The 144,179-nt window shown below is 43.1% G+C and overlaps 3 protein-coding genes across 3 annotated transcripts; all 3 read right to left on the bottom strand.

Moving 5' to 3' along the window:
- Window positions 1–13,144: 13,144 nt before the first annotated feature.
- On the bottom strand, window positions 13,145–32,962 carry LOC141109916 (uromodulin-like). Its single transcript, XM_073601170.1, has 9 exons — window positions 32,890–32,962; window positions 31,703–31,810; window positions 26,733–26,965; window positions 24,016–24,152; window positions 20,909–21,148; window positions 16,601–16,760; window positions 14,622–14,691; window positions 14,076–14,114; window positions 13,145–13,236 (listed from the first exon to the last, which is right to left on the bottom strand). Exons 1-9 carry the CDS (start codon window positions 32,960–32,962, stop codon window positions 13,145–13,147), a joined length of 1,152 nt encoding a protein of 383 aa, XP_073457271.1.
- Window positions 32,963–51,704: 18,742 nt separating this feature from the next.
- On the bottom strand, window positions 51,705–82,651 carry LOC141111389 (uromodulin-like). The gene is made up of 9 exons (XM_073603649.1): window positions 82,606–82,651; window positions 82,114–82,221; window positions 61,186–61,400; window positions 59,787–59,941; window positions 57,966–58,205; window positions 55,374–55,530; window positions 54,543–54,615; window positions 53,550–53,588; window positions 51,705–52,213 (listed from the first exon to the last, which is right to left on the bottom strand). Exons 1-9 carry the CDS (start codon window positions 82,649–82,651, stop codon window positions 52,149–52,151), a joined length of 1,098 nt encoding a protein of 365 aa, XP_073459750.1. The 3' UTR covers window positions 51,705–52,148.
- Window positions 82,652–112,879: 30,228 nt separating this feature from the next.
- Window positions 112,880–122,306, bottom strand: LOC141109915 (pancreatic secretory granule membrane major glycoprotein GP2-like). Its single transcript, XM_073601169.1, has 7 exons — window positions 122,204–122,306; window positions 119,621–119,835; window positions 118,196–118,350; window positions 116,386–116,625; window positions 113,957–114,113; window positions 113,022–113,094; window positions 112,880–112,902 (listed from the first exon to the last, which is right to left on the bottom strand). Exons 1-7 carry the CDS (start codon window positions 122,286–122,288, stop codon window positions 112,880–112,882), a joined length of 948 nt encoding a protein of 315 aa, XP_073457270.1. The 5' UTR covers window positions 122,289–122,306.
- Window positions 122,307–144,179: the final 21,873 nt, after the last annotated feature.

Here is a 144,179-nt window from a genome sequence, read left to right as displayed (position 1 = left end):
TTTTTTTTATTGGAAAAAAAAGGAAAAGACATTTTATTTTTATTTTTTATTGCATTTTGACCCCCAGATCACACATTAAAACGGTCCTGTCAATTTTTTTTCTAGGGATGATTACATTCCTTGTAATAGGAATAAAGTGATCCAAAAAATTATTTTTCAAGGGGACAGTGTAAAAATAAAAAGTAGAATAAATAAGAAAAAAATTATAATTTAAAGCGCCCCTTTGTCCTGCCATGCTTGCATGCAGAAGTGATCACATAAAGTCGCGCCCGAATATGTAAACGGCGTTCAAACCACACATGTGAGGTATCGCCGCGATCATTGGAGCGAGAGCAAAATACCTTCTCTGTAACTTAAAACTGGTAACATGTAGAAATTTTTAACCTTCGCCTATGAAGATTTTTATGGGACAAAGTTTGTCACCATTCCACGAGCGGGCGTAATTTTGAAGCGTGACATGTTGGGTATAAATGTACTCATTATCTTTCAAAATATAAAAAAAAAAATGGGCCAACTTTACTGTTTTCTTATTTTTTCATTCAAAAAAGTGTATTTTTTTCCCAAAAACTTGTGCTTGTAAGACCGTTGCGCAAATACGGTGTGACATAAAGTATTGCAATGACCGCCATTTTATTCTCTAGGTTCTCTGAAAAAAATATATGTATGTATAATGTTTGGAGATTCTAAGTAATTTTCTAGCAAAAAAAAAAAAACAAGTGTGAAAAATAGGCTTGGTCCTTAAGTGGTTAAATTAAAAAAAGACTGCATTTTTGCTTGCACGTGATTGGATGATGGAAATTGGCAGAGCTCCCCCTCATTTACTAAGCTCTGGAGCAACTGCACTTGCAAAGAGCACAGTCTATTTGTCTTTTGTAAATCAACTCCATTGCACCACTGAATTGAGAGCTGCTGTATGGAAATATACTTCATAGTGAGAGATTAGGGTCAGGAAACTGTATTTTACTTCTGATTGCTAGCTCTTTGAGCAATCAATCCATTTGCTGGCTTTACTTTCTCATTATGAGGGACTTTTTTTGTATTTCACTTTATTTTGACGTTGATATGAGTCCAGTGGTCACTTTTAGCTGCTGTCCCTTCCTTAGAAAACTTTTTCTTCTAATGCAGTGACTTTTGCTTTGGGTGGAGTGGTTACGTTTTCATTTATTTTGAGGGTATTTCCTTTTTTTTAGGTCATGTAGATAGAGCTTTTTTTCAAGTTTAGTGTGCTCAAAGCCGGGAATTCATTTGTTACTGACTATCTGTTCTTGAAGCTTCCTTCAAGAAAATAAGTAAAGAAATAAGTGCACTTAAACCACCTCACATTATACCACTTAGATTTGCCCCCCTTTCCCATATATGAAATAAAAGTTAGACACACCAGTTAGGCCTATTATTCCTGATGAAAACGTCCCCCTCTTGCTGGCCAATTTTGCTAATGGAAGCGTGGATTAGGACAAGAAAAGTCATGCTATTTTGAACACTTGAGAGGATTTGGTTTGACAAGTTGACTACTTCTGAGGACTGCTTCTCGGTGACATCTCTTGACCAATTGGATTGTCTTACAACTTGATCTGGAGCCCAGATGTGGAGGTCCCATATTTTGGTGGTTGAACCATAAGCCTTGTTGACTCACTGAGCATATGCCCATTTGAGTCTTCTCACTCTGGTAAGCCTCCTCACTAATCTGTGGTGGTTCTATTGTCTGTCTATTCCCCTCAACATTGATGTCACGTGGAATCCCACTTCTAGTTACACAATTTGTTTTCACCGTCTATTCAAAGACTGTTGTTTATGTTTCAAAACAACCTTTATATGATGGCACATGGACTTTAGTTTGGGTGTGAATTTCACATCTTTTTTTCATTATCAGTCTTTGCAGTCATTGCACAGTGTACATTAGTTTGTATATACATGATTTTTATTTTTTTTTTGAGCGCTGCACAAAATTTTTTTTACTAGGCACACCAGTTAGGCCTATTATCCCTGATGAAAACTGCCCTCTTGCTGGCCAAACTTGCTGTATCCTCGGAAGCATTTAATTTCTTGCTATTTACAATTGTAGCTGATTTTACACTGCCGTGTCATCTGCAGCCCTTTATTTCCTGTAGTAAAACACTGACCTGTCCTTTGTGGCTCTAATACATTTCAGTCAATTGTCCCTCATTAGAAATGCCCTGCTGCTAGCAAATTCTACACTGCTGCAGTACCTGTGGTCTCTTAATTCTTTTTTCCTGGTGCATCATGGCAACATACATATGGGTTGTTACTCCGCCCCCACAACCTGATAGGACTGGTTAACTATAAATCAAAGACCGACCCGGCTCACAGCGTTCTCCTTTTTTTCCTCACCTGATCAAGACTGGAGTCGCGAGGTATCCCTTACCGCTTGTCGCCCCAGCCAGATTCAGCTTCTCCTGGGTGGAAGTCCTTCCTGTACAGCCTCTAAAGGAAGCTATATGGTTGGAGCCCCATTCTGGTGGTGCAGGCTTCTCAAAGAAAGCTTTAAACAAACTTTGACATAAGTGATAGCGTTTCCTTTTGCTTTCCATATGCTTTTTACTTCTTTTCTCTGTGTTATGGGCGTTTGCCATTTCCAAGATGGCTGCAGCAGTGCAAGTACACTCTGAGCATGAGGCAGGAAGTGATGCGGCCTCTGTGTTTCCTGGCTAGAGCTTTTCCAGGATGGTGATCTGATCATGCTCAGGCATTGATATCATGGCTAATGGCAAATGTGAGTTCTAAATGGTTTTATGGCGTTTTTGGACAACAAATGGTGGAGCTCTCTACTCATGCATGCTGGATGCTTATGTGGTCATTGTTTGCAGGAATGTTTTCCCTTTTTATGGCTTTCACCTGTGTTTTTCCTATCTCCTTCTCAGTGTTGCTCTAGGACAGTGATGGCAAACCTTGGCACTCCAGATGTTTTGGAACTACATTTTCCATGATGCTCATGCACTCTGCAGTGTAGTTGAGCATCATGGGAAATGTAGTTCCAAAACATCTGGGGTGCCGACGTTCTCCATCACTGCTCTAGGATCATTGTGCTCTTTATGCCCTTCACCTGGGCTCTTCCTATCCCCTTTTCAATGCTTGCTCTGGGATCACTGTGTTGGGCTCAGTTTCCACTAGAGCGACTTGTCACTGCAAAGTCGCATGGCAAGCCCTACCCCATGATTTCCAATGAGTACCATTTATATCTGTGTTCATAGACCTTAAGAATACACAGGCATTGCTTCAAGTCGCATCAAATTGCAGCAAAATCTTGCGACTTTCAGGTCGCAATAGTGGAGACTTAGCTTATGCTGATTTTCATTTCAGTCTGCTGCTTTGCTCTGTTTCTATGGGAAACGCTGTCCAGCCAGACCCCCCCATTGCTTTTAAGGTATAGGGATTAGGTAAGTAGTGAAGATTGAGAAAAAGAGAGCCAATATCTATAGTCCTAAAAGGACTACAAGATGGAGGGAGCCTTCAGACGGTCAAGACAGTCACCATGTAAGAACAGACATTGAGGCAATGTTGATTAAACTCATCATCTCATCCCTCATTATCATTGCTCTCCGTTTACAAACATCACAATAGCCCTAATAGTTGCTGCATTTGTGGTGGCTCATTAAGCTTTTTGAGACTTGTAAGACGTATGTCTTTTCAAGTCCCCTGCTTCCGGTAAGCCTCCTCAGATACTCTGGTGATGGTCCTGTCTTATATTTAGACGTCTCATTTCATTTTGGTGCTCTACCTTTTCATCTACCAGAAGCTTTCCATCGTTGTTTTCACCAGTTGACCCTCAGAGACCTTTCGGTGGTGGTTTTTGATTTTTATCAGGAACACATTTTCTAATATTTATGGACTCTTTTGGCTGAACTTTTATCTATATATAATTTGTTCTTGTTCACCATTAATCACTGGTTTGTTGTAATTATTATAATTTACATGTGATTTTATAACATATAGTGCACTTTTGATTGTATTGAGTCACTTTTATTTAATTTTGAAGTATTTTCTGTCTATTTGCTGGCCATTAAGAGATGGCTCGAGCCTAACCCACTGTTTTTATACCCTTTACCATTTACACACACAGCGCTACACTATATATATTTTTTGTTAATTTACTTCTACCTGTGTCTTAGAGGTGTGTTAGCTGCTTATTGTGTAACCATCTTTATAACACCATCGGAGCAGCGCTGTACTTATTCCCTATCGATTCCAATAGTATGTCAAATCTGCCTGGAGCAAGCACTATACAGCCCTGCAAGGACCTCAAGAGAGCCTGCTAAAAGCCAGAACAGTCACCGTTCAAAGCACAGACATACAGGCAACATTGATAAGTGTCATCTTCTCACCTCTCATTTTGTTTGTTCCCTGTTTACGAACACCACAGATTACCAGCCCTAATGGTTGCTGCATTCATGGTGGAAAGTCATTGCTTGACAAGCTACAGTGCATAAATTGCCTAGCACTTCCAACCAGAACCAGTAGGTGGTGTCCAAATAGGAAAGCTTGCACAAGCTTTGAAGATTGCCCAATAGAGACTCTTTTTTTCAAGGACAGCTAAGAACGCAATTGCCTGGGTTGAACTTAGAAAGTACTAATTTCCTTCACTGAACAACTGGAAGACTTAATCCTGGAAGAATTGAAGGGGTCAGAGAAAAATGCCCTTATAAACAGGCTGTCAAAACTGTATACCCTGAAAAAGCTAGAGGTCAACCTGCTGTAGTCTTCTCCGATGATGGATGCATCATGAATGTAGCTGGCAAGACATGGCACATTCAAGAAGGCTCTAGTCTGAAAATTAGATCTAGATCTGAAGTGCTCCTTCATACTGTAGCATCTGCAGGTGCTGGCCATAGGTGTGCGCAGCCTATTGCTTTAGGGTGTGCACCCCAAATCTCAAACACACATGAACGCCACCTGCTGTCACAGAAAGGGGGCTCTGGTGGTGGGAGACAGTTGATAGGGAGCATATTATGTTACGCCCTAAATATGGGTGTAACATGTTCCTAGTGTTGAACCTAGCCTTTAATATAATGAGGGCATTTACACTGGTCACTGGCACCCTCAACCACCCACCTGGTGCTGGATAATGCTAATGGATGTTCCTGGATAATGCTAATGCACATGGGGTGATTAGGGTGTGCCCAGGCACACCTGGCACACCCTGTGCGCTCGCCTATGGTGCTGGCACACCAGCAATAACCAGCCCATGTGCTGAATGAGTCTTAATGGGAGTGGTTTCATAATTGTCAACCAGCTGCTGTACCTGCAGGACTCTGGCAGGGTCTGCATCCCTTTAGACGTGATTCCCTTTTGGGAGTATCTTATCAAAAATGAAATTTTTATTGTGGTGGATGCCAAAGAATCTGACTTTTATCTTGGTGCAGACTTCTGGGAAATTATGTTTAGGGGGTGTTATGTATACATTCTGTGTACAGAGCACCTCCAGATGGTCATGTTTAATTGCATTTTACAGAAAACTGCAGCCCTGAAAAAAAAAAAGTGGTGTAACCCTTTAAATAAGCCCATCTGGAAGAAGTGAAGAGACAAGGTGGTAACAGCTTTGTAAGAGCTGAAATTGGTGGCATACTCTGTGGTGGATGTGTCAGACATTAATTGATGTTTTTCAAGAGCGGTGTTCCCCGCGGTCACGGCAAGGAGTGCATTATGGCTGAAGCCATGGTTGGTGGATCCCGCCAAAAAAAAATGGTGCAAGACACCAGAACACAGATCCAATCTATTTGGGAGTAGACAGGATACAGCCACCTCAAGGGTGACCATTAGCAGGTGAGGGCAAATATCATCTGACAAAAAAAAGAGAAAATTCAAAGGTCCAGCATACAGGTGGCGACTCCCAAGTAGACACCAGGAGGCAAAATCCTACAGACCGGGAAAAAGATTAGGAAATGAACCGGAGAAGTACCCAATCTTCATTATTGAAGCCTTAAAGCTATAAGGCTCCTGTCTTAGGAGAACAGTGGAAGTCCCTTTAAGGGTGCACTAATCCAGGGGGTGCCTGTGCAAAGCTTTATGCACACACCTGGAGGGAAAACCTTCAGGATCAGTGGGCCATATCAGCTATATTGGCGTGACATTGGCAGAAGTTTAAAGGAGGTCCACCTTTCTGGTACAATAATTTTTATTGAAAAAGTATAACATGACAAACTCACCCATGCAGGGGCATAATTCAATGAGCATACCGATCATATAACATTGACAGGTGGGAAGTCCACCTTTCAATCTCTTCCAGTCAGCCAGGCTACCAGAGTTGATGGGAAAGTAAAAAATTCTGTTCCCGTTTGTAGCTGGATAGAAAAAAAAAAAAAAACGAGCAATCGTGAAGGTTCCAGTTACCCATGGGAGATGAGGATTCGGTTCACCTCTGTTCCTAGCAAAAATAAAAAAGGAAAACCAGGTAATCTGTGCCCAGTGATAAAGTCTAAAAAAAAAAAATTGACAAGCAACACAGGAAGTTAGAGTCGAGCAAGATGGAAAACCTCCAATCAATTATAATATTCATAAATCTGGGAGACTGGATTCTCCTGTAGGTTTATCAGACACCTACTTGTGCCAATTCATCCTCAAGGGAATTTCTATCCTCTGATAGAGAAAGCCAAAGGTACTTTGGGAGTGAAGTCTTTTCCAGTAGAACAGTGCCGAAGTATCCTTGACTGTTCGTAACTAACCAATTAATCTCAGATGGAACATTGTCACATCAGACCCCAGCTAGAAAGGTTGGGGGACTCATTTCAAAGACCAGGCTGCTTAAGGTCATGGGATGTTAAGCTTATGAGGACTAGTATTGAATTTCTTGAACCGAGTAGTGTTCAAAGCACTTCTGCCATTCACTCCTTTTAGCAAGAGGAGCAAGATTTGTACTTTGCCTAGGCAGCAGTGGAAGGTTAGAATTCTTAGGCTGTCAGTGGAGCTTCCTGTATCAATAATTGCAAATGTACCATTTTGGCTTAGGAGGCTCTAGTGTCTCTCTCTCCTACTCTTAAAGCGGAGTTCCACCCAAATTTTGAACAATATCTGTATGTATTCTCTTCTTTGCCTAGATGCTGACATGCCGTTTAAAAAAATTTAAATCGCCGTAATTACCTTTTATTTTTCTATTCTTCTTTGCACTTCCTGGTTCTCCTCCCGTGGGAGTAGGCGTGTTTCTAGCCTCTCCCAGACTCCTGGGAGCTAGTCTCAGGCTTCCCAGGATGCCACTGTGCATGTGCGGGAACGAGCGGTGAATGCTGGGAGCACAGCATTCACCACATCCAGGAAATAAATGCTTGTGGGCTTCAAATGCCCACAATGAAGATGGAAACCGACTGCAGTGAATAATATAAGTTAATATATATTAATATAATTCTTTCCGACGAAATCTGACACAGGCGGACATATTACGCACAATATGTGAGTATGTAATGCTGAGAAGAAAAGTTTGTGAATGAACTAAAAAAAAAAAAAAACGATAGGTGGACCCCCGCTTTAAGCATTGAATCACCACTGCCCCTTCCAGTGATGACGGATTCGCTCTCTCATGGACAGTTTTGCCTTCCAGCTCCAAGAGACTACTTTTGACAGCATGGAAGTTGAGAGGCAGTGGCTACCAAGTCAAGTATGCTCAGTGCAGGTAGTGCCTACCTTGTGTCAAACCAGAGAGGTCTTCATGAATTAGATTTACCTAAGAATATGGGAAAATGATGCAGATCTCACACAGCAAAGGCCTGGAGTCCTTTATCACCTAAACCAGCCAAGGTTCCACAGTTCTTACAACTGGGGCTGAACTGGGGCCTAGGTTCAAATATGTTTAAAGCTCAAAGTTCACCTTTGTCTGCACTTGCAGGGGTTTAAGGAGTCCTTAACCCTAAGTGATGCAATTCTTAAAAGGCTTGCATGAAGTTATAGGCCTCCCAGGAAACCATTGTTCCCTATGTGGAACTTGCTTATGGTCCCCATTTCTATCAAAGACTCATTTCTATCCTATAGAATTGACTACACTCTGCAAACCCTAAAGACCGTATTTCTGGTTGCTACAACCTCTGTGAAGAAGGATGTCAGAACTACAGGCTTTGCACTCAAGGAGCCTCACTTAACATTATACCCGGACAGAACAGAATAGTCCTAACACTCCAGACTGCTTTTATCCATGGGGTGTCTTTCTCCTTCCAATTTAACCAGGAAGTCAATTTCCCGTCTTCTTGGTTGAGTGGGAACCACATCCCCTGTAGGTTGAGCTAACGCTGGTGACCTGCTTGGCAGCTACCCTTTCATTCAGGAAAGCTAAAATATGTACTTGGTTCCAGCATAGCTTAAGGCAGGGTCAGTCAGCATCAACACTTTCAGTCACCTCCTAGATTGTTAAGACAATTAAAAGAGCCTACTCTTCAAGGCCTTCCTGTTTTGGAGGTCTTAAGAGCACATTTAACTAGGGCAGTGCCAGCTCTGTGGACAGCTCAGCGCTGAGTGTCTCCTGAGGTTATTTGCAAGTCAGCAATATGGTCCTCCCAGGACACCTTCATTACATTTTTATAGGCGAACCCGGCTCGCGACAGTAAAATTTGGAAAAATTCACGGTGCATTCTTGCGCTACTGATGATTACAAAGTTTTTCTTGCACCCTCCCTTATGGCGAGTTAGTCCCCATATGTATGCTGCCATGATGCACCAAGAAAACTGAAAATTGTATACTCACCTTTCCGTAATTTTCCTTTCCTGGTGCATCTTCATGGCAGCATACAGATACTCACCCAAATGGTGAGAGTTACAGAGAATGCTGTGAGCCGGGTCTGTCTTTGATTTATAGTTAACCAGTCCTATCAGGTTGTGGGGGCGGAGTCACAACCCATATGTATGCTGCCATGAAGATGCACCAGGAAAGGAAAATTACGGAAAGGTGAGTATACAATTTTCCGTTTTTCCAACCTGAAATGAATCAGATTTGGGTGCTGCTGTGAGAAAGTCAAGCTAATTGTTAATTTGAAAAAGTAAAATAAAAATACAAAATTCCACATGAAAATCATGCTCGGTGAAGGCTGTTGCTGCACTGGTTCAAAACACCGTGTACAGTTTTAGGGCATGTTATTTAACCACTTGCTTACCGGACACTTTCACCCAATCCCTGGGAGGGACAATTTTCAGCTTTCAGTGCTGTCACAATTTGAATGACAATTGCGCAGTCATGCAACACTGCACCCAAATAATATTTTTATAATTTTTTTCCCAACAAATAGAGCTTTCTTTTGGTGGTATTTGATCACCTCTGCTGTTTTTTATTTTTTGTGCTATAAACAAAAAAAGAGCGTCAGGTTTGAAAAAAAAAACACGATATTTTTTACTTTTTGCTATAATAAATATCCAAATTTTTTTAAAGAAAAAACACATTTTTCCCTCAGTTTAGGCCGATACGTATTCTTCTACAATATTTTTGGTAAAAAAAAATCCCAATAAGCGTATATTGATTCATTTGCACAAAAGTTATAGTGTCTACAAAATAGGTCATTGATTTATGGCATTTTTATTATTATTTTTTTTATACTAGTAATGGCGGTGATCTGTGATTTTTATCGTGACTGTGACATTGCAGCGGACAGATCGGACACTTTTGGCAATATTTTGAGACCATTGACATTTATACAGCGATTGGTGCTATAAATATGCACTGATTACTGTATAAATATCACTGGCAGGGAAGGAGTCAACACCAGGGGGTGATCAAGGGGTTAAGTTTGTTACCTGGGGGGGATTCTAACTGTGGGGGGGGGATGGGACTGACTAGGGGAGGAGACCGATCGGTGTTCCTATATACGATCTCCTTTCCCCTTACAGGACGTGGATCTGACACAGATCCACGTTCCTGCTCTGTCACGAGCAATTGCAGGTGCCCGGTGGACATCGTGGACATCGCGGCCACCGGGCACGTGCAGCGGCTCCTCGCGCCCCCCTATGCTGCCAGGAAGCCGAAGACGTCATATGACACCTGCCCAGGATGGAAGATCCCATCTGCGGACATCAAATAACAATGGGTGGGATGGGAAGTGGTTAATCACCACAACGTTTTTTATTTTTTGCTAAACAAACAAAAAAAGACCGAATATTTTGAAAAAAAAAAACACAAAACATTTTTTATAGTTTGTTATAAAATTTTGCAAACAGGTAATTTTTCTTCTTCACTGATGGGCACTGATAGGCTGCACTGATGGGCACTGATCAGGAGGCACTGATGAGGCTGCAGTGATGGGTGGCACTGATGGGCACTAAAAGGTGGCACTTAAGGACACTGGTAGATGGCACTGATAGGTGGTACTGACGGGCACTGATAGGTGGCACTGATGGGCGCTGATAGGCAGCAATGAAGGGCACTGAGAGTCAGCACTTCTAGGTGGCACTGATAGGCAGCACTGATGGGCACTGATAGGTGGCACTGATGGGCACTGATAGGCACTGGAAGGCAGCACTGATAAGTGACACAGTGACACTTTTTTGACAGCAGTTTGGCTTTTAACCCTAAAAATGGGCAAAATTTAATAAGATTCAAGGGTGAAGATGGAAGCAATCTCTAGCTCTGACATCTCGGAGGGGTTCATTTTAAGGTATGTTTAACATGATATGCTAGTATGAGATGCATACTAGCACATTATGGCTTTACCGTGCACGGTAAAGAAAAGTCTAGCGGTTTACAACCGCTTTAAAGGGTTAGAGGTGAATTTAAAATTTACACCTTTTAGACCTAGGTTGAATGATTAAAGTGATTGTACTTATGGACTTTAGTAGCAGAGTCCACATTGGGGTAGCCAGTATGAAGCACACATCACTATTTCTGTCCAAATAGAAATAGCACACAACCAAATATTTCTGTCTGAGAGTGCATTGTGTGTTCATTGGGTTGCGTACATGGATAAAGAACGGGTCAAAAGATGGAATAGAGATGGCGGCAAGTGTCAATGGAACACAATAGAACAAAATTAGCAGTGACAAACCACAAGGAATATTCTTAAGGCCTTCCCCAGTATGTTATTTAAATGATTTGTGTATTTTCAATATTGCCCTCGAAGCTGCATGAAAAGCCCCAATCCCAGCTGTATGATTTTTTTAAGTTAATTTCTGCATTGGTACATGTGCTCTATGGCAATGACCAGAATCCCCTTACTTTTCTTGACAGCAGTTTCCCTTTTAACCCTAAAAAATGGGCAGAATTTAACGAGATTCACTCCATGGACTCCAATCAGGGGCGGATCCAGGGGGGGGGGGCAACGTGGCAATAGCCCCCCCCGAGAATGCAGGTGAGAGAGTGGGCGGCTTTGCGGATGTCTCCACAGGTGACAGAGCGGGCGGCTTCCCGGGTGGCTCTGCAGGTTAGAGAGCGGGCGGCTCCACAGGCTGTCAGGCGGCTCCGTAGGAGGGAGAGCAGGCGAACAGCTGGGCGGCTCGTGGGTGAACAGACGGCTGGCCAATGAGGGAGCCGTGGGTGGGGGAGCAGAGAGATGACATCTCTCACTGCCCGGCGCCCGCCCTGAATCCCTGCAGTACTGCCCTCTCTGTGCAGGCAGCTGCGGGAAGCAGAGAGATGACATCATCTCTCTGCTGCCTGACTTATAATCTGCTGCCTGACTCTGGGACACAGGAAAGTGACACAGCAAGTGACAATCCCCAACATGTGTTAGGCGACGTGGCAAGTGACAATCCGTGACGTAGCAAGTGACAATCTGTAACCGCTGGCAGGTGACGTGGCAAGTGATGATCTGCATCTGGTGACAGGTGACATGGCAAGTGACAATCCTCAATGTGTGGCAGGTGATGTGGCAAGTGACAATCCATGACGTGGCAAGTGACAATCCACAACGTGTGGCAGGTGACGTGGCAAGTGACAATCCATGACATGGCAAGTGACAATCCACAACGTGTGGCAGGTGACTTGGCAAGTCACAATCTGCATCTGGTGACAGGCGACGTGGCAAGTGACAATCTGCAACGTGTGGCAGGTGACTTGGCAAGTCACAGTCTGCATCTGGTGACAGGCGACGTGGCAAGTGACAATCCGCATCTGGTGACAGGCAACATGGCAAGTGACAATCTGCATCTGGTGACAGGCGACGTGGCAAGTGGCAATCCACATCAGGTGACGTGGCAAGTGACAATCCTCAACGTGTGGCAGGTGATGTGGCAAGTGAAAATCTGCATCTGGTGGCAGGCGATGGTGGCAAGTGACACGCTCAGGGCTCCCACTGATTCTGCATTATGGTTTTATTTTTTAAAACAATGTAATAATAGAAATAATGCGCTTCAATCATCCTGACACCATATCAACCATGGTGCCGGGATGATTGAAGCGCCAACACCAGCCATTTCCCCGACAAATTGCCCCCAAAAAAACATATTTTTGTTTTTTGCCCCTCCCGAGACTAGGCTCTGGATCCGCCCCTGACTACAATAGGGTTTGATGTTTGGATTTACTGAATTTCCAAACCCTTGGTGAATCAAAACTTGGGTAAATACACCCATCACTATTAGTGATAGTAGTTAGAGTTCAAGGAGTGGGACAGGGGGACATTTCGAATTCAAGGTTATGAGCAGCCCCGAACCTTCTATTCTGTTATGAATGAACAAAGTGAGTGATCGGTACCGATCACTCGCTCTGTTCTTTCAGAAATGGACATATTTACTGGCCCCTTTCTCGCTCTCCATCCTGAAATGATCCACCCCCTGCAGCAGCTGGCGGGAGAGGCGAACAGCCGGCAGCACTGAGATATTAGGAATGGAGCGGGAAGGGCTTCATCTCTCTATGGAAGACCTTCTGTTCAATTCAATGTTTTTATTGCAGTTGCAATCTGATGAAAGCCAATTTTTATACCAGATTGTGACATTGTGAGAATTTAAAGTGTATGTCCAACCAAAATTTTTTTTTTTTTAATTTTTGCATAGCATGGGAGCATTAGAGAAATTTGCCTTCATTCACTGTCAAGGTGACAATGGTTTTACCAGATAGGAAGTGAGGGAAAATCTGCTACAAGAACACAGCCAGCAATAAAAAAAAAAGCTTATAGTTACTATTGCCTTTCAGTTCTCTACTTTAAAAAAAAAAAAATTATTCTGTCTGTGTTGCTGTGGGGAGATTTTCTCTCACTTCCTGTTTGGTGAAACCATTGTCACTGGGATAGTAATCAAAGGGAAGTTTCTCTAACATATCCAAAAATAATTAAAAGCACAAAGGGGTTCTTATCCTTAAAGTTGTGTTGACCACACAGGAATCTGTCTAGTAGGGGATAAAAACCAAAAATTATTTATTACTGGATATACATCTACGATGTTGGTGTCAATGAGCATTATGCATTTTCTAAAGACAGCACAACAGAAGCTGTTTGCCTTCAGACTGTCTCTCTCTAATTGAAAGTCTCAGTCAGTGCTGACAACCCTTCAACTTAATGCTTTTTATTATAAAACTAATATTGATACATATTTAGATAAATACTAGATGTATGCATAGAAATATATAGATGGATAATTAACCCTTAGTCGTTGGCATTGTTAAACTTAGGCAGATGAAATGGGGAAAAATGGGAAATCTGACATATTTCTGTGGGGGAGTTTAATATTTTTGTGGCCAATAACAGGAATCTGCAAAGGCTCAAAAGGAGACAATATTTTTTCTTAGCATCTTTTATTGCAAGCAGTGTACTGAATGTGACCTGGCATCAGCCTCCTGCTGTCCCTGTACAGCCGGACTACAATGTGAAAGGAAGACACAGCACAAAGACAGGGGCTCAGATGCCCAAAGGCCGGTAGGAGGGTCTCATGCCATGCTGCACTGTAATTGGCTGCACAGCGCTGACATCATCCCGAGCCAATCCTTCCAACTGTTGATTGTCAGCAGATGACTGTGAGCTGTTGGTGATGGCTCAGTCACAGTTCTGGGGGTACCAGTGGAGAGCTCCCCAAACAAGACAGTGAAGCATATACAGTATGCAGGGTTTGGATGTTGAGGTCCACCAGCCCTGCCCCCACATATAAGGGTATTGTTGCTGTAACGGAGTTGAACATGTTTAGCTACATCACTTTACACCATTAAAATTCTCAATGTAAGAGTTTACTTACCGCTGGCAGAACTGGTATCTACATTGTAATAGGTATCAGCTGCAAATAAAGAAAAACATATCTGTTAATTGGAGACCTCAACCAGACTGATTCTCATTCTTCTGGATATATAGCATGATATTCACATTCACTGTAGGCTGAAATAATTGTGTAGTGATCACTGTAGAAGTTAAAGCTTTTGTAATCTTTCCCTGACAATAATCCCTAACAATGGGCAATCTGCTCCCTTTTTTTTTATTAGAACAGTGAAGTATTAGAACCTCTACAGGTTTTGTTTTTGCTTTGTCTCCTCTGGGGTGTTTCTCCTTACTTCCTGGTCAGGTGACAGGTGTCAGACAGAACAGGAAAGGAGGGAAAATCCCCCCCCCCCCCCCCCATGGGTAACAAAGACAGCAGTTAAAAATTTAAAGAAGCTTTAAGCCTTTCCCTACATTATCTAAAACAAAAAAGAAAAGTAATATTTTGTCTGGAGTTGGGATTTAATAAATGTGACTGAAGGAACACAGAAAATTACTGTAACAAAATCGTGAACTTGAGATGACTTACCTGCATTCAAATAGATACTGACTCTTCCTGCAAAGTCCTGGGAAACATCTGATTTGGATTGGCTGCAGGTCTGTAAGGAAATAAAAGTAATTCAAAAGAAATTCCGGACAAGTGAAATCAATGCATAAACTTCGAATTGTATCCAAGAAACACCCCAGCTATGCTAAAGTTACAAGGTCCCCTTATCTGTATTAGCCCCACAAAGGAAACAGTGGAGAATGCGGGCACACCAGGTTCTTCCATCACTGCAATGGTGAGACTTCCCTGGAATGGTCTGCATTTCCCCTTCCACATTGGCTTCAGTCTCTCTAAACCAGGTGCCTCAAACTGGCGGTCCTCCAGCTGTTGCGAAACTACAAGTCCCATCATGCCTGTCAGCCTTACAATGCCTCATGGGACTTGAAGTTTCGCAACAGCTGGAGGGCTGCCAGGTTAAGACCCCTGCTCTAACCATATTCCCCATATTTATTCTACATTGTATCAGGGCAGCATGACACCATCACTTTCACTTGTATATGTTAGGGATGAGCATGACACCATCAATTGTCTTTGTTAGCAGTTGGCATGACACCATCAATTGTCTTTGTTAGCGGTGGGTATGACACCATCAATTGTCTTTGTTAGCGGTGGGCTTGGGTTTGGGCCAAACTCTAGCTCATCTCATGTTATGGTTGCAGCAGATGGGCAGAACTGTAAATTGTGGTGGTGGTATCTCAATATCAGAAGTCAGCATATCATTTTATTCATCAATTTTGTGTGGAGTTGGCCATTAATTCAGCTGTTGTGCTCATTACACAAAGCAGTGTTCTATCTTCTTGGTTTGTAAAGCAGCAGTAGATCAGGTAATCATTTGGCATCTTTCAGTTTGGTGGTGTGCATCTATTTTTTTTTTCTTAATTTTGGTCCATAAACACCTCCAAGAATGTTAATAAGGCCGTGTAATGATTAGAAAGCCAACCAATCACATTTGGGCGGCACAGTCGCTTGATGGTTAGCACTCTTGCCTTATAGCACTTCAATTCAAATACCAGCCAGCTAGTACACTATCTGCATGGAGTTTGCATGTTTTGCTTGTGTTTGTTTGCTCCAATGACATGACGGTAGAATAATTGTCTCCTGTCTAAATTGGCCCTAGTATGTGCGCATGCATGTAACATAGGGACTTATATTGTAAGTTCCTTGAGGGCAGGGACTGCTGTGGATGTACAGCATGTAAAGCACTGCATACATTGTTGGCACTGTTTAAATACCTGTTATTATAAACAATTCATTGTGACCTGACTGCAATTTCCAGGAAAACACTTTACATAGGGTTCAATGGTAATGCATTAATTTATCACTTAAAACACACAATTGGGTTGATTTACTAAGACTGGAAAGTGCAAAATCTGGTGCAGCTGTCCATGGTAGCCAACCAGCTTCTAACTTCAGATTGTTCAATGAAGCCTTGACAATAAAACCTGGAAGCTGATTGGTTTTTCTACAGAGCTGCACCAGATGTTGCAATTTCCAGTTTTAGTAAACCAACGCCAATGCATCTACAATGATTTACACAAAAGCACCTAGGAGTGGATGAAGCCTAAAAATTTCACACTTTAGCAGACCTCAGGTCTCAGTGAATAGACATGTAGACTTTCATGTAATACCCACTATTCTTATGTGAAAGAACTCTGGTGGCCCCTCATTACTCAAAAGACTCTAAGATGATTGTGTGTACGGCCAGGTCTCTGAGGTCTGGTCACCAGTAGGAAGAGGGGATTGTTATACATACTTTATTACTGGACCACTAAAGTTTTAACCAAAATTCTTTTCCTGACATCCAAATCTGGCACCCTCGGGCTAGTGGCAGCTCATCCAGGGCAAGAGACTAGTGGGGAAATTGGGCAGCTAACTGTTTGCCCATATGGATAACAAATCCTTGACTACTTCCTCAGGCACAGAAATCACAAAGCACCCTCTATGTGTATCTTGAGTCTTACCGTGGTACAATCAGTAGAAGTGCAGAGTCTAAGTTCAGCATAGAAATAGACGTTGTCAGAACTGGCAATCTTGAAGACTTTCATAGCAAACCGAGCTTCAGTGCCATTTGCATTATTCACCACTGTTAGCTGGTCAGCAGATACGTCACTAGCTGGGCACCTGGATACAAAACCTTTCAGTTACTGTAATCTAAAGATGAGAACACAATACTGGCACATACTATTAGATCTGAACAATACATGGCATGTGTTCATCATATTATATAAATTCTGTAGATGAACAATACATGGCCTGTGTTTATTTTCAGTTTCTGTTACTCATAATCAAAGTCTTCAATATACATTTGGTGGAATCATTGTGCCATACACAAGATGTGACCCATATTTCTTCGAGCCTTGGACCTACTCACTCCTACACTATTCTCTCCTTGAGCCTTGTATTGAGACAAATGAAATGCCTCAAAACACATGTTACTAAATATATTGCACTCTGGTTAAATGCAATATGCTCCAAAACATTGCTGTGAACTGGGCCTATTGGAAACCATGGACTGTCAATGCGTTGGGCCATACTTGATCAAAACAGTCTGTCATGGGTGGCATTAATAGCCCTTTCAATGAAAAACACACATCAAGCAAAAAAATGCATTGAAATTTTGTATCATTTTGAGATCTTTGTAGTTCCATACCCTTTTTTATAATTCTGTGCAGCACGGGAAAGGGTAAAGCTGGCCATAGATTATACAATTTTCTTTAGAGGGGTTGTAAACCAATTTCCTTTAGAGGGGTTGTAAACCTTTAAAGGGGCTGTAAACCCTTGCTGTTATTCACCTCAATGCATTCTAGGTGGAAAACCTCTTCTAGTGCACCAGCCCCCCCCCCTTTTTACTTACCTGAGCCCGATTGTTCCTGCGCCGGGACGAGCATACCCGCTCCAGCCGGTGTCTTGGGTCCTGATTGGATAGATTGATAGCAGCGCAGCCATTGGCTCCTGCTGCTGTCAATTAAATCCAATGACGCGGGAGCCAGGGGGGGCGGAGCTGAGTCAATGGATGCAGGAGCAGGACATGGGATCAAGCCCTCACGGATGCCCCAGGGGAGAACGCTTCTCCAACGGGGGGCACTCGAGAAAAGGAGGAGCCAGGAGCGTGGCTGAGGGACCCCAGAAGAGGAGGATAACCAACTGCACAGAGGAGGTTAGTATAACATGTTTGTTTAAAAAAAAAAAGAAACGTTTACATATCCTTTAACTGTGTAATGTAAGGGCCTGTCTGATTGTATACAAATGGAAAGTGATAAGGTTTGACCTCATATTATATGGTTTTGTAAATCTAAAGGAAGATGATTCAAGGAAAGTGTACAATGTATGGTCAGCTTTAGATCCTCTGTTGGGTATTTATTGCTTATTGTCGGTGTGAAAGCCTTACACAAAGATTGTTCACCAATCATCACCCTGTTGAGTCCAGCACCTCTGCATATACCCAAGTTCCTGAAGCCCTGATGAAGGTGGACTCTTTAACATCTCCTAAGTGTGTTGGCTTTTCTTTTGTCGCTTTCCATTTTCCACACCTAATCCCTTCTCAAGGCTTGTATTGCTGTCTGAAGCAACATTTCCCCTCACATCCTGGTGACACAAGAACATGAAATGATGGAAGTTTTCCCCAGTGAGTGTTAAAATCCTTCCTTCATCTAATATCTAATATTTACCAATTAACATTACTAACATAGGTATGAATGGGTTAGATCTTTTTTATTATTATTATTATTATTGATTTTTATATATATTTATCATTTCTAGATTTGGAAAAGTAACAAATAGATTTTATAGTCTGTGTTAAAAGATAGATAAAAAGTTTCTTTAGCAAAAGCATTCCTTTGGAGAGCTAACATGTTAGCATATCCTTCCCCCATCGCAAATGGATAAGGTTTCACATTTCTTAAATGAGTTTTCTGTATGTATGATTTAAGAATATAAATTCTTCATACTATAATATTTCTTCATTAGGATATTAAGAAGAACAAGGGCTTTTCAATGAATATAATGTATACATACAGTTGTGCTCATAAATTTACATACCCTGGCAGAATTTATGATTTCTTGGTCATTTTTCAGAGAATATGAATGATAACACAAAAACATTTCTTTCACTCATGGTTAATGTTTGGCTGAAGCCATTTATTATCAATCAACTGTGTTTACTCTTTTTAAATCATAATGGCAACAAGGGGTTTGAATGTCTATTAAAGGTAACCATCCTCACCTGTGATCTGTTTGCTTGTAATTAGTGTGTGTGTGTATAAAAGGTCAATGAGTTTCTGGACTCCTGACAGACCCTTGCATCTTTCATCCAGTGCTGCACTGACGTTTCTAGATTCTGAGTCATGGGGAAAGCAAAAGAATTGTCAAAGGATCTGGGGAAAAGGTAATTGAACTGTATATAACAGGAAAGGGATACAAAAAGATACCCAAGAAATTGAGAATGCCAATCAGCAGTGTTCAAACTCTAATCAAGAACTGGAAAATGAGGGGTTCTGTTGAAACCAAACCATGGTCAGGTAGACCAACTAAAATTTCAGCCAGGAAAATTATTCAGGATGCAAAGAAAAACCCACAAATAACTTCAGGTGAAATACTGGACTCTCTGAAAACATGTGGTGTGGCTGTTTCAAGATGCACAATAAGGAGGCACTTGAAGAAAGATGGGCTACATGGTCGAGTTGCCAGAAGAAAGCCATTACTACGCAAATGCCACAAAGTGTCCAGCTTACAATACGCCAAACAGCACAGAGACAAGCCTCAAACTTACTGGCACAAAGTCATTTGGAGCGATGAGACCAAAATTGAGCTTTGTGGCCACAACCATTAACACTACATCTGGAGAGGAGTCAACAAGGCCTATGATGAAAGGTACGGAGGTGGATCGCTGATGTTTTGGGGATGTTTGAGCTACAAAGGCACAGGAAATTTGGTCAAAATTGTTGTCAAGATGAAAGTAGTATGTTATCAAAAAATACTGGAGGAACATTTGCATTCATCAGCCAGGAAGCTGCACATGGGACGTACTTGGACATTCCAACATGACAATGATCCAAAACACAAGGCCAAGTGGACCTCTCATTGGCTACAGCAGAATAAAGTGAAGGTTCTGGAGTGGCCATCTCAGTCTCCTGACCTCAATATCATTGAGCCACTCTGGGGAGATATCAAATTTGCAGTTCATGCAAGACAGCCCAAGAATTTACAGGAACTGGAGGACTTTTGCCAAGAGGAATGAGCAGCTTTACCATCTGAGAAGATAAAGAGCCTCATCCACAAATACCACAAAAGACTTCAAGCTGTCATTGATGTTAAAGGAGGCAATACATTGTATTAAGAACTGGGGTAGGTAAACTTTTGATCAGGGTCATTTGGATAGTTTCTGTTGTGATTATGATGTAAAAAGAGTAAACACAGTTGATTGATAATAAATGGCTTCAGCCAAACACTAACCATGAGTGAAAGAAAAGTTTTTGTGTTATTCATATTCACTGAAATATGGCCAAGAAATCATAAATTCTGCAAGGGTATGTAAACTTATGAGCACAACTGTATATTGGTATATGTATTATTTGATTTAGATGATAAATAGTTAGAATTGATTTTGTATAGAATTAGTTTAGTTGAAAGTTACCCCCTCTCCTTCAATCACAGAGACATTCCTCAGGATAGAATTTCAGGAGTTAGCTTGCTAGTCAACTCCCACTATTACATGAACGGAAGAGGTTGAATTGAAGCCCGCGTTTATTGAAATTTATACAATACATTTGTGACTCGAGTTTGTAGGAATACAAGACAAACAAGAACTTTTAAACCAACCCTGTTTAGGAAGGTGGGGGTTGAATTGTGGAGTATAAGCTTTGGACAAAGGAACTTTTGGGGCAGACTGCGAGTCACACGAGGAGGCTGCTTTTAGCTTCAGACGTACATAGACATACAGAGACACACATCTGATTATATACACAATCTTCATCTCGAGAATATAACTACATTATTGATATTTTTACATTTTGTATTTCAATATCGTTCTTACAATCTTATGCTATTTTATTATTATTAAATAAACCCCCCATCTAAAGCTGAAAAATAAAGTTTGAGTTGGGCTCCAGGAATGATGTCACATTAAAAATTTGTCTTGAACCTCATGCCAACACTATAGCAACCTACCTTTAAGGTGATTTATTGTTCTGCACATTTGGTGAACTATTTCTGTAGTCAAAAGTGTACAAAGAAAACACGCAGAATTACTACTCAGTGTACTGTGTACTTACCCTTTCTGAAGAAGATAGTATCTGATGGTGCTTGATTCAGTAGGAGAGGCATAAATATTCAGCACTTTGAGATTTAAGGTGTTGGCAGCCAGATCTGGTATGAGTACTGAGATGTAGATAGTATCCTCCACTTTCAGGGTGTCAGAGTCTGAGAGAGGGGTCGTAAAGTCTGGATTTTTGAAGGCCATCATTAAAGCTGTATAAGTTGCATTTGCTGTAGGGCCGTTTATTACTGAAATCCTGGAAAATTAACACACAAGTATATAAATAAAAAGTGCTGCGCAAATAAGAATCCATAAACAACTAATAAAAAATTGTAGTGTGGTAACAGTATGAAAGAGCAGGAACCACCGGTGACAATAAGTATCTGGATGGTGACTTTATCCCTCCACCACTCTTAGATGGCCCCTCACCTCAGATATTCGACCTGAAACAGGTCACACCGCTTTAAGGATTGAATGGATCAGTCTTTATAATACTCCTTCACTTCCTTCAGCTCACAATGCTCAGTAGGCAGATGATGAATATAGAATAAGATAAAAAGCAACAAACCATAGTGTTCTCCGTATAAAGTTTATTAAAATTGATAAAGAAAAAGCACGTCAATAACACTCACATATAACCGGCACTCCGATCCGAGTGCCGGCCAGCGGGCTTGTGATCGTATCTGTCGGATGACCGCGGGTGACGTCACCCGCGGTCATCCCCCGGGGTAAGGAGCGTGTGACGTCACCCGCGGTCATCCGACAGATACGATCACAAGCCCGCTGGCCGGCACTCGGATCGGAGTGCCGGTTATATGTGAGTGTTATTGACGTGCTTTTTCTTTATCAATTTTAATAAACTTTATACGGAGAACACTATGGTTTGTTGCTTTTTATCTTATTCTATATTCATCATCTGCCTACTGAGCATTGTGAGCTGAATAAAGTGAAGGAGTATTATAAAGACTGATCCATTCAATCCTTAAAGCGGTGTGACCTGTTTCAGGTCGAATATCTGAGGTGAGGGGCCATCTAAGAGTGGTGGAGGGATAAAGTCACCATCCAGATACTTATTGTCACCGGTGGTTCCTGCTCTTTCATACTGTTACCACACTACAATTTTTTATTAGTTGTTTATGGATTCTTATTTGCGCAGCACTTTTTATTTATATACATGTTTTTGAGGTATTTTTTGAGTTGACCTTAGTGCCTGCCTGCATTTATATTGTCATATCAGTCAGCGCTGAATTTATTACATTATTTCCAAATTAACACACAACAAAAGGTTACCTACCTAGAAACCCTTGTAGGTATGTAGTAATGACTTTTCTGCCCTGTACACACGATAGGATTTTCCGACAACAAATGTTGGATGTGAGCTTGTTGTCGGAAAGCCCGACGGTGTGTAGGCTCCATAGAACATTTGTTGGTGGAATTTCCGCCAACAAATGTTTGAGAGAGCAGGTTCCCAAATTTTCCGACAACAAAACTTGCTTTCGGAAATTCTGAGCGTGCGTACATAAGTCCGACGCACAAAAGTCCACGCATGCTCGGAATCAAGCAGAAGAGACACACTTGGCTATTGAACTTCATTTTTCTCGGCTCATCGTACGTGTTGTACATCACTGTGTTCTTGACGTTCGCAATTTCCGACAACATTTGTGTGACTGTGTGTATGCCAAGACAAGTTTGAGCCAACATCCGTTGAAAAAAAATCCACGGTTTTGTTGTCGGAAAATCTTATCATGTGTACAGGGCATTAATGTTATTATACAGAGTGTACAGAGAACTGAAACATTTGCACTGGAGATGAAGAAAGAGCAAACCTATTAGATATCTTCTTCAGCTCTGTGAATACTGATGGAAGCGATGGAGCTGATATACAATTTCAAATGCACCACAAAGGTTTATAATTAATTTGCTTAGAAATTAGACAAAAAAAGATCATTTAAAAAAGATGTATGGACAAAGCTTTTTTTGGTCATACTTCGTTTGTGGGTCACAGTCACACAGGACTCAGCAGTGCCATAGGGTGAGACGGGAGGAACCATGCAGCGTGGCAGGGGGTGCACAATCGTTGAAAGCCAAAGAGTCTCATGGAGGCTGCAGCACTGAAGCAGAATGAAGGTAGGAGACACGGGCCAATAAAAGTCTTCTATTACGGTAACATTTCTTCTCAATTTGACAGAGTTGCTGGAAAACACTTGGCCCAGATGGCTTACACCCATGTATCCTCAGAGAGTTGAGCTCAGTTATATCTAGCTTTTGTTTTCAAATTTTTTAAGGCTTGGCACAAGGGGTTTAACCCAACTCTTAACCTGTTATCTCCAATAAAGAGTTAATGTACATTTTTCTATATGATTTTCTTTTGGTTGTGTTAAGCTGACATGTTAGATAACCTTATGAGATTTGCTTTCATAATATTTATATATATATACACCCATGTATCCTCAGAGAGTTGAGCGCATATAAAGCTAAGCCTTTGTTCAAAAAGGAATTGAGGTCTTCAACCTGTAACTACAGACCTGTAATTTTAACTTCTACTGTAGGGAAGATACTTGAAGGTTTGCTTAAGGACCACATGCAAGAGTATGTCTTATGCCGCATACACACGGTCGGACTTTTCGTCTACATAAGTCCGACTGACGCCGACGGACTAAAGCTGGCTGACAATCCGATCGTGTGTGGGCTTCCCCGGACTTTCAGCGGACTTTTCCAGCCTCAAATCTGACGGACTTTAGATTTGAAACATGTTTCAAATCTTTACGTCGTAACTACGCCGGACCCAGAAATCCGCTCGTCTGTGTGCTAGTCCGACGGGCAAAAACCCACGCTAGGGCAGCTATTGGCTACTGGCTATCAACTTCCTTATTTTAGTCCGGTGTACGTCATCACGTACGAATCCGTCTGACTTTTGTGTGATCATAGGCAAGTCCACTCGTAAGAAAGTCTGCCGCAAGTCCGCCAAAAATCCGCCAAAAGTCTGTCGAAAGTCTGTCGGACAGGCTGTCGGACTTTTGTAGACGAAAAGTCCGACTGTGTGTACGCGGCATTAGAATACAAAACCATAAGAGATAGCCGACATGGATTTCTGAAAGACCAACATTATGTAATAATAATTACCCAGTTACTGGATGCAGAGTCACATTAAGACTGATATTCATATACAGCGGGAAAGAGCAGGAAACATTCACAACAGCGTCATTTGTTAATCGGATTGGATTTGTCTTGCCCAATATATACAGCTGATTTAAATTTATCTGTAGAGAGAAGAAGCACAGAAGTCATTAGACAGGATCAGAAAACATCTCGCCATAAAGTAATCTGCACATTAACAAATATTTACTATTAATGTCAATATATTCTCTCACTAGTCAAAAAAGGAAGTCTCCAGTTTTGTTAAAGCAGAACTCCGGCCCAAAACAACCAGATAAAAAATCAATAGTTCACAGATAAAATAACAAAAGCAGCTTTTACTGCAATATTCAACTTCAATGCAGAGATTTTTCCCTGCGGTACTTTTTTTGCAAATTGATGTGCTCAGTCTGATGGCCGGTATCACTCAACCCAGGTCAGTCATTCTGAAACCAGATCACAATGAGGTACTTATACTGCTTGTATTAAAAAAAATACATTTAATGATGAAAATGAATACAGAGCTGTGTTATTTGTGTCTTTTATATCTGCCTGGAGCTCAGCTCCTCCCTCTGGGTGCCTCCTTTAAAAATCCAACTGCTAAAGAGACATTTGGGGGTGTGGCCTGGCGGGAGCCCAGGCTAAGGTCATCTTTCCCAAAACCATCACAGGACACCATGGATGTGTAGCACCAAGGATCCTTCCTCTCTTCCTCCCTTCCTCCCTGTGGGTGTGTGCTTTAACTAGCCAACTGCTAAAGAGACATCCATGCAGGCAGGGCTGCTGATAAGGCAGTACAGCCAGCCCTCCTGTACTGGGCCTGGGCACCGTTAGTTCAAAGGGGGGCCTGGGCACCTGCTGAGCAGGAGGGCCGGCTGTACTCTCTTATTGCAGACACCGATCCTCTTCTGCTTCCACCTGCAGCACTGCCAGCTTCTCCTCCTCTTTCTCACTCTGGATGTACAGCAGGGGGATTGGTTTTAGCACATGCACTCCTTTCACCTGCTGTCCGGGCCCCCCCGTGTACCCCTTTCCCACCGCAGCACTTTCGGCTTCCCTCCTCTCCTCTCCCACCGGCAGCTGCTGTGGGCACACGAAGATGTTTCAGGATGGAAACATGTATTAAACAAGCATGTAACTATAAAGCTAATAAAGGGTCTGGAGGATCTTAGTTATGAGAAAAGCACTGAACTTATTCTCTCTGGAGAAGAGACGCGTGAGAGGGGATATGATTTCAATATACAAATACCGTACTGGTGACCCCACAATAGGGATAAAACTTTTTCGCGGAAGGGAGTTTAACAAGACCCACGGCCACTCATTAAAATTAGAAGAAAAGAGGTTTTAACCTTGAACTACGTAGAGAATTCTTTACGGTAAGAGCGGCAAGGATGTGGAATTCCCTTCCACAGGCGGTGGTCTCAGCGGGGGGCATCAATAGTTTCAAGAAACTATTAGGAAAGCACCTGAACGACCGCAACATACAGGGATATACAATGTAATACTGACATATAATCACACACATAGGTTGGACTTGATGGACTTGTGTCTTTTTCCAACCTCACCTACTATGTAGCTATGGAGAGCAGGGGAAGGGGCCAGTATATATGTCATTTACTGGCCCCTTCCTTTCCTGAATAAACACAGTGAGCTATCGGTACCTGTGTCTATTTATCACTGAAGCACAGTAAACTGTGTTTACTATACTTCAGTTCGTGAATGAGCAGGAATCCTATTCATTCACTTGTGCAGCTGAGGCTACAGACAATGTTAGTGATAAATCTATGTCCTCAGTCAATTTCAGCTGCGGGGGGCTGTATGTTGCCCCGTGATTTCTAACATCAGCCCTGCATGCATGAGCATCTTCAGCTGCAGCTGTGTGTATCCATTCAAACATACAGAGCCCAGAAAGCCACGCCCCTGCTCCTCCCAGATAACCTCAGAAGCCTATTGCACCTCTTCCCTCTCTATCTCATCTACAACCAGGAGGTTCGGGGAATGGCGCAGACTTGGAGGACCCGGTGGAGGTGACAAGGGACACCAGGTATGTGTATGAGGATGGGGGAGGTGTACATGTACCAGGGCATGTTTTCCATTAACATTGTGAATGCATTAGGATAAAACAAACGCTTAGGCTTTATTACTACTTTAATGTGTTCTGCTGAGCCTGAGATATGCAACTACATTTTTTTAGTAATTTCTTTCCATGCAGAATTTATTGTAGAAATACATAGAGGGCACAACACTCTTAGAAGTCCTATGGTGACGAAACGCACAGGGAAGAGCTATCACGTCATTGCGTTACCCAGGTGTAGAGGTGAATGCCATCTTGCTTGATTGGGAATTGTTTACAGAGACATGGGCATGGTTTTATACCAAATGTGAGCAGCACTCACTTTTAAATAAATATTTATTTAAAGGTTTTACACTATTTAGTGCTGTTTGTTCATATGTACCATGTATGTGGAGTTGGAGTTACTTTTCTGGATTCACACGCTGAGTTACCATCTAGGAGATTGCGCTGGTTTAAGCACAGCTAGAGGGAGCGTGTCCCCAACAGCCTGTTGGACCCACCTGTACATAGGGGATCCACAAACTCTGATAAGAAGATATCATATACATGACAAGGGTTCTAAACCTTCTGTATTCTATTCATAACTTTAATGTGTCTATTTTTACTTGTCTTGTATAACAAACAGTCAGACCTTGTCAAGAGAACTTACCACACTATCAGTATTACAGTCATATTTTATCGATGAACGATGAATGGTCATCTCCGATGTTCCATCCACAACCTCCCTTGCTGAGAAACACTCGGAGTTGGTGCTGTTCAGTCTTACATTGGATGTATCATAACCGTTTTTTTCCAACCAACATTTTGACACTTGTATATTGAACTTTGCTCCAGTACAAGTAAGATTTACGGATGGAGTGGCTCCTGAAAAAAGAGTAAATTCATTCAGCATTTCTGAGATGAGAAGGTGACGGTGACCTGATTGATGTGCATTATACACTATAGGGATTTTCTATATATATATCCACTTTAGGGCGGCAAGAGTGACCAGGAATTGGGGAGAAAGCTGTCTTAGAGTCAAAGAGTTAAATGCCAATTAAACTTCCAATTTATATACAAAACATTGACTGTTGGTGGTCAGTGTAGTCCTCGTTGCACTGGTCCATGTAGTACCCCCTTTATTGATGGTCAGTGTAATGCACCCTTGTGTTGTGGTCAGTGTAATGCACCCTATATTGGTGGTCAAAGTAGTGCCCCCTTACATTGGTGATCAGTGTGGTGCCCCCTTACATTGATGGTCAGTGTAGTGCCCCCTTACATTGGCGATCAGTGTAGTGCCCCCTTACATTGGTGATCAGTGTAGTTCCCCCTTACATTGGTGATCACTGTAGTGCCCCCTTACATTGGTGATCAGTGTAGTTCCCCCTTACATTGATGATCAGTGTAGTGCCCCCTTACATTATTATTATTATTATTATTATACAGGATTTATATAGCGCCGACAGTTTACGCAGCGCTTTACAACAACATTAGGGCAGACAGTACAAGTACAATACAATTCAATACAGGAGGAATCAGAGGGCCCTGCTCGTTAGAGCTTACAATCTAGGAGGGAGGGTCAAGTTATACAAAAGGGTAATAGCTGTGGGGGATGAGCTAATGGAGAAAATAATGCAGTTGTTAGATGGAGGCAGGATAGGCTTCTCTGAAGAGGAAAGGATAAATTTGGAGACAGTCTGACAGATTGGGGTAGGGAATTCCAGAGGATGGGCGAGGCTCGGGAGAAGTCCTGGAGGCGGATATGGGAGGAGGTGATGAGGGAGCTAGAGAGCAGGAGATCTTGGGAGGAACGGAGATGGCGTTTAGGTTGGTATTTTGAGACTAGGTTAGTGATGTAGCTGGGGGCACAGTTGTGGATGGCTTTGTAACTTATTGTTAGTATTTTGAATTTAATTCGTTGGGCGAGTGGCAGCCAATGGAGGGATTGGCAGAGAGGGGTAGCAGACACTGATCGGTTTGTAAGGTGGATGAGTCTGGCAGCAGCATTCATGATGGATTGAAGGGGGGATAGTCTATTTAAAGGTAAGCCAATGAGGAGGGAGTTGCAGTAGTCGAGGCGAGAGATAACCAGGGAGTGAATCAGGAGCTTTGTAGTTTCACTGGTTAGAAAGGGACGTAGTTTAGAGATGTTGCGGAGGTTGAGGCGGCAAGCTTTGGAAAGTGATTGGATGTGGGGCTGAAAGGAGAGTTCAGAATCTAGGATAACACCTAGCACCCTGACATGTGGGGACGGGTGGATGGTTTTGCCATTGCTCTTGACAGAGAAGTCAGGGGAAGAGGCACGTGGGGGAGGAAATATTATAAGCTCAGTTTTGGACAAGTTGAGTTTGAGGAAGTGGTGTGACATCCATACAGATATGTCGGTTAGTAAGTTAGTGATGCGTGAGGAGATTTGTGTGTCATCAGCATAGAAATGATATTGAAAGCTATGAGAGGCTATCAGCTGACCCAGGGAAGAGGTGTAGATTGAAAATAAAAGAGGTCCAAGAACAGAACCTTGGGGGACCCCGACAGAGAAGGGAAGAGGAGTGGAGGAAGTAGAATTGTAAGTGACACTGAAGGTGCGTTGGAATAGGTAGGATGAGAGCCACTGAAGAGCACAGTCACGGAGACCGATGGAGTGAAGTTTTTTGAGGAGGAGGGGGTGGTCAACCGTGTCAAAGGCAGCTGAAAGATCCAGAAGTAGGAGTACAGAATAGTGTCCGTTGGTTTTTGCAGTTAGTAGGTCATTTGTGAGTTTTAAAAGAGCAGTTTCTGTGGAGTGTTGAGGGCGAAATCCAGATTGAAGGGGATCAAGAAGGTTGTTTTTAATGAGGTGGTCACTCAGTTGGTTGTAAACCAGGCGTTCAAGGAGTTTAGAGGGAAAGGGGAGCAAGGAGATAGGGCGTAGGTTGTTAAGATTGGTAGGGTCCAAGGATGTTTTTTTGAGTATGGGAGTGACCAGTGCATGTTTTAGAGCATCGGGGAAGACGCCAGAGGTGAGGGAGAGATTGAAGATGTGGGTTAGAGAGTGTAGGATGGGGTCAGAGGGTGACCGTAGCATTTGAGAGGGAACAGGGTCCAGGGGACAGGTAGTTAGGTGGGCGATAGAAAGGAGTTTAGCAACTTCGTCTGGAGTAGTAGATTTGAATAGAGGTAGTGTCAGTTGTATCTGTTGACATGGGGTCTTAGCTGGGGGAGATACCTGTAGAGTGGAGATTTCATCACGGATTGTATCAATCTTGTTTTTGAAGTGATTAGCGATTTCCTGGGCAGTGAGTAAATCAGTGGGGGGAGGCGGTGGAGGACAAAGTCGAGAGTTGAAGGTAGAGAAGAGTTTACGGGGATTGGATGAGAAGGTATTAATAAGAGTTGTAAAATAGGTTTGCTTGGCAGTGTGGAGGAAAGAATAGTATTTTTGGAGGGCAGATTTGTATTGGTTGAAGTCTTTGAGAGACTTAGTCTTGTGCCATAGACGCTCAAGAGCGCGACTACGTTTTTTGAGAATTTTAGTGTCATCTGTTTGCCAGGGTTGTAGGGGTCGAGGCCTGATTCTGCGTGTAGTAAGGGGAGCGAGCTTGTCCAGGGTGGAGGACAGAGATTTATTGTAGATGGATATGGCTTGGTTGGGGCAGGACAGGGGAGAGATTTTGTCATAGAGGTGGTCGGTAGCAGAGTAGAGGAGAGAGGAGTTGAAGTTGCGAAAGTTTCTACGGGTGACGGTTAGGCGATTGGAGGGAAAGGTGGTGGAAGACAGGGGGAGAGAGAAACTAATAAGGTGGTGGTCCGATAGAGGAAAAGGATTGTTTGAGAAGTTGCATGGAGTGCATAGGTAAGAGAATACAAGGTCAAGGGTGTTGCCATCAGAGTGAGTAGAAGCCTGTACCCATTGCTTCAGGTCAAATGAAGAGGTTAGACTAAGAAGTTTAGAAGTAGCAGGAATGTTTGTATTAGCAGGGATGTTGAAATCACCGAGAAGGATTGTGGGAATTTCCGAAGAGAGAAAGTAGGGTAGCCAGGCAGAAAACTCAGAAAACTTACATTGGTGATCAGTGTAGTTCCCCCTTACATTGATGGTCAGTGTAGTGCCCTCTTACATTGATGATCAGTGTAGTGCCCCCTTACATTGGGGATCACTGTAGTGCAGTGCCCCCTTACATTGATGGTCAGTGTAGTGCCCCTTACATTGATGGTCAGTGTAGTGCCCCCTTACATTGGTGATCACTGTAGTGCCCCCTTACATTGATGGTCAGTGTAGTGCCCCTTACATTGATGATCAGTGTAGTGCCCCCTTACATTGATGGTCAGTGTAGTGCCCCCCTTACACTGGTGATCACTGTAGTGCCCCCTTACATTGATGGTCAGTGTAGTGCCCCCTTACATTGGTGGTCAGTGTAGTGCCCCCTTTTTGGTGGTCAGAAGGGATGAGCTTAAGGTTCCATCTGAACACAATTACCTTGGACTTTCGGCATTTGGATTCCAGTGACAACATTGACTATATTTGGTCACGTCCATAGATGGTCATTGATGTCTCCTGAGAGCCCAAACCTTTTGTATACATCAGCTGTCCTCCGCCAAACCTATTATTCAGCGGGAGTGAAGCAACCTCTGGAACATCCTTACAGTTCCACAGAACTCTAGTTCAGAATGTCTGATATAGGGGGCACACAGGAGTCCTTTAAATACAGATGACTCTTTTTCTGGATTTCACCTATATAGACCTTCCTAAGCCACAAATCTCAGTGCCAATAGTGATTGTGGGAACAAGATAAGCTGAGTTCAGTGGGGTCTTGCTATGGTTTCCACTCCAATCTCCATATTGCACACAGCAATCCAAGCTTGTATGTTTATATGACAGACTGACGGTCTGATTATACCTGACACAGAATTTTATAGATAGACAACTCTTATCCTCATATTGATTAGTGGTTCCAAATGAATAATAACAACTGCAGTAGGGAACAGACAAAAAAAGATACACTCCACATCTTTCCACATAACTCTTCTGATTTATTATGACGCAATTGAAGGTTTTTATACACATGATTATTATGAGGTGTCAAATTAAGGCTGGATTCACACCTATGCAGTTTTGGTGCTTTTTGCATTTTGCAGATTTGCACTACAGTCCATTTAACATGCTTTCCTATGGAACGTTCTGTAGTGCAAATCTGAAAAATGCAAAAAGCACTAAAAATGCATAGGTATGAATCCAGCCTAATATTACAATTGTACTTTTATGGTAACAAGGGGCGTAACATAGGCAGGCTAATTCTAATCAGGATTTGAAAGAATTCAAACATGTACTGAAAACATTATTAGTGCCGTGTGCACAGTGAGGGGAGTGAGCAATACATATAAAATAGAATACAATTATATTCAGAACTTACAAATTTCCTTTACATACCTGTACTATCCACCACTCAAATGTGGGACAAGCCTGGGGGCTCATTTACACCGGGGCGCTCCATTGGGGTTTATTTAACATCCTGGTGTAAATGGATCGTTACACTTTCCCACTCATAATATGTGTTACCTCATATGGTTTATTCATATAAATGCAATATTTGCTTTTAAAAGGCATGAGAGACATTGTGACCATTTTATTATAGCATGCCATACCTTGTGTATATTTATAGAGAGTTGTATTGCACTGGCAGGCAGTAGTAGCAGTGTTACAAAACTCATCATCAGCACAGGTTTCAGTTCCACAGGTCAGAGACGCAGCCACTGGAGAGACAGAAAAAAAAATATTAACGTACATCCTGTGTTCCTGTGTGGAAGTCTAAACAGATCTCAAATCCATCTACTACCCTGTTTCCCCGAAAATAAGACCTAGCGCAATTGTCAGTGATGGCTGCAATATAAGCCCTACCCCCCAAATAAGCCCTACCCTGTTTCCCCGAAAATAAGCCCTACCCTGAAAAAAAGACCTACAAGGACTTTAACTAGGGCTTATTTGGGGAGTACGGCTTATATTTCAGCCTTCACCGACAATCACACTAGGCCTTATTTTAGGGGAAACAGGGTATGTAATGCAAGGATCAAAATAAATAAACCAGAGATAATGTCCGGTTCCTTTTAAATTGCTCCAAGCAATCCAATTAGTGCCAAACTGTGGCAACTTGTATCCAAATGTTCCAATATACAAACTTGTTTCAAAAGTGTTACAATTCATAAACAAAGTGCTCAAAGTGTTGTATTCCCCCCGTGTTCATGAATAAGGCTAGGCTCACATATTTGTGGGTGGGAGAATGCGTGTTTAATCGCAGGCAAACCATGCCGCTATTTAGCAGACATGCAAAGCTGTCATTAATTCTTAATTAATTTTGTTGTATCTGTTGATCCTGCCAAAAATGCAGAGCTCCCCTGTGTACTCTGCAGTCTTATCTCAAACAGTGTTATCAGTCCTGCCCAGTTTTCATGTGTGAGACCCCCTACAGCTATGGAGACCCCTTACTCCTATGTTATGCGGATAAGGAAAGGTGGAGGTGTTTTGTGGTCCTAAGGCAATAACACCATACAATAAGGTGAGCGGGCGATGTAACAGGCAGGCAGGATCACCAAGTAAAAATATTTGGAAAAAAAGGCTGAAAAAAGAAAACTGAAGCAGCCACCACTAAGGACCAGTAAGCTGTAATATATTCTATTTTCATTCTCGGGTTCAGATACACTTCAATTAGAGAATGGATCTCCCTCGCTCTTTTTTTTTAAATTCATTTTCCATTCCTGATCATACCCTCCAATTTCTGGTAACTATCATGTCCAGATGTGTTATTATAAGATAATAGAAAATGAATGTCACTCACCCGTCATGACAGCGCACAGTACAGAGAGCAGTAGTGTTGTCTTTATGGTTATCGGGGACCCTAGAAAATACATCCTATATGAGTAACCAATTTCTGTTTGTAATTTAGCAAAAAAAAATAAAATAATAATAATAAAATTCAAAAAGGACAAAGTCCTACAGAATTTTGCATTATTTTATATATTGTTCTATACAGTAAAAGTCAAAATAAATACAAAGAAAAAAATAACAAACATCTATATATGTTACAATATTCATGAATTTTATTGACTATGTAACATACAAATCTTAACAATATTTGATCAGAAAAAACAAAACAAAACAAAAAAAAATAAAATAAATGTATATATATATATATATATATATATATAAATATCATTGTTATTATTTGTATTATTATTATTATTAGCTGTAAATAAACAATAAGATTCCAACGTGTACAGCAATACAGTAAAACCCAAAATGAAAATAAATAAAAGCCTCACATATAAAATATATATATATATATATATATATATATATATATATATATATATATATATATATATATATATATATATATATCTATCAGACTTACCAATAGTTATTTATATATAGATATAGATATATCTATATATAAATAAATATTATTGTTATTATTATGATTATTTGTATTATTATTATTATTATTAGCTGTAAATAAACAATAAGATTCCAACGTGTACAGCAATACAGTAAAACCCAAAATAAAACCAAAGAAATTAAATCCATATATGTTACAATATTCATTATTTTTATTGACTATAACATACCAGACTGAACAATATTTGAAGAAAAAAATATAGCTTATATAATTATTATAATATAATTATTATACATACTACAAACAAACAATAAGATTCAAACTTGTAATTCAAAATTATTGAGGTGACCATACACACTAGAAGCTGATTGTACATTCTCCTATAGATATGAAGTAGAAGACCTTATTAGGGATGAGCCGAACTCCTCGCGGCAAAACATGCGAACAGGCAAAAAATTTGTACAAACACGCGAACACCATTAAAGTCTATGGGACTCGAACATGAAAAATCAAAAGTGCTAATTTTAAAGGCTAATATACAAGTTATTGTCCTAAAAAGTGTTTGGGGTCAGTATACAGGCGGTCCCCGGGTTACAAACAAGATAGGGACTGTAGGTTTGTTCTCATGTTGAATCTGTTTGTAATTTGGAACAGGTACATTTTTTAAGTGTAGCTCCAGCCAAAAAATCTATTTTTAAGCTTTTTGGATAACATAGGGAAGGGTTATCACCCCTGTAACATTTGTTTTGCTGTCTGTGCCTCTGTTCAGAAGATTTCACCTCACTTTCTGTCCCAACGACAATTTGATTTTGAAAATTTTGGGTTATTAGGGAAACTAGGATTGGTGATAAAGCATCAGTGGAGACACCTTTTTTCCCATATAAACTCTTACAGGAGAGAATTTCCCTTCTTATGGGTAGATTTCCGCTCACTTCCTGTTGTCTCCCTCCGTTTGTAAGTAGAAGTCTTTTGTAAGTCGGATGTTTGAAAATAGGGGACCGTCTGTATATACTATACGGCCTGCCCTATATACTCTACGGAAAATTGGGCCTTAGGTGATGGTGGTACCAGAACACTGTAAGCCCTCATAGTTATTCTTGGTGGGTGCTGGAACGGGCCCTGCTGTGAAATATTATATCAAGAATTGTAATTACATGCTCCTGTTAATCAGGGGCAGACAAATTGGGCCTTAGGCGGTGGTGGTGGTGGTGGTGGTGGCACAACACTGTAAAGCCTCACAGATACTCTTGTTGAGCGCAGGAACGGGCCCTGCTGTGAAATATTAGAACCCAAATTGTAATTACATGCCCCTGTTAAACAGGGGCAGAAAAATTGGGCCTTAGGAGGTGGTGGTGATGGCACAACACTGTAAAGCCTCACAGATACTCTTGTTGGGCGCAGGAAGGGGCCCTGCTGTGAAATATTAGATCAAAAATTGTAATTATGCACCCCCTGTTTAACAGGGGCAGAAAAATTGGGCCTTATGCCCTCTACACACGATCAGAAATTCCATCAGAAAAAACTTGGATGGTTTTTCCGACGGAATTCCGCTCAAGCTTGCCTTGCATATACACGGTCACACAAAAGTTCTCTGAACTTTCTATCGTCAGGAACGCGGTGATGTACAACACTACGACGAGCCTAGAAAATGAAGTTCAATGCTTCCGAGCATGCGTTGAATTGTTTCTGAGCATGAGTGATTTTTAGCGCGTCCGAAATGCATACAGACGAACAAATTTTTGGATAGGAACTTTTTCCGACCGAAAAATAGAGAACCTGCTCTCAATCTTTTGCTGGCTGGAATTCTGCCAGCAAAAGTCAGATGGAGCATACACACAGTCGGAATTTCTGACCAAAAGCTCACATCCGACTTTTGCTGGTGGAATTTCTGATCGTGTGTACGGGCCATTAGGCGGTGGTGGTGGTGGCACAACACTGGAAAGCCTCACAGATACACTTGTTGAGCGCAGGAACGAGCCCTACTGTTAAATATTTGAGCTAAAATTGTAATTACACGTCCCTGATAAACAGGGGCAGAAAAATTGGGCCTTAGGCGATGGTGATGGCACAATACTGTAAAGCCTCACAGATACTCTTGTTGAGTGCAGGAACGAGCCCTGCTGTTAAATATTTGATCAACAATTGCAATTGCATGCCCCTGTTAAACAGGGGCAGAAAAATTGGACTTTAGGCAGTGGTGGTGGTGCCCTGAACCAGAAATATTCTTAGAAGCTATCATCATGAAGATTGAGAAGGAATAGGATATTCACTCAGCATAATAGGATAGTCACTCAGCATATGCAGTCTTCAAGGGATCCCACATCCATATAAAAATCAGTCGGTTGCATCAGCATCAGGTGCTTGGTAGCTGGTGATCCAAGACTGATTCATTTTTATGAATGTGAGCCGATCAACAGAGTCTGTGGACAGGCGCACACTGTGATCTGTTACAAAGCCTTTAGCAGCACTGAAAGTGTGTTCAGAAAGAATGCTGGATGCAGGAGAGGCAAGTAGCTCAACTGCATATTGAGCAAGCTCTGGCCAGTGGTACATCCTCGAGACCCAGTAACCCAGTGGATGTTCTGTTGGAAAGGTCTCCAAGTCTGATCTTGCCCCTAGATATTCCTGCACCATGTAATTAAGACACTGGCGATGGTTGCTGGAACCGACCAGAACTTGACGCTAAGGACTGAAGAATGCAGGCATCGGTCAGCCGGCCACCTTGTCCACCGCTCTTTCTGTGACTGAACGAAGCCTCAGCAACACGTTGTCCAGCACCAGGAAATTGTAACCTCCCAGGCCCAGGATGTTTCATCCTCTGCTCCCTCTGCGAAGGCTGGATAAGTTCTGTAACCTTACCCTTGTAACGTGGATTAAGAAGGGTTGCCAGCCAGTAATGATCCCTCTCCTTGATACCACAAATCCTACGGTCCTTTTGCAGGCTTTGCAGGATCAGAGAGGCCATGCAGCATAAGTTTGCAGAGGCATCCTGGGTCCTCTGGGTTACTATGGATCACATGATCCTCAACCACCTCTTCCCAGCCACGTACAACTCCATGGGTTTTTGGGGACTGAAAACGATCCTTCGAAGACTGCTACTGATGCTGAGTGTTATCCTCCACCTCCATGCTGACACAATCCTCCTCCTCCTCCTCTTCTTCTTCCTGTGTGATCAGCGGGCCTGCAGGATACTATCTGGATAAGGGGGGCCTTGAGAGATAAGAAAGTCCTCCTCTTCCTCCCGCTGTTCTGCCTGAAGTGCCCTGTCCATTATTCCACGAAGCGTGTGCTCCAACAGGAAGACAAGAGGGACAGTATCACTGATGCATGCACTGTCACTGCTCACCATCCTCATGGCCTCCTCAAATGGTGACAGGACAGTGCATGCATCCTTGATCAGTAGCCACTGGTGTGGTGAAAAAAAGCAAAGCTCCCCTGACCCTGTCCTGGTGCCATACTCACACAGGTACTCATTGATGGCCCTCTGCTGCATGTGCAGCCACTGCAGCATTGCCAATGTTGAGTTCCACCTGGTGGGCATGTCACAAATAAGGCAGTTCTTGGGCAGGTTGCATTCTCTTTGAATGTCAGCTAGCCGAGCACTGGCATTATATGACCAGCGGAAATGACCACAGACTTTTGTGGCCTGCCTCAGGAGATCCTGTAAACCACGGTACCTGCTCAAGAACCGCTGCACCACCAAATTCAGGACGTGAGCCAAACAGGAAACATGGGTCAAGTGTCCCTGTCGGAGGGCGGAGAGGAGGTTGGTGCCATTGTCGCATACAACCATTCCTGGCTGAAGCTGGCGTGGCATCAACCACCTCTGAGCCTGCCCCTGCAGACCTGACAGGATCTCTGCCCCAGTGTGGCTATTGTTCCCTATGCAGACCAACTCAAGCACTGCATGGCATCTTTTTGCCTTGGCATCTTTTTGCACCTTACTGCTGACCGCCCTGTCCAACGAGACCAAGACATTGCCTTCCACATGCTGGTAGAGAGCCAGGATGGCCGCACACTCCACAAATTCACGAAAGCAGGCAGAGTCTACCAGCTGAAAAGGCAGCAGTTGCAGTGCTAGAAATTTGGCCAAGCTAGCATTCAGATGCCGAGCATGCGGATGACTGGGACCGAATTTCTTTTTACGGTTTAGCAACTGGGGTAGGGAAATTTGCCTGCTAAAATCGGATGTTGGTGTACCACTAGCAGATTGGCTGCAAGTACTTGGGACACCTATTTTTATACCTTCATTCCTCTCAGTGCAGGTTTGTGAGAGGACTGGAGGTATAGTGGGGTTGGAGATCCCAGCTGATGAGGAGCAAGGAGAGGTCCGCCTTATTCTTTGATGTGGGTCTTTGAAGTGCTGTTGCTAACGGACTGCATGGGAGGTCGTCAGATGTCTGGTCAAGCATGTGGTGCCCAAGTGGCTGCTGATACGCTTCAGACATATGTTGCAAACAGCAATGGTGCGATCTGCTGCACACGTGTCAAAAAAGGCCCACACCAAAGAACTTTTCAAAATATGCAGGGAGTCAGCAGCGCCCTGCACCTGCTTAGCTCTGCCGTGTGATGCAATAGGATGGCTGCCCTTAGGCTGCCCCCTGGAGGGCATCCTGCCTTGTTGGAGATTTGCCTCCTCCTCCTACTCCTCTCTTCTATCAGGCACCCAAGTAGAGTCAGTGACCTCATCATCATCTCCCTCCTGGTCACTGGAGCAAACTTGGCAGTATGCTGCAGCTGGGGGAACATGACTGCCAGTTTCTGGACCTTCTTGGGCACCCCCTCTCTCTAGGCTCACGTTACTCCCTTCCTCAACCTGGGTACCATCATTGGAGCCTTTAAATTGCTGTGCATCCTCCTGCAGCATGTACCCGACATTGTGGTCGAATAGTTCAGGGGACTCCTGCCATGATGGTGGGGCTAGGGAGGGAGTGACTGTTGACATGGAGCCGATGGAATAGGCTGCCTTGGCAGCTGCATTGGTGGGCAAACTACTCTGAGCCTGGGTGACAGAGCATGAGGAGGATGAGGACGACTTTGTTATCCATTCCACCAACTCTTCTGCATGTTGTGGCTCAATAACATGGCCAACTGCAGAAAAAAAGGACAAGCATGCCCGACGGCCACATGCTGAGGATGCACCGTGTCCATGACCAGCACTGTCGACTGTAGACACAGAGCCTGCTTGCACTCTTTGAGTGGCCTGTGAGCGTCTGCCTCTCCTTGGTGGCCTTCCGGACATGCTGTAAATTTTGTTTAGCAAAACCACACTACACTGTATTGTGTACTGTGTACACCACCAGAAAAGTAGTAGCAACTGCACTAGGGGTGCACCGTACTGTGTACACCAACAGAAGTGTAATAACAACTATGGGTGTACTGTATGTATTGTGTACACCACCAGGAAAGTAGTAGCAACTGCACTAGGGGTGAACGGTATTGTGTACACCAACAGGAGTGTAATAACAACTATGGGTGTACTGTATGTATTGTGTACTGTGTACACCACCAGAAAAGTAGTAGCAACTGCACTATGGGTGCACTGTACTGTGTACATCAACAGAAGTGTAATAACAACTATGGGTGCACTGTATGTATTGTGTACACCACCAGAAAAGTAGTAGCAACTGCACTAGGGGTAAACGGTATTGTGTACACCACCAGAAGTGTAATAACAACTATGGGTGCACTGTATCTATTGTGTACTGTGTACACCACCAGAAGTCTAATAGCAACTATGGGTGCACTGTATGTATTGTGTACTGTGTACACCACCAGAAAAGTAGTAGCAACTGCACTAGGGGTGCACGGTACTGTGTACACCAACAGAAGTGTAATAACAACTATGGGTGTACTGTATGTATTGTGTACTGTGTACACCACCAGAAAAGTAGTAGCAACTGCACTAGGGGTGAACGGTATTGTGTACACCACCAGAAGTCTAATAGCAACTATGGGTGCACTTTATGTATTGTGTACTGTGTACGCCACCAGAAAAGTAGTAGCAATTGCACTATGGATGCACGGTACTGTGTACACCAACAGAAGCGTAATAACAACTATGGGTGGAGTGTATGTATTGTGTACTGTGTACACCACCAGAGAAGTAGTAGCAACTGCACTAGGGATGCACGGTACTGTGTACACCAACAGAAGTGTAATAACAACTATGGGTGTACTGTATTGTGTACACCACCAGAAAAGTAGTAGCAACTGCACTATGGGTGTACGGTACTGTGTACACCACCTGAAGTATATTAGAAAAAGTACACCAGGAATGGCCTGCAGTCAGATATAGGCTTGGCTACATATATATATATATATATATATACACAAGACTGGCTGTATATATATACATATATATATATATATATATATATATATATATATAAAATACACTGCAGCTAACTGAATAACCTGCCTGCCTAAAGTATATTAGAAAAAGTACACCAGGAATGCCCTACAGTCAGATATAGCTAAACTGGATGCAGTGGATATATATATAGATGTATATCTATATAGATATATATCTATATATAGATATAGATATATATATCATAGATATATATCTATATCTATATATATATATATATATATATATATATATACAAGACTGTCTGTATATATATATATTAAATACACTGCAGCTAACTGAATAACCTGCCTGTCTGCTCAATCTAAATGACACTCTCTCTCCATCTACGCCAGTGGTTCTCAACTCCAGTCCTCAGGACCCACCAACAGGCCAGATTTTAAGTATTACCTTGGGGAGTTGCAGACTAGAATACTGCAATCCCTGAGCAGCAAATTATATCACCTGTGATGTATTTCAGCTATCTTGCAAACCTGACCTGTTGGTGGGTCCTGAGGACTGGAGTTGAGAACCACTGATCTACGCCAATGACGCACTACACAGGGCCAGCGTGCAGCAGCCTGTGTGGGGCGTGGACTTAGTCCCCCTGAGCCATGATTAGCCAAAGGCACCCTGCCTTTGGCCAATTTTGGCTCTCTTAGCTGAGGGTGCTGGGACTGGCCAAAGCATGCAGGTCATGGTGCATGCTTTGGCCAATCATCATACAGCAATGTACTGCGCTCCCACAGTGCATTATAGGGCATTACGCGGTGCTCGAATTTGGTGTGAACGCCCCATAATGTTCGGTTTTCGACGAACAGGCGAACAGCCAATGTTCGAGTCAAACTCATGTTCGACCCGAACATAAAGCTCATCCCTAGTCCTTATGTTACCTGGTTTTGGTAAATCTGAAGCTTACCAAATACGTTGACTGTTCAATTTCCATTAGATCTTCCAACAATTGCTGATTAGGTACACAATAATAATATAGTTAAGTCCTTATATTGCAATTAAATATGTTACAAAGGCAGCAACTCAGAGAGCATTGAAGCCAAAGAATTATCATGATAACCAGCCAAACAGCAATCATCACAAAATGAAGAGCCACCAATGGCAGCCTCCATCATTCTCTTATGATATATCCTCCCTTTAGGGAGACAATCAGAATGTAAGGTGTATGAGCAGCTTTAGAAAATTATAATTCTATGTTGATTGTCTGCTATGAGTTGTAAATTACTTAGAAATCAAAGTTTTATACCAACCGACAAATGTGGTGTGGAAATGTTTCTGGTCTGCAAGAGGCTTCCAACAACTCGATGTTCTTCCAACAAGTGGTCAAAGTTAGTTGTCAGTTGAGTTTTTCCACCTTTAAGAAAGACAGTTGGAGTGAGGTGGTGGAGGGTCTGTGTACAATTACCGATCACTCAGCTACTTATATACTCATCTATCCAGATGGAATGCCATGCATCTATTTTGCGAAGAAACTAGAAGGTGGAGATAACGTTAGAGTAAATGGACCTCACCCAGGCAGGACTTAGCCCCGAGCAGTCACGGTTTAACTTTAAGTCAATCATCACAGACTGATGTATTTTTCAGGAGGCATTTAATATTTATAGCTAATGAAAATGTCACCTTGTTCTGTTACAAAATTAATCTTTCAACTATTTTACATACTTGTTTAAAACCCAACTCTAGCCATTTTTCTTTTTACAATGCCCAAACTATATTAACAACAAAAGTTTTATAGTATCACAAATAGATTTAAAATTGTAATGGTGATGGTGCCAGATACCACTGACCAGCTACATCTACAGTAGGGATGGAAAGTATTCAGACCCTCTTAAATTTTTCACTCTTTGTTATATTGCAGCCATTTGCTAAAATCATTTAAGTTCATTTTTTCCTCATTAATGTACACACAGCACCCCATATTGTACACACAGCACCCCATATTGTACACACAGCACCCCATATTGACAGAAAAACACAGAATTGTTGACATTTTTGCAGATTTATTAAAAAAGAAAAACTGAAATATCACATGGTCCTAAGTATTCAGACCCTTTGCTCAGTATTTAGTAGAAGCTCCTTTTGATCTAATAAAGCCATGAGTCTTTTTGGGAAAGATGCAACAAGTTTTTCCCACCTGGATTTGGGGATCCTCTGCCATTTCTCATTGCAGATCCTCTCCATTTCTGTCAGGTTGGATGGTAAACGTTGATGGACAGCCACTCCTTCGTTATTTTAGCTGTGTGCTTAGGGTTATTGTCTTGTTGGAAGGTAAACCTTCGGCCCAGTCTGAGGTCCTGAGCACTCTGGAGAAGGTTTTCGTCCAGGATATCCCTGTACTTGGCCGCATTCATCTTTCCCTCAATTGCAACCAGTCGTCCTGTCCCTGCAACTTAATAAAACACCCCCACAGCATGATGCTGCCACCACCATGCTTCACTGTTGGGACTGTATTGGACAGGTGATGAGCAGTGCCTGGTTTTCTCCACACATAACGCTTAGAATTAAGGCCAAAAAGTTCTATCTTGGTCTCATCAGACCAGAGAATCTTATTTCTCACCATCTTGGAGTCCTTCAGGTGTTTTTTTTAGTAAACTCCATGCGGGCTTTCATGTGTCTTGCACTGAGGAGAGGCTTCCGTCGGGCCACTCTGCCATAAAGCCCCGACTGGTGGAGGGCTGCAGTGATGGTTGACTTTCTACAACTTTCTCCCATCTCCCGACTGCATCTCTGGAGCTCAGCACAGTGATCTTTGGGTTCTTTTTTATCTCTCTCACCAAGGCTCTTCTCCCCCGATAGCTCAGTTTGGCCGGACGGCCAGCTCTAGGAAGGGTTCTGGTCATCCCAAATGTCTTCCATTTAAAGATTATGGAGGCCACTGTGTTCTTAGGAACCTTAAGTGCAGAAGAATTTTTTTGTAACCTTGGCCAGATCTGTGCCTTGCCACAATTCTGTCTCTGAGCTCTTCAGTTGCTAGGAGGAGAAATTTGGGGGTGGGGGGTTGTGCTAGGAGGGAGAATTGGTTGGGGATTTGTGCTAGGAGGGGGATCTGAGGGGGTTTGTGCTAGGAGGAGGAATTTGTGGGGGGGTCGTGCTAGAAGGGGTGATTGGTGGGGGATTTGTGCTAGAAGGGGGATTAGAGGGGGTTTGTGCTGGGAGGAGAAATTTGGGGGTGGGGGGTTGTGCTAGGAGGGGGAATTGGTGGGGGATTTGTGCTAGGAGGGGGATTTGAGGGGGTTTGTGCTAGGAGGAGGAATTTGGAGGGGGGTCGTGCTAGAAGGGGTGATTGGTGGGGGATTTGTGCTAGAAGGGGGATTAGAGGGGGTTTGTGCTAGGAGGAGGAATTTGGGGGTGGGGGGGTTGTGCTAGGAGGGGGGATTTGTGCTAGGAGGGGGATTTGAGGCGGTTTGTGCTAGGAGGAGGATTTTGGAGGGGGGGGTCGTGCTAGGAGGGGTGATTTGTGCTAGGAGGGAGAATTTGGAGGTGGGGTTGTGCTAGGAGGGGAGATTGGTGGGGGGATTTGTGCTAGAAGGGGGATTAAAGGGGGTTTGTGCTAGGAGGAGGAATTTGGGGGTGGAGGGTTGTGCTAGGAGGGGGGGGGGGGGATTTGTGCTAGGAGGGGCGATTTGAGCTAAGAGGGGGGAATTTGGAGGGGGGTTGCTAGGAGGGGGATTTGTGCTAGGGGGGGATTTGAGGAAGTTTGTGCTAGGAGGAGGAATTTGGAGGGGGGGTCGTGCTAGGAGGGGTGATTTTTGCTAGGATGGGGATTTTGGAGGTGGGGTTGTGCTAGGAGATTTGTGCTAGGTGGAGGAATTTATGCTAGAAGGGGGATTTAAAGGAGTTGTGCTTGGAGGAGGAATTTCGGGGTGGGGTTGTGCTAGGAGGAGGGGATTTTTGCTAGGAGGAGGAATTTGGAGAGGGTGTGCTAGGAGGGGGATTTGTGTTAGAAGGGGGATTTGAGGGGGATTTGTGCTAGGAGGAGGAATTTGGAGGGGGAGTGTGCTAGGAGGGGGGATTTGTTCTCATTACAAATGTCCTGCTGCTGGCCGGTTCTACAATGCTACGTTATCTTAATTCTTTTTTTCCTAACTGAAATCAATTGGGGTGCTGCTGTGAGTAATCCAAGCTAATTGGAAAAAAATAAAAAAAAATTCCATATGAAAATCACACTGTCAGTGAATGCTGTGGCTGCACTGTTTCAAATCACCATGTACAGCTTTAAGGCATCCCCCAGTATGTAATTTAAATGATTTGTGTATTTTCAATATTGCCCTCGAAGCCGCATGAAAAGATGCGCTCCTCGCTCTATCATTTTTTAAATACATTTTTGCATTGGTACATAGCACAGTCCCTAATCACATACAGTATCTCACAAAAGTCAGTACACCCCTCACATTTTTGTAAATCTTTTCTTCTATCTTTTCATGTGACAACACTGAAGAAATGACACTTTGCTACAATGTAAAGTAGTGAGTGTACAGCTTGTATAACAGTGTAAATTTGCTGTCCCCTCAAAATAACTCAACACACAGCCATTAATGTCTAAACCGCTGGCAACAAAAGTGAGTACACCCCTAAGTGAAAATGTCCAAATTGGGCCCAATTAGTCATTTTCCCTCCCCGGTGTCATGTGACTCGTTAGTGTTACAAGGTCTCAGGTGTGAATGGGGAGCAGGTGTGTTAAATTTGGTGTTATCGCTCTCACTCTCTCATACTGGTCACTGGAAGTTCAACATGGCATCTCATGGCAAAGATCTCTCTGAGGATCTGAAAAAATAATTGTTGCTCTACATAAAGATGGCCTAGGCTATAAGAAGATTGCCAAGACCCTGAAACTGAGCTTCAGCACCGTGGCCAAGACCATTCAGCAGCTTAACAGGACAGGTTCCACTCAGAACAGGCCTCACCATGGTGGACCAAAAAAGTTGAGCGCACGTGCTCTGCGTCATATCCAGAGGTTGTCTTTGGGAAATAGACGTATGAGTGCTGCCAGCATTGCTGCAGAGGTTGTAGGGGTGGGGGGCCAGTCTGTCAGTGCTCAGATCATACGTCGCACACTGCACCAAAATAGTCTGCATGACCATTGTCCCAGAAGATAGCCTTTTCTAAAGATGATACACAAGAAAGCCCACAAACAGTTTGCTGAAGACAAGCAGACTAAGGACATGGAATTACTGGAACCATGTCCTGTGGTCTGATGAGACAAAGATAAACTTATTTGGTGTCATGCATGTGTGGCGGCAACCAGGTGAGGAGTACAAAGACAAGTGTGTCTTGCCTACAGTCGATCATGATGGTGGGAGTGTCATAATTTGGGGCTGCACGAGTGCTCCCGGCACTGGGGAGCTACAGTTCATTGAGGGAACCATGAATGCCAACATGTACTGTGAAATACTGAAGCAGAGCATGATCCCCTCCCTTCAGAGACTGGGCCGCAGGGCAGAATTTCAACATGATAATGACCCCAAACACACCTCCAAGACCACCACTGCCTTGCTAAAGAAGCTGAGGGTAAAGGTGATGGACTGGCTAAGCATGTCTCCAGACCTAAACACTATTGAGCACCCGGGGGTGCATCCTCAAACGGAATGTGGAGGAGCGCAAGGTCTCTAACATCCACCAGCTCCGTGATGTCATCATGGAGGAGTGGAAGACTCCAGTGACAATCTGTGAAGCTCTGGTGACCTCCATGCCTAAGAGGGTTAAGGCAGTGCTGGAAAATAATGGTGGTCACACAAAATGTTGACAATTTGGGCCCAATTAGGACATTTTCACTTATTAGTGTACTCACTTGTTGCCAGCGGTTCAGACATTAATGGCTGTGTGTTGAGTTATTTTGAGGGGACAGCAAATTTACACTGTTATACAAGCTGTATACTCAATACTTTACATTGTAGCAAAGTGTCATTTCTTCAGTGTTGTCACATGAAAAGATAGAAGAAAATATTTACAAAAATGTGAGGGGTGTAATCACTTTTGTGAGATACTGTAAATACTACCCTTTAATTAAGCTTATTTCTTCTCAGACTGGGTTAGTATTCTAAGCAACAAATTACACATCCATGAAGAATCCCTTATCAAAGTAAAATCGCACAAGTTGAAAAGACATATAGAAGGCTATCAATTCCACCGTCTGTTCACTTGGAATAAAACAAGTAGATCTAAAACCAATTTAACTCCCAACAACAGTTACTGCCAACCCCCCCCCCCATGAGCCCCAACCCCTATGAGCCCCAACCCCATACCAAACTTTGAACTTGGACTTATGAGAAAATATAAACCCCATCATACACTAAGCGAGTGCATATAAGCCAATAACATACCCTCTGCCATACTCATCTCCACTAAAAAAAATCACTTCAGACATGGTGGCTGTGACACCTACTACCAATATAGATTCACCCAAAAGCCACCTCGAGGCCCTCAATGTTCTTTCTGAATCTTATCTCCCTATCCTCACTGTACATCATCCTACGGGCAGTACAGATATTCTATACATCAGTGAGGACGACCCCAATAATTTAGCCCCACCTGCGATGGCAGGTCACTCTCCATCGAATATTAATGTCCCCCCTTGATTAATCCAGATGATCCAAACCTTATTTATATTATTTAAAAAGTGTAAACCTTGATATTTTAGTATGCCCCACTGTAGTGAATTATGAGACTCTAGATACTTGTAATATTTTTCAGTCACCTATATCCCTTACCCCAACAGTACTTCCTAGTAGCTACCCCCCTAAATACATTTTCTGTCCCAGATCAGACTTCCTGATGAGTCCAAAAAAACAGATAATTTTTTTTAGGGGCACCCCTCTCCCAACTCTCAGAAAGAAGAAGTCTGTTCGAAGAGGAAGGAGAGGTGGAAGGAAAATGAATAAAAAAATGATCTGAAGCCAGCACCACCATAAAAATATATAATGTGTCCACTTACTCCCTTTATCCAAAAGACACTCTGTTACTGAATAAAGGTTTACAGTTTGCCCCTACCTCAACCCCCAACCTATTTACTTTTTTTTTAAAGACCTTAACAGATTTATCCGCAATCTCTCTGTAAAAAGTTACTTTGACACAAATTCAGTTAGCAATCCCAATAATAATCACCATATACAACACCCCTCCAATTCTCTTCCAGAGTTGGATAACACAGCAGCATTACAAATTCTGGAAGAACTTTGGTGTGGAAATGAAGACCTAGACTTTGAAATATTTGCTGACCGCAGACTTCCTATCAAATCCTATACATAATAAAGCAGCCTGTATTGATACTTTTAAACTATGGTATACACAGATTTCACCAAAATGTGTTCCAGGAAGCCAGGGGTCCACTCCAATTTGACACCTTCGGAAATGAGTGCTCTCCATTTCCTAAAAGAAAACTGGAAGATCGTATTTAAATGAAATTATTGTCTGACATTCACACATACCATAGGTTGATTAATGACCTCACAGATATTTTTGCTTGCCAACTAAAAACACTTATCTTAGAGGCTAAAAAGAAGGGGGTCATTGATTAAAAAAGAAACATCCTTCTTAACTAAAGACTTCTACCATGTGCCATACTTTTATTATTTGCCAAAGGAAAGTAAGAATCCCACCCATTCTCCTGGTAGATCTATTGTACCTTCCATGGGCAGCGTTACCTATGGTCTGTCACAATATATAGACTATTTTCTGCAACCATTCATAAAAGAGCTACCATCATATATTAGGAATTCTGCCCATCTTATCAACACCTTGAGTACGTGGCAACCAAATTTTTGTTGGCTATGCTGGGATATAACATCATTATATAACATCCCTCACCAGATAGGTCTTTAGGCGTAGAGAATTTTCTGGTTAACCACTCAGATCTCCATTACAAACAAATTTATTTAGTTTTGGAGCCACCAGATTTTGCTTAGAGCACAACTATTTTGTGTTCGATCTTCAAAATTATCTACAGGTCAATGGGACAGTCATGGGGACAAGCTTCGCCCCCAGTTATGCTAATTTAACTATGGGGCTACGGGAACAACAGAGCATCTATAATCACAATCCTTTCGCACGGCACTTTGTTTATTATAGAAGGTACATCGATCATATGGTTATCAACTGGGATGGCCCACCTTCCATCATTGAAGAATTCGTCCAACATTCCAAAAATAACACCTTCAATTTATTCCCCACTCACATGGTCGATATGCAATCCCTTGTTTTTTATAGGCCTGGTACTCAGTTCATCAGAAACCCAAATTATTACTAAAAACCATTTTAAAGAGACTGTGGGTAACTCTTGCATCCATTCTAGTAGCTGCCATCCTCCTAGATGGAAACAAAACAATCCTAAAATTCAATTCCATCGACTTTGCAGAAATTGTACTTTGGATTAAAATTTTGTGAAAAGGGTTACTCTGCTCAACATGCCATTAACATTTTTGCCACTTACAACCCCGCCCAGACAGAACTGGACTCCTCTAATAATGACAATCTCACAAAATTCATCACACAGTTCCATCATCAATATAAACAAATGGAAAGAATATTTAGGAAACATTGGGGTATCCTATTACAGGACCCCATACTAAAACATATTTTGCCCCTTTGACCCAGTTAACCTACCGTAAGGCTCGCAATATCAAGAGCCAGATCGCCCACAGCAAGCTCCCGGACTTTAGAAACATAAGTCCAATGCGTCTTGCTTCTAACCTGACGGGAATGTACAGATGTCACAAGAAAAAATGCTTAACCTGCTCTTTTGTTCCTAATGTCCTCAAATCCTTTGAGGTCAGTGGCAAAAAGTACCCCATCTCCCAATTCTATACATGCTCCACAAACTCATCTATGCCCTCAGGTGCCCTTGTGGTCTACTTTACATCAGTAGGACCTTTTATAGCACTGAGGACTAGATTTTGGGAAAACAGGAGAGCCATTGAGCAGGGGGATACAAATAATAAATATAAATACAGCATACCCTTAAAAGAAATACATAATAAATCTACAGTGGGACTACAAGTCTGGATTATCAAACAGATCCTTGACTCTCTGTCCATAGCTGAAAGATACAAAAAAACTGTGCGAAAAGGATCTTCTCCCTGAACACCCTGTCTCCAGCAGGACTCAATGAAGAGATTGAAAATAATACTGTCCTGTAAATTAGGGTCTTTTAATAAGCTTATTTCATTTTATACTTAGTTTGCTACAATAGAATTACATTTTTGCTATATAATGCCTTTGATCTAGAGTACCTCTTTAATTCCATATATAGAATAGATAATATCCCCTCTCTTTTTCTTTGCTCCCTTCTTGCCCTTTCTTACTGATAAGTTTTTATCATTTAGCCCAAAGTTCATTTTAAATACTTGCACGTTGTAATCATATATTGATCTGTTGCCTTGATGATAGCTGAACAGTATCTAGTTATTTGAGTCCACTCTGCCCTCTCCCCTCAGTTCCCCTCCCCTCCAATTATTAGCATAAATACCACACTTCCACTCCCCCCCCCCCCAAGGTATGACAAAGGAGCGTACTACAGCCCCAAAACATATCACCGCTTACTCTCCATTGACGTCACGACAACCAGCATCACTTCCGGGTTCCAATGCAAATCTGCATTCCAGTGTGGTTACAACACTGGCTCCGTGGTATCCATCTCAGCTCCACCAGGCTCCACATGTCTCACATCTGAACTGGACATCTCCACACAGCTGCCAATGGGTGCCTATTTCCCAGCCTCCAAGCGTTCTCTGTGCACCCAACTCTGCAAACGATCAATGGATTTTTAGATGTGCCTGTCATTCACCTCCCTCTGTGAGTGCATTTAAACCCTTTGCTTTTTATCTGATGGTTTATTAAACTGATACACTTAGATGGCGGCACCTTCTGTTTTTTACTTATCTTCCTAGTGCCTAGAGACTATCCAATAATCTACTGGAAGTGCTGCAGCCTCTGAACAAGTGATTTCCATAAATCTTGGACTCATTTTGGGACATTTTGTTATCTTTCTCTGTTGTGCCATTGAGCCTTTTTATTTTTCAGATTGGCAATGTTCTGCCCCTTTCCCATAATCTGCTGCCTGTAAATGACCCTGTCACATTCTTTCCCAAAGGAAACTAAGCTGTAGGCTTCTGTTCTGAGGCACATTGCCCAGGAATATTCCACTGCTGTGATCATATAAAAAAGGCCTGTGAAAAAAACAATTGCAGCCAGCAACAATTGAGACATACAGTATGCCCTGTGAAAAAACACATGCAGTCTTTTATCACTGTAGTGCATGTTGACAGGGACAGGCTGAAATGACACTGCTGAAAATCAGCAACATTAAAATGTAAGAAAGGCTAATAAAGGGTAAAAGCTCTTCCCTTCCCCCACCCCCAAATTCTCTAAGATACACAACATTTTGTTACCCATGGGATATTCAGAAAAGGTTTATATCTACTTAAAGAGACCAGTGCCTACAAGGCCCACACTAATCTGTCCTAATGCACTTTATCACCAGCACTTCCTATGCTTTCCCTATTACAGCTAAAGCACATTATCAATATAGCTGCTTGGGACCCAACTTTTTATACTGAAGGGGTTGACTCATTCAAAAGTTTAAAGGTCAGGAAATGCATTATGTTTAGTTATTTACTATCACAGCAAAATTACGCATTAGTTGGGCAGGTCTGTGAACCATGAGTGGGCACCTCGCCCCCATTGTAGACCCAAACCTGAACCTCATTCCTAGTCGGGAGTATATACCACACAGACTGCAGGGGTCAGGACTCAGGAGTATGTAATGCACAGAATGAAGAGCTCAGGGGTCAATAACACACAGAGTGCAAAGTCCTTGAGTATAAAATTCACAAAGTGCCGGGGTCAGGAGTAAATAGCACAAAGAATATAGGGGCCAGGGTTATATAACTGTAGCACACAATCAAAAAAAGCCAACAAGAAATTACCGTTCCCACCTACCCACCAAGTACAAATCTTTCCTTACCCAAAGATCCCATCACCCTCTCTACCCCACAACCAATAGAGATATCTACCCCACTCACCCCCCCCACCAAGTACAGGTCTTTTCTAACCCAAAGCTCCCCTCACCCTCTCTACCCCACAACCAATAGAGATCTCTACTCCACATCACTTCCTCCCTGAAACTCACTCACCAGGCCTTAGATGTAGTAGCAGTTCAGAGTGAAGGGAAGTTCTCCCATTGGCTTTGTCAGGTGACCAGAACAAAGGAGGAGCTTAGGGGAGCCTCCCTAGGCTCTGAACTGTTAGTGACAGTGCAAGGGCAATACTTGAAAAGTAAAAGATAAAGGCAGGCATTAAGAGAAGGGCACCCCACTCTAGTTTCAGGGCCCAGGTACCCAGCACTAGGATCACCCTTGGCAGAGGTTCCATAAGAACTGTCAAAGATGGGATTTTCTACTTATTGGAGAGATTATTTTCCTTAATGACATTGTTTCTCCTGGATAGGAATTGAAGGGAATCCTCCCCAATTAAGGCACATAGCAACAAAAACATAACAGAGGTATTTATACTTCCCAACGCTTTCCAAAACAAGAACAAAAGGTTTTGGACTTGAGTTCCCCTTAAAACATAGATACAGTTTAGCCATAGAGGGACAGGAATTGTCTTATTCTAAGGATTAGGTAAAAAAAAAAGCCTGAAAAAAAAGAAAAATGTGACCACTACATCTAAGGGCCGGTGAGCTGCAATATATTAAATGTTAGTTTTTGGGTTTAGCTATGCCTTAAGCGGTACCTTTCCCTGACCATAGCACCTGCAATGACTGAATAATAATACAAAGAAACACTTTGAATTACTTTACTTTGCAGTTTATTATATGTAAAAGAACAGTAAAAAGTACAGGGTGCGCTCTCCAGGGATACAAAATATCTATATATTGTCTACTCCAGGGGTCTTAAACTGGTGGCCCTCCAGCTGTTGCTGAACTATCAGTCCCATCATTTCTCTGCCTGAGGGAGTCATGTTTGTAACTGTCAGCCTTGCAATGCTTCAGGGGATTTGTAGTTTCGCAACAGCTGGAGGGTCACCAGTTTGAGACCCCCTGGTCTACTCCATTAACCATTCTTGCCTTATAATAAATACAACACAATAAATAGGTCCAGTATAAAGCAAGCCCCTCTAAGCCAAAAAAAGCAGTATATCTTCACTGTACAAAATGAGAGATAATCAGGATGCACAGTGGTAAAGTTATCTTAGGTAGCGTTATATATGATGCAGCCAACACCATCCACAGAAAAAGAACTAGATACAAGATTCCTTCATAACTTCTCTCTGCTGAGAGCATTGGGATGGACGATATGACAAAGTCTCATGGTGCCGGGATGGTCCGTTCTCGGAGGGTTTACATCAGTTTCATCAAGATCCAGGAAAAGGTCAGAGCAGACAAAGTCCAAGGCATGGAGAAACCTGGAACAACACACAGGAGATATTAGGAATGGATCGGGAAGGGCTTCATCTTCCTATGGATTGTGACATTATGAGAATTTAAAGTGTATGTCCAACCAAAATGTTTGCTTTTTAATTTTTGCATACTGTGGCGGCATTAGAGAAATCTACCCTCATTTATTCTCAAGGTGACAATAGTTTTACCAGATAGGAAGTGAGGGGAAATCTGCTACAAGGACACAGATAGCAATAAAAGAGCTGATAGGTACCTTTCCGTACTCTTCTTAAAAAAAAATGACTTCTGTCTGTGTAGCTGTTGGGGATTTGCTCTAATTTCCTGTTTAGTGAAACAGTTGTCACTGGGACAGTAAGCATAGGGAAATTTCTCTAACATATCCCAAGAAGGCAATAAAACCTCAAAAGTGGTTCTTCTGCTTGCTGACTCTTTCCAAAGCTAAAAGAAAATAATAATAGCGAGATCCCCCCACTTTAGTTGTGTTGACCACACAGGAAGTGATGTCCAGTGTGGGGGGCAGCAATAAATCCCACCAAAATATATTCAATACTGGATATACATCTACGATGTTGGTGTCAAGGAGCATTATGCATTTTCTAAAGACAGCACAACAGAAGCTGTTTGCCTTCAGACTGTCTCACTCTAATTGAAAGTCTCAGTCAGTAATGATAACCCTCCAACGTAATGCATTTATAATAAAACTAATATCAGTAAATATTTAGATAAATACTAAATATATGCATAGAAATATATGGATGGATAATAACCCCTAGTCATTGCCATTGTTAGAATCAGGCAGGTGAAATGGGTCGAAATGGAAAATTTTACATATCTCTTTGAGGGAGTTTAATATTTTTTTGTGGCCAATAACAGGAATCTGCAAAGGCTCAAAGGAGAAAATCTTTTTCTTAGTGTTTTTTAGCAGTGTACTGAATGTGACCTGGTTTCGGCCTCTTGCTGTCCTTATACAGCCGGGCTACAATATGAGAATAAGAAACAGCACAGACATGGGGCCTGGATACCCAAATGCTAGCAGGAGGGTCTCCTGGTCATGCTGCACTGTAATTGGCTGCACGGCGCCGACATCATCCAGAGCCAGTCCTACCAACTGCTGATCACCAGCAGCTCATTGTGAGCTGTTGGTGATGGCTCGGTCACAGTTCTGGGGGTACCGGTGGGGCGCTCTCCAAATGAGACAGCAATGCATAAATGCAAGGTCAGGAAGTTGAGGTCCACCAGCCCTGCCCCCACATATTAGGGTATTGTTGCTATAAAAGGGTTCAACATGTTTAGCTACATCACTCTAAACCATTAAATTTCTCAATGTAAGAGTTTACTTACCGCTGGCAGAACTGGTATCTACATTGTAAATGGTATCAGCTGGAAATAAAGAGAAAAATATCTGTTAATTGGAGACCTCAACCGGACTGATACTCATTTTTCTAAATATATCGTATGATATTCACATTCACTGTAGGCTGATAAAATCCTGACAAAAATCCCTAACAATGGACAATTTGCTGCTTTATTGATCTGATAAATATATGGGACTCATGGAGCAATAAAGATTTTTTTTTCTTTTAGGATGGTGAAGGGTTAGAACCTCTGCAGGTTTTAATTGCTTTGTCCCCTCTGGGACATTTCTCCTTACTTTCTGGTCAGGTGTCAGACAGAACAGGAAGTGAGGGAAAATCCCCCCAAAGGGAACAAAGACAGCATTTATAAATTGACGGAAGCTTTAAAGTGGTTGTAAACCCTCTACCATACTACCCAGTGAAGTGAACAGCCTCAGATGATGAACAGAGATGAAACAAATCCTCCTCATAGGTTTTACTTGTATATCTGCTGTCTTTCCCTTTCTATATCCTTTAGAAAGTGCACATTGTGTTAGAAATATTGTTTCCTCATTCAGCAGTGGGAGGGGAGTCTGGGTTTACACTGTGTGAGAGCTGATTGGAGGAAGAGCATCCCTCCCCCCCTCCATATAGGCAGAGGAACAAAGAAACTTGCAGTGCTGTACTGTGAATAGACAAGCCCTCTGCTAATCTATCTCTAAGCTCCCTACCCAACATAAATATTCAGCTGCTTTTCTCGTGTGTCAACAGAGGAACGGAGCAGCAGAAAGACACCGCATTTAGAGCTAAGTAAACACTACAGATATATGCGCCCAGGTCAGATTTCATGAATGGGGTTTACAACCACTTTAAGCCTTTTCCTACATTATCCAAAACAAAAAAGAAAAGAAATGTTTTGTCTGGAGTTGGGTTTTAATAAATGTGACTGAAGAAACACAGAAAATGACTGTAACAAAACTGTGACCATGAGATGACTTACCTGCATTCAAATAGATACTGACTCTTCCTGCAATGACGTCTGAAGAAGCATCTTTGGCTTGAGGGCCACAGGTCTGTAAGGAAATAAAATACATTCAACAGAAATTCCAGACAAGTGAAATTGATGAAGGAACTGCAAATTGTATCCAAGAAACACCCCAGCTATGCTAAAGTCACATCGTCCCCTTCATGTTCCTCTATCTGTGTTATCCCCACAATGAAAACAGTGGAGAATGCGGGCACACCAGGTTCTTCCATCATTCCAATGGTTTATTCCACATTGTATGACAGCATGACACCATCAATTGTCTTTATTGGGGATGAGCATGACACCATCAATTGTCTTTATTAGGGATGAGCATGACACCATCAGTTGTCTTTGTTAGGGATGAGCATGGCATCATCAACTGTCTTTGTTAGGGATGGGCTTGGGTTTGGGATACAGCAGGTGGGCAGAACTGTGAATTCTGGTGGTGGTATCTCAATTTCAGAAGCCGGCATATGATTTTACTCACCACCTTTGTGTGGAGTTGGCCATTAATTCAGCTTTTGTGCTCATTATACACAACAATGTTCTACCTGCTTGGTTAGCAGCAGCAGATCAGCAGAAGATCAGGTAATGAGCAGAGAAGCTGGTATCTTGGTTAGTGTGCAATTTATTTATTTATTTTTCGAGTTTGCATGTTTTACTTTTGTTGGTTTCCTCCAAGGACATGCAGGTAGGATATTTGTCTCCTGTCTAATCTGGTGCTAGTATGTGTGTAAAAAACCCTGCCCGCTCCTTCAGGCACAGAAATCACAGATCACCCTCTATGTGTATGGTGAGTCTTACCGTCACACAATCAGTGGTGCAGAGTTTAAGATCGGCAAAGAGATAGACGGCATTAGAATTGGCAATCTGGAAGACTTTCATAGCAAACCGAGATTCAATGCCGACTCCATTGCTGTCCACTGTTAGCTGGTCAGCAGGTACATCGCTAGCTGGACACCTGGATGCAGAAACCTTTCATCAGTTTTCAGTTACTGTAATCTAAAGATTAGAACACAATACTGGTACATACTATTAGAGCTGAACAATATATGGGGTGCGTTCATTATATATATATATATATATATATATATATATATACTGTATATTATAGATGGACAATACATGGCATGTCTTCATTGTTTATATGTATATTATAGCTGAACAATGCCAGGCATGTGCTCATTATATTATTTCTGTTACTCAGAAGTCCTCAATTTACATTTTAATTGGTGGAAATTTGGTGGAATCTTTGTGCCATACACAAGAAATGTACCGTGACCCAAAATTCTTCACACCTCACACCTACACGATTTTCTCCTTAATGCGTTGAGACAAAAGAAATACATCAATCTGCATGTTACTAAAGGTATTTCATCCAATTCTGACCAACACATTGCTATGAACTGGGCCTATCAAAAACAATGGATTGTCAATGTGTGGGGCCCGCCTTGAGCAAATCAGCCCATCACAGGTGGTGCCAATGGGTCCTTCAATGGAAAACACATCAAGCAAAAATGCAAATGTTAATTCAAACCTGCATTGAAATTTTGCATGATTTCAAAAGATCTCTGAAGTTCTACCATTTATATTATAATGAACATACAGTGTAGGACAGGGTTGGATCCCCTGTTAGGTAGTTCTTGCTTGCTGTCTAAAGCAGCTGGGAAAGTCATGAACAAAAATTGTTGGATTGTTCACCAATCATCACCCTATATAAAGTCCAACACCTCTACATATACACACGTTCCTGAAGCCCTGATATAGGCGGACTCCTTACCACCTCTGAATTGGCACTTTCCTATTTCCACACCTAGTCCCTTCTCAAGGCTTGTATTGCTGTCCGAGGCAAAATTTCCCTTCACATCCTGTCCTGGTGACACCAAAAAAAGAATCAGAAAAGGGCTGGCGACTCGGATGCTCTTGAATAAAAGTTCTTTTTGGGTTACATGGGTACATGGGTACAGGCTAAGCTGACGCGTTTCGGCTAAGAAGCCGAAACGCATCTTAGCCACGTTTCTTCTTAGCTGAAACGCGTCAGCATAGCCTGTACCCGTGTACCCATGTAACCCAATAAAAGACTTTTATTCAAGAGCATCCGAGTCGCCAGCCCTTTTCTGATTCAAGTACTGCATTTTGGGGCCTGAACGTCCTGCCCAGAGCATCGGTTCACAGTTCATAGATCATCATATTGGCAGTGGAGCTGAGGTATCATTTTGCTTCTCTTGTGACACCAAAAAATACAGGGATATAAAATGATGGCAGTTCTCTCCAGTGAGGACATAGACAGCAATCTGTGTGGTGAAGAAGAGTAAGAACCTCTTGGCAGGTTTTTATTGCTGTCTGTGTCATATTGTCTTCATGACCCCATCTCCTCATTTCCCATCCTGGTGTCACAAGCATGGATCAGTAACAAGAAAGTGCCTCAAGGGTCACCTCACAAGGGTCCTAACTCTTCCCCCACTCTAAAACTGAACAAAAAGTTGGCTTGAGAGAGGTGGAGTCTGCTTAGCTCCATCCACCCTCAACTAATCCACTTCTCCCTCCCCCACTCCTCTTTTCTCTACCCCCCCCTTTTTTTTCTTCCCTTCCTCTATTCTAGTCATCTTTTTGGGCTTTTGACCCTTTAACAATAGATATTAGATTATATCTGAAACCGCCAACTCCTTTTATAATCCTCCAAAGTGGGAACATGGTTCTTAAGTACTCTGTTCAACATGGAATAACTAACCCAATATATCCCCTATATACGGGCTACACAGAATTTTCTGATCTTTTGTCTTGCTTGCTCAGTTGTTCCCCTTTTACTTGTTATGTGCACTAATGATACTGACTGATACTTTGGGGGTTGGCTACCCCCATCACATTTGTAACACTCTTGATTTACCCTGGTCTCCTCCTATGAGGATTGTTTATATTTTTGGTTTTGTTACTTACTTTAAAAAACCTTTAATAAAACTTTGTGAAACTAAATATGGTATTAATTAATTATAAATAAAAAAAAGTTGGCTTGAGTTGAACTTTAAAGATGAACTCCAGGAATTATATCACTTTAGAAAGTTGGCTTGTCCAGATTAGTTCAGAACTTCATGGCAAAACTTCAGCAACATACTCTTAAGCCGGCCATAGACGGTTCAAATCTCAAACCATGTTTGGTCAGGCTGAATGTACCCGAGTTGATCGATCAACTTAAGTGCAACCAGCCTGTCGGATTTTACATGGATTTTACATGCGATTATTGCTAGCGGCTGTTATAGCCACATAGTGGCTCCCGTGGTTGCACGGACGGCTTTAAGGTGATAATGAGTATTGTTCTGTGTATTTAGTGAATTATTTCTGTAGTCAAAGTGTACAAATAACACACAGAACTCCTAACCCAGTGCACTGTGTACTTACCCGTTCTGAAGAAGATAGTACTTTTGGTCGCTTGAACTGGTAGGAGAGGCATAAATATTCACCACTTTGAGTTTAAAGGTGTTCACATCCAGATCTGGTACTCTCACTGAAAGGTAAATAGTATCTTCCACTTTCAGGGGGTCATCTTCTGAGAGAGGGGTCGTATATTCGCTATCCCAAAAGGCCATCATTATGGCTGCATAACTTGCATTTGCTGTAGGGCCGTTTAATAATATGCTCCTGGAAAATAGACACATGATAAAGGTTACCTACCTAGAAACGTATGCAGGTATGTGGCCATGCATCAATGTTAATATACAGACTGCAAGCAGAATTGAATTATTTGAGGATTAAGAAAGAGCAAACCTATCAGTGCATGCCATGGTTCCTTCTCTGACCCCAAAGTCACTACAATACTCAGCAGTGTCATAGGGAGAGGTGGAAGGAACCATGCAGCGTGGCAGGGGACACACAAACATTAAATGCCAAAGAGTCTCATGGAGGCTGCAGCACTGAAGCAGAAGGAAGGTAGGGGCAGAGCCCATAAAACTCTTCTATTACGGGAACATTTCCTCTTGATTTGACAGGGTTGATGGAAAACACTTGGCCCAGATGACTTACACCCATGTGTCCTCAGAGAGCTGAGCTCAGTTATATCTAAGCTTTTGTTTCTAATTTATTGAGGTTTGGGGCAAGGCCAGCTAAGTGCCTTTGTTTAAAAAACGGATTGAGGTCTTCAACTACAGACCTATAAGTTTAATATCTAAGATATTTGAAGGTTTGCTTAAAGATGAACTTTACCCATAACAACTTGATAAAAAAAGAATGTTCTTTAGCAAAATACATTCCACATAATAATCCCATAATAGAATTCCAATAATTCCAAACAATAATTACGCTACCAAAATTATTGCGTACTATAAATTGCCTCCAGCATTGTTCCTGTTTCTTCTTGCCAGAGGCTGTCATTTTGCTGAAGCCCAGAGCCCCTGAGTAAATCTTTAAGCAGATCGGCCTCTGGTGGCTCTGATTTTAGGCACAGTGCCAAAAATTAGAGAGCAACCGAGCATGTGCAGTGCAAGGGGGAAACAGGGTATTACTGTATTTTAAATAGACAGACACTTATTTTTAATGTTTTCCATAGCTATACAGTGGAACCTTGGATTACGAGCATAATCTGTTCCAGGAGAATGTTTGTAATCCAAAGCACTGGCATATCAAAGAGAGTTTCCCCATAGAAGTCAATGGAAACTAAGATAATTTGTTCCGTATTGACTTCTATTGCATGCAATACCGCATGTGGCCATAGGTGGGGGGGTGCCGGAGAGCCTCTGAAATACTCAGGGACAGCTGGGCTGAACTCGGAAAGCCTCAAAAAGGCTCGGAAACACTCAGGAGCGGAGTATTTCCGAGTGTTTTTGAGTATTTCTGAGTGATTCCGAGTATTTCCGAACGGCTCAGAACTGCTCCAAACCGTTCCGAGTGTCACCGGTGCCAACTTACCTCTGGCCAAATGTGGTACTGCACACCCCATTAGCTTGAATTCTGCTCGTTTGGTGAGACAAAGCTCGCAAACCGAGTCAGAATTTAAAAAAAAAAGTTGCTCGTCTTTCAAAGCGCTCGTTAACCGCGTTACTCGTTAACCAAGATTCCACTGTACCTGCAAAAGGGGCCAGCCGGAAATTATCTACCAGGACTTAGTTTTCTGACTAAAGTTCCACATTGAGGACCAATTACACAAGAGTATGTGCTACAATGCAATATCATAAGAGATAATTAGCATGGATTTCTGAAAGACCGACATTATGTGATAATAATTACCCAGTTACTGAGTGCAGAGTCACATTAAGAATGACATTTATATTCAGCGGGTAGGCGCAGGAAATATTCAGGACAGCGTCATTTGTTATTCGGATTGGATTCGTCTTGGCAAAAATATACAGCTGATTTGTGTATGTGACGTGGGTTGTATTTACCTGTAGAGAGAGGAAGCACAGAAGTCATTAGACAGGATCAGAAAACTTACCTCCATACAGTATTAATATCTGTGTATTCCCTGTGAGGTCAAGAAGGAACTCTCCAGTTGTGTTAAAGTAGAACCCAAAAACTACCAGATAAAAAAAACAAAGTAGCTTTTACTATGCAGAGATTTTTGCAGAGATTTTTCCTGCGGTACTTTTTTTTGGCCATTTGATGTGCTCACTCTGATGGCCACTACCATTTAACCCACTTTCTATGAGCCCATGTCCCCTTGGACCCCCAGCCTGTGACTGGACAGTGAAAGGAGAAGCGGAGGACTGATGAGTTAATCTCTCTATCACTCTGCTCTCTCCTCCAATCAACATAATCTTTGTCATCACAAGAAATAACTGGCTATTTGTGTTTCTTCTCTTTCCCCCGGCCTGAGTTGTACAGGGACTGCACAAGGCTGAAACCAAATCACAATGAGCTACTTAAACTGCTTGAATTAAAAAATAAAATACATTTAATGATGTAAATCAGGGATCTCCAAACTACGACCCTCCAGCTGTTGCGGAACTACATGTCCCATGAGGCATTGTAAAACTCTGACATTCACAGACATGACTGGGAATGATGGGAATTGTAGTTTGGGGACCCCTGATGTAAATGAATACAGAGCTGTGTTATTTGTGTCTTTTATATCTACCCGGAGTTCAACTCCTCCCTGTGGGTGTCTCCCTTAACTAACCAGCTGCTAAAGAGACATCCACACATGTGCGCTCTCAACTGGGGCTGTGTGCGTCTTTTTAAACGCAAAACGCCTAGCAAGTCACGCCCCTGCTCCCTCCTTCTAGGCAGCTGCAGGAGCCAATCACAACCCTTCCCTCACTATCTCATCTACAACCAGGAAGTTCAGGGAATGGTGAAGAAATGGAGGACCTGGGGAAGGACCCGGTGGAAGTGACAAGGGGCGCCAGGTAAGTGTTTGAGGACAGTGGGGTTGTAAATGTATCGGGGAATTTTTTTCATTAATGTTGTGAATGCATTGGGGTAAAAATAGAAAAAAAATGCTTAGGCTTTAGTGCTACTTTAATGAAAATGTGATTAAAAAGAGAGTAATGTAGAGGATAAAACACTCTTCTGGGGACAAAGACAACAAAAACAACAAAAACTCCTAAATCATACAATTTTTGTCTATAGAGACTTTATTGTATCTGTTTCTACTTCTCTTGTATAACAAACAGTCAGGAGAACTTACCACAGCTTCAGTGTTACAGTCAGAGGTTATCAATGGACGCTGAATGGTCATCTCCGATATTCCATCTACAATCTGCCTTACTGCGACACACTCGGAGTTGGTGCTGTTCAGCCTCACATCGGATGTATTATAACCATTTTTTTCCAACCAACATTTTGACACTTGTATATTGAACTTTGCTCCAGTACAAGTGAAATTTACGGGTGGACTGGCTCCTGAAAAAAGAGTAAATTCATTCAGTATTTCTGAGATGAGAAGGTGACGATAACGTGTTTGATGTACATTATATACTATAGAGGTTTTCTATATATACCCAATTTAGGGTGGCAAGAAAATCCAGGAACTGGGGAGAAAGCTGCCATAGAGGCACAGAGTTAAATCACAATTTAATTTCCAGTTTACATACAGTACATTGACTGTTGGTGATCAATGTAGTCTCCTCTTACATTGGTGATCAGTGTAGTGTCTCCCTTATATTGAAGATCAGTGTAGTGCCCCCCTTACATTGGTAATTAATGTAATGCCCCCTACATTGGTGATTAGTGTAATGCCCCCTTAATTAATGATCAGTGTAGTGCCCCTTACATTGATGATCAGTGTAGTGCCCCTTACATTGGTGATCAGTGTAGTGCCCCCTTACATGGGTGGTCAGTGTAGTGCCCCCTTACATTGATGATCAGTGTAATGCCCCTTACATTGATGATCAGTGTAGTGCCCCCTACATTGATAATAAGTGTAGTGCCCCCTTACATTGTTGGTCAGTGTAGTGCCCCCTTACATTGATGATCAGTGTAGTGCCCCCTACATTGATAATAAGTGTAGTGCCCCCTTACATTGATGGTCAGTGTAGTGCCCCCTTACATTGATGATCAGTGTAGTGCCCCCTTACATTGATGGCCAGTGTAGTGCCCCCCTTTACATTGGTGATCAGTGTAGTGCCCCTTACATTGGTGATCAGTGTAGTGCCCCCTTACATTGATGATCAGTGTAGTGCCCCTTACATTGATGGTCAGTGTAGTGTCCCCTTACATTGATGGTCAGTGTAGTGCCCCCTTACATTGATGATCAGTGTAGTGCCCCTTACATTGGTGATCAGTGTAGTGCCCCCTTACATTGGTGATCAGTGTAGTGCCCCCTTACATTGATGATCTGTGTAGTGCCCCTTACATTGATGGTCAATGTAGTGCCCCCTTACATTGATGATAAGTGTAGTGCCCCCTTACATTGATGGTCAGTGTAGTCCCCCTTACATTGATGGTCAGTGTAGTGCCCCCTTACATTGATGATCAGTGTAGTGCCCCCTTACATTGATGGTTAGTGTAGTGCCCCCTTACATTGATGGCCAGTGTAATGCCCCCCTTACATTGATGGTCAGTGTAGTGCCCCTTACATTGATGGTCAGTATAGTGCCCCCTTACATTGATGATCAGTGTAGTGCCCCCTTACATTGATGGTCAGTGTAGTGCCCCCTTACATTGATGGTCAGTATAGTGCCCCCTTACATTGATGATCAGTGTAGTGCCCCCTTACATTGATGGTCAGTGTAGTGCCCCCTTACATTGATGATCAGTATAGTGCCCCCTTACATTGATGATCAGTGTAGTGCCCCCTTACATTGATGGTCAGTGTAGTGCCCCCTTACATTGATGATCAGTATAGTGCCCCCTTAAATTGATGGTCAGTGTAGTGCCCCCTTACATTGATGGTCAGTGTAGTGCCCCCTTACATTGATGATCAGTGTAGTGCCCCTTACATTGGTGATCAGTGTAGTGCCCCCTTACATTGATGGTCAGTGTAGTGCCCCCTTACATTGATGATCAGTGTAGTGCCCCTTACATTGGTGATCAGTGTAGTGCCCCCTTACATTGATGATCAGTGTAGTGTCCCCTTACATTGATGATCAGTGTAGTGCCCCTTACATTGATGATCAGTGTAGTGCCCCTTACATTGGTGATCAGTGTAGTGCCCCTTACATTGGTGATCAGTGTAGTGCCCCCTTACATTGATGATCAGTGTAGTGCCCCCTTACATTGATGATCAGTGTAGTGTCCCCTTACATTGATGATCAGTGTAGTGCCCCTTACATTGATGATCAGTGTAGTGCCCCTTACATTGGTGATCAGTGTAGTGCCCCCTTACATTGGTGATCAGTGTAGTGCCCCTTACATTGATGATCAGTGTAGTGTCCCCTTACATTGATGATCAGTGTAGTGCCCCTTACATTGATGATCAGTGTAGTGCCCCTTACATTGGTGATCAGTGTAGTGCCCCCTTACATTGGTGATCAGTGTAGTGCCCCTTACATTGATGATCAGTGTAGTGCCCCTTACATTGGTGATCAGTGTAGTGCCCCCTTACATTGATGATCAGTGTAGTGCCCCCTTACATTGATGGTCAGTGTAGTGCCCCCTTACATTGGTGATCAGTGTGGTGCCCCCTTACATTGATGATCAATGTAGTGCCCCCTTACATTGATGATCAGTGTAGTGCCCCCTTACATTGATGATCAGTGTAGTGTCCCCTTATATTGATGGTCAGTGTAGTGCCCCCTTACATTGACGATCAGTGTAGTGTCCCCTTACATTGACGATCAGTGTAGTGCCCCCTTATATTGATGGTCAGTGTAGTGCCCCCTTACATTGATGGTCAGTGTAGTGCCCCCTTACATTGATGATCAGTGTAGTGCCCCTTACATTGGTGATCAGTGTAGTGCCCCCTTACATTGATGGCAGGCCTGTGCTGGCCATTGGGACTACCGGGAGTTTCCCGGTGGGCCGATTGGCAGTGGGCCACTACACTTCTCTGACTGTCAGTGTCTCTCTCCATTGTCATTAACGCCGGGCGGCTCCTCTCCTGCACTCGGCGGGCGGCGCCAGCGTCACACAAACACCGGCATCATCACGCTAGCTGCCACTATTCACTCCCCCAGGCACTCCCCCTAACATTATAGCCTTGGGCGGCCTCTTTGTCCCGGCGTGGTGACGTCACTCACGGCCGGAGGGCGGAGGCGGCCCGGGGACATAGGAGGAGGCGGAGCCAGGGCGTAGCGTTGCAAGCAAGCCTGCAAGACTGCAACCAAGAGGAGCTGAGGCCGAGCCAGCACCGCTGAGGAGGAGGATTCGGAATTTCGGAACCATACCAGAACCAAGTTGCAGGCAGCAAGTACAGAGTACAGTGACAGTCAGACCAAATCTATAGTGCGATTCATCATTCAAGTAAGCACTAATAACTTTACTAATAATAATAGTAAGTAACTGAATATGCAGCATGGCGGGGAGAGGGGTAAATCTGTACTGTAAATGTACTGTCACTGGTCATGGTTAAATTATTCATCAGTTACCATGGCCAGTGGCATTAAATTAATAATTGACCAGTGGCATTAAATTAATAATTGACCAGTGGCATTAAATTAATAATAATGCCACAGTGGCATTAATATTAATTTAATGCCACTGGTCAATTATTAATTTAATGCCACTGACCACGGTAACTGATGAATAATTTTTTGCCACTGGTCAATTATTAATTTAATGCCACTGGTCAATTATTAATTTAATGCCACTGGCCACGGTAACTGATGAATAATTTAATGCCACTGATCACGATAACTGATTAGTAATTTAATGTCACTGGTCATGGTAATTGATGAATAATTTAATGTCACTGGTCACGGTAACTGCGGTAACTGATTAATAATTTAATATCACTAGTCATGGTAACTGATTAATAATTTAATGTCACTGGTCACGGTAACTGATTAATAATTTAATGTCACTGGTCACGGTAAATGATTAATTTAATGCCACTGGTCTCTGTAACTGATGAATAATTTAATGCCACTGGTGAATTATTTTACTGCCACTGGTCACGGTAACTGATGAATGAATTTACTAGTGCCACTGCTGATCATGGTCACTGATGAATGAATTTACTGGTGCCACTGCTGGTCATGGTCACTGATGAATGAATTTACTGGTGCCACTGCTGGTCATGGTCACTGATGAATGAATTTGCGGCCACTGGTCATGGTCACTGAAGAATTAATGTACTGCCACTGGTAGTCATGGTCACTGATGAAATAATGTACTGTCACTGCTGGTCATGATCACTGATGATGAATGAACGTACTGCCACTGGCTACTGATGAATTAATGACTGGTCAGCCATTAATTCATCAGTGACCAGTGGCAGTACATTCATTCATCAGTGACCAGTGGCAGTACATGAGTTCATCAGTGACCAGTGGCAGTACTGGCATTCTTGGCAGCAGCACTGCTTGGGGAATCATTGCTGGGTTGGCTGAGAGCTCTGCTGAAGTGCTCATCCACCAATGAGCTGATATCTCCCTAGAAATATGTGAACAGGACACTTCTGGAGGCCTCTCCTTCTCTGGGCTGCAGAGCAGAGATTTTTTGCGCAATTGCGTATAGTTTATATACTGTTTTTGTGTGTGTTTGCAAAAATTAAAGTGGGCCGGTCTGGATGAAGTCCAGGGCCAAATTTTTGTCCCAGTCCAGCCCTGATTGATGGTCAGTGTAGTGCCCCCTTACATTGATGGTCAGTGTAGTGCCCCCTTACATTGATGGTCAGTGTAGTGCCCCCTTACATTGATGATCAGTGTAGTGCCCCCTTACATTGATGATCAGTGTAGTGTCCCCTTACATTGATGATCAGTGTAGTGCCCCCTTATATTGATGGTCAGTGTAGTCCCCCCTTACATTGATGATCAGTGTAGTGCCCCCTTACATTGATGATCAGTGTAGTGCCCCCTTACATTGGTGATCAGTGTAGTGCCCCCTTACATTGATGGTCAGTGTAGTGCCCCCTTACATTGATGATCAGTGTAGTGCCCCTTACATTGGTGATCAGTGTAGTGCCCCCTTACATTGGTGGTCAGTGTAGTGCCCCCTTATATTGATGGTCAGTGTAGTGCCCCCTTACATTGATGGTCAGTGTAGTGCCCCCTTACATTGATGATCAGTGTAGTGCCCCTTACATTGGTGATCAGTGTAGTGCCCCCTTACATTGATGATCAGTGTAGTGCCCCCTTACATTGATGGTCAGTGTAGTGCCCCCTTACATCGATGGTCAGTGTAGTGTCCCCTTACATTGATGATCAGTGTAGTGCCCCCATACATTGATGATCAGTGTAGTGCCCCCCTTACATTGATGATCAGTGTAGTGCCCCCTTACATTGATGGTCAGTGTAGTGCCCCCTTACATCGATGGTCAGTGTAGTGTCCCCTTACATTGATGATCAGTGTAGTGCCCCCTTACATTGATGATCAGTGTAATGCCCCCTTACATTGATGATCAGTGTAGTGCCCCCTTACATTGATGATCAGTGTAGTGCCCCCTTACATTGATGATCAGTGTAGTGCCCCCTTACATGGATGGTCAGTGTAATGCCCCCTTACATTGATGATCAGTGTAGTGCCCCCTTACATTGATGATCAGTGTAGTGACCCCTTACATTGATGATCAGTGTAGTGCCCCCTTACATTGATGATCAGTGTAGTGCCCCCTTACATTGATGGTCAGTGTAGTGCCCCCTTACATTGTTGGTCATTGTACTAATTGCTTACATTAACTGACATTGTAGTGTCCCCTTACATTGGTGGTCAAAAGGGATGAGCTTAAGGTTCCATCTGAACACAAGTACCTTGGAATTTCATGCATTTGGATCGCAACATTGACTAAAATTTGGTCATGTCCATAGATAGAGACCCCGCCAGGGCCGATCCTAGGGTCACAGACGCCTGGGTGAAGCTATATTTCTGGCGCCCCCATGTGGGCGTGGTCATATTACCAACTCCTCACCTTTACAAATATTTCTATGGCAACGACTCAAATGCAGAGATGTTCCCCTAAAAACTCTTTGTTACCCTAGGATCCTCCCATGATCTTTTAACAATAAAGAAAATACATGAAGAGCATACACTAATGAGACCTGGAGCGGAGACTCTCTGATGCATACAGAGAGGGCTTCTGTTAGAGAATCTGTTAGAAAGAGCCCCCAGACATAGTACATGAGATGGTCAGAGACTGCAGACATAGTACAGGAGATTCAGAGACTGCAAACATAATACAGGAGATGGTCAGAGACTGCAGACATACTACAGGAGACTGTCAGAGACTGCAAACATAATACAGGAGGTGGTCAGAGACTGCAGACATACTACAGGAGACTGTCAGAGACTGCAAACATAATACAGGAGATGGTCATAGACTGCAGACATACTACAGGAGACGGTCAGAGACTGCAGACATACTACAGGAGACGGTCAGAGACTGCAGACATACTACAGGAGACGGTCAGAGACTGCAGACATACTACAGGAGATGGTCAGAGACTGCAGACATAGTACAGAAGATGGTCAGAGACTGCGGACATACTATAGGAGATAGTCATAGACTGCAGATATGATACAAGAGATGGTCAGAGATTGCAAACATAATACAAGAGATGTCAGAGACTGCAGACATGATACAGGAGACGGACAGAGACTGTAGATATAATACAGGAGATGGTCAGAGACTGCAGACATACTACAGGAGATGGTCAGAGACTGCAGACATACTACAGGAGACGGACAGAGACTGTAGATATAATACAGGAGATGGTCAGAGACTGCAGACATACTACAGGAGATGGTCAGAGACTGCAGACATAATACAGGAGATGGTCAGAGACTGCAGACATACTACAGGAGATGGTCAGAGACTGCAGACATACTACAGGAGACGGACAGAGACTGCAGACATAATACAGGAGACGGTCAGAGACTGCAGACATACTACAGGAGATGGTCAGAGACTGCAGACATACTACAGGAGATGGTCAGAGACTGCAGACATAATACAAGAGATGGTCAGAGACTGCAGACATGATACAGGAGATGGTCAGAGACTGCAGACATGCTACAAGAGATGGTCAGAGACTGCAGACATAGAATAGAAGATGGTCAGAGACTGCATACATAGTACAGGAGATGGTCAGAGACTGCAGACATGATACAAGAGATGGTCAGACTGCAGACATGTTACAAGAGATGGTCAGAGACTGCAGACATGTTACAAGAGATGGTCAGAGACTGCAGACATACTACAGGAGATGGTCAGAGACTGCAGACATAGTACAGGAGATGGTCAGAGACTGCAGACATGATACAAGAGATGGTCAGACTGCAGACATACTACGGGAGATGGTCAGAGACTGCAGACATTTTACAAGAGATGGTCAGAGAACGTGGACATATTACAGGAGATGGTCAGAGAATGCGGACATATTACAGGAGATGGTCAGAGACTGGAGATATAATATAGGAGATGGTCAGAGACTGCAGACATGCTACAGGAGACGGTCAGAGACTGCAGACATACTACAGGAGACGGTCAGAGACTGCAGACATACTACAGGAGACGGTCAGAGACTGCAGACATAGTACAGAAGATGGTCAGAGACTGCAGACATACTACAGGAGATAGTCAGAGACTGCAGACATGATACAAGAGATGGTCAGAGACTACAGACATGAAACAAGAGATGGTCAGAGACTGCAGACATGATACAAGAGATGGTCAGAGACTGCAGACATGATACAAGAGATGGTCAGAGACTGCAGATATAATACAGGAGATGGTCAGAGACTGAAGACATGATACAAGAGATGGTCAGAGACTGCAGACCTGATACAAGAAATGGTCAGAGACTGCAGGCATAATACAAGAGACGGTCAGAGACTGCAGACATGATACAAGAGATGGTCAGAGATGCAGACATAGTACAGGAGATGGTCAGAGACTGCAGACATAGTACAGGAGATGGCCAGAGACTGCAGACATGATACAAGAGATGATCAGAGACTGCAGACATACTACAGGAGATGGTCAGAGACTGCAGACATACTACAGGAGATGGTCAGAGACTGCAGACATAATACAAGAGATGGTCAGAGACTGCAGACATGATACAAGAGATGGTCAGAGACTACAGACATGTTACAAGAGATGGTCAGAGACTGCAGACATAGTACAGGAGATGGTCAGAGGCTGCAGACATAGTACAGGAGATGGTCAGAGACTGCAGACATGATACAGGAGATGGTCAGAGACTGCAGACATGATACAAGAGATGATCAGAGACTGCAGACATACTACAGGAGATGGTCAGAGACTGCAGACATAATACAAGAGATGTTCAGAGACTGCAGACATAGTACAGCAGATGGTCAGAGACTGCAGACATAGTACAGGAGATGGTCAGAGACTGCAGACATAATACAAGAGATGGTCAGAGACTGCAGACATGATACAGGAGATGGTCAGAGACTGCAGACATGTTACAAGAGATGGTCAGAGACTGCAGACATAGAATAGGAGATGGTCAGAGACTGCATACATAGTACAGGAGATGGTCAGAGACTGCAGACATGCTACAAGAGATGGTCAGACTGCAGACATGTTACAAGAGATGGTCAGAGACTGCAGACATGTTACAAGAGATGGTCAGAGACTGCAGACATACTACAGGAGATGGTCAGAGACTGCAGACATAGTACAGGAGATGGTCAGGGATGCAGACATGATACAAGAGATGGTCAGACTGCAGACATACTACAGGAGATGGTCAGAGACTGTAGACATGTTACAAGAGATGGTCAGAGAACGTGGACATATTACAGGAGATGGTCAGAGAATGCGGACATATTACAGGAGATGGTCAGAGACTGGAGATATAATATAGGAGATGGTCAGAGACTGCAGACATGCTACAGGAGACGATAAGAGACTGCAGACATACTACAGGAGACGGTCAGAGACTGCAGACATACTACAGGAGACGGTCAGAGACTGCAGACATAGTACAGAAGATGGTCAGAGACTGCAGACATACTACAGGAGATAGTCAGAGACTGCAGACATGATACAAGAGATGGTCAGAGACTACAGACATGATACAAGAGATGGTCAGAGACTGCAGACATGATACAAGAGATGGTCAGAGACTGCAGATATAATACAGGAGATGGTCAGAGACTGAAGACATGATACAAGAGATGGTCAGAGACTGCAGACATGATACAAGAAATGGTCAGAGACTGCAGGCATAATACAAGAGATGGTCAGAGACTGCAGACATGATACAAGAGATGGTCAGAGACTGCAGACATAGTACAGGAGATGGTCAGAGACTGCAGACATAGTACAGGAGATGGCCAGAGACTGCAGACATGATACAAGAGATGATCAGAGACTGCAGACATACTACAGGAGATGGTCAGAGACTGCAGACATACTACAGGAGATGGTCAGAGACTGCAGACATAATACAAGAGATGGTCAGAGACTGCAGACATGATACAAGAGATGGTCAGAGACTACAGACATGTTACAAGAGATGGTCAGAGACTGCAGACATAGTACAGGAGATGGTCAGAGGCTGCAGACATAGTACAGGAGATGGTCAGAGACTGCAGACATGATACAGGAGATGGTCAGAGACTGCAGACATGATACAAGAGATGATCAGAGACTGCAGACATACTACAGGAGATGGTCAGAGACTGCAGACATAATACAAGAGATGTTCAGAGACTGCAGACATAGTACAGGAGATGGTCAGAGACTGCAGACATACTACAGGAGATGGTCAGAGACTGCAGACATAATACAAGAGATGATCAGAGACTGCAGACATGATACAAGAGATGGTCAGAGACTGCAGACATGTTACAAGAGATGGTCAGAGACTGCAGACATAGAATAGGAGATGGTCAGAGACTGCATACATAGTACAGGAAATGGTCAGAGACTGCAGACATGATACAAGAGATGGTCAGACTGCAGACATGTTACAAGAGATGGTCAGAGACTGCAGACATGTTACAAGAGATGGTCAGAGACTGCAGACATACTACAGGAGATGGTCAGAGACTGCAGACATAGTACAGGAGATGGTCAGGGATGCAGACATGATACAAGAGATGGTCAGACTGCAGACATACTACAGGAGATGGTCAGAGACTGCAGACATGTTACAAGAGATGGTCAGAGAACGTGGACATAGTACAGGAGATGGTCAGAGAATGCGGACATATTACAGGAGACGGTCAGAGACTGGAGATATAATATAGGAGATGGTCAGAGACTGCAGACATGCTACAGGAGATGGCCAGAGACTGCAGACATACTACAGGAGACGGTCAGAGACTGCAGACATACTACAGGAGACAGTCAGAGACTGCAGACACAGTACAGAAGATGGTCAGAGACTGCAGACATACTACAGGAGATAGTCAGAGACTGCAGACATGATACAAGAGATGGTCAGAGACTACAGACATGAAACAAGAGATGGTCAGAGACTGCAGACATGATACAAGAGATGGTCAGAGACTGCAGACATGATACAAGAGATGGTCAGAGACTGCAGATATAATACAGGAGGTGGTCAGAGACTGAAGACATGATACAAGAGATGGTCAGAGACTGCAGACATGATACAAGAAATGGTCAGAGACTGCAGGCATAATACAAGAGATGGTCAGAGACTGCAGACATGATACAAGAGATGGTCAGAGACTGCAGATATAATACAGGAGATGGTCAGAGACTGCAGTTCCTATAGACGTTAGTAAATAATGGCTGATCGGCCCTCTCACCTGACCCAGCGATACAGCGATGGTTCCTCTGTTTAGGAGTCAGTTCACTCTGAATTGCCCGTTGTGACTCCGCTGGGTAGAGCCCAGATCTGTATTCTGGCAATGACTCCATTCCTTTCTCCACCAGGGATGGTGCCAGGCTGTGTGGCTTTCCCTCATGTGGTGCAGGTCAGCGGGTTTCTCTCTCTGATGATGTTCCCTCAGCACTGTCCTCTCCCTCTGGAGTCCTGGGTGAACTTCCCTGAAAGCTTTCCCGGGCTCCTGTCTCTCTCTCTCATTCAGCTGAGCATGCTGTGTGGGCTGCAGTTTCTGTGTTACAGTGGGGGTGCCAGTCCGTGGGGCTACATGTCCCACAATCCTCTTCTCTGCTCCTTTTTTTTTTCTTCCCTGGCCGATATGAAGGTGGGGAAGAAACATAGTGCGCCGCTCACTAGTACAGCAGCGCGCACAAGGAGGAGAGGGAGAGGGGAAACAAGAGCCCGCGGCTGCAGTGGCGTCACTAGGTTTGGTGTCACCCAGAGCGGTAAAACATGGTATCACCCCCTCCACTAGGGATGAGCCGAACACCCCCCGGTTCGGTTCGCACCAGAACCTGCAAACGGACCGAAAGTTCGCACGAACGTTAGAACCCCATTGACGTCTATGGGACTCGAACGTTCGAAATCAAAAGTGCTCATTTTAAAGGCTAATTTGCATGGTATTGTCCTAAAAAGGGTTTGGGGACCCGGGTCCTACCCCAGGGGACATGTATCAATGCAAAAAAAACTTTTAAAAACGGCCGTTTTTTCGGGAGAAGTGATTTTAATGATGCTTAAAGTAAAAAAAAAATAGTGAAATATTCCTTTAAATATCGTACCTGGGGGGTGTCTATAGTATGCTTGTAAAGTGGCACGTGTTTCCCGTGTTTAGAACAGTCCCTGCACAAAATGTCATTTTTAAAGGAAAAAATCTCATTTAAAACTGCTTGCGGGTTTAATGTAATGTCGGGTCCTGACAATATGGATGAAAATCAGTGAGACAAATGCCATGGGTACCCCCCAGTCCATTACCAGGCCCTTTGGGTCTTGTATGGATATTAAGGGGAACCCCGCACCCAAATTAAAATAAGGAAAGGTGTGGGGCCACCAGGCCCTATATACTCTGAACAGCAGTATACAGGCGGTGCAAACAAGACAGGGACTGTAGGTTTGTTGTTAAGTAGAATCTGTTTGTCATTTTGAACGGGTACATTTTTAACGTGTTTAGCTCCAGCCAAAATATCTTTTTTAAGCTTTTTGGAAAACATAGGGAAGGGTTATCACCCCTGTGACATTTGTTTTGCTGTCTTTCCTCCTCTTTAGAAGATTTCACCTCACTTTTTGTCCCAATGACAAATGTTTTTTGAGAATTTGTTTTTTTTTGTGGAACAAGGATTGGAAAGCATCAGTGGAAAGGAGAAATGTTTTTCCCATATTAACTCTTACAGGAGAGAATTTCCCTTCCTAGGGGTAGATTTCATCTCACTTCCTGTTGTCTCCTTCCATTTGCAAGTAGGAGTCGTTTGTAAGTTAGATGTTTGAAAGTAGGGGCCCGCCCTATATACTCAGCAGAAATTTGGGCCTTAGGTGTTGTTGTGGCCACAACAACGTAAGCCCTCACAGGGCCCTGCTGTGAAATATTAGATCAAGAATTGTAATTACATGCCCCTGTTGAACAGGGGCAGAAAAATTGGGCCTTTGGTGGTGGTGGTGGTGGTGCTGGTGCCACAACACTGCAACCTCTCACAGACACTCTAGTTGGAACGCAGGAACGAGCCCTGCTGCAAAGTATTGCATCAAAAATTGTAATTACACGCCCCTGTTAAACAGGGGCAGAAAAATTGGGCCTTAGGCACTGGTGCTGGTGCCACAACACTGCAACCCCTCACAGACACTCTAGTTGGAACGCAGGAACGAGCCCTGCGGCAAAGTATTGCATCAAAAATTGTAATTACACGCCCCTGTTAAACAGGGGCAGAAAAATTGGGCCTTAGGCACTGGTGCTGGTGCCACAACACTGCAACCCCTCACAGACACTATAGTTGGAACGCAGGAACGAGCCCTGCTGCAAAGTATTGCATCAAAAATTGTAATTACACGCCCCTGTTAAACAGGGGCTGAAAAATTGTGCCTTAGGCACTGGTGGTGGCGCCCAGAACCAAAAATGTTCTTACAAGCTATCAGCGTGATGATTGAGGAGGAAGAGGATAATTACTCAGGGATAGTCACTCAGCATCAGCATAGGCAGTCTTTGAAGGGATCTGAGATTTCAAAAAAAATTATTCGGTTACATCAGCATCAGGTGCTTGGTAGCTGGTGGTGATCCAAGACTGATTCATTTTTATGAAGGTCAGTCGATCGACCGAGTCGGTGGACAGACGCACCCTGTGATCGGTTACCACGCCTCCAGCACCACTGAATGTGCGTTCCGAAAGAACGCTGGATGCAGGACAGGCCAGTAGCTCAATTGCATACTGTGCAAGCTCTGGCCAGTGATCCATCCTCAAGACCCAGTAACCCAGAGGATTTTCGGTGGGAAAGGTGTCCAAGTCTGATCTTGCCCCTAGGTATTCCTGCACCATGTAAAACAGATGCTGGCGATGGTTGCTGGAACCGATCATACCTTGGGGTTGCGGACCAAAAAATTGTCTGAACGCATCGGTCAGACGGCCACCTTCTCCACTGCTCCTTCTTTGACTGACCGAAGCCTCAGCAACACGTTGTCCAGAAACAGGAGTTTGTAACCTCACAGTCTCTGGGAACGCGTTGCACAGACCTTTCTGCAAGGCCTCCCGAAGATGTTTCATCCTCTGCTCCCTCTGCGATGGCAAGATAAGGTCCGCAACCTTACCCTTGTAACGTGGATCAAGGAGGGTTGCCAGCCAGTATTGGTCCTTCTCCTTGATACCACGAATACGAGGATCCTTCCGCAGGCTTTGCAGGATCAGGGGGGCCATGCAGCGTAGGTTTGCTGAGGCATTCGGTCCGGAGTCCTCTGGGTCACAAAGGACGACATGGTCCGCATCCACCTCCTCCCAGCCACGTACAAGTCCATGTGTTTCTTGGGACTGATCCCTTAAAGACTGCTGCTGATGCTGAGTGCCAGGCTCCACCTTCATACTGACACAATCTTCCTCCTCCTCCTCCTCCTCCTCGTCCTCTTCCTGTGTGATCGGCGGGCACGCAGGATAAAGGGGGCCTTGAGAGCTAAGGAAGTCCTCCTCTTCCTGCCTCTGTTCTGCCTCAAGTGCCCTGTCCATTATTCCACGCAGCGTGTGCTCCAACAGGTGGACAAGGGGGACAGTGTCACTGATGCATGCACTGTCACTGCTCACCATCCTCGTGGCCTCCTCAAATGGTGACAGGACAGTGCATGCATCCCTGATCATGGCCCACTGGCGTGGGGAAAAAAAACCAAGCTCCCCTGACCCTGTCCTGGTGCCATAGTCGCACAGGTACTCATTGATGGCCCTCTGCTGCGTGTGCAGCTGCTGCAGCATGGCCAACGTTGAGTTCCACCTGGTGGGCATGTCACAGATTAGGCGGTTCTTGGGCAGGTTAAACTCCTTTTGGAGGTCCGTCAGTCGAGCACTGGCATTATATGACCGGCGGAAATGCACACAGACTTTCCTGGCCTGCCTCAGGACATCCTGTAAGCCCGGGTACCTGCCCAAGAACCGCTGCACCACCAAGTTAAGGACGTGAGCCAAACAGGGCACATGGGTCATTTGTCCCTGTCGGAGGGCAGAGAGGAGGTTGGTGCCATTGTCGCAAACCACCATTCCTGCCTTAAGTTGGCGTGGCGTCAACCACCTCTGAACCTGCCCCTGCAGAGCTGACAGAACCTCTGCCCCAGTGTGGCTCCTGTCCCCCAAGCACACCAGCTCAAACACCGCATGGCATCTTTTGGCCTGCGTACTTGCGTAGCCCCTTGAACGGCTACGGAGCACCGCTGGTTCCAAGGACAAAGCACAGGAAGAGGCCATGGAGGAAGAAGAAGAGGAGGGGGTGGAGGAGAGAGGTGTGTCACAATCATTAGCATTTTGGAGGCGTGGTGGCGGAAAAACCTCCAACACTACTGCACCTTGTCCTGCATCCTTCCCAGCTGCCAGCAGAGTCACCCAATGCGCCGTGAAACTTAGGTAACGTCCCTGTCCATGCCTGCTGGACCATGAGTCAGCGGTAATATGCACCTTACCGCTGACCGCCCTGTCCAGCGAGGCATGGACATTGCCTTCCACATGCCGGTAGAGAGCCGGAATCGCCTTCCGTGAGAAAAAGTGGCGTTTGGGTACCTGCCACTGAGGAACCGCACATTCCACAAACTCACGGAAGGGGGCAGAGTCTACCAACTGAAAAGGCAGCAGTTGAAGTGCTAGCAATTTTGCCAAGCTGGCATTCAACCGCTGGGCATGTGGATGGCTGGGAGCAAACTTCTTTCGGTGGTGCAGCAGCTGGGGCAGGGAAATTTGCCTGGTACAATCTGATGTCGGTGTACCAAAAGCAGATTGCCCACAAGTACTTGGCTGTGACACACCTAATTCTACACCTTAATTCCTCTCAGTGCAGGTCTCAGAGAGGACTGAAGGTATAGTGGGGTTGGAAATCTCAGCTGATGAGGAGCAAGGAGAGGTCCTCTTTGTTCTTTGGTGTGGGTCTTTTAGATACGCTTGCCAACGAACTGCATGGCAGGTCAACATATGTCTGGTCAAGCATGTGGTACCCAAGCGGGAGATGTTTTGGCCACGCGAGATATGCTTGAGACATATGTTGCAAATAGCAGCGGTGCGATCTGATGCACTCGTCTCAAAAAAGGCCCACACCAAAGAACATTTTGAATAACGCACAGAGACTGCAGCACCCTGCACATGTGGAGCTTTGGGGTGTGATGCAGTCAATGTGCTGCCCTTATGATGTGCCAACTCCTCCTCCTCCTCCTCTCTCCTATCAGGCACCCACGTTGAGTCAGTGACTTCATCATCCCCTCCCTCCTCATCACTGGAGCAAACCTGGCAGTATGCTGCAGCAGAGGGAGCATGACTGCCAGATTGCTGTCCTTCTTGGGCACCCCCTCTGTCCGTGCTCATGTTACTGCCTTCATCGAGCTCAGTATCATCATCAGAGCCTTCCAAATGCTGGGCATCCTCCTGGAGCATGTACCCAACACTGTGGTCAAACAGTTCGAGGGACTCCTCAGGAGGACATGGTGGGGCTAGGGAAGGAGTCACTGATGACATTGAGCCGAGGGAAGAGGCCGCTGCTTTGCCAGACAAAGTACCCTGGGCATGGGTGAGAGAGGATGAGGAGGATGAGGACGGCTTGGTCATCCACTCGACCAAGTCTTCTGCATGTTGCGGCTCAACACGGCCAGCTGCCGAAAAAAAGGCCAAGCGTGTCCCACGGCCACGTGCTGATGAGGATGCACCATCTCCACGACCAGCACTAGACACAGAGCCTGCTTGCCCTCTCTTATTGGCTTGTGACTGTCTGCCTCTCCTTCTTGGCCTTCCAGACATACTAATGGCCTGTAGCTGCACTAAGCTGGGATAATTATATATATATATATATATATATATATATATATATATATATATATATGTACTGATACTGCAGCTAGCAAAATCAACTGCCTGCCTGTAGTATGAGAACACCACCAACCTTCTACAGGTAGCTTTAGCTGAACACTGTGAGGTGGACGCACCCCACTAACTTGTAGGTTTAGCTGAACACTGTGAACAGGACGCACCCCACTAACTTGTAGGTTTAGCTGAACACTGTGAACAGGACGCACCCCACTAACTTGTAGGTTTAGCTGAACACTGTGAGCAGGACGCACCCCACTAACTTGTAGGTTTAGCTGAACACTGTGAGGTGGACGCACCACACTAACTTGTAGGTTTAGCTGAACACTGTGAGCAGGATGCACCCCACTAACTTGTAGGTTTAGCTGAACACTGTGAGCAGGACGCACTGCACTAACTGTAAATAGTCTAGCTGCCTGACTGTGGTACTAATAGGATCAAAAGAACACCAGTAATTTTCTTCAGGTAGCTATATATACTGTAACAAGACAAGCCTGCCTGTCAGTAAGAAGATAACAGGAACGGATCTAGCTGAACACTGTGAGCAGGACGCACTGCACTAACTTGTAGGTTTAGCTGAACACTGTGAGCAGGACGCACCCCACTAACTTGTAGGTTTAGCTGAACACTGTGAGCAGGACGCACTGCACTAACTGTAAATAGTCTAGCTGTCTGACTGTGGTACTAATAGGATTAAAAGAACACCAGCAATTTTCTTCAGGTAGCTGTATATACTGTAACAAGACAAGCCTGTCTGTCAGTAAGAAGATAACAGGAACGGATCTAGCTGAACACTGTGAGCAGGACGCACTGCACTAACTTGTAGGTTTAGCTGAACACTCTGAGCAGGACGCACCCCACTAACTTGTAGGTTTAGCTGAACACTGTGAGGTGGACGCCCCACACTAACTTGTAGGTTTAGCTGAACACTGTGAGCAGGACGCACCGCACTAACTTGTAGGTTTAGCTGAACACTGTGAGGTGGACGCACCACACTAACTTGTAGGTTTAGCTGAACACTGTGAGCAGGACGCACCCCACTAACTTGTAGTTTTAGCTGAACACTGTGAGCAGGACGCACTGCACTAACTGTAAATAGTCTAGCTGCCTGACTGTGGTACTAATAGGATCAAAAGAACACCAGTAATTTTCTTCAGGTAGCTGTAAATACTGTAACAAGACAAGCCTGCCTGTCAGTAGGAAGATAACAAGAACGGATCTAGCTAAACTGAATACAGTGTATATATATATATATATGCAACACCTGGGATGAATATATATATACACACAATACACTGTAAGTGCAGCTAACTGACTGACTGTTCTGCCTAATCTAACTCAAATCAAATGTCACTGTCTGTCTCTCTCTCTCTCTCAATGAATGCCGGAACACACACTACACAGGGCCGCCGTGCAGGCGGCCTTATATAGTGTGGGGCGTGTACTAAATCCCCTGAGCCATAATTGGCCAAAGCCTCCTTGGCTTTGGCCAATTACGGCTCTCTGTTCAGGCGGCGCTGTGATTGGCCAAGCATGCGGGTCATAATGCGTGCTTGGCCAATCATCAGCCAGCAATGCACTGCGATGCCGCAGTGAATTATGGGCCGTGACGCGCCACACGAATTTGGCGCGAACGGCCCATATCGTTCGCAATTCGGCGAACGGGCGAACAGACGATGTTCGCGTCGAACATGGGTTCGACTCGAACACGAAGCTCATCCCTACCCTCCACCAACTATAGTCGCCCCTCAGTACAGACCCCCCTCCACTAGGTATAGACCCCCCTCCGTTAGTGCAGACCCCCCACTAAGTACAAACATCTCCCTCAGTATAGATCCCCCTTTATCAGAATAGACCCCCCTCAGGACAAACCACCCCCCCTCCATTAGTACAGATCCCCCTCAGGACAAACCAACCCCTCCATTAGTACAGAGCCACCCCCCTCCATTAGTACAGAACCCCCCAGAACAAACCACCCCCTCCATTAGTACAGACCCCCCTCAGGACAAACCACCCCCTCCATTAGTACAGACCCCCCAGGACAAACCACCCCCCTACATTAGTACAGACCCCCCTCAGGACAAACCACCCTCCTCCATTAGTACAGACCCCCCCAGAACAAACCACCCCCCCACATTAGTACAGACCCCCCAGAACAAACCACCCCCCTCCATTAGTACAGACCCCCGCAACAAACCACCTGCCCCCTTCCATTAGTACAGACCACCCAGGACAAACCACCTCCCTCCATTAGTACAGACCCCCGTGAAAAACCACCTTCCCCCTTCCATTAATACAGACCCCCCAGACAAACCACCCCCCCCACATTAATACAGACCCCAGGACAAACCACCCCCCTCCCTTAGTACAGACCCCCCCAGGACAAACCACCCCCCTCCATTAGTACAGACCCCCCAGGACAAACCACCCCCCTCCTTAGTACAGACCCCCAGGACAAACCACCCCCCCTCCATTAGTACAGACCTCCCCAGGACAGACCTCCCCCCAGGGCAAACCACCCCCCTCCATTAGTTTAGACCCCCCAGGACAAATCACCCCCTCCATTAGTTCAGACCCCCAGGACAAATCACCCCCTCTACATTAGTATAGACCCCCCAGGACAAACCACCCCCCCTACATTAGTATAAACCCCCAGGACAAACCACCCCCCCTACATTAGTACAGAACCCCCAGGACAAATCACCCCCCTACATTAGTATAAACCCCCCCAGGACAAACCACCCCCCTACATTAGTACAGACCCCCCAGGACAAACCCCCCCTACATTAGTATAGACCCCCAGGACAAACCACCCCCTACATTAGTACAGAACCCCCAGAACAAACCACCCCCCCTACATTAGTACAGACCCCCAGGACAAATCCCTCCCTACAAACCACCCCCACATTAGTACAGACCCCCAGGACAAATCACCTCCCCGCTACATTAGTTTAGACCCCCCAGGACAAATCACCCCCCTTCATTAGTATAGACCCCCCAGGACAAACCACCCCCCTACATTAGTTTAGACCCCCCCAGGACAAACCACCCCCTACATTAGTACAGACCCCCAGGACAAATCACCCCCTATAGTAGTATAGACCCCCCAGAACAAACTACCCCCCTACATTAGTAGAGACCCCCCAAGACAAATCACCCCCCTACATTAGTATAGACCCCCAGGACAAATCACCCCCCCTACATTAGTATAGACCCCCCAGGACAAACCACCCGCTCTACATTAGTACAGACCCCCCAGGACAAATCACTCCCCTACATTAGTTTAGACTCCCAGGACAAACCACCCCCCCTACATTAGTACAGACCCCACCAGGACAAACCACCTCCCTACATTAGTACAGACCCCCCAGGACAAACCACCCCCCCTACATTAGTACAGACCCCCCAGGACAAATCCCCCTCACATTAGTTTATACCCCCCAGGACAAATCACCCCCCCTACATTAGTATAGACCTCCCAGGACAAACCACCCCCCCTACATTAGTACAGACCCCCCAGGACAAATCATCCCCCCTACATTAGTACAGACACCCCCAGGACAAACCACCCCCCCACATTAGTTTAGACCCCCCCAGGACAAATCATCCCCCCTACATTAGTTTAGACCCCCCAGGACAAACCACCCCCCCTACATTAGTAAAGATCCCCTTCCATTAGGCTAATTAAAAACACCCGGGGGTGGAGAACAGAGCATGTCAGGCTTGGGCAGCAGGCAGGAGTTACACACAGGAGGAGAAGTGGAACACGTCGGGCTCAGACTCCCCCCCCGTGACGTCACTGCGCAGCCGCGGCTGGTCTCTCTCTGCACACAGAGACAGCCGCTCCGGTCTCCAGCTGTTTCGCTCTCCTCCTCTGACAGGAGGAGGGAGGGGGATGGGCACAGCGGCGGTGGTGGCAGTGACTGGCGGAGAGGGCCACCTACGGACAAGGAGAGGAGGAGGGAAGGGAGCACTCTGGCGCTTCAGCGCCCCCCACCTCTGTGGCGCCTGGGTGCACTGCACCCCGGCCAGGATCTGCCCTGGACCCCGCCCCTTTGTATACCCAAACTGTCCCCCGCCAGACCTTTTATTCAGCGGGACTGAAGCAAAATGTGATCAGACTTATCTGAGAGACAGAATTAGCTCATGGAACCCCAAGCAACCTGTAGAGGAAGCCTTGCATTCTACAGAACTCTGTTTCAGAAAGTCCGATATAGGGAGAACACAGAAGTCCTTTAGCAATGAATGACTATTTTTCAGGATTGCTCCTATCCCCTCCCCCCAAAGCCACAAATCTCGGTGAAAACAGTGATTGTTTAATCGGGAACAAGATAAGTCAACTTCTGTGGTTATGGTTTGCAATCCCACCTCCGTATTACCCACAGCAATCCAATTGTGTATGTTTATGTGACAGTCAGCCTACAGACAGTCAGATTATACCTCTACTATCCACCAATCAAATGTTGAGGAAGCCCGGTGGGGCTCATTCACACCGGGGCCCTCCATTGTGGTTCATTTACCAGCCGGGTGTAAGCGGGCCAATGCAGATTAACATTATGTACTATGCATGTTATATGGACCTCATATGGTTTATATAAAAATGCAATATTTGGTTTTCAAAAGGCACAAGATCCATTGTAACCATTGTATTATAGCATACCATACCTCGTACGAGTTGATAGACAGCTGCATTGCACTGGCAGGCAGTACCAGCACTGTTACAAATCTCATCAGTAGCACAGGTTTCCATTCCACAGGTCAGAGACGCAACCACTGGAGAGACAGAAAAAAACATGAAAGTACATCCTGTGTTCCTGTGTGGAAGTCTAAACAGATCTCAAATCCATCTACTATGTAATACAAGGATCAAAATAAATAAATCAGAGATAATGTTGTTTTAAATTGCTCCAAACAATCCAATTAGTGCCAAACTGCAGCAAATTGTATCCAAATGTTCCAATATACAAACTTGTTTCAAAATTATTACAATTCACAAACAAAGTGCTCAAAGATACACAGTTAGAGAATGGATCTCCCTCGCTGGTTCTTCGTCTATTTGCCCCTCACTGATCATTCCCTCCAATCTCTGGGGAATGATCGTTGTCTCTGTATTCCAGATGTGTTATTATAAGATAAAAGGAGACAAACTTCACTCACCCGCCATGACAGCGCACAGTACAGATAGCAGTAGTGTTGTCTTCATGGTGATCAGGGAACCTAGAAAATACATCCTATATGAGCAACCAATTTCTGTTTGTGATTTAGCAAAAAATAAATAAATAAAGGAAAAAGTCCTACGGAATTTTGCATTACTTTATATATAATTTTATACAGTAAAAGTCAAAATAAATCAAAATAAATACATAGGAAAAACAACAAACATCTATATATGTTACAATATTCCTTTTTTTTTTTTATTGACTATGTAATATACAAGACTTAACAATATTTGATTAGCAATATATATATATATATATATATATATATATATATATATATATATATATATATATATATATAATTACATATATTAATTTATAACTACAAATAAACAATAAGATTCAAGCCTGTAAAACCCAAAATAAACATACCAGACTTAACAATACTTGAGAAGAGAAAAAAACATAAAAACGTTGACTGTTCAATTTCCATTAGGTCTTCCTACAATTGCCAATTAAATACATATTGATTGGATAGTTAAGTAAGTCCATATATTGCAATTAAACATTTTACAAAAGCAGCAACTCAGAGAGCAATGGAGCCAAAGAATTATCATGATAACCAGCCAACCAGCAATCACAAAATGAAGAGCCACCAATGGCAGCCTTTATCATTCTCTCATGATATTCCCTCCGTTTAAGGAGACAATCAGAATGTAAGGTGTATGACCTACTTTGGAAAATTATAATTTATCCTGATTGTCTGATATGAGTTGTAAATGACTTTGAAATCAAAGTTTTATACTAACCAACAAATGTGGTGTGGAAATGTCCCAAGTCTGCAAGTGGCTTCCAACAACTCGATGTTCTTCCAATAAGTGGTCAAAGTTAGTTGTCAGTTGAGTTTTGCCACCTTCAGGAAAGACAGTTGGAGTGAGGTGGTGGAGGTTCTGTGTACAATTACCGATCACTCAGCTACTTATATACTCATTGGTCCAGATGGAATGCCATGCATCGAAAAAACTAGAAGGTGGAGATGAGGTGACATTAGAGTAAATGGGACTCACTCAGGCAGAACTTAGCCCCGAGCTGTCACGGTTTTATATTACGCAGTTGTCACAGACTGATATATTTTTCTGGCGGCGTTTAATAATAGCTGATGAAAATGCCACCTTACTATTATGAAATTAATCTTTCAACTATTTTACATACTTGTTTAAAACCCAATTTTTTTTTTCATTCCTATGATACACAAATGTGTTACAATGTAGCTATTTTGTGGATTGTCCCGGGAGAATTCTGCTAAATCGAAATGCACTGCCTGGCCATTGAACTAAGGCCAGCAGGGTTAGAATGGCCAATACCGGGTCTTTAGGATAACTCAATATCGTATTTATTGGCGTATAACACGCAAGTTCATTTTAGGAGGGAAGTTTCAGGAAAAAAACTTAAATAAAAAATTAAATAAAGAACTTTGAAGCAAAATAAGGGTCAGTGCCCATCTACAGCCTCCCCATTGCCCATCTGAAGCCTCTCCATTGCCCATATGAAGCCTCCCCATTGCCCATCTGCAGCCTGATCAATGCCCATCTGCAGCCTCACAATGGCCCATCAATGCAGCCTGATCAATGCCCATCTACAGCCTCACAATTGCCCATCAATGCAGCTTGATCAATGCGTGATTGGTTTTTCCAATTCTGTCAATTGTTCCACTTGGATTTTTGTCAATTTGGCCTTCGTTAAATAATCTTGTGTATTTCTTTTTCTTATTTCTTTTTCTTCTTGTGTCTCTTGGTTATTTATTGCATAAAGTGCGCTGTTATGCAGTTGGAAGGCCGATGTGATATCTGTTGTCTTATTTACCATTCCTCCTCTCACATTTTTTTATCTTTTCAATATAATTTAAGGTCTTCTTATTTCTTAACATTTTTGCAAGGTACTTCCCTGGCTTATTACCCCATTTGTATCTCTCCTGTGATACTCTAATAAACTCCCTCCTGGTTTCTTGTTCCAACAGGTCTTTTAATTGATCTCTTTTTATGATTAAGGTCCGATGGATGTCCACCTCCGCTTGCTTTTTATGTCTTTGTTCCAGATCATATATTTCTTTTACAATTTTCTCCATGGGGTTTTCTCTCTCCTTTTTATCTTGCCCCAATGGAAATCAATTTTCCCCTTATGACAGTCTTGTGTGCTTCCCATATAGTTGCTTTTGTTAATTCTGGCGTCTCGTTCTTCGGGAAATATTGGTCGATCTCTTCTATTATGGTCTTTTCTGTTTCCTTATCATCTATTAGATCTTTGTTTAATCTCCATTGGCCTTTCTCAGGGGTTTCCCCATATAGTTTCATCTTCATTATAACAGGGGCATGGTCCGACACGGTTGTTATTCCTATTGTTATTTCCATTACTGCCCCTAAAACTCTATGCTCAACTAGGATATAGTCCAGCCTGGAGTACACACCATGGACAGCCGAGTGGAATGTATAATCTTTTGTGCTTGGATGCTGAATTCTCCAGATATCCACTAATTGGTGTTCATGTTTTTTTGATCATTCTTAGTTGTTTATTTTCTCTATCCAGTGCGACTGACGTACTATCTAATTTTTGGTCCATGGAGAAATTAAAGTCTCGGGCCAGTATTAGTTTGCCTTGTTTAAATTCCATTAAATCTTTTAATATTCGTACCAAATATTTTTGGGGGTTCTTATTGGGGAAATATACATTTGCAAGCGTTTACTTCATACCCTGCAATGTCCCTCTCAAAAAGAGGAAACGGCCGTCTGGGTCAACTTTTCTCATTTCTACTACAAAACGAATAGTTTTCCCAAAGCCTATTGCTACTCCTTTTGCCCTTCTAATTGGGGAATCTCCATAGTACCATAATGGGATATTACTTAGCCACTTGCCGACTGCTGCACGCCAAAATACGTCTGCACAATGGCAGCAAGGGGCAAATGGGCATACCTGTACGTCCCCTTTAAGAGGTGGGGATAGCAGGCTGGCGTACGTGTGTGACCGTGCCCGCGGGACCGGTGATCTCGATGTCCGCCAGTCTCCCGGCGATCAGGTCACGGAGCCTCAGAATGGGGAAGTGCCTATGTAAACAAGGCATTTCCCCGTTCTGCCTTGTGATATGACAGAGATCACCGCTCCCTGTCACCTGGAGCAGTGATCGCTATCATGTGACTAGTAGCCCATCCCCCCACAGTTAGAATCACTCCCTAGGACACACTTAACCCCTTCATCGCCCCCTAGTGGTTAACCCCTTTACTGCCAGTGTCATTTAAACAGTAATCAGTGCATTTTTATAGCACTGATCGCTGTATAAATGACAATGGTCCCAAAATAGTGTCAAAAGTGTCCGAGGTGTCCGCCCCAATGTCGCAGTCCCGATAAAAATCGCAGATTGCCGTCATTACTAATAAAAAAAATCATAAAAATGCTGTAAATCTATCCCCTATTTTGTAGACGCTATAACTTTTGCGCAAACCAATCAATATACGCTTATTGTGGTTTTTCTTACCAAAAATATGTAGAAGAATACGTATCGGCCTAAACTGAGGAAAAAAATAGTTTTTTTATATATTTTTGGGGGATATTTATTGTAGCAAAAAGTAAAAAATATCACGTTTTGTTCAAAATTGTCTCTCTTTTTTTGTTTATAGCGCAAAAAATAAAAACTGCAGAGGTGATCAAATACCACCAAAAGAAAGCTATATTTGTGGAGAAAAAAAGGACATCAATTTTGTTTGGGTGCAACGTCGCACGACCGCGTAATTGTCAGTTACAATGACACAGTGCCGAATCGCAAAAAGTGCTCTGGTCAGGAAGGGAGTAAAATCTTCCGGGGCTGAAGCAGTTAAATATAACTTGACATTTGTATCCTGTGTAATATGTGTCTCTTGTAAAAATATTATTTCTGCAGCATTTCTTTCTAGTTCTCATAATATCATATGTCTTTTCTCTGGGGAATTTAGCCCTCGGACATTCTATGTCAGAAATGTTGTGTTATTCATGTTTCTCTATTTCTCTCCATCTTCCCCGTGTCTCTCTCACGGTATCCCCCACCCCCATTTCCAAAAGAGGGATGGGGGACCCCCAAAAGTAGGGAGACACGGGGAGCCTTTCATATCTATTAGGGCGCAGAGGGGTGCAGACCCTCCCGAAATTCACAGACTATTTCCCTCCTCTCCCTCCCCCACCCTTTCCCATCCTCCCTCCTCCCCCTCCCCAACCCCTACCCCCTTGTTGTGGGTATTTTGTCCTCATCGTCTTAGAACAGATAACTAATCTTTTAAGGGCACCCTTACCCCTCTGCTCTTTCTGGCCTGTAGTGAAGTTCTATTTGGCACTCGCAATCAACCTCTCCTATATTGAATAGGTGACCTCAGAGCACACCGCATGTCTGGGTCTCCATCTCCTCTCCATTTGTCTTTCCTCATTTCTTCTATTCACCCTTCCCAACTTCCCCACCTCCCCATTCCCCTCCCTTTTCCCCAGTCCAGACTTCTTTATGTTTATTAGGTATTGAGTATTAGATCATTTTGTTGTAGTTGCTCTGGTTATCTGTTTCCTAGGGATCAGCTGCCATTGTTCTTCTTCCCTTGTCATTCTTTCCTGTCTTGAAGTTATCTCCCTGGTACTTTCTTGTATTGTAATTTCCATTTTTTTGCAAAAATCAGTCATTTCTTCTATAAACCTAAGTTTCACAGTGCGTCCATTTCTCCTAGCGATCAAGCATGCGGGGTAACCCCAATTATATTGGATTTCTTGTTCCTGTAGGATCTTCAGTAAAGGTTTTAACGTCTTTTTCCTTCTCAAGGTTTCTTGTGAAAGGTCCTGGAAAATTTGTATAGTCTTTTGCTCATATTCAATTGGTGGCTTACCCTTAAGTTTTCTCCAAATTTGATTTTTTTTTCCTCCCAATATTCAAACCTGACTATTATGTCTCTTGGACTTTCCATCGGGAGCCCTTGTGTTCTTCTTAATCTATGCACTCTTTCAATTTTTATTGTTTTTTTTTTCTTCTTTACCAAGAATTGGGTTGAAAACCTTCCTTATTGTTTCTGATCAATTTTCTGTCTGGGTGAGTTCGGGAAGTCTTCACATTCTTAAATGTTTCCTTCTATCTCTGTTTTCTTAGTCTTCTAATCTATACACCTGTTCCTGTTGGTCTTTTTTTAATTATTTTATTTCTCCTTTTAACTCTTTTACTGTTATTAATATTATTATTATACAGGATTTATATAGTGCCAACAGTTTGCGCATCGCTTTACAACATGAGGGCAGCCAGTACACTTACAATACAAATCAATACAGGAGGGATAAGAGGGCTCTGCTCATTAGAGCTTACAATCTAGAAGGGAGGGGCAAGTGGAAACAAAAGGTAATAACTGTGGGGGATGAGTTGATGGAGAAAATGAAAATACAGTTGTTAGGTGTGGGTAGGGTAGGCTTCTCTGAAGAGAAGGGCTTTCAGGGATTGCCTAAAAGCTAATAAAGTAGGAGATAAGCAGACAGATTGGGGTAGGGCTTTGGAAAAGTCCTGGAGGTGAGCATGGGAGGAGATGATGAGGGAGCTAGAGAACAGGAGGTCTTGAGAGGAACAAAGAGAATGAGTAGGTTGGTATTTAGAGACCAAGCTAGTGATGTAGCTGGGGGCGAAATTGTGGATGGCTTTGTACGTAGTTGTTAGTATTTTGAATTAAATTCTTTGGCTGAGCGGAAGCCAGTGGAGGGATTGACAGAGAGGAGTGGCAGACACAGAGCGATTGGTAAGGTGGATGAGTCTGGCAGCAGCATTCATGATGGATGGAAGGGGTGATAGACTATGTAGAGGTAAGCCAATGAGAAGGGAGTTGCAGTAGTCAAGGCGAGAGATGACCAGCGAGTGAATTAAGAGCTTTGTTGTGTCATTGGTTAGAAAGGGGCGTATTTTGGAGATGTTGCGGAGGTTGAGGCGGCAGGATTTGGACAGTGATTGGACATGGTGCTTGAAGGAAAGTTCAGAGTCCAGGACTACACCTAGAACCTTGGCATGTGGGGATGGGCTTATAGTTGTGCCATTGATTTTGATAGAGAGATCAGGGGAAGGGGCATATGAGTGAGGAAAAATTATAAGTTCGGTTTTGGATAGATTGAGCTTGAGGAAGTGGTGTTACATGCAGACTGATATATCTGATAGTAAATTAGTGATACGTGAGGAGACAGAGGGAGTGTGCTGAGAGGTAGAGAAATAGATTTGGGTGTCGTCAGCATAGAGGTGGTATTGGAAGCCATGGAAGGCTATCAGTTGACCCAGGGAGGAGTGGTAGATTGAAAATAGGAGAGGTCCAAGAACAGAACCTTGGGGGACCCCAACAGTGAAAGGAAGAGGAGAGGAGGAAGTAGAGTTGTAAGAAATGCTAAAGGTGTGGTTGGATAAGTAGGAAGAGAACCAGCAAAGAGTACAGTCACGGAGACCAAAGCCGTGGAGTTTTTTGAGGAGGAGGGGGTGGTCAACCGTATCAAAGGCAGCAGAGAGGTCCAGTAGTAGGAGTACAGAATAGTGTTGATTGGTTTTGGCCATTAGTAGATTGTTTGTTAGTTTTAGGAGAGCAGTTTCTGTGGAGTGTTGAGGACGAAATCCAGACTAAAGGAGATCAAGAAGGCTATTATCAGCGAGGTGGAAGCTCAGTCGGTTGTAGACCAGACGTTCGAGGAGTTTGGATAAGAAGGGGAGCAAGGAGATGGGGTGTAGTTTGTTAAGATTGGATGGGTCCAGTGAGGGCTTTTTAAGTATGGGTCTGACAAGTGCATGTTTTAGAGAGTTGGGGAAGATGCCAGAAGAGAGGGAGAGATTGAAGATGTGGGTTAGAGAGTGTAGCATAGAGCCAGAGGGTGAATGTAGCATTTGTGAGGGAACAGGATCCAGAGGGCAGGTGGTAAGGTGGACATTACCAAGTAGTTAAGCAACTTTGTCTATAGTGGTGGGGTTGAAAGAGGAAAGTAATGATTGTGCCTGTGGGCATGAAGTGTAAAGCGTGGAGGGTATCAGAACAGTATAGATCTCCGCGCAAATTGTATCAATCTTCTGTTTGAAGTGATTGGCGATCTCCTGGGCAGTTAGTGAGTTGGCAGGTGGAGGCGGTGGAAGAAGAAGTAGAGAGTTCAAGGCAGAGAAGAGTTGACGAGGACGGGATGATAAGTTGCTAATGAGAGTGATAAAATAGGTCTGCTTGGCAGAGAGGAGGCTGGAATTGTATTTTTGGAGGGCAGATTTATATTGGTTGAAATCTCTCTGAGACTTGGTCTTACGCCACAGGCGCTCATGAGCACAACTTTGTTTTTTCAGACTTCTAGTATCATCTGTTTGCCAAGGATGAGGGGTCAGGGCTTGATTCTGTGTGTAGTGAGGGGGGCCATTGAGTCCTGTGAGGCTAGAAGTGAAGCGTTGTAGACAAAAGTGGCTAGGTTGGTGCAGGATAGGGGTGAGATTTTGTCATAGAGGTTGTCGATAGCAGAGTAGAGAAGAGAAGGGTTGAGATGACGTAGGTTTCTGCGGGTAACTTTTATGCGGTTGGAGGGAGAGGAGGTGAAGGAGAGGGAGAGAATGAAACTAATAAGGTGGTGATCAGAGAGAGGGAATGGATAGTTAGGGAGGTTGCATGGAGTGCAAAGGTGAGAGAAAACGAGGTCAAGGATATTGCCTTCAGAGTGAGTAGAAGCATTTATTCTCTGCTTCAGGTCAAAGGAAGAGGTTAAGGAAGAGGTTAAGGAAGAGGTTAGGCTGAGAAGTTTGGAAGGGGCAGGAGTGTTAGTATTAATAGGGATGTTGAAGTCCCCAAGAATGATTGTGGGGATTTCAGAGGAAAGAAAGTAGGGTAGCCAGACAGAGAAGTCTTCAAGAAAGGTTGATACTGGTCCAGGGGGCCTGTAGATCACGGCTATCCTTAGAGAAATTGGAGTGAAAAGGCGAATGCAGTGTGCTTCGAAAGAGGAGAGTGACAGAGAGGGAGGTGGGTGTAGTACCTGAAAGGTGCTATGTGGGGCTAGAAGGATTCCGACACCTCCTCCCTTATGTCCACTGGATCTGGGGGAGTGAGTCCAGAGAAGACCACCATGGGATAGGGCAGCAGAAGATGCAGTGTCGGATTCATGGAGCCAGGTTTCAGTAATGGCGAGTAGATTAAATGAGTTGGCGATAAAGAGGTCATGGAGAGAGGTGAGTTTGTTGCAGACAGAGCAGGAGTTCCAAAGGGCAAAAGAGAAAGGGAGTCTGATCTTGGGAAGAATAGAAATGGGAACTAAATTGTGTTGATTGCGGCTGCTGCCAGAGGGTGCAGGGTGATGGGTGCATGGGGTACAGTTAAATGATTGAGGCCCAGGGTTTGGGGATATATCTCCAGAGGTTAGGAGAAGCAGGAGGGTGAGGGATGTAATATGGAAGTGGGATTTATATGAAGGGACATGGCCCAGGGTCTTGGAGATTTTTAGTGTGTGTGGATTTAGAATTAGCAGGAGTTGGTGGGTGCAGTAATAAGGAGAGGACAGAAGTGAGGGTGATATATATATGCTGTGGGGGGGAGAAGAGGGGTGAAGGAGAGATAGTTTTAGGATAGAGGACAGAGTTGTCAAAACGAGTGGTAGAGAATGCATGTTACAAGGAGAAAGAGCTAAAGGGGTAAACAAGGTCACCTGATGTCTGTGTGGTGTTTTTCAAAGTATTTTCCTGTGTGCCTTCGCTTTGTGCATTCCCTGAAGTGCAGAGTCAGAAGTGCTCCCACTTATAGAAATCGCCCACTTCGAGAAAGAGCCCCAGTTGCAAATGTGTGCCCCCTACAAATGCTTCCCTCAAGAGAAGCTTATATTTATACTGATAGGGGTGGGGTGTTGGTGGATTTCAATTATCACTCAGGAGGTAATAAAGCTTGGCTGGTTAACAGGGCAAAATTCTTAATTCAGAAACAGACTAGCAGGAGGGCACTAAAGTTAAACGGGCCATAATTTTGGGTAAGACAAGGGAGATAATAAAGTATTGTAATGTGGGCAGGTTCACAGACGGTTAAGTAAAAATAACATACCAGACTTATTAAAGACACATAAGAAAAGCAGATAGCAGTGTTTTAGTTTTTATTATGCTTGTGTGGGAGTTTTCTTTTTTTTTCCACTTCCTCTACTCTTGAAAGCACCTGACCCAGGTCTTTATGAATTATTGCCATTTCTGGTTTTAAAGAATTTTCCAGGGCCGCGAATATTGTTTGCATATCTATTTTTGTTGGTAATTGAGCTGTCCTCTGTTGTTCCTCTTCTTTTCTTGTATCTAATTGTAATTCAAGATTTTGTTCTATTCTAGATTCTGACAGTGTGCTAATTTCTAGCGATGTTTTATTCTGACCTTTTTTCTCCTTTTTTTTCCCTTAGTCTCCATTTGGCACCCTTTAGTGCCGTTGCTCCAGAGCTTAGTAGATGAGGTAAAGCTTCATTTTGCAAAGAATACCCAATCACATGCAAGGAAAATAAAAACAGTATTTTTGCATGCACATGATTGGATGATGGAAATCAACAGAGCCCCCCCTCATTTGTTAACCACTTACGGACTAGCCGCCGTCGTTATACGTCGGTACTTTGACGTAGAATACCAGAATACCAGATAGCTGCAATAACCCCGGTATTTTCTTTACCCTCTTTCAGATAAAAGTGGTCTCCGTGGCAGATTCGCCACGAGATCACTTTTATCAGCGGCGGGAGAGGTGCTCCCGCCACCCTCCGGTCGTCTAAGCCGCTTACGTCAAACATCACTTCTGCCCAATGGCCTTAAAGGGCAATTTTTATTTTTTTAAAAAGACATTTTTTTTTTTTTTTTGCATTCAAGTGTAAATGTGAGATCTGAGGTCTTTTTGACCCCAGATCTCACATTAAAGAGGTCTTGTCATGCTTTTTTTCTGTTACAAGGGATTTACATTCCTTGTAATAGGAATTTACAGTTAGGCAAAAAAGTATTTAGTCAGCCACCAATTGTGCAAGTTCTCCCACTTAAAAAGATGAGAGAGGCCTGTAATTGTCATCATAGGTATACCTCAACTATGAGAGACAAAATGTGGAAACAAATCCAGACAATCACATTGTCTGATTTTTTTAAAGAATTTATTTGCAAATTATCAAAAGTTCATCTCAATACTTTGTTATATATCCTTTGTTGGCAATGACAGAGGTCAAACGTTTTCTGTAAGTCTTCACAAGGTTGTCACACACTGTTGCTGGTATGTTGGCTCATTCCTCCAGGCAGATCTCCTCTAGAGCAGTGATGTTTTGGGGCTGTCGCTGGGCAACGCGGACTTTCAACTCCCTCCAAAGGTTTTCTATGGGGTTGAGATCTGGAGACTGGCTAGGCCACTCAAGGACCTTGAAATGCTTCTTACGAAGCCACTCCTTCGTTGCCCGGGTGGTGTGTTTGGGATCATTGTCATGCTGAAAGACCCAGCCATGTTTCATCTTCAATGCCCTTGCTGATGGGAGGAGGTTTGCACTCAAAATCTCACGATACATGGCCCCATTCATTCTTTCATGTACACGGATCACACGTCCTGTTCCCTTTGCAGAGAAACAGCCCCAAAGCATGATATTTCCACCCCCATGCTTCACAGTAGGTATGGTGTTCTTTGATTGCAACTCAGCATTGTCTCTCCTCCAAACCCGAAGAGTTGTGTTTCTACCAAACAGTTCTACTTTGGTTTCATCTGACCATGTGACATTCTCCCAATTCTCTTCTGGATCATCCAAATGCTCTCTAGCAAACCTCAGAGGGGCCCGGACATGTACTGGCTTAAGCAGGGGGACACGTCTGGCACTGCAGGATCTGAGTCCCTGGCGGCATAGTGTGTTACTGATAGTAGCCTTTGTTACATTGGTCCCAGCTCTCTGCAGGTCATTCACTAGGTTCTGGGATTTTTGCTCACCGTTCTTGTGATCATTTTGACCCCACAGGGTGAGATCTTGCGTGGAGCCCCAAATCGAGGGAGATTATCAGTGGTTTTGTATGTCTTCCATTTTCTAATTATTGCTCCCACAGTTGATTTCTTCACACCAAGCTGCTTGCCTATTGCAGATTCAGTCTTCCCAGCCTGGTGCAGGTCTACAATTTTGTTTCTGGTGTCCTTCGACAGCTCTTTGGTCTTCACCATAGTGGAGTTTGGAGTGTGACTGTTTGAGGTTGTGGACAGGTGTCTTTTATACTGATAACAAGTTCAAACAGGAGCCATTAATACAGGTAATGAGTGGAGGACAGAGGAGCCTCTTAAAGAAGAAGATACAGGTCTGTGAGAGCCAGAAATCTTGCTTGTTTGTAGGAGACCAAATACTTATTTTCCACCATAATTTGCAAATTAATTCTTTCAAAAATCAGACAATGTGATTGTCTGGATTTGTTTCCACATTTTGTCTCTCATAGTTGAGGTATACCTATGATGACAATTACAGGCCTCTCTCATCTTTTTAAGTGGGAGAACTTGCACAATTGGTGGCTGACTAAATACTTTTTTGCCCCACTGTAACTGTAATTTTTTTTTAAAGGACAGTGTAATAATAAAAAATAAAAAGCAAAAAAAAAATAAGGAAAAAAAAAGTAAGGGGCCCCATCCTGCCAAGCTCGCACGCAGAAGTGAACGTACGTAAGTCACGCCCGCATATGAAAACAGTGTTTAAACCACACATGTGAAGTATCGCCGCGATCGTTAGAGTGAGAGCAATAATTCTAGCAAAAGACCTCCTCTGTAACTCAAAACTGGCAACCTGTAGAAATTTTCGAACGTCACCTATGGAGATTTTTAAGGGTCAAAGTTTGCCACCATTCCACGGGTGCAATTTTGTAGCATAACATGTTGGGTATCAATTTGCTCGACGTAACATTATCTTTCACAATATAAAAAAAAAAAATTGGGCTAACTTTACTGTTGTCTTATTTTTTAATTCAAAAAAGTGTATTTTCTCAAAAAAAATTGCGCTTGTAAGACCGTTGCGCAAACACAGTGTGACATAAAGTATTGCAACGACCGCCATTTTATTCTCTATGGTGTATATAATGTTTGGGGTTATAAGTAATTTTCTAGCAAAAAAAAAAATTATTTTTACTTAAACAACAAGTTTGAAAAACAGCCCCGGTCCTTAAGTGGTTAAACTCTGGAGCAACTGCAATTGCAGAGTGCACAGTCCTTTTGCCTTTAGTAAATTGACACCATTGCGTCAGTGAATTGGGAGCCGCTGTATGGAAAGCATAGATACTGTATACTGCATAGTGAGAGATTAGGAAAACATTTTTTTTTATTCTGATTTCTAACTCTTTGAGCAATCAATCCCTTTGCTGTCTTTACTTTCTTATTATTAGAGACTTTTTTGTATTCCATTTCTTAAGAACACAAGGATCGGGATCTAACTTGTAACTTTTATTTGTGACATAATAAAGAGTAGTTGCAATCTACAGTATGGGTGGTGCTTTATGTTTCTATATTGTAGGGGTGGCTGACAGGACCCAGCAGCGAACACCGCGATCCTACACAGAGCTACCTTGGGTTGAATTCTTTTTATATACAAGAATTTTTATACATGCACTAATGTGGCTCTAGATCAATTACATCTTCTACCCCCACAGTGGATAGTCAAGTGGACATCTCTTGGCTATAGACTTTAGTAGCACTTTGAAGTAGACAGTAAGGTTTATTTACTAAAAGCAAATCCACTTTGCACTACAAGTGCACTTGGAAGTGCAGACACTGTAGATCCGAGGGGGACATGCAAGGAAAATAAAAAACAGCATTTTTGCTTGTACATGATTGGATGATAAAATCAGCAGAGCTTCCCCTCATTTCAGCTCTTCCCTTCAGATTTAAGAGGCTCCACACTGGCACTGCATAAGGTACACCACCCCTCGCGTCTTGCAATTAGCAAACTATTTCAACTGAAAGAGATCCCCATTGGGCAAATGAAATTGTGTCCTTTTTCTAATTGTCAGGCATTGAGAGCATGACCCACATGGGAATGTTCCCTAGGTCTTACAAGAGTCTCCTCTTGAATCCCCTTTATATTCACTCTGGACAAGTTTTCCACCAATCGAACCTGCCTTTTTGAAGGTGATTTGTGGATTTTTGGTAACTAAACTTCCCAATATGGGATCCTCTGTTAAAATTGGCCAGTATTTGGTAAGAATTTTCCTGATTTTTTCATGTTCGTTGAGACATGAGATCATGTCTTTCAATATTTGTAACGCGATTGAAAGCTTTTTTTTAGACTAGTTTTTGTATAGCCCCTAGCTAAAAGTCTAGTTGTAAGAGCATCAGCCTCCACTTGGAAGTCAGTCTCTGTAGTACAATTACGTTTGATACGTAAGTACTGACTAAAGGGTATGGATTTTTTCAAATCCATGAGGTGGAAGCTGTCGGCATGCAACAATGTGTTGCCGGCAGTTTCCTTTGTAATAATTTACTGGTAATTTTGTCCTCTGTATTCTTGAGAATACTGATGTCTAAAAAATCAACCTTATGCAAATCATATTTCATTGTGAAAAAAAGGTTTGAATTATTTTTGTTCGTATGGTTGAGACATCTCACCAGTTTACTCTCAGGGCCATCCCATATCAACAGCAGATCGTCAATGTATCTTAGCCACATGACGATATGCTGTGTGTATGTGGAATTCTCCTCACTGGCCAGAAAGTCCTTCTCCCACTCCCCCAGGTACAGGTTGGAATAAGAGGGGCACAACACGTCCCCATAGCCACACCCTGTACCTGGAGGTAGTGGGAGCCTTTGTAGAGAAAAACGTTATGTTTTAGGATAAATTCCAGCATGGTTAATATGAATTTGTTGTATTTCCATTCATGTGTTGATCTTTGCTGAAGAACTCTTCCAACAGCCAATACACTCAAATCATGCAGAATACTGTTGTAAAGAGATTCAACATCGATCATAACCAGCAATGCTGAACTAGGGATTTCTAGATTTTCTAAAATTTGTAACAAATGGAGGGTATCCTAAGTGTAAGAGGTTAAATTCATAACATGCGGTCTCAAATGGTCATCAATTACCTGACTCATGGCTTCAGAGACACAGCCATTGCCCGAGATGATGGGTCTCCCAGGTGGGTTGTGTAGATCTTTGTGCACCTTTGGTAGTGTGTACATGGTAGGTATACGAGGGTATTTTGTGTGTACAAAATCCCATAGATCTCTATAGATAATGGCCTCAGAATGTGCTTCATCAACCTGCCGATAAAAATCCTGATTGAACCTATCAAATAGGGATGAAGAGATTTTTTTACGGTAACATTTTTTGTCTTTAAGAATCTTTAAACAGATATTTCATATGATTTCATTTCGTTGTCCATGAGGACAATATTGCCTCCCTTGTCAGATGCTTTTATTGTTTTTCCAAAGCTATTTTTCAAAGACTTGAGTGCCAAATTTTGTTCGGGACTCAAATTTTTAGTAACATTGTCATTCTTCATATTCTCTATCTCTCTCATTGTCTGCCTCACAAACAATGCCAGTGTGGGATTTTGGTTCAAAGGTGGGAATTTATTGGATTTCCTTTAAAATTTTTTGGGGGGGTTGTTGTTCAACCACTTCAGAACTTTCTTCATTTTGTAACTCGTCATCAATGTCCATCTCCCAGGAAGCATCACTTTCCTGTAGCAGCAAATTCAGGTCTCGAATGGCTCTGAATTCAGCTGCCGTGAGGTTTGGTACAACTTCTGCCTCTTTCTTTGTATTTTGTCTTGAATACATGCTTTTGAATAATAATTTCCTAGCAAATAAATGTATATCCTTAGCTGTCTCAAATCTATCGGTGCTTTTGTTTGGGCAGTAAGACAACCCCAAACATAGTACCTGCTCCTCTACAGGTGTAAGTGAATGTGATGAGAGATTGATAATATTTAATCTTCCTTGTGCATGATTGGTGTTAACAGGGGATCTATTTCCTTCTGTGTTGATTGTGAATTCAGTGAGTTGACTTTGTCAAAAAAAATCATCTAATTGAGTTTTAGGTATCTTGGGGATAGCTCCCTGATCTTTACTTGTTTTATTAAATTTGGTCCGAATTGTGTTGGAGTTCTTAGTGCCACTTATTGGTGTGTTATTGTGTCTCATGGTGTTGTGCCCATTACTTTTGTCCCCCCGTGAAGATTCTAGTGAAGATTGTAGTGACTGTGTTTCTGTGGTACGTTTTTGGTTGACTTGTTGTACATGACCTTCTGTCTCATTTTGTTTAGAAAAGGAACCTTTTCTCTTTCGGAATTGATGATCCGTAAGGGATGAGACAGAAGATGACGAATTTGAGGGTGTATCTGGCAAATAATCCCTATTCTTATTAAGATTCTTTTTTGGATACTTATTTTCTTGGTTCCATCTGTATGCCCCGCCTTCACCAAAAGCATTTTTATCCCTCCAATATTTCTTTTACTTTTTCAACAGTATTGATTTCCCATACTCCTCTAAATGCTGCTTCAATTTCTTTTCAAATTTAACATAATCCTCCTGTATTTTTAATGGTGTCAGTCTGGCATACAGTGCCCCAATATCATTGTCAAGTTTAATCAATTGTTGATGATATTCATCTTGTAATAGCAACATTAAATTCCTGGAACAGTCTTTTAATTTGTTTTCCCAATTTATTTTCAGATCATTAGAAATATTTTGTAAAATAGGGAAAATTTGAACCCTCAATCCAATGGGATTGATGTATTCCTTAATATATCTGTCCAGGGATTGTATGTGCAATGCAAGGCTGATTTCTTTTCTCTAAGAATTTTGTAAAATTAAAAAACAAAGATGATAAATCAGAATGAACCTGCTCCTAAGATTGATAACTGGCCTGGATACTGGACGTTAGATCCTCCCATTCCTTTCCGTAAAGGTCTCCCATGACATGAACAATACATGAAGAAAAAGAGATGAAAAAACAAACAAATAACATTTTCAAATAATTGAATCAGAATAACAGAAAAAGAAAAAATTCCCAATCTGAAAGAAAACATGAAGAACCCGTTTCCTAAAAAAGGAAAAAGACTCAACATTGATCTATCAATTAGAAAAAAACATCAATTTGGGCCATCTGTGGTCATGTGAATCAAATTAAAGAATGGGTGTATTATCCACCCTTGTATGATGGTAATTTTAGTGATTCACAAGGCCACACATGTAGATTGCCACCATCCCTCGATAATATATGAATAACCTCAAAAGGTGGGATTTTGAGGGCAATAAAAAATGTACATAAGAAGATTTCACATAAAAAAAAATTGTATTTTATTGTAGAAAATGTATTAAAAGGATCTCATGTTGATAATACAACACATCATAGAAATACTGTCAACATTACACACTATATGAATAAAAATTGCAAACATCGCACATTGGCTTTTTGAACCATGAAGCGTCAGTCCTATTCTACTTGCTGTTCCCTTTAATTGTGGTTTCTAATAGGGAATGCTGCAGAGAGGGATATCCAACGCGTTTCAAAACTATGTTGTAAATCTTCTTCAGGGAATGATAACACTTCTGAAAAAACAGCTTGTATTAGTAAAACATTAATACAAATTCATACTAGGGATGAGCCGAACACCGCCTGGTTCGGTTCGCGGCAGAACATGCAAAAAATTTGTGCCAACACCGTTAAAGTCTATGGGACTCAAATGTGACAAATCAAAAGTGCTAATTTTAAAGGCTAATATGCAAGTTATTGTCATAAAAAGTGTTTGGGGACCCGGGTCCTGCCCCAGGGGAAATGTATCAAAGAAAAAAGTTTTAAAAACTGAAGTTTTTTCGGGAACAGTGATTTTAATAATGCTTAAAGTGAAACAATAAAAGTGAAATATTCCTTTAAATGTCGTGCCTGGGGGGTGACTATAGTATGCCTGTAAAGTGGCGCATTCTTCCCGTGTTTAGAACAGTCCCTGCACAAAATGACATTTCTAAAGGAATAAAAGTAATTTAAAACTGCTTGCGGCTGTAATGTAATGTCGGGTCCCTGCAAAATAGATGAAAATCATTGAGAAAAACGTCATGGGTCCCCCCCCAGCCCATTAACAGGCCCATTGGGTCTGGTATGGATAACAAGGGGAACCCCGCACCCAAATTACAAAAAAAAAGGCATGGGGCCCCCAGGACCCATATACTCATATACTCTTAACAGCAGTATACAGGCGGTCCCCAGGTTACAAACAAGATAGGGACTGTAGGTTTGTTATTAAGTTGAATCTGTTTGTAATTTTGAACTGGTACATTTTTAAAGTGTAGCTCCAGCCAAAAAATCTATTTTTAAGCTTTTTGGATAACATAGGGAAGGGTTATCACCCCTGTAACATTTGTTTTGCTGTCTGTGCCCCTGTTCAGAAGATTTCACCTCACTTTCTGTCCCAATGACAATTGGATTTTGAAAATTTTGGGTTATTAGGGAAACAAGGATTGGTGATAAAGCATCAGACACCTTTTTCCCATATTAACTCTTACAGGAGAGAATTTCCCTTCCCAGGGGTAGATTTCCTCTCCCTTCCTGTTGTCTCCCTCCGTTTGTAAGTAGGAGTCGTTTGTAAGTCGGATGTTTGAAAATAGGGGACCGCCTGGCAAGAACGATTCTTCATGAATCCATACTGATTACTGCTAATGATACCGTTCTCATTACTAAAATCTTGTATATAGTCCCTTATCATCCCCTCCAAGAGTTTACATACTATTGATGTTAGGCTAACTGGTCTGTAATTTCCAGGGATGTATTTTGGGCCCTTTTTAAATATTGGTGCTTCATTGGCTTTTCTCCAATCAGCTGGTACAATTCCAGTCAGTAGACTGTCAGTAAAAATTAGGAACAATTGTCGGTCTGGCAATTACTTGACTAAGTTCCCTAAGGGAGCTCCTTCTGCGCTCCTTCATCAAGCCCATGAGCTTGACGAAGGAGCACGGCTACCAGAATATCGTAGCCCGTACGCTCAGGAAACGCGTCGCCTACCAGTGACGTCACGGCTGTGCGCCTGCTCTCCATCTGCGCTCCAGGCCTCATTCTGAGATACATCGATAACAAAATAAGTGCAGCGCTAAAACTAAAATTTGAGTTGTATATCATACTAAAAATAACCATAAAGAAGTGATTGATCCACCAAAAATAAATGAAGAAAAAATATAAAAAAAGAGAACAAGTCTCCCATAGAAGACAGAGACAGATGTCTCACCTTATACCACAAGTGAAAAATAATTAAATAAAGTGATAAAATAAGTCCCAATTATAAATGTTGCAAAAACTCAAAAAAAGTCCATAAGTAAAAGTGAGTTGATGACCAAAGTGCATATAATCAGAAGAGATGTGACATAGGTGAATCCAGCATCCAAAGTGATTCGCACCCAAGGGAAGCCCATGTCAAAGTGTGACAACACAGGAGCACAACTGAGAGACAAGGACAGAGTGTTGTCACCCTGGAGATGGTGGCCGGATGGTCGGCTCCCTCCCACTGGGAGACTATAAGTGGCTGTTTTTAGCACACATTTTACAGGCATTTTTCCCTGTTGTCAACATCAGGAAAGCTGCACTGAGAATTGCCATACAGCCATTGCTGTAGTGCATATAGTCTTCTGAGTACCACATTTACTACTGGAAAGATCGGCATAGGTTTGTGGGTGACCTGATAATTTCCCAAATGCCTGGTGAGACCACTGTTATGGTGGTCACCTCGAGCTGGTAAGGAGCCTCATACCTCACTTGGGTGCGAATCACTTTGGATGCTGGATTCACCTATGTCACATCTCTTCTGATTATATGCACTTTGGTCATCAACTCACTTTTACTTATGGACTTTTTTTGAGTTTTTGCAACATTTATAATTGGGACTTATTTTATCACTTTATTTAATTATTTTTCACTTGTGGTATAAGGTGAGACATCTGTCTCTGTCTTCTATGGGAGACTTGTTCTCTTTTTTTATATTTTTTCTTCATTTATTTTTGGTGGATCAATCACTTCTTTATGGTTATTTTTAGTATGATATACAACTCAAATTTTAGTTTTAGCGCTGCACTTATTTTGTTTTCTGATGTTTTGGAGTTTTGTATTAGACTTTTAGTGCTGGCGGCTTTTACAATTCATTTATCAATATACACTTTTCTAGCACAGCGTTAACCCTTTCCTTGGGTTTTTATTTTATTTTGAGATACATCGATACCGCGGCTGGCTTCAGTGGTAAACTATGAGCCACACGCACATCAGCAGGAACCACTGTGACCCACCTGACACCTGACGAACTGCCCCATGATGGATCATCCCTCTGGCTTTTCAGATGCTCTTTTTAACATCGCCTAAATAGGCGCCTTCCCCCTTGTGTTTTTTCCTTCAGATCTTTGAGCTTGGTTTCAGTTCTCTGGAAAGCAGCCCTGTTTGTGGATCCCATATCTACACCCTTCCCTACAGACATTCTATATGGACTTTTAATGGACTATATATGCTAATCCTTTTCCTTATAATACGTTTTATATACGGTTTTAAAATTGTGATCATTTATTGCTAACTGTGATGTCTTTTGGGCATTTCCCAGTTTTTTGCGCCTTTCCTTGTATATAGCAAGCCATCTGGTCCCGGTGATTTATTAATGTTACGTTTCCCAAGTCTAATTCTAATTCTGTCCTCTGTTAACCATGGAGATGCTTCCTGTGATGTGTCATGAGGATAAACACTGCAGTTTTGGCAGTGGCGTTACTAGGGTTGGTGTCACCTGGTGCGGTAAAACATGGTTTCACCCCTCCTCCTGCCTAGGCTGCCCAGCACCCTGCAGGCAGCGCATGGTCACGGGGCGCACCCAAAACCAGCCTCTGTAAATGATAGTATAGGGTGGTATAGTGACAGGTTAGGGTAGTACAGAGTGGTATAGTGGTAGGTTGGGGTGGTATAGGGTAGGTTCGAGTGGCACAGGGCAGGTTAGGATATTATAGAGTGGAATATGTGGCAGGTTGGGGTGGTATGGGGTAGATTGGATTGGTATATTGGCAGGTTGGGGTGGTATGGGGTAGGCTGGATTGGTATATTGGCAGGCTGGGGTGGTATGGGGTAGGTTGGATTGGTATATTGGCAGGTTGGGGTGGTACAGGGCAGTTTGGGGTGGTACAGGGCAGGTTGGAGGTGGTACAGTGCAGGTGGGGTGGCACAGGGTAGGTTGGGGTGACACAGGGCAGGTTAGGATATTATAATGTGGTATAGTGGCAGGTTGGGGTGGTATGGGGTAGGTTGGATTGGTATATTGGCAGGTTGGGGTGGTACAGGGCAGTTTGGGGATGGTACAAGGCAGGTTGGGGTGGTACAGGGCAGTTTGGGGTGGTACAGGGCAGGTTGGGGGTGGTACAGGGCAGTTGGGGGTGGTACAGGGCAGGTGGGGGTGGCACAGGGCAGGTTGGGGTGACACAGGGCAGGTTAGGGTATTATAGGGTGGTATAGTGGCAGGTTGGGGTGGTATGGGGTAGGTTGGATTGGTATATTGGCAGGTTGGGGTGGCACAGGGCAGGTTAGGGGTGGCACAGGGCAGGTTGGGGTGGCACAGGGCAGTTTGGGGTGGTACAGGGCAGGTTGCGGGTGGTACAGGGAGGGCAGGTTTGGGGTGGTACAAGGCAGGTAGGGGTTTTGTGACAGTGTGCTGTACAGTAACTTATAGCCATACCTCATGCTTGCAGATGAAGACCCGGGCGGGTGGGCGGGGCTGCTGTGTCCTCGGCTCTATCTCCTTCAGCTGTGGGATCAGTGTGAAGGGGTCTTTGGGAGGAGTGGACACACCCCCAGCCCCGCCCACCTGCGGCTGCCACAGGAGATATTGGAGATCCTCGAGTGCCAGCTGGGGAGTGTTATAGGCAGCCTCCCCCCGTCCCCCGCATGGCTGAATGCCCTGCTCACACCACTCTGCTGCAAGCTATAGCGTTTAGCGGCGGCCCCGGTGTCACCCCTCTGGCGGTTGTCACCCGGTGCGGGCCGCACCCCCCGCATCCCCATAGCAACGCCACTGAGTTTTGGTTACTGAACCCCCCGATTCCCTTGTGAAGACTGAGGAGAAGAATAAATTCAATACTTTCGCCATCTCCCCATCCTTTGTAACCAGATGTCCTTCCTCATTCTTTATGGGGCCGATATGTTCTGTCCTCCCTTTTTTACTGTTTACATACTTAAAGAATTTCTTGGGTTTTTTTTTGCTCTCCTCCGCTATGTGTCTTTCATGTTCTATTGTAGCCGTCCTTATTGCACCCTTACATTTCTTGTTGCATTCCTTATAAAGTCTGAATGCTGATGATGATCCCTCAATGTTGTATTTTTTGAAGGCCTTCTCCTTTGCGTTTATATGCACTTTACATTGGAGTTAAGCCATCCAGGACTGTTATTCGCTCTTTTAAATTTATTACCCAATGGGATGTATTGGCTAATGCCCTTATTTAATATGCTCTTAAAGCAAACCCATCTTTCCTCCGTGTTCTTTGTTCCTAAGATTTTATCCCAATTTATGCCTTCTAGCAAGGTTCGTAGTTTAGGGAAGTTGGCTCTTTTGAAATTCAGTGTCTTTGTATTCCCCTTATGTTTCCTATTTTTGTGATTTATAGTGAAGCCAATTGACCTGTGATCGCTGTTACCTTAATTGCCCTGTATTACCACATCCGTGATCAGGTCTGTATTGTGATCAGGTATGTATTTTGGTAATCAGTAGATCCAGTAACGCTTTATTTCTAGTTGGTGCGTCTACAATCTGATCCATAAAATTGTCCTGCAAGACATTTAGGAACTGGCGAGCCTTAGATGAATGTGCGGTTCCCTCCGCCCAGTCTATGTCTGGAAAGTTAAAATCCCCCATTATGATAACACTTCCCATCCTTGCTGTTAATCCAAATTCCCTAGCTCTCTTTGGGATGTCATCTCTCACATTCACTTAAATGTTTGCCAGCCAATCATGAGAGCTGTTAAACCAGATCTCTGAAATTAGGCCGTGGTGGTGGTGCCTCGAGGTCCCCAATGTTCTTTCTAAATCTTATCTCCCTCACTGTAGATCATCCTACGGGAAGTACAGATATTCTATACATCAGTGAGGGCGACCCCAATATTTTAGCCCCACCTGCGAAGGCAGGTCACTCTCCTCAGAATATTAATGTCCTCTTGATTAATCCAGATGATCCAAACCTTGATATATATATTTTTTCAACATAAAGTGTAAACCTTGATATTTTAGTATGCCCCACTGTAGTGAATTATGAGACTCTAGATACTTGTAATATTTCTGAGTCACCTATATCCCTTACCCCAACAGTACTTCCTAGTAGCTACCCCCCTAAATACATTTTCTGTCCCAGATCAGACATCTGTTATAGGATTTCCTGATGAGTCCAAAAATAACATAATTTTTTTAGGGGCACCCCTCTCCCAACTCTCAGAAAGAAGAAGTCTGTTCGAAGAGGAAGAAGAGGTGGAAGGAAAAAGAATAAAAAAAGATCTGAAGCCAGCACCACCATAAAAATATGTAATGTGTCCACTTACTCCGTTTCTCCAGAAGACACTCTGTTACTGAATAAAGGTTTACATTTTGCCCCTACCTCAACCCCCAACCTATTTACTTATTTTTAAAAGACCTTAACAGATTTATCCTCAATCTCTCTATAAAAATTTACTTTGACACAAATGCAGTTAGCAATCCCAATAATAATCACCATATACAACACCCCTCCAATTCTCTTCCAGAGTTGGATAACACAGCAGCATTACAAATTCTGGAAGAACTTTGGTGTGGAAATGAAGACCTAGACTTTGAAATATTTGCTGTCAAATCCTATACATAATAAAGCAGCCTGTATTGATACTTTTTAAACTATGGTATACACAGATTTCACCAAAATGTGTTCCAGGAAGCAAGGGGTCCACTCCAATTTGACACCTCCGGAAATTAGTGCTCTCCATTTTCTAAAAGAAAACCGGGAGATCGTATTTAAACGAGATTATTGTCTGACATTCACACATACCATAGGTTGATTAATGTCCTCACATATATTTTTGCTTGCCAACTAAAAACACTTATCTTAGAGGCTAAAAAGAAGGGGGCCATTGATAAAAAAAGAAACATCCTTCTTCCCTAAAGACTTCTACCAGGTGCCATATTTTTATTATTTGCCAAAGGTAAATAAGAATCCCACCCACTCTCCTGGTAGATCTATTGTACCTTCCATGGGCAGTGTTGCCTATGGTCTGTCACAATATATAGACTATTTTCTGCAACTATTGGTAAAAGAGCTACCATCATATATTAGGAATTCTGCCCATCTTATCGACACCTTGAGTACGTGGCAACCAAATTTTTGTTGGCTATGCTGGGATATAACATCATTATATATCACCATCCCTCACCAGATAGTTTTTTTAGCTGTAGAGCATTTTCTGGTTAACCACTCAGACCTCCATTAAAAATATATTTAATTATTTTTGGAGCCACCAGATTTTGCTTAGAGCACAACTATTTTGTGTTCGATGGTCAAAATTATCTACAGGTCAATAGGACAGCCATGGGGACAAGCTTCGCCCCCTGTTATGCTAATTTAACTATGGGGCTATGGGAACAACAGAGCATCTATAATCACAATCCTTTCACAAGGCACATCATTTATTATGGAAGGTATAACGATGATATCGTTATCATCTGGGATGGCCCACCTTCCATCATTGCAGAATTCATCCAACATTCCAATAATAACACCTTCAATTTATTGCCCACTCACATGGTTGATATGCAATCCCTTGTTTTTCAGGCCTGGTACCCATAGAAACCCAAATTATTAATAAAAAACATTTTTAACAGACTTGGGGTAACTCTTGCATCCATTCTAGTAGCTGTCATCCTCCAAGATGGAAACAAAACAATCCTAAAAGTCAATTCCATCGACTTTGCAGAAATTGTGCTTTGGATTAAAATTTTGTGAAAAGGGTTACTCTGCTCAACATGTCAATAACTTTTTGCCACTTACAAACCCCCCCAGACAGAACTGTAGACTCCTCTAATAATGACAATCCCACAAAATTAATCACACAGTTACAATATAAACAAATGGAAAGAATATTTAGGAAACATTGGGGTATCCTATTACAGGACCCCTTACTAAAACCTACTTTGCCCCTTTGACCCAGTTAACCTACCGTAAGGCTCAAAATATCAAGAGCCAGATCACCCACAGCAAGCTCCCGGACTTTAGAAACATACGTCCAATGCCAGGTGGTCTTTTTTCTAACCTGACGGGAATGTACAAATGTCACAAGAAAAAATACTTAACCTGCTCTTTTGTTCCTAATGTCCTCAAATCCTTTGAGGTTAGTGGCAAAAAGTACCCCATCACCCAATTCTATACATGCTCCACGAACTTTGTCATCTATGCCCTCAGGTGCCCTTGTGGTCTACTTTAAATTGGTAGGATCATTAGGGCACTGAGGACTAGATTTTGGGAAAACAGGAGAGCCATTGAGCAGGGAGATACAAATAATAAATATAAATACAGCATACCCAGACCCTTAAAAGAAATACATAATAAATCTACAGTGGAACTACAGGTCTGGATTATCGAACAGATCCTTGACTCTCTGTCCATAGCCGAAAGATACAAAAAACTGTGCGAAAAGGATCTTCTCCCTGAACACCCTGTCTCTAGCAGGACTCAATGAAGAGATTGAAACCAATACTGTCCTGTAAATTATGGTCTTTTAATAAGCTTATTTAATTTTATATTTATTAGTTTGCTACAATAGAATTAAGTTTTTGCTATATAATACCTTTGATCTAGAGTACCTCTTTTTCTTTGCTCCCTTCTTGCCCTTTCTTACTGATAAGTTTTCATACACTTTAAATACTTGCACATTGTAATCATATATTGCTCTGTTAACTAAGCTAGCTCTTATTGCTTGTTTTTGCCTTGATGATAGCTGAACAGTATTTAGTTATTTGAGTCCACTCTGCCCTCTCCCCTCCCCCCCCTCCAATTATTAGCATAAATACCACACTTCCACTTCCCCCCTCCCTAAGGATGACAAAGGAGCGTACTACAGCCCCAAAACATATTACCGCTTACTCTCCATTGACGTCATGACAACCAGCATTACTTCCGGGTTCCAATGCAAATGTGCGTTCCAGTGTGGTTACAACGCTGGCTCCATGTTATCCATCTCAGCTCCACCAGGCTTCACATCCCAACTGGACATCTCCACACAAGTGCCGATGGGCGCCTATTTCCCAGCCTCCTAGTGGCCTCTGTGCACCCAACTCTGCAAACGATCAATGGATTTTTATATGTGCCTGTCATTCACCTCCCTCTGTGAGTGCATTTAAACCATTTGCTTTTTATCTGATGGGTTATTAAACTGATACACTTAGATGGCGTCACCTTCTGTTTTTTCCTTATCTCCTAGTGCCTAGAGACTATCCAATAATCTACTGGAAGTGCTGCAGCCTCTGAACAAGTGATTTCCATACATCTTGGACTCATTTTGGGACATTTTGTTATCCTTCTCTGTTGTGCCATTAAGCCTTATTATTTTTTAGATTGGCAATGTTCTGTCCCTTTCCCATAATCTGCTGCCTGTAAATGACCCTGTCACATTCTTTCTCAAAGGAAACTAAGCTGTAGGCTTCTGTTCTGAGGCACAGGAATATTCCACTGCTGTGATCATATAAAAAAGGACTGTGAAAAAAACAATTGCAGCCAGCAACAATTGTGACATACAGTGAGCCCTGTGAAAAAAACACATGCAGTCTGTTATCACTGTAGTGCATATTGACAGGGACAGGCTGAAATGAGACTACTAGAAATCAGCAGCATTAAGATGTAAGAAAGGCTAATAAAAGGTCAAAGCTCTTCCCTCCCCCCACCCCCAAATTCTCTAAGATACACAGCATTTTGTTACCCACATGATAATTTAGAAAAGGTTTACATCTACTTAAAGAGACCAGTGCCTACAAGGCCCACACTAATCTGTCCTAATGCACTTTATCACCAGCACTTCCAATGCTTCCCCTATTACACCTAAAGCACATTATCCATATGGCTGCTTGGAAACCAACTTTTTATACTGAAGGGGTTGACTCATTCAAAAGGCCAGAAAATGCATTATGTTTAGTCATTTACTATCACAGCAAAATTACGCATTAGTTGGGCAGGTCTGTGAACCATGAGTGGGCACCTCTGACCCATTGTAGACCCAAACCTGAACCTCATTCCTAGTCGGGAGTATATACCACACAGACTGCAGGGGTCAGGACTCAGGAGTATGTAATGCACAGAATGAAGAGCTCAGGGGTCAATAACACACAGAGTGCAAAGTCCTTGAGTAAAAAACTCACAAAGTAGCGGGGTCAGGAGTAAATAGCACAAAGAATATAGGGGCCAGGGTGATATAACTGTAGCACACAATCAAAAAAAGACAATGAAAAATTACCGTTCTCCCCTACCCACCAAGTACAAATCTTTCCTTACCCAAAGATGCCATCACCCTCTCTACCCCACAACCAATAGAGATCTCTACCCCACTCATCCCCCACCAAGTACAGGTCTTTTCTAACCCAAAGCTCCCCCTCGCCCTCTCTACCCCACAACCAATAAAGATCTCTACCCCACTCACCCCCCACCAAGTACAGGTCTTTTCTAACCCAAAGCTCCCCCTCGCCCTCTCTACCCCACAACCAATAGAGATCTCTACTCCACATCACTTCCTCCCTGAAACTCACTCACCAGGCCTTAGATGCAGTAGCAGTTCAGAGTGAAGGGAAGTTCTCCCATTGGCTTTGTCAGGTGACCAGAACAAAGGAGGAGCTTAGGGGAGCCTCCCTAGGCTCTGAACTGTGAGTGGCAGTGCAAGGGCGATACTTGAAAAGTTAAAGAAAAAGGTGGGCATCAAGAGCAAGGGCACCACACTCTAGTTTCAGCGCACCTGCCCCAGGTGCCCAGCACTAGGGACACCCATGGCAGAGGTTCCATAAGAACTGTCAAAGATGGGATTTTCTACTTATTGGAGAGATTATTTTCCCAAATGACATTGTTTCTCCTGGATAGGAATTGAAGGGAATCCTCCCCAATGAAGGCACATAGCAACAAAAACATAAAAGAGGTATTAATACTTCCCAACGCTATCCAAAACAAGAACAAAAGGCTTTGGACTTGAGTTCCACTTAAACCATAGATAAAGTTTAGCCATAGAGGGACAGGAATTGTCTTATTCTAAGGATTGGGTCAAAATCAAGGGAATAAGCCTGAAAAAAAAAAGAAAAATGTGACCACTACATCTAAGGGCCGGTGAGCTGCAATATATTAAATGTTAGTTTTTAGGTTCAGCTATGCCTTAAGAGGCACCTTTCCCTGACCATAGCACCTGCAATGACTGAATATAAATACAAAGAAACACTGAATTACTTTACTTTGCAGTTTATTATATGTAAAAGAACAGTAAAAAGTACAGGGTGCGCTCTCCAGAGATACAAAATCTCTATATATTGTCTGCTGCCAGGGTTCTCAAACTGGTGGCCCTCCAGCTGTTGCAAAACTACCAGTCCCATCATTTCTCTGCCTGAGGGAGTCATGTTTGTAACTGTCAGCCTTGCAATGCTTCAGGGGACTTGTAGTTTCGCAACAGTTGGAGGGCTGCCAGTTTGAGACCCCCTGGTCTATTCCATTAACCATTCTTGCCTTATAATAAATACAACACAATAAATAGGTCCGGTATAAAGCAGGCCCCTCTAAGCCAAAAAAGCAGTATATCTTCACTGTACAAAATGAGAGATAATCAGGAAGCATAGCGGCAAGGTTATCTTTGGTAGCGTTATATATAATGCAGCCAACACCATCCACAGAAAAAGAACTAGATACAAGATTCCTTCATAACTTCTCTCTGCTGAGAGCATTGGGGTGGACGATATGACAAAGTCTCATGGTGCCGGGATGGTCCGTTCTCGGAGGGTTTACATCAGTTTCATCAAGATCCAGGAGAAGATCAGAGCAGACAAAGTCCAAGGCATGGAGAAACCTGGAACAACACACAACAGATATTAGGAATGGATCGGGAAGGGCTTCATCCTCCTATGGATTGTGACATTATAAGAATTTAAAGTGTATGTCCAACCAAAATGTTTGCTTTTTAATTTTTGCATACTGTGGTGGCAATGGAGAAATTTACCCTCATTTACTCTCAAGGTGACAAAAGTTTTACCAGATAGGAAGTGAGGGGAAATCTGCTACAAGGACACAGATAGCAATAAAAGATCTTAAAAAAAAATTACTTCTCACTGTGTAGCTGTTGGGGATTTTCTCTAATTTCCTGTTTAGTGAAACAGTTGTCACTGGGACAGCAAGCATAGGGAAATTTCTCTAACATATGCCAAGAAGGCAATACAACCTCAAAAGTGGTTCTTCTGCTTGCTGACTCTTTCCAAAGTTAAAAAAAAAAAAAATAACAAAGAGATCCCCTCCACTTTAGTTGTGCTGCCCACACAGTAAGTGATGTCCAGTATGTGTGTGTGTGTGTGTGTGTGTGCGTGGGGGGGGGGGGGGCAGCAATAAATCCCACCAAAATATATTCAAAACTGGATATATATCTACGATGTTGGTGTCAAGGAGCATTATGCATTTTCTAAAGACAGCACAACAGAAGCTGTTTGCCTTCAGACTGTCTCTCTCTAATTGAAAGTCTCAGTCAGTAATGATAACCCTCCAACGTAATGCTTTTATAATAAAACTAATATCAGTAAATATTTAGATAAATACTAAATATATGCATAGAAGTATATGGATGGATAATAATCCCTAGTCATTGCCATTGTTAGAATTAGGCAGATGAAATGGAAAATTTTACATATCTCTTTGAGGGAGTTTAATATTTTTTTGTGGCCAATAACAGGAATCTGCAAAGGCTCAAAAGGAGAAAATCTTTTTCTTAGCGTTTTTTAGCAGTGTACTGGATGTGACCTGGTTTCGGCCTCTTGCTGTCCTTATACAGCCGGGCTGCAATATGAGAACAAGAAACAGCACAGACATGGGTCCCGGATGCCCAAATGCTGGCAAGGTCTCCTGATCATGCTGCGCTGTAATTGGCTGCACAGCGCTGACATCATTCGGAGCCAGTCCTACCAACTGCTGATCGTCAGCAGCTGACTGTGAGCTGTTGGTGACAGCTCGGTCACAGTTCTGGGGGTACCGGTGGGGCGCTCCCCAAACGAGACAGCAATGCATAAATGCATGGTCAGGATGTTGAGGTCCACCAGCCCTGCCCCCACACATTAGGGTATTGTTGCTGTAAAGGGCTTCACCTTGTTTAGCTACATCACTCTAAACCATTACATTTCTCAATGTAAGAGATTACTTACCACTGGCAGAACTGGTATCTACATTGTAAATGTTATCAGCTGGAAATAAAGAGAAAAATATCTGTTAATTGGAGACCTCAACTGGACTGATACTCATTTTTCTGGATATATCATATGATATTCACATTCACTGTAGGCTGAAATAATTGTGTAGTGATCAATCACCATAGAAGTTAAGCATTTGTAAGACCTGAAAATATTCTCTAACAATGGACAATTTGCTGCTTTTTTGATCTGATAAATATACGGGACACATGGAGTAATAAAGATTTTTTTTTTTTTTTTTTTTTAGGATGGTGAAGGGTTAGAACCTCTGCAAGTTTTAATTGCTTTGTCCCCTCTGGGAGATTTCTCCTTACTTCCTGGTCAGGTGTCAGACAAAACAGGAAGTGAGGGAAAATCCCCCCAAAGGGAACAAAGACAGCATTTATAAATTGACGGACACTTTAAAGTGGTTGTAAACCCTCTACCATACTACCCATTGAAGTGAACAGCCTCAGATGATGAACAGAGATGAAACAAATCCTCCTACATAGGTTTTACATGTATATCTGCTGTCTTTCCCTTTCTATATCCTTTAGAAAGTGCACATTGTGTTAGAAATATTGTTTCCTCATTCAGCAGTCTGGGCTTACCCTGTGTAAGAGCTGATTGGAGGAAGGGCATCCCTCTACCCCCCCTCCATATAGGCAGAGGAACAAAGAAACTTGCAGAGCTGTACTGTGAATAGACAAGCCCTCTGCTAATCTACCTTGAAGCTCCCTCCCCGACATAAGTATTCAGCTGCTTTTCTCGTGTGTCAACAGAGGAACGGAGCAGCAGAAAGACACCGCACTTAGAGCTTTGGAGAGAGATAAATAAACACTACAGATATACCGGTATGTACCCAGGTCAGATTTCATGAATGGGGTTTACAACCATTTTAAGCCTTTTCCTACATTATCCAAAACAACAAAGAAAATAAATGTTTTGTCTGGAGTTGGGTTTTAATAAATGTGACTAAAGAAACACAGAAAATGACTGTAACAAAACTGTGACCATGAGATGACTTACCTGCATTCAAAAAGATATTGACTCTTCCTGCAATGCCGTCAGAAGAAGCATCTTTGGCTTGGGAGGGGCAGGTCTGTAAGGAAATACAATACATTCAACAGAAATTCTAGACAAGTGAAATTGATGAAGGAACTGCAAATTGTATCCAAGAAACACCCCAGCTATGCTAAAGTCACAACGTCCCGTTCATGTTCCTCTATCTGTGTTATCCCCACAATGAAAACAGTGGAGAATGCGGGCCTACCAGGTTCTTCCATCATTCCATTGGTTTATTCCACATTGTATGACAGCATGACACCATCAATTGTCTTTGTTAGGGATGAGTATGACACCATCAATTGTCTTTGTTAGGAATGAGCATGGCATCATCACTGTCTTTGTTAGGGATGGGGTTGGGTTTGGGCTACAGCAGATGGGCAGAACTGTGAATTCTGGTGGTGGTATCTCAATTTCAGAAGCCGGCATATGATTTTACTCACCACCTTTGTATGGAGTTGGCCATTAATTCAGCTTTTGTGCTCATTGTACACAACAATGTTCTACCTGCTTGGTTAGCAGCAGCAGATCAGCAGAAAATCAGGTAATGAGCAGAGAAGCTGGTATCTTGGTTAGTGTGCAATTTATTTATTTATTTTTCGTTCCATAAACACCTTCAAGCATCTTATCAATGCTATGTAATGATTAGAAAGACAAATGTGGACAGCACTCTTGCCATGTAGCACTGGGGACCTCAATTCAGATACCAGCCAGGGGTATTATCTGCATGGAGTTTGCATGTTTTGCTTTTGTTGGTTTCCTCCAAGGACATGCAGGTAGGATATTTGTCTCCTGTCTAAGCTGGTACTAGTATGTGTGTGTATGGCTATAAAAAACCCTGCCCCCTCCTTCAGGCACAGAAATCACAGATCACCCTCTATGTGTATGGTGAGTCTTACCGTCGCACAATCAGTAGTGCAGAGTTTAAGATCGGCAAAGAGATAGACGGCATTAGAATTGGCAATCTGGAAGACTTTCATAGCAAACCGAGATTCAATGCCGACTCCATTGCTGTCCACTGTTAGCTGGTCAGCAGGTACATCGCTACCTGGACACCTGGATACAGAAATCTTTCATCAGTTTTCAGTTACTGTAATCTAAAGATTAGAACACAATACTGGTACATACTATTAGAGGTGAACAATATATGGGGGGGTGTTCATTTTATATATACTGTATATATTATAGATGGAAAATACATGGCATGTCTTCATTGTTTATATGTATATTATAGCTGAACAATGCCAGGCATGTGCTCATTATATTATTTCTGTTACTCAGAAGTCCTCAATTTACATTTTAATTGGTGGAAATTTGGTGGAATCTTTGTGCCATACACAAGATATGTACTGTGACCCATAATTCTTCACACCTCACACCTACATGATATTCTCCTTAATACATCAATTTGCATGTTATTAAAGATATTTCATCCGATTCTGACCAACACATTGCTGTGAACTGGGCCTATCAAAAGCAATAGATTGTCAATGTGTGGGGCCCGCTTTGAGCAAATCAGCCCATCACAGGTGGTGCCAATGGGTCCTTCAATGAAAAACACATCAAGCAAAAATGCAAATGTTAATTCAAACCTGCATTGAAATTTTGCATCATTTCAAAAGATCTCTGAAGTTCTACCATTTATATGATAATTAACATACAGTGTATGAAAGGGTTAGATCCCCTGTTAGGTAGTTATATGCTTGCTGTATAAAGCAGCTGGGAAGGTCATGAACAAAAATTGTTGGATTGTTCACCAATCATCACCCTATATAAAGTCCAGCACCTCTACATATACACACGTTCCTGAAGCCCTGATGTAGGCAAACTCCTTACCACCTCTGAATTGGCACTTTCCTATTTCCACACCTAGTCCCTTCTCAAGGCTTGTATTGCTGTCCGAGGCAAAATTTCCCTTCACATCCTGTCCTGGTGACACCAAAAAAAGAATCAGAAAAGGGCTGGCGACTCGGATGCTCTTGAATAAAAGTCCTTTATTGGGTTACATGGGTACACGGGTACAGGCTACGAAGTCTTAGCCGCGTTTCTTCTTAGCCGAAACGCGTCAACATAGCCTGTACCCGTGTACCCATGTAACCCAATAAAGGACTTTTATTCAAGAGCATCCAAGTCGCCAGCCCTTTTCTGATTCAAGTACTGCATTTTGGGGCCTGAACGTCCTGGCTAGAGCACCGGATCACAGTTCATAGATCATCATATTGGCAGTGGAGCTGGGGTATCATTTTGCTTCTCTTGTGACACCAAAACATACAGGGATATAAAATGATGGAAGTTCTCTCCGGTGAGGACATAGACAGCAATCTGTGGTGAAGAAGAGTAAGAACCTCTTGACAGGTTTTTATTGCTGTCTGTATCATATTGTCTTCATAACCCCATCTCCTCATCTCCAGTTCTGGTGTCACAAGCATGGATCAGTAACAAGAAAGTGCCTCAAATTAGCCACAGACACCTCACAAGGGTCCTAACTCTTCCCCCACTCTATCTAAAACTGAACAAAAAGTTGACTTGAGAGAGGTGGAGTCTGCTTAGCTCCATCCACCCCCAACTAATCCACTTCTCCCTCCCCAACTCCTTTTATAATCCTCCAAAGTAGGAACATGGTTCTTAAGTACTCTGTTCAACGTGAACTAACTAATCCAATATACACCCTATATATGGGCTACACAGAATTTTCTGATCTTTTGTCTTGGTTGTTCAGTTGTTCCCCTTTTACTTGTTATGTGCACTCATGATACTGACTGATACTTTGTACTAAAGGGGTTGCCTACCCCCATCGTATTTGTAACACTCTTGATTTACCCTGGTCTCCTCCTATGAGGATTGTTTATATTTTTGGGTTTGTTACTTACTTTAAAAAACCTTTAATAAAACTTTGTGAAACTAAATATGGTATCAATTAATATATAAAAATAAAATGTTGACTTGAGTTGAGCTTTAAAATGAACTCCAGGAATTTTATCACTTTAGAAAGTTGGATTGTCCAGATTAGTTCAGAACTTCATGGCAAGGCTTCAGCAACATACTCTTAAGCCGGCCAAAGACGGTTCAAATCTCAAACCATGTATGGTCAGGTTGAATGTACCCAAGCTGATCGATCAACTTGATTACAACCAGCCTGTTGGATTTGACATGGATTTTACATGTGATTATAGCTAGCGGCTGTTATAGCCACACAATGGCTCCTGTGGTTGTACGGATGGCGTTAAAGTGATACTGAGTATTGTTCTGTGTATTTAGTGAATTATTTCTGTAGTCAAAGTGTACAAATAACACACAGAACTCCTAACCCAGTGCGCTGTCTACTTACCCGTTCTGAAGAAGATAGTACTTTTGGTCGCTTGAATTGGTAGGAGAGGCATAAATATTCACCACTTTAAGTTTAGAGGTGTTCACATCCAGATCTGGTACTCGCACTGAAAGATAAATAGTATCTTCCACCATCAGGGAGTCATCTTCTGAGAGAGGGATACTATATTGGCTATCTTTAAAGGCCATCATTATGGCTGCATAACTTCCAGTTCCATTAGGGCCATTTATTTCTGTGGTCCTGGAAAATAGACACATGATAAAGGTTACCTACCTAGAAACTTATGCAGGTATGTGGTCATGCATCAATGTTAGTATACAGACTGCATGCAGAATTGAATAATTTGAGGATTAAGAAAGAGCAAACCTATCAGTGCAGGCCATGGTTCCTTCTCTGACCCCAAAGTCACTACAATACTCAGCAGTGTCGTAGGGAGAGGTGGAATGAACCATGCAGTGTGGCAGGGGACACACAAACATTGAATGCCAAAGAGTCTCATGGAGGCTGCAGCACTGAAGCAGAAGGAAGGAAGGGGACCGAGGCCATAAAACTCTTCTATTACGGGAACATTTCCTCTCGATTTGACAGGGTTGATTGAAAACACTTGGCCCAGATGACTTACACCCATGTGTCCTCAGAGAGCTGAGCTCAGTTATATCTAAGCTTTTGTTTCTAATTTATTGAGGTTTGGGGCAAGGCCAGCTAAGTGCCTTTGTTTAAAAAATGGATTGAGGTCTTCAACTAGTAACTACAGACCTGTTTAATATCTAAGATATTTGAAGGTTTGCTTAAAGATAAACTTTACCCATAACAACTTGATAAAAAAAGAATGTTCATTAGCAAAAAACATTCCACATAATAATCCCATAATAAAATTCCAATAATTCCAATAATTACGCTACCAAAATTAGTGCGTACTATAAATTGCCTCCAGCATTGTTCCTGTTTCTTCTTGCCAGAGGCTGCCATTTTCCTAAAGCCCAGAGCCCCTGAGTAAATCCTTAGGCAGATCGGCCTTTGGTGGCTCTGATTTTAGGCACAGTGCCAAAAATTAGAGAGCAACCGAGCATGTGCAGTGCAAAGGGGAAACAGGGTATTACTGTATTTTAAATAGACAGACACTTATTTTTAATGTTTTACATAGCTATACAGTGGAACCTTGGATTACGAGCATAATCTGTTCCAGGAGAATGCTTGTAATCCAAAGCACTGGCATATCAAAGCGAGTTACCCCATAGAAGTCAATGGAAACTAAGATAATTTGTTCCGCATTGACTTCTATTGCATGCAATACCGCATGTGGCCAGAGGTGGGGGGTGCCAGAGAGCCTCTGAAATACTCGGGGACAGCTGGGCTGAACTCGGAAAGCCTCAAAAAGGCTCAGAAACACTCAGGAACTGAGTATTTCTGAGTGTTTCCGAGTATTTCCAAGTGGTTCCGAGTATTTCCGAACGGCTCCAAACCGTTACGAGTGTCACCGGTGCCCCCGCACGTCTGGCCAAATATGGTACTGCACACCCCATTAGCTTGAATTCTGCTTGTTTGGTGAGACAACACTCGCAAACCGAGTCAGAATTTAAAAAAAAAAAGTTGCACGTCTTTCAAAACGCTTGTTAACCGCGTTACTCGTTAACCAAGGTTCCACTGTACCTGCAAAAGAGGCTAGCCAGAAACGATCTACCAGGACTTAGTTTTTGACTAAAGTTCCACATAAAGGACCAATTACACAAGAGTATGTGCTACAATGCAATATCATAAGAGATAATTAGCATGGATTTCTGAAAGACCGATATTATGTGATAATAATTACCCGAGTATTGGGTGCAGAGTCACATTAAGAGCGACATTTATATTCAGCGGGTAGGCGCAGGAAATATTCATGACAGCGTCATTTGTTATTCGGATTGGATTTGTCTTGCCAAAAATATACAGATGATTTGTGTATATGACGTGGGTTGTATTTAGCTGTAGAGAGAGGAAGCACAGAAGTCATTAGACAGGGTGAGCAAACTTACCTCCATACAGTATTAATATCAGTGTATTCCCTGTGAGGTCAAGAAGGAAGTCTCCAGTTTTGTTAAAGTAGAACCCAAAAACTACCAGATAAAAATAAATAGCCCAAAGATAAAATAACAAAAGTAGCTTTTACTATGCAGAGATTTTTGCAGAGATTTTTCCTGCTGTACTTTTTTTGGCCATTTGATGTGCTCACTCTGATGGCCACTACCATTTAACCCACTTTCTATGAGCCCAGGTCCCCTTGGACCCCCAGCTTGTGACTGGACAGTGAAAGGAGAAGCGGAGGACTGATGAGTTAATCTCTCTGTCATTCTGCTCTCTCCTCCAATCAACATAATCTTTGTCATCACAAGAAATAACTGGCTATTTGTGTTTCTTCTCTTTCCCCCTGAGTTGTACAGGGACTGCACAAGGCTGAAACCAAATCACAATGGGCTACTTAAACTGCTTGAATAAAAAAAAAAAAATACATTTAGTGATGTAAATCAGGGATCTCCAAACTACGACCCTCCAGCTGTTGTAGAACTACATGTCCCATGAGGCATTGTAAAACTCTGACATTCACAGACATGACTGGGCATGATGGGAATTGTAGTTTGGGGACCCCTGATGTAAATGAATACAGAGCTGTGTTATTTGTGTCTTTTATATCTACCCAGAGTTCAACTCCTCCCTGTGGGTGTCTCCCTTAACTAACCAGCTGCTAAAGAGACATCCACACATGTGCGCCCTCAGCTGGGGCTATGTGTGTCTTTTTAAACGTAAAATGCCCAGCAAGCCACGCCCCTGCTCCCTCCTTCTAGGCAGCTGCAGGAGCCAATCACACCCCTTCCCTCACTATCTCATCTACAACTGGGAAGTTCAGGGAATGGGGCAGAAATGGAGGACCTGGTGAAGGACCTGGTGGAAGTGACAAGGGGCGCCAGGTAAGTGTTTGAGGACAGTGGGGTTGTAAATGTATCGGGACATTTTTTTCATTAATGTTGTGAATGCATTGGGGTAAAAATAGAATAAAAAATGCTTAGGCTTTAGTGCTACTTTAATGTGTTCTGCCAAGTCTGTATGAAAATGTGATTTAAAAAACTATGTAGAGGATAAAACACTCTTCTGGGGACAAAGACAACAAAAACTCCTAAATCATACAATTTTTGTCTATAGAGACTTTATTGTATCTGTTTTTACTTCTCTTGTATAACAAACAGTCAGGAGAACTTACCTCAGCAGCAGTGTTACAGTCAGAGGATATCAATGGACGGTAAAGGGTCATCTCTGATATTCCATCTACAATCTCCCTTCCTGCCGAGCAATTGGAGTTGGTGCTGTTCAGCCTTATATCGGATGTATCATAACCATTTTTTTCCAACCAACATTTTGACACTTGTATATTAAACTTTGCTCCAGTGCAAGTGAAATTTACAGGTGGACTGGCTCCTAAAAAAAGAGTAAATTCATTCAGTATGTCTGAGATGAGAAGGTGACGTGTTTGATGTACATTATATACTATAGGGGTTTTCTATATATAACCACTTTTTAGCAAGTGTATCCAGGGACTGGGGAGAAAGCTGCTATAGAGGCAAAGAGTTAAATCACAATTTAATTTCCAGTTTACATACAGTACATTGACTGTTGGTGATCAATGTAGTCTCCTCTGAGATTAATGATCAGTGTAGTGCCCCCCTTACATTGATGATCAGTGTAGTGCCCTCTTACATTGATGGTCAGTGTAGTGCCCCCTTACATTGATGGTCAGTGTAGAGCCCCCTTTACATTGATGGTCAGTGTAGTGCCCCCTTACATTGATGATCAGTGTAGTGCCCCCTTACATTGATGATCAGTGTAGCGCCCCCTTACATTGATGATCAGTGTAGTGCCCCCTTACATTGATGGCCAGTGTAGTGCCCCCTTACATTGATGATCAGTGTAGTGCCCCCTTACATTGATGGTCAGTGTAGAGCCCCCTTACATTGATGATCAGTGTAGTGCCCCTTACATTGATGATCAGTGTAGTGCCCCCTTACATTGATGATCAGTGTAGTGCCCCCCTTACATTGATGATCAGTGTAGTGCCCCCTTACATTGATGATCAGTGTAGTGCCCCCTTACATTGATGATCAGTGTAGCGCCCCCTTACATTGATGATCAGTGTAGTGCCCCCTTACATTGGTGGTCAGTGTAGTGCCCCCTTATATTTTTGGTCAGTGTAGTGCCCCTTACATTGATGATCAGTGTAGTGCCCCCTTACATTGATGATCAGTGTAGTGCCCCCTTACATTGATGATCAGTGTAGTGCCCCCTTACATTGATGATCAGTGTGGTGCCCCCTTACATTGATGATCAGTGTAGTGCCCTCTTACATTGATGATCAGTGTAGTGCCCCCTTACATTGATGATCAGTGTAGCGCCCCCTTATATTTATGGTCAGTGCAGTGTCTCCTTACATTGATGATCAGTGTAGTGCCCCCTTACATTGGTGATCAGTGTAGTGCCCCCTTACATTGATGGTCAGTGTAGTGCCCCCTTACATTGATGATCAGTGTAGTGCCCCCTTACATTGATGGTCAGTGTAGTGCCCCCTTACATTGATGATCAGTGTAGCCCCCCTTACATTGATGGTCAGTGTAGTGCCCCCTTATATTTATGGTCAGTGCAGTGTCTCCTTACATTGATGATCAGTGTAGTGCCCCCTTACATTGATGATCAGTGTAGTGCCCCCTTACATTGATGATCAGTGTAGTGTCCCCTTACATTGATGATCAGTGTAGTGCCCCCTTACATTGGTGATCAGTGTAGTGCCCCCTTACATTGGTGATCAGTGTAGTGCCCCCCTTACATTGATGATCAGTGTAGTGCCCCTTACATTGATGATCAGTGTAGTGCCCCCTTACATTGATGATCAGTGTAGCGCCCCCTTACATTGATGATCAGTGTAGTGCCCCCTTACATTGGTGGTCAGTGTAGTGCCCCCTTATATTTTTGGTCAGTGTAGTGCCCCTTACATTGATGATCAGTGTAGTGCCCCCTTACATTGATGATCAGTGTAGTGCCCCCCTTACATTGATGATCAGTGTAGTGCCCCCTTACATTGGTGATCAGTGTAGTGCCCCCTTACATTGATGGTCAGTGTAGTGCCCCCTTACATTGATGATCAGTGTAGTGCCCCCTTACATTGATGGTCAGTGTAGTGCCCCCTTACATTGATGGTCAGTGTAGTGCCCCCTTATATTTATGGTCAGTGCAGTGTCTCCTTACATTGATGATCAGTGTAGTGCCCCCTTACATTGATGATCAGTGTAGTGCCCCCTTACATTGATGATCAGTGTAGTGCCCCCTTACATTGGTGATCAGTGTAGTGCCCCCTTACATTGATGATCAGTGTAGTGCCCCCTTACATTGATGGTCAGTGTAGTGCCCCCTTACATTGATGGTCAGTGTAGTGCCCCTTACATTGATGGTCATTGTACTAATTGCTTACATTAACTGACATTGTGTCCAGTTACATTGGTGGTCAAAAGGGATGAGCTTAAGGTTCCATCTAAACACAAGTACCTTGGAATTTCATGCATTTGGATTGCAACATTGACTATATTTTGGTCATGTCCATAGATAGAGACCCCACTACTTTGTATACACAAACTGTCCCCCCGCCGGACCTTTCATTATTACTCATTACTCATTATTCATGATCACATTATGTACTATGTATGTTATATGGACCTCATATGGTTTATATAAAAATGCAATATTTGGTTTCCAAAAGGCACAAGATCCATTGTAACCATTGTATTATAGCATACCATACCTCGTACGAATTGATAGGCAGCTGCATTGCACTGGCAGGCAGTACCAGCACTGTTACAAATCTCATCAGTAGCACAGGTTTCCATTCCACAGGTCAGAGATGCAGCCACTGGAGAGACAGAAAAAAAACATGAAAGTACATCCTGTGTTCCTGTGTGGAAGTCTAAACAGATCTCAAATCCATCTACTATGTAATACAAGGATCAAAATAAATAAATCAGAGATAATGTCCGCTTTGTTTTAAATTGCTCCAAACAATCCAGTTTGTGCCAAACTGCGGCAACTTGTATCCAAATGTTCCAATATACAAACTTGTTTCAAAATTATTACAATTCATAAACAAAGTGTTTAAAGATACACAGTTAGAGAATGGATCTCCCTCACTGTTTCTTTGTCTAATTGCCCTTCCCTGATCATTCCCTCCAATTTCTGGGGAACGATCGCTGTCTCTGTATTCCAGATGTGTTATTATAAGATAAAAGGAGACAAACTTCACTCACCCGCCATGACAGCGCACAGTACAGAGAGCAGTAGTGTTGTCTTCATGGTGATCAGGGAACCTAGAAAATACATCCTATATGAGCAACCAATTTTTTGTTTGCGATTTAGCAAAAAAGAAAAAAGAAAAAAAAGAAAAAGTCCTACAGAGTTTTGCATTATTTTATATATAGTTTTACACAGTAAAAGTCAAAATAAATAAAAATAAAAACAAAGGAAAAACAACAAACATCTATATATGTTACAATATTCTTTTTTTGTATTGACTATGTAATATACAAGACTTAACAATATTTGATTAGCAAAATATATATATATATATACAGATAGATAGACAGACAGATAGATAGACAGATAGATAGACAGATAGATAGACAGATAGATAGACAGATAGATAGACAGATAGATAGACAGATAGATAGACAGATAGATAGATAGATAGATAGATAGATAGATAGATAGATAGATAGATAGATAGATAGATAGATAGATAGATAGATAGATAGATAGATAGATAGATAGATAGATAGATAGATAGATAGATAGATAGATAGATAGATAGATAGATAGATAGATAGATAGATAGATAGATAGATAGATAGATAGATAGATAGATAGATAGAGATATATGTCTATATATCTATATATATTTTTATATATATAGATATATATATATATATATATATATATATATATCTATATATATAAAAATATATATAGATATATATATAATCACATATATTAATTTATAGCTACAAATAAACAATAAGATTCAAGCCTGTAAAGCAATACAGTAAAACCCAAAATAAGCATACCAGACTTAACAATACTTGAGAAGAAAAAAAACCCCATAAAAACGTTGACTGTTCAATTTCCATTAGGTCTTCCAACAATTGCCAATTAGATACATATTGATTGGATAGTTAAGTAAGTCCATATATTGCAATTAAACATGTTACAAAGGCAGCAACTCAGAGAGCAATGATTCCAAAGAATTATCATGATAACCAGCCAACCAGCAATCACAAAATGAAGAGCCACCAATGGCAGCCTCCATCATTCTATCTGTTCCTTCCCTTTAAGGAGACAATCAGAGTGTAAGGTGTATGACCTGCTTTGGAAAATTATAATGTATCCTGATTGTCTGCTATGAGCTGTAAATGACTTAGAAATCAAAGTTTTATACTAACCAACAATGGTGGTGTGGAAATGTTCCGGATCTCCAAGAGGCTTCCAACAACTCGATGTTCTTCCAACAAGTGCACAAAGTCAGTTGTCAGTTGAGTTTTGCCACCTTCAGCAAAGACAGTTGGAGTGAGGTGGTGGAGGGTCTGTGTACAATTACCGATCACTCAGCTACTTATATACTCATCTATCCAGATGGAATGCCATGCATCGATCTTGCTAAAAAAACTAGAAGGTGGAGATGACGTTAGAGTAAATAGGCCTCACCCAGGCAGGACTTAGCCCCGAGCTCTCACGGCTTAACATTAAGTCAATCGTCACAGACTGATGTATTTTTCTGGAGGCATTTAATATTTATAGCTGATGAAAATGTCACCTTGTTCTATTACAAAATTAATCTTTCAACTATTTTACATACTTGTTTAAAACCCAATTATAGCCAATTTTTTTTTTTTCATTTTGGAGATCTTTTTTACAGTGCCCAAAATATTTTAACCACAAAATGCACAAAAAAACAAGTTTTATCGTATCACTAATAAATTTAGAATCGTAATGGTGGTGATGGTGCCAGATACCACTGACCAACTATGTCTATGTAAGATGATTAGGTTTACTATGATACACAAATGTGTTACAATGTACTTATTTTGAGATCATTGTTATCCTGACCAATTATGTGTGGATTCGCCCAGGAGAAATGCACTGCATGCCCATTGAACTTTGGCCGGCAGGGTTAGAATGTCCAATACCGGGGCTGTTGGATAAGCCAATGTCAATATTCCCATTGCACACGTTCCTGCAATGGTCTTGTGGTAGGGGGTGCTGCAACAACAGCCAGATGGGGACTGGAAACATCATAGATCAGTGGATGTAATATTTCTTACCAGCACACCACAGATCTTCAAATAACGTCCAAAGTTTTTCTTTTCTTTCTTTAAAGAATGATGACATCACAGTGGAAGTACAACGTTCCAGAGCTGCGTAGGACCCCTTTGTCAGGTTTGTGATGATATGCCTGACGAAGGGGTCCTGTGCGGCTCCAAAAAGCTGCACTTTTTCCACTGTGATGTCATCATTCTTCAAATATACCCTTGGACTTTATTTGATGATCCGTGGTGTGCTGGCAAAAATGTACACTGCTTTGGATAAGCCAGCCCCCTCACTATAAAAGGGGGTGGGGGGGCACAGAGCTGATATAGGGATGGATTTACTAAAGGCAAACAGACTGTGCACGTTGCAAGTGCAGTTGCTCCGAAGCTTAGTAAATGAGGTAAAGCTTCATTTTGCAAAGAATACCCAATCACATGCAAGGAAAATTAAAAAAAAAAGCATTTTTGCATGCACATGATTGGATGATGGAAATCAGCAGAGCTCCTCCTCACTTGTTAACCACTTACGGACCAGCCGCCGTCGTTATACATAGAATACCGGGGTTATGGCAGCCGGTAGCTGCTATAACCCCGGTATTTTCTTTATTCTCTTTCAGATAAAAGTGGTCTCCGTGGCAGATGAGGTGCTCCCGAAAAAATATATATAAATTCAACGCCACGCTCCGGTCGTCTACGCTGCTTACCAGATGAGGTGCTCCCGCCATGCTCCGGTCATCTACGCCACTTACCGGAGCCGCTGGTAGCGCCGGAGACGATCCGATCCTATCCACTCAGTAGCATGGAGCCGAGTGAGGGAATGATGGCTCCTTCACTCAGCTCCATAACATCGGATGACGGGAGCGATGTCAAACATCACGCCTAATAGTCTTAGCGAGGAATTTTTTTTTTTATAAATACATTTTTTTTAATTCATTTTTTTTCGCACTTAAGTGTAAATATGAGATCTGTGGTTTTTTTGACCCCCGGATCTCACATTAGCCTCCCCGGCGGTATGATTATTTCAGATTTTTGCGTCTTCAAGCAGTACAATTATTTTACATAGAAATTTGGCGTTCTATATTGTAGGCCTGTAATTCTTAACAATAACACACTTATATCTGTCCACCAAGAGTCTAGTAGATATCCTGGGTATGATGAAGTTTGAAACACAAAATCATAAATTATAATATAATAAATAAATGTAAATAATTAAAAAAATAATATTATAATGATAATAAAATAAATTTCCCCATGATTCACTATCGCTCAATTCTGCAAGTGTTCTAATTTACTATCGCTGTTTTCTAGCTGGTCTAAAGCCACTTTTGACATAAAGGGACACTTTTTGGTTGCTATGGACAATCTCCAGTTTCCAGGCAGAAAGAACAGTATATATCATATAAAACTGCATGCGGGGCATGGGCCAAAGCACTGGGGACAAAAGGGAAGTGAAATGATTTCATATACAGTACTGTATGTGTTATGATTTTTACATTTTTTAAATTTGCTGCCAGGCTCCGCCCCCGTGCGTTGCGACGCTCTCAGGGAACGGAGCCTGGCACAGAGAGGCTTCGGGCAGAGCCCGCAGACACAGAGGGGGGACATCGCAGGATCCTGGGGACAAGGTAAGTAACCTGCACCAGGATCCTGAGATGTAATCCCGAGTGTGGCTCGGGGTTACCGCTAATGGTGCTGAAATTTAACCCCTAGCCACACTCGGGAATACCGTCAGGGAGGTTAAAGAGGACCTGTCATGCTGTCAGGGATCTACCAGCACCAGACCGGGGCGTTTGCATGCGCCTATGCGCCGGCGCGCCCCTGTTCAGACACGGCAGCAAGCTGCTGCTGTGCATCAGCGCGGCGCTCGGGCGCGCTTGGGTGCGCGGCGCGGGTGCACGCGAACGCGCGCGTTCGCGTTAGCACCGGTTTGGCGCCAATTAGCACATAAAAGTTCTCCTGTTCCATGGGAACATCGCTGCTTCGTCTCAGCTCTGTGATTCTGCTTGAACCTGTATCTGATTGTCTGCTACCTGATTTGACCCGGCTTGTTTGACCATCCGACCTGCTCCAATCCCGACCCGGCTTGCCTGACCATCCTGCTGTCTGTATCTGCTACCGTTGCCGACCTCTGCCTGCTCACCGACTCTGCCTTTGCCTGCTGTGATTACCTGTGCCAGTTACCTGCCGACCCGGACTGTCTGACTCTGCTTGTGCCTGCCGCTCTACTTGCTGTTGCACCTTCAGCTTCAGCTCCTGTGATCCCTCACCTCCAGCGTGTCAAGTCTGCTGCTGTTCCAGTCTCCACTCACCTGTAGTCCTGCCATCCCAGGAGGGATCTCTGCCTCTTCATCAGAGCCTATACTCCAACAGGCACTCCTACCCCACTGCGCTCAGGAGACCACTGTCCCCACTCCAGTGGCTCCTGAACCAGCGTTGTATGAGAGGTCTTCTCCTACAGTCAGGCTCTCCTACCATGTACCTAACAGTCCGAAGCAGCCATGACTGAGCCTGCAGGAGATACCTCTCCCTTGAAAGAAATTTGCACCCACCTTGCGGCCCTCACTCAAGCCGTCCAATCCCTCCAGGATAACTACAACAGATTGGAGGGACAGGTCCAGAACCTTGCAGGGCCTAACCCCCTGGCCTCCTCCTCAGCCGCAACCCCGGCACAGACGACTCCTGGTCCTTCCGTTGTAATGCTTCCACCTGAACCAAAGGTTCCCACTCCTGATAGATTCTCTGGAGATCGGACCAAGTTCCGGGCCTTTCGCAACGTTTGTAAGCTTTTCTTCGCATTACAGCCTCGGACTTTCTCACTGGAAGCCACTAAGGTGGGGTTCGTGATCTCCCTCCTACAAGGAGAGCCTCAGACCTGGGCCCATCGTCTACTTGAGGGAGACTCAGCACTAACCCAGTCCTTATCTTCCTTCTTTGAAGCCATGGCGCAAATATATGAAGACCCTCAACAGACTGCTACAGCTGAATCAGCTCTGTTCATGCTTCAGCAAGGCCGCAGACCTGCGGAGGACTATATCATGGACTTTAGACGTTGGAGTGCGGACACTCAGTGGAATGATGCGGCCCTGCGTCACCAGTTCCGCTTGGGTCTATCTGAAGGATTAAAGGACGAACTTGCCCGAGTGGGTGTACCAGATACTCTTGAGGCTTTGATTAACTTGACTCTTCAAATCGACCGACGTATCCGGGAACATCGATCTAAACGATCTACTTTACAATCCCGCCCAATTTGGATGACAGCCAGAGCACCACTTCCAGCAACACGCTACGTACCCCCATCCAGTTCAAATCCAGCTAATGCCACGCCTGACTCTGCAGAACCTATGCAATTAGGACTGATGCAACCTGCTTTGTCCCCTGAAGAACGGGCCCGACGCCGGCAACTCAATCTGTGCCTCTACTGCGGTGGGACTGGGCACTGTCCTGAACTGTCCAGTCAAAATAAGTAAGTGCCCGTCTTCTGTGTATACCAGTCTCTCTGCTCTGTCTGCGAATTCTACCCACATTGCCATTCCTCTGTCTTTGCAGCTGCAAGAAGGGACAATAACGATCAACGCCATCATTGATTCCGGAGCATGCAGTTGCTTTATTGATTCAAACTTTGCCAGCCAGCATAACATTCCATTACGAACCAAGACCCATGGACTCGCTGTATTTCTAGCTGATGGATCCCGCATCAGATCAGGACAAGTAACCCAGGAAACCCTGCCTCTGCCTGCTTCTACTCCCTCCCAACACAAGGAACTGCTGGTTCTTGATGCCATCTCCTCTCCTATGTTTCCCATCATCCTGGGCATTCCTTGGCTGCAGGCCCACAATCCATACATTCATTGGACATCTGGAGAAGTGAAATTCTCATCTTCTTACTGTCATGAACACTGTTTTAAGAAAGATTCGGATTCCTCATCCACCTTACTTTGTTTGGACACCGACCAGAAACTTTGTCAGGTCATACCTAAACAGTATCATGAATTCCTTGATGTCTTCAGCAAGAAGGGGGCAGACTCTCTTCCACCGCATCGCCCCTACGATTGCCCCATTGAATTGCTGCCAGGATCCGAAATACCATTCGGACGCATTTTTCCATTGTCAGAGAAAGAACAGGAAGTACTAAAGACATATATAGATGAGAACCTGGCCAAGGGTTTTATACGCCACTCTACCTCTCCAGCTGGTGCCGGAATATTTTTTGTCACCGAGAAGGACAAGTCTCTCCGTCCGTGTATAGAATATCGTGAACTAAACAAAATCACGGTCAAAAATCGGTACCCTCTACCCTTGATACCTGAACTCTTCCAAAAATTAAGGACTGCCATCATTTTCACTAAACTTGACCTGAGAGGGGCGTATAATTTGATCCGTATCCGGGCTGGGCATGAGTGGAAGACAGCATTCCGAACCCGATTCGGGCATTATGAATAGCTGGTCATGCCCTTTGGACTCTGCAATGCCCCTGCAACCTTTCAACACCTGATTAACGATGTCCTCAGGGACTTCTTAGATGTTGTGTTTGTAATCGCATACTTGGACAATATTTTGATTTTTTCAGAATCCCGTGAATTGCATCAAGAACGTATCCGCAGGGTGTTGGGTCGTCTCCGCTTACACAGTCTGTACGCAAAAGCGGAGAAATGTGAGTTCGAGCAACAGAGCATTCAATTTCTGGGGTTAATTATCTCTGCAACGGGCATCAAGATGGACCCACAAAAAGTTTCCGCTGTTCTGGACTGGCCGGTACCCTTGGACAAGAAGGGAATTCAGCGGTTTTTGGGGTTTGCGAACTTCTACAGAAAGTTCATCAGGGGGTTCTCAGCCATAATTGCACCCATCACGCAGACAATCAAACAAAATACCCGTTTTTCTTGGAACCAATCTGCCCAAGACGCCTTCGAAAATCTCAAAAGATTATTTACTTCAGCACCTATCCTCAGTCACCCTGAACCATCTCTACCGTTTATCTTAGAGGTTGATGCCTCCGAGATTGCGGTAGGTGTGATTCTTTCACAACGTAAAGGTAGCAAAGAGATAATGCACCCTGTAGGGTTCTTCTCCCGTAAACTCTTCCCTGCAGAGAAGAATTATGACGTTGGTGACCGAGAGCTTCTCGCCATTAAGACTGCACTGGAAGAGTGGAGGTACCTGTTGGAGGGAGCTATGCATCCAGTGCTAATTTATACTGACCATAAAAACCTGGAATACTTACGATCTGCCAAGCGGTTGAAGCCTCGTCAAGCCCGCTGGGCTCTGTTTTTCTCACGTTTCTCTTTCCATATCACGTACCGCCCAGGTTCATTAAATATTAAACCGGATGCATTATCACGTATGCATGACAATCCTAAGGACTTATCCACTCCTGACACCATCTTACCCGCAAACAGTTTTTTACTGCTACAAACAGATTTACTTTTCCTGATTAAGGAAGCATCCTCTGAGTCAGCCAGGCCTACTGGGATTTCTTTAGTAAGAAGAGATGGTCTGTTCTGGAAGGGAAGCCAAATTTTCGTTCCTGAAGATATCCGGGTCAGGGTTTTGACACTTCTCCACGATCACCCATTGGCAGGCCACTTTGGAGTTCGTAAGACCCTGGACCTAGTACAGCGTACATTCTGGTGGCCCAATCTGAAAGACTTTTGTGAAAGATATGTCAGTTCCTGTTCCATCTGCATTCAGAATAAGTCATCCAGGAATCGAGCTTGGGGCCTATTGAAACCGTTACCTGTACCCGACAGACCATGGATTTTATTGTGGAGCTTCCATGTTCTGAAGGTTGCTCAGCCATCTTTGTAGTAGTGGACCGTCTAACCAAAATGGCTCATTTTCTACCGTTAAGGGGAACCCCGTCTGCCACCGAAACAGCTCGCATATTTATCAAGGAGATCATCAGACTTCATGGAGTACCTGTAAACATAATTTCTGATAGAGGGGTTCAATTCACCTCTCGTTTCTGGAGATCCCTGTGTGAAACCCTAAAGATTGAATTGGCCTTGTCCTCGGCCTATCACCCTCAAACGAATGGTCAGACAGAAAGGACTAATCAGACCCTGGAACAATATATCAGATGTTTCACATCTTTCACGCAAGATGATTGGGTATCTCTACTACCCTTAGCAGAATTTGCGTACAATAATGCCAAACATTTTTTTTTACGCCAATTACGGCTTTCACCTAACCTTTCTACCTGATTTCCTTTCAGAGTCTTCGGTTCCAGCAGTACAAAGTACAGTGGAGTTCCTCAGTCACAACAGCCGGTTGTTGCAGGAAAAAGTATCCAAGGCTCAGGCAGATGGTAAGAGAATCTTCGACCGGAAAAGAAGGGGGGAACTGAACTTACAAATTGGAGACCAGGTATGGCTTTCTACCGTTAATATCAAATTAGCATGTCCTTCTAAGAAGTTGGCACCTAGATTCATGGGACCCTTTCCAGTTAGAAGGAAAATCAATGAAGTATCTTATGAACTGACTTTACCTGATTCATTTAAAATTCATCCGGTATTCCATGTATCTCTGCTCAAACCTGTTGTACCTGATCCCTTTCCTGCTAGAGGGACAAGACCTCCTGAACCTGTTGTAATTAATGGCAGCGAGGAATATGAAGTTGAGGCTATCCTTGATTGTAGAAGAAGGCAAGGGCAAAACCAATTCTTAATCAAGTGGAAAGGCTACGGCCCAGAAAGTAACTCGTGGGAACCGGACAGTAATGTGCATGCTAGGCGTTTAGTACGCGCCTATTTTTCCACTCACCCTGAGAAAAAGAGGTTGTTGGGCATCCGGAGGCTGCCCCTTGGGGGGGGGCAATGTCAGGGATCTACCAGCACCAGACCGGGGCGTTTGCATGCGCCTATGCGCCGGCGCGCCCCTGTTCAGACACGGCAGCAAGTTGCTGCTGTTGCTGTGCATCAGCGCGGCACTCGGGCGTGCGCGGGTGCGTGCGCGTTCGCGTTAGCGCCGGTTTGGCGCCAATTAGCACATAAAAGTTCTCCTGTTCCATGGGAACATCGCTGCTTCGTCTCAGCTCTGTGATTCTGCTTGAACCTGTATCTGATTGTCTGCTACCTGATTTGACCCGGCTTGTTTGACCATCCGACCTGCTCCAATCCCGACCCGGCTTGCCTGACCATCCTGCTGTCTGTATCTGCTACCGTTGCCGACCTCTGCCTGCTCACCGACTCTGCCTTTGCCTGCTGTGATTACCTGTGCCAGTTACCTGCCGACCCGGACTGTCTGACTCTGCTTGTGCCTGCCGCTCTACTTGCTGTTGCACCTTCAGCTTCAGCTCCTGTGATCCCTCACCTCCAGTGTGTCAAGTCTGCTGCTGTTCCAGTCTCCACTCACCTGCAGTCCTGCCATCCCAGGAGGGATCTCTGCCTCTTCATCAGAGCCTATACTCCAACAGGCACTCCTACCCCACTGCGCTCAGGAGACCACTGTCCCCACTCCAGTGGCTCCTGAACCAGCGTTGTATGAGAGGTCTTCTCCTACAGTCAGGCTCTCCTACCAGGTACCTAACACATGCTTTTTTCTAATACAAGGGATGTTTACATTCCTTGTAATAGGAATATAAGTGACCCAATTTTATTTTTTTTTAAAAGGATAGTGTGAAAAATAAAAAATAAAAAGTAAAATAAATAAGGAAAAAAAAAAAGTAAAGCGACCCGTCCCGCCGAGCTCGCGCGCAGAAGCGAATGCATACGTAAGTTGCGCCTGCATATGAAAACGGTGTTTAAACTACACATGTGAGGTATCGCCGCGAACATTAGAGCGAGAGCAATAATTCTAGCAAAAGATCTCCTCTGTAACTCAAAACTGGTTACCTGTAGAAATTTTTGAATGTCGCCTAGGGAGATTTTTAAGGGTCAAAGTTTGCCACCATTCCACTAGTGGGAGCAATTTTGTAGCATAACATGTTGGGTATCAATTTGCTCGACAAAACATTATCTTTCACAATATAAAAAAAAAAATTGGGCTAACTTTACTGTTGTCTTATTTTTTAATTCAAAAAAGTGTATTTTCTGCAAAAAAAAAAAATTGCGCTTTTAAGACCGCTGCGCAAATACGGTGTGACATAAAGTATTGCAACGGCCGCCATTTTATTCTCTAGGGTGTCTGAAAAAATATATATATAATGTTTGGGGGTTCTAAGTAATTTTCTAGCATGATTTTAACTTGTAAACAACAAGTTTGAAAAACAGGCCCGGTCCTTAAGTGGTTAAACTCTGGAGCAACTGCACTTGTAGAGTGCACAGTCCTTTTGCCTTTAGTAAATCGACTCGAATTGGGAGCTGCTGTATGGAAACATAGAGATACTGTATAGTGAGAGATTAGGAAAACATTTTCAACATTTTCAATTCTGATTGCTAACTCTTTGAGCAATCAATCCCTTTGTTGTCTTTACTTTCTTATTATTAGAGACTTTTTTGTATTCCATTTCTTAAGCACACAAGTGTCGGGATCTAACTTGTAACTTTTATTTATGACACAATAAAGAGTAGTTGCAATCTACAGTATGGGTGGTACTTTATGTTTCTATATTGTAGGGTTGGCTGACAGGACCCGACAGCGAGCACCGCGATCCTACACAGAGCTACTGTTACTTTGGGTTGAGTTCTTTTTACATACAAGAATTTTTATACATGCACTAATGCGGCTCTAGATCAATCACATCTTCCACCCCCACAGTGGAAAGTCAAGTGGACATCTCTTGGCTATGGACTTTAGTAGCACTTTGGGGTAGACAGTACCTGCATGAAGCACACAACACTATTTCTGTCCAGAATGCCAATGGAACCCAACTGTCTCACAGTGCATTGTGTGTTCATTGGGATGGGTAAAGGGATAAAGAACGGGTCAAAAGATGAAAAGAAGATGGCAATTGTCAATAAAACACATGCAGAATTTGACAAAATTAGTAGTGACAAACCACAAGGAAAGTCCTTTTTGATCTTTCTATTGATGACCTAGTCGATGAAATGAAAAGTAATGTTGACTAGAGATGAGCTTCGAGTTCGAGTTGAACTCATGTTCGACTCGAACATAGGCTGTTCGCAAGTTCGCCAAACAGCGAACAATTTGGGGTGTTCGCGGCAAATTCGAATGCTGCGGAACAAACTTTAAAAGTCTATGGGAGAAATCAAAAGTGGTAATTTTAAAGGCTTATATTCATGGTATTTTCGTAAAAAGTGTTTGGGGACCCGGGTCCTGCCCCAGGGGACATGTATCAATGCAAAAAAAAGTTTTAAAAACTGCCGTTTTTTCGGGAGCAGTGATTTTAATAATGCTTAAAGTCAAACAATAAAAGTGTCATTACAAAAAATTGAACAACCAGCGCAAAAAATAAACAAATAAAAGGATACTGCAAGATGAACACTAAAGGATTCACCAACCCAAAAACAATGTATTATAAAAAACAAGTGCAGCGCAATAAGAGAGTACAACAAATATTTATAACAATTAATGGAAGAAAGTCCTTAATCGCACATGGACGGAATAAACTTCCACTCTCGATAGAAACAGGACGTATAAGATCTTCTCAAACCATCTTGCACAATAAAACTGTAGGAAAATGCGCTTACCAGAACTGTTGGACCTCTAAATTATAGGAGGTCATACGGGCTTGATATCCAGAAACCGTCAGCAGAACGACTGGGAACACCTGGATAATTCTCCTCATCCACCATTGGCTTTTCCACGCTAGAGACCATGTGATTCACAATGCAACAATGAAATTTTCCTCAATCCAATCCAAGACTGAAAGCAGCACTCAGCATTTACAAGACCACGTGGGAAACAGGTGTGTGAGGATCTCTGCGTGCTCTTGTAAATGCTGAGTGCTGCTTTCAGTCTTGGATTGGATTGAGGAAAATTTGATTGTTGCATTGTGAATCACACGGTCTCTAGCGTGGAAAAGCCAATGGTGGATGAGGAGAATTATCCAGGTGTTCCCAGTCGTTCTGCTGACGGTTTCTGGATATCAAGCCCGTATGACCTCCTATAATTTAGAGGTCCAACAGTTCTGGTAAAGCGCATTTTCCTACAGTCTTATTGTGCAAGATGGTTTGAGAAGATCTTATACGTCCTGTTTCGATCGAGAGTGGAAGTTTATTCCGTCCATGTGCGATTAAGGACTTTCTTCCATTTATTGTTATACATATTTGTTATACTCTCTTATTGCGCTGCACTTGTTTTTTATAATAAAAGTGTAATATCCCTTTAAATTTCGTACCTGGGGGTGTCTATAGTATGCCTGTAAAGGGGCGCATGTTTCACGTGTTTAGAACAGTCTGACAGCAAAATGACATTTCAAAGGAAAAAAAGTCATTTAAACTACTCGCGGCTATTAATGAATTGCCGGTCCGACAATACACATAAAAGTTCATTGATAAAAACAGCATGGGAATTGCCCACAGGGGAACCCCGAACCAAAATTAAAAAAAAAAATGACGTGGCCCTTCAGGTCTGGTATGGATTTTAAGGGGAACCCCTTGCCAAAATGTAAAAAAAACGGCGTGGGGTCCCCCCAAAAATCCATACCAGACCCTTATCCGAGCACGCAACCTGGCAGGCCGCAGGAAAAGAGGGGGGACGAGAGAGCGCCCCCCCCCTCCTGAACCGTACCAGGCCACATGCCCTCAACATTGGGAGGGTGCTTTGGGGTAGCCCCCCAAAACACCTTGTCCCCATGTTGATGGAGACAAGGGCCTCATCCCCACAACCCTGGTCGGTGGTTGTGGGGATCTGCGATCGGGGGGCTTATCGGAATCTGGAAGCCCCCTTTAACAAGTGGACCCCCAGATCCAGGCCCTCCCACCTGTGTGAAATGGTAAGGGGGTACAAAAGTACCCCTACCATTTCACAAAAAAACTGTCAAAAATTTTAAAAACGACAAGAGACAGTTTTTGACAATTCCTTTATTTAAATGCTTCTTCTTTCTTCTTTCTTCCTTCGGTTTCTGCCTCCATCTTCTTCTTCTTCTGGTTCTTCTGGTTCTTCTGGTTCTTCCTCCGGTGTTCTCATCCGGCATCTTCCTCTGCAGAGTCGGCGTCTTCTTCCCTTCTTCTCCTCGAGCCGCTCCGCATCCATGATGGCATGGAGGGAGGCTCCCGCTGTGTGACGCTTCTCTCTTCATCTTCTTCTCTTCATCTTCTTCTCTTCATCTTCTTCTCTTCATCTTCTTGTCTTCATCTTCTTTTCATGCCACTCCGCATCCATGATGGAGGGAGGCTCCTGCTGTGTGACGCTTCTCCTCTTCTGACGGTTCTTAAATAACGGGGGGCGGGGCCACCCGTTGACCCTGCCCCCCTCTGACGCACAGGGACTTGACAGGACTTCCCTGTGGCATTTCCCGTGACGTCACAGGGAAGTTCCGTCAAGTCACCATGCATCAGAGGGGGGCGGGATCACCGGGTGGCCCCGCCCCCCATTATTTAATAACCGTCAGAAGAGGAGAAGCATCACACAGCGGGAGCCTCCCTCCATGCCATCATGGATGCAGAGCGGCCCGAAAAGAAGATGAAGACAAGAAGATGAAGAGAAGAAGATGAAGAGAAGAAGATGAAGAGAGAAGCGTCACACAGCGGAAGCCTCCCTCCATGCCATCATGGATGCGGAGCGGCCCGGAGAAGAAGGGAAGAAGACGCAGACGCCGTGGAGGAAGATGCTGGACCAGAACACCGGAGGAAGAACCAGAAGAACCAGAAGAAGAAGATGGAGGAAGAAACTGAAGGAAGATAGAAGAAAGAAGATAGAAGAAAGAAGAAGCATTTAAATAAAGGAATTGTCAAAAACTGTCTCTTGTTATTTTTAACATTTTTGACACTTTTTTAGTGAAATGGTAGGGGGTACTTTTGTACCCCCTTACCATTTCACACAGGGGGGAGGGCCGGGATCTGGGGTCCCCTTGTTAAAGGGGGCTTCCAGATTCCGATAAGCCCCCCCACCCACAGACCCCCACAACCACCGGCCAGGGTTGTGGGGATGAGGCTCTTGTCCTCATCAACATGGGGACAAGGTGTTTTGGGGGGCTACCCCAAGGCACCCTTCCAATGTTGAGGGCATGTGGCCTGGTACGGGTCAGGAGGGGGGCGCTCTCTCGTCCCCCCCTCTTTTCCTACTGCCTGCCAGGTTGCGTGCTCGCAACCTGGGTCTGGTATGGATTTTTAGGGGGACCCCATGCCATTTTTTTTTTTAATTTTGGCGCGAGGTTCCCCTTAAAATCCATACCAGACCTGAAGGGTCTGGTATAGATTTTGAGGGGGACCTCACGCCATTTACAAAAAAAAAATTGACCGGGGTTCCCCTTAATATCCATACCAGACCTGAAGGGCCTGGTATGGAATTTAGGGGGACCCCCCACGTCATTTTTTTTTAAATTTTGGTTCGGGGGTTCCCCTGTGGGGAATTCCCATGCCGTTTTTATCAATGAACTTTTATGTGTATTGTCGGACCGGCAATTCATTAATTGCCGCGAGTAGTTTTAAATGAGTTTTTTCCTTTGAAATGTCATTTTGCTGTCAGACTGTTCTAAACATGGGAAACACGCGCCCCTTTACAGGCATACTATAGTCACCCCCCAGGTACAAAACTTAAAGGGATATTACACCTTTATTGTTTGACTTTAAGCATTATTAAAATCACTGCTCCCGAAAAAACGTCAGTTTTTAAAACTTTTTTTTGCATTGATCCATGTCCCCTGGTGCAGGACCCAGGTCCCCAAGTTTTATGACAATAACTTGCATATAAGCCTTTAAAATTAGCACTTTTGATTATTCATGTTCGAACAAATTTTTTGCCTGTTCGCAAGTTCTGGTGCGAACCGAACAGGGGGGTGTTCGGCTCATCCCTAATGTTGAAATTTCCTTAAGAAATTCTATGGAATTACTTTAATCCATCCTTTCAAAGAGTCTCCCCCCCAGGATTACTTTTGTGGTGGAACGACATGCCTTGGTGTTTTTTAGGAAGCACCCATCAATCGTATCCCCGCATCCCTCTCTTCTTTTCGCCCTATCCTCCCCTGCCATGTCACTGTGGTGGGAAGGGGGTTCTGGGGGGGTAGGGGACTCTGCAGCAGAATTGTTGGCCCTGCAGGGGATGGAATTTCTAGTGGGGGGTGACTGGGGGAAATCATAGGACTGGAAGGTGTTTCTGAGGTTGAGGAGGGCACTGTGGGTATTTGGAGGGCAGTGTTGGACACTGTTGAAGGTTGGGGGACACTATAGGAGGCTGAAGGCTCTTCAATAGATTAGGATACACTGTGGTAGGCTGGGTGGCACCATGGGAGGATGGAGAGCACTGTGGGAGGTTGAGGAGCACTGTCAGGGCATTGTCACTGTGATCCACTATGGCGGTTTGGGGTTCTATGGGAGAAGGGGAGGCACTGTTGGAGGTAAGGTGATCTGCAGATGGCTGGGGGCCCGGTAAGAGGGAGACCCCCAGAGAACCACTGACACAAAGTCACCAGGCCTGGGGGGAAACTTTTTGGAGATGGGGGTCACTGGTAGTCTCCTCAGGAGGATTAGGGCTTTTCCGGGGCACTGTGGAAGACTGGAGGGTGCTGCAGGGGCTGGGAGGGCACTCTGAGTATTTGGAGAGCTGTGTGGGGACACTTTTGAAGATTGGAAACACTATGGAAGGCTGGAGGGGTTAGGATTAATAGGCTGGGGGGCACTGCAGTAGGCTGGGGAGGGCTCTGTGGTAGGCTGGGTTGCGTTGTGGGAGGTTTGAGGTTTGGGGGGCACTATGGGAGATGGGAGGCACTGTGGAAGGTTAGAGGATCTGCAGGCGCTTGGAGGTCCAGTAAGAGGAAACAACATACAAACCACTTGAGAACCACTAGCATAGAGGCATCATGCCTCCGTTTGATCAGTTTCCCAGTGGGAACTGCAACCTGAGACCTTGAGTGCTGACATGAAGGCCACTGCTCAGTACAGTATGTCCAATTAGTCCATTGCTCCCAGTGCTGCATTGAGGAGGATTTGCTATGGAAGAGAGGATTAAATAAAAGTGTATCAATGTGCGATATGCCTTTAGAACTTCGTGGTAGGTTATAGAAATGGAGTAAGTCCTGTAGCATGGTGTATTGGAATCATTGAAGACAGGAAAAGATGGATCTAAGTTGGAGGAACATAAAAAATGGTCTAGAGTTCAAATAGTATTTCTGAAATTGTTGCTGAAAGGTGTTAATACCCATGTACAGTTTTCTAATGGTTTTTAGGCCTGCTTTTGAACAGGAGGTGAGGGAGATGTGGGGAATTAGGAGCTTCAGAGCTGTTAGGTGAAAGTGGAAAAGCAAGTCATTTGAAATTCCTATTTTGCCTTTTGAAACTCTTGTGGTTGATGTCATGGCATCCAAAAAGGATCAAGCGAGTTGCAGCTGAAGTATAATGGCACTTTTTAGAAGAAGTTGCTAAAGTTGCCAGGCAGGCACGTATGCTCTATTTGGAGCCAGGTTGTTTATTGGTTCGGATTCCACCACAGTTTAGCTTGGTCTAAGATTACCGCTTTGTAGTAAGCCAAGATATCTGGTATGCCTAGACATGTGTATTTAGTTGGTGTACGAAGTATGGGATGTTTCATACAAGGACAGTTGTTTTTCAAGATGAAGGTGTTCAAGATGGCTTGGGGTTTAGCAATTCCATAGATAGGATCGGGACTGGAATTGTCCTGAGTAAATATAGTATATGAGGTAAGAGAAACATTTTCGTTAACGCTATACGGTCTGCCCTTGAAGCACTGGTGGTCTAAAGATCTTGGGAAATGCGAGAAAGTTTGGATAGAAGCACTTGAAGGTTTATATGAAGAAGTTGGTAAGAGGGTGAGACTAATTGGATACCCAGATATTGCAGGGCAGAATTAGGGACCTATGAGAAAGATACCATTTTAGTGATAGCAGCTTTGATCAAAGTTGGTAAGCAGAAACCAAGCATAAATTATTTATTTTGAATAACTTTGTATAAGGAGATTGATCTAAATTGATCTAGAAAGTTTTGGAGTGCAAGGAGAGAGTTAAGTGGATCAGTGAGAGAGATTATTACATCGTCCGTATAGAGGCTAATTTTGTAAATTGTATTGCCTACTTGAATACCTGTGACTGACGAGTTATCACGCATAGCTTGGGCAAAGGGATCCATTACCAGAGCAAATATTAAAGGGCATAGTGGGCACCCCTGCCTGGTGCCATTAGTATATATTGAAAGGGTCTAAAGTCATTCCAGAGGTCCACACTCTGGCATTGGGGTTAGAATAGAGACAGAGTATGGAGTTCAGTATATTGACCAAAAATCCAAATCTATGGAGCACGGCCGTCAGGTAATGACAGTGGACTTGATTGAATGCTTTCTCCTCATCCAAGCGAAGGAGCATAGAAGGTGTTTGGTGATGTTTAGCCCACTGCAAGAGGTCTATAAACCAGCCTGGTCCCATCCGATGCCTCCCTCATAGCCACAAATCCCACCTAGTGCATGTGTACCAATTGTGGAATAAATGGTGAAAGACAAGTCAATAGAAGTTTAGCAAATAAATTGGTGTCAGTATTGAGGAGGGAGATGGGTCGGTAGTGAGCAGTGGTGTCAGGTGTTTTCCCGGGCTTGGGAATAGTTACCACAAGGGCTTTCAAAGATTCTTTGGGTATCATGCCTGTGTTTGCAGTGTGGTTAAAGGCATCACATAAGAATGAGTATGGGGAGAGAAGGGATGCATATGTTTTCATAATAGTAATTTTAGTGATTCACAAGTCCACACATGTAGATTGCCACCATCCCTCGATAATATATGAATAACCTCAAAAGGTTGGATTTTAAGGGCAATAAAAAATGTACATAGGAAGATTTCACATAAAAAAATTGTAATTTATTGTAGAAAATGTATTAAAAGGATCTCATGTTGATAATACAACACATCATAGAAATACTGTCAACATTACACACTATATGAATAAAAATTGCAAACATTGCACATTGGCTGTTTTGAATCATGAAGTGTCAGTCCCAATCTACTTGCTGTACCGTTTTAGTGATAGCAGCTTTGATCAAAGTTCACTTCTGAAAAACCAGCTTGTATTAGTAAAACATTAATACAAATTCATACCCATGAATGTGCATCTGTTAATCATAGAACATACACTTACAAAAATTGTGCATATTTGGCAAAGGCATTCTTTCAGAAAAACGTGGATGTCTTGTCAAGGCCATTGAAGGCCTGCCCCATATGAAAGCCAGCTGTTCCCATCCAGAAAAGCCAAATATGGATTACCAAAAGGGCATTGAAATTGGAGTACTGTGGGTTGGAATAAAGCAAAACAAAAAAAGAGTGGTAAATCCCCCGGGAAGAAAATAAGTCTCAATTCCAGGGGAAGTGGGGTAAGACTGAAGTGATATTGCCCATAAGACTGGCCCCACACCTAATAAAAAGTATATGAGCTTACTTGAGATGTCTTATAGATCAAAGAACAGCCCGATCAACAAGTCCCATATTGAAGTGTTGAAATGTCCCAAGGGTTTACAAAAACTGGCAGCCCGGAAGAAGGAAAAGCGTGGCTTCACAGTACATCAACCGGGTAGGAATCGCTACGAAAGACGCGATGGCGTCTTTGTTATAGTGCGCTTGCGCGGGAGGAAGTGACGTGATATGCGTCATATCGCACAACCGCATCATCATCAATTCCGCTTCTGCACGGATAGTAACACAGATTCAGAGGCGACGCAGCACACGTCAAACAGACACAGCCACGTATCCTCCGCACACACCCACCTACACAGAACATCCGGTCTCACGGAAACAACAACATCCGGGGATCGGAACGGGCGCTAAAATGGCAATTTTGACAAAACTCAATTGGAAAAGGGGGAAAATCCATGTCTGGTGGAGAAAAATGCATATGCTATTACAAATTATATATAATATACAAATGTAATATAGGCTACCTAGAACCATAGACAACATTCCATATAAACAAACCCAAAAAAATGAATCATCTCATCCAAAATACACAATCCATTATCTAGGGAGTCCGAACTACAGTACAGGATAGGAGGATAAAGAATACCCTTCCAGAATTCATGAATTAACAAATAATTTTTACACAATGACATTGGGTTGTAATTGAACATAGAACAAGGAAAGAGAAAAAAAAAAGCAACATAAGATCCACATTGAAAAGTGGGATCCATAGATGAATTTTATGATGAAATGTATACAATAGGGAGGCAAAAGGAGCCAAGAGAGATGTCTTTCTTACTTATTGATTGATCAGTCTTTCCAGAGGAAAAACCATCCAAAAAGGGTCTATAGCTTTCACATTCATTGAGACCCGGAGGTGTGGTTGCCCTGAGAGACCTGATCCAACGCATTTCTCGCTGGAGCAGTAACTTGTTCCAATCACCACCACGGGTCGGAAATTTGTACTCTGTCAAGGACAGTAAAGTTGACCTTTGGCATCCAATAATTATGCTCCCTGGCCTCATGTCCACCAAGTGGCAAATAGAGGTTACAATACTCATACTGTGCATGTGTTTAGCAACTCGTTGTCGTAATTCTTGTTTTGTTTTACCTACATAAAAGGCTCCACACTGGCACTGCATAAGGTACACCACCCCTCGCGTCTTTCAATTAGCAAACTATTTCAACTGAAAGAGATCCCCATTGGGCAAATGAAATTGTGTCCCTTTTCTAATTGTCAGGCAATGAGAGCATTAACCACATGGGAATGTTCCCCAGGTCTTACAAGAGTCTCCTCTTGAATCCCCTTTATATTCACTCTGGACAAGTTTTGCACCAGTCGAACCTGCCTTTTTGAAGGTGATTTGTGGATTCTTGGTAACTAAACTTCCCAATATGGGATCCTCTGTTAAAATTGGCCAGTATTTGGTAAGAATTTTCCTGATTTTTTCATGTTCGTTTGAATATTGTAAGATTATCCTGGTTGTATTGGTCTCTTCCATACTCTTGTTCTTACCCCCTTTAGTTTTTTAAAAAAATGAGATCATGTCTTTCAATATTTGTAACGCGATTGAAAGCTTTTTTTAGACTAGTTTTTGTATAGCCCCTAGCTAAAATTCTAGTTGTAAGAGCATCAGCCTCCACTTGGAAGTCAGTCTCTGTAGTACAATAATATTTGATACGTAAGTACTGACTAAAGGGTATGGATTTTTTTAAAGCCGTGGGGCGGAAACTGTCAGCATGCAACAATGTGTTGCCGGCAGCTTCCTTTCTAAATAATTTGCTGGTAATTTTGCCCTCTGTATTCTTGAGAATACTGATGTCTAAAAAATCAACCTTATGCAAATCATATTTCATTATGAAAAAAAGGTTTAAATTATTTTAGTTCGTATGGTTGAGACAACTCACCAGTTTGCTCTCAGGGCCATCCCATATCAACAGCAGATCGTTAATGTATCTTTGCCACATGACAATATGCTATGTGTATGTGGAATTCTCCTCACTGGCCAGAAAGTCCTTCTCCCACTCCCCCAGGTACAGGTTGGAATAAGAGGGGCACAACACGTCCCCATAGCCACACCCTGTACCTGGAGGTAGTGGGAGCCTTTGTAGAGAAAAACGTTATGTTTTAGGATAAATTCCAGCATGGTTAATATGAATTTGTTGTATTTCCATTCATGTATTGTCTTTTCTGAAGAACTCTTCCAACAGCCAATACACTCAAATCATGCAGAATACTGTTGTAAAGAGATTCAACATCGATCGTAACCAGCAATGCTGAACTAGGGATTTCTAGATTTTCTAAAATTTGTAACAAATGGATGGTATCTTTAGTGTAAGAGGTTAAATTCATAACATGCGGTCTCAAATGGTCATCAATTACCTGACTCATGGCTTCAGAGACACAGCCATTGCCCGAGATGATGGGTCTCCCAGGTGGGTTGTGTAGATATTTGTGCACCTTTGGCAGTGTGTACATGGTAGGTATACGAGGATATTTTGTGTGTACAAAATCCCATAGGTCTCTAGAGATAATGGCCTCAGAATGTGCTTCATCAACCTGCTGATAGAAAAAATGATTGAACCTATCAACTAGGGATGAAGAGATTTTTTTACGGTAACATTTTTTGTCTTTAAGAATCTTTAAACACATATTTCATATGATTTCATCCTGTTGTCCATGAGGATAACATTGCCTCCCTTGTCAGATGCTTTTATTGTTTTTCCAAAGTTATTTTTAAAAGACTTGAGTGCCAAATTTTGTTCGGGACTCAAATTTTTAGTAATGTTGTCATTCTTCATATTCTCTATCTCTCTCATTGTCTGCCTCACAAACAATGCCAGTGTGGGATTTTGGTTCAAAGGTGGAAATTTATTGGATTTCCTTTTAAAATTTTGGGGGGGTTGTTGTTCAACCACTTCAGAACTTTCTTCATTTTGTAACTCGTCATCAATGTCCATCTCCCAGGAAGCATCACT

Source organism: Aquarana catesbeiana, linkage group LG10, assembly GCF_042186555.1.
Source record: "Aquarana catesbeiana isolate 2022-GZ linkage group LG10, ASM4218655v1, whole genome shotgun sequence".
NCBI lineage: Eukaryota > Metazoa > Chordata > Amphibia > Anura > Ranidae > Aquarana > Aquarana catesbeiana.
This window is presented reverse-complemented; position numbering and strand designations above follow the sequence as displayed.

Excerpts from the sequence above, each read along its gene's own strand:
- LOC141109916 (XM_073601170.1), bottom strand. The coding sequence starts at position 32,962 with ATGTATTTTCTAGGGTCCCCGATAACCATAAAGACAACACTACTGCTC. Across the intron at positions 21,149-24,015 it reads ACTCTGCATCCAGTAACTGG|GATTTCAGTAATAAACGGCC; the intron begins GTAATTATTATT and ends TTAATTTTCCAG. Across the intron at positions 14,692-16,600 it reads CTTCTACTGATTGTACCACG|ACCTGCAGCCAATCCAAATC; the intron begins GTAAGACTCAAG and ends ATTTCCTTACAG.
- LOC141111389 (XM_073603649.1), bottom strand. The coding sequence starts at position 82,651 with ATGAAGACAACACTACTGCTATCTGTACTGTGCGCTGTCATGGCGG. Across the intron at positions 61,401-82,113 it reads TGTCTATCAACTCGTACGAG|GAGCCAGTCCACCCGTAAAT; the intron begins GTATGGTATGCT and ends CTCTTTTTTCAG. Across the intron at positions 54,616-55,373 it reads GCACCACTGATTGTGTGACG|ACCTGTGGCCCTCAAGCCAA; the intron begins GTAAGACTCACC and ends ATTTCCTTACAG.
- LOC141109915 (XM_073601169.1), bottom strand. The coding sequence starts at position 122,288 with ATGGAAACCTGTGCTACTGATGAGATTTGTAACAGTGCTGGTACTGCC. Across the intron at positions 119,836-122,203 it reads TGCCTATCAATTCGTACGAG|GAGCCAGTCCACCTGTAAAT; the intron begins GTATGGTATGCT and ends CTCTTTTTTTAG. Across the intron at positions 118,351-119,620 it reads ACTGTAACACTGCTGCTGAG|CTAAATACAACCCACGTCAT; the intron begins GTAAGTTCTCCT and ends CTCTCTCTACAG.